General features: G+C 42.4%; 4 protein-coding genes and 2 long non-coding RNA genes across 11 annotated transcripts; 2 read left to right on the top strand and 4 right to left on the bottom strand.

The window, feature by feature from the left end:
• Nucleotides 1-4,467: 4,467 nt before the first annotated feature.
• Nucleotides 4,468-6,491, bottom strand: LOC118394712 (C-C chemokine receptor type 3-like). Its single transcript, XM_035788188.2, has 2 exons — nucleotides 6,356-6,491; nucleotides 4,468-6,092 (listed from the first exon to the last, which is right to left on the bottom strand). The coding sequence occupies exon 2, from the start codon at nucleotides 6,072-6,074 to the stop codon at nucleotides 4,986-4,988; it is 1,089 nt and encodes a 362-aa protein (XP_035644081.1). The 5' UTR covers nucleotides 6,075-6,092; nucleotides 6,356-6,491; the 3' UTR covers nucleotides 4,468-4,985.
• Nucleotides 6,492-50,896: 44,405 nt separating this feature from the next.
• LOC118394711 (uncharacterized) lies at nucleotides 50,897-58,265 on the bottom strand. Of its 4 annotated transcripts, none has more exons than XR_004827802.2 (7): nucleotides 57,675-57,794; nucleotides 55,451-55,504; nucleotides 55,116-55,228; nucleotides 54,935-54,993; nucleotides 53,862-54,331; nucleotides 52,270-53,610; nucleotides 50,897-52,164 (listed from the first exon to the last, which is right to left on the bottom strand). It is a non-coding gene; the product is annotated as an uncharacterized LOC118394711 (long non-coding RNA). The 4 variants fall into 4 exon arrangements; XR_004827800.2 differs by having other exon boundaries at nucleotides 52,270-53,990; nucleotides 54,112-54,331; XR_004827799.2 differs by having other exon boundaries at nucleotides 52,270-54,331.
• Nucleotides 57,267-81,410, top strand: LOC118394710 (zinc finger CCHC domain-containing protein 2-like). 2 transcript variants are annotated; one of them, XM_035788187.2, is made up of 13 exons: nucleotides 57,267-58,355; nucleotides 59,781-59,886; nucleotides 60,442-60,509; nucleotides 64,526-64,597; nucleotides 72,108-72,208; nucleotides 75,097-75,182; nucleotides 75,860-75,943; nucleotides 76,266-76,320; nucleotides 76,410-76,533; nucleotides 76,736-76,886; nucleotides 76,987-77,109; nucleotides 77,334-78,683; nucleotides 79,067-81,410. In XM_035788187.2, exons 1-13 carry the CDS (start codon nucleotides 57,567-57,569, stop codon nucleotides 79,123-79,125), a joined length of 3,168 nt encoding a protein of 1,055 aa, XP_035644080.1. In that variant the 5' UTR covers nucleotides 57,267-57,566; the 3' UTR covers nucleotides 79,126-81,410. The 2 variants fall into 2 exon arrangements, with proteins under 2 accessions (XP_035644080.1, XP_035644079.1); XM_035788186.2 differs by having other exon boundaries at nucleotides 57,270-58,355; nucleotides 60,439-60,509.
• A 4,084-nt stretch (nucleotides 81,411-85,494) lies between these two features.
• Nucleotides 85,495-94,693, bottom strand: LOC118394709 (exocyst complex component 3-like). Its single transcript, XM_035788185.2, has 13 exons — nucleotides 94,502-94,693; nucleotides 93,738-93,902; nucleotides 93,423-93,642; nucleotides 91,212-91,893; nucleotides 89,826-89,943; nucleotides 89,515-89,640; nucleotides 89,203-89,303; nucleotides 88,740-88,850; nucleotides 88,508-88,649; nucleotides 88,261-88,383; nucleotides 87,951-88,112; nucleotides 87,620-87,741; nucleotides 85,495-86,212 (listed from the first exon to the last, which is right to left on the bottom strand). The coding sequence occupies exons 2-13, from the start codon at nucleotides 93,879-93,881 to the stop codon at nucleotides 86,008-86,010; spliced, it is 2,256 nt and encodes a 751-aa protein (XP_035644078.1). The 5' UTR covers nucleotides 93,882-93,902; nucleotides 94,502-94,693; the 3' UTR covers nucleotides 85,495-86,007.
• A 408-nt stretch (nucleotides 94,694-95,101) lies between these two features.
• Nucleotides 95,102-139,771, bottom strand: LOC118394706 (uncharacterized). 2 transcript variants are annotated; one of them, XM_035788183.2, is made up of 9 exons: nucleotides 139,517-139,771; nucleotides 139,084-139,148; nucleotides 138,073-138,254; nucleotides 102,581-102,714; nucleotides 100,939-101,028; nucleotides 99,328-99,463; nucleotides 98,879-99,012; nucleotides 98,289-98,491; nucleotides 95,102-97,730 (listed from the first exon to the last, which is right to left on the bottom strand). In XM_035788183.2, the coding sequence occupies exons 2-9, from the start codon at nucleotides 139,146-139,148 to the stop codon at nucleotides 96,779-96,781; spliced, it is 1,896 nt and encodes a 631-aa protein (XP_035644076.1). In that variant the 5' UTR covers nucleotides 139,517-139,771; the 3' UTR covers nucleotides 95,102-96,778. The 2 variants fall into 2 exon arrangements, with proteins under 2 accessions (XP_035644076.1, XP_035644077.1); XM_035788184.2 differs by having other exon boundaries at nucleotides 95,102-97,727; nucleotides 139,517-139,770.
• Nucleotides 139,772-139,789: 18 nt separating this feature from the next.
• On the top strand, nucleotides 139,790-141,854 carry LOC118394708 (uncharacterized). Its single transcript, XR_004827797.2, has 3 exons — nucleotides 139,790-140,143; nucleotides 141,492-141,541; nucleotides 141,667-141,854. It is a non-coding gene; the product is annotated as an uncharacterized LOC118394708 (long non-coding RNA).
• The last annotated feature ends 1,930 nt before the right edge of the window (nucleotides 141,855-143,784 follow it).

The raw sequence follows: 143,784 nt of genomic DNA, 5'->3' as shown, positions 1-143,784 counted from the left end.
GGAGTTTTTTGAGCGAGAATAAAGACGACTTTCGAGTAGTAAGACATGTATAAAAGCAACAGATACCATTAATAAGAAGGGGCTAGTAGCATCTTATATGGTGAGCTACCGAGTGGCTAGGACAGGCAAGCCCCATACTATTGTGGAGGACTTTAATTATTCCTGCTGCTGGCAATATGGCTGGGACAATGCTGCGGGGAAAGGCCAAAAAACTATACAGACAATGCCTTCATCAAAATACACTGTTTCACGACGCATCAGTGACATCGCAGGAGATGTTTTGAAACAATTACGGCTTCACATACAAGCCAGTGAATTATATGCATTACAGCTGGATGAGTCAACAGACGTGGTGGGCCTGGCATGGCTCCTGGTATATGTCCGTTACGTTTATGGGGGGTCAATTAAGGAAGACATCCTCTTCTGGAAACCAGGACAACATGAAATTATATTTTTTAAGTACTGTACAGCTTTGTGACATCAAATGGACTTTAGTGGTCAAGATGTGTTGGTATCTGTATTGATGGCGCAAAAGCTATGACAGGGAGACATAGTGGAGTGGTAACGCGCGTGCAAGCAGGTGCTCCCGACGTTACTTGGGTACACAGCAACATCCACCGAGAGGCTCTTGCTGCCAAGGGAATGCCTGACAGCTTGAAAGATGTTTTGGACACTGCAGTGAAAATGGTTAACTTTGTTAAAGCAAGGACCTTGAACTCTCTTGTATTTTCTGCATTATGCGAGCAGCGACCATGTAACGCTTTTAGAACATAGAGAAGTGCGCTAGTTATCAAGGGGCAAAGTATTGACACATTTTTTAAAATTGAGAGATGAGCTTAAAGTTTCTTTACTGACCATTATTTTCACTTGTCTGACTGTTTGCACGATGACAAGTTTCTCACACGACTGGCCTATCTGAGTGATGTTTTTTCTCACCTGAATGATCGGAATCTAGGATTACAGGGACTCTCCGCAACTATATTCAATGTGCGGGACAAAATTGAGGCTATGATTAAGTAGTTGGAGCTCTTTTCTGTCTGCATTAACAAGGACAACACATGGGTCTTTCCATCATTGTATGATGTTTTGTGTGCAAATGAACTCAGGCTTACGGACAATGTCAAATGTGATATGGCGAAACACCTGAGTGAGCTGGGGGTGCAATTACACAGGTACTTTCCCGAAACGGATGACACAAACAAATGGATTCGTTATCCCTTTCATGCTCTGCTTCCAGTCCACTTACTGATATCTGAACAAGAGAGCCTCATTCAAATTGCAACAATTGGTTCTGTTAAAATGTAATTTAATTAGAAGCCACTACCAGATTTCTGGATAGGGCTGCGCTCAGAGTTTCTTAACTTGTCCTTATCGCGCTGACACTGATGCCCTTTGCAACCACGTACCTATGTGAGAGTGGATTCTCGGCCCTCACTAGCATGAAAACTAAATACAGAAAATTATTTAAGACTGAGACTCTCTCAAATACAACCCATTATGTGGGTTATGTGTATCCTTTCAAGCACACCCTTCTCTTTAACCTGTGGTGAGTTATTCACAATTTCTGTGCTAGAGTATGCAGCTGGAGGTTGAATGTTTGAATGGGTACGGAACTATAAAAAGTTTGGGAACCACTGCACTATGTGATGAATAGTTCCAGCATCTGCCTATTATGTGTTGCATCACCTTCCCCGAGACAAAGTAATTGCTTCTAAACGTAACAGACTATTTACTAAAGTCTGTTTTAATGCATTATTTCTGTCTTGTACTGTTATCCCTAACATTGTCTTCCTCTATGGTAACTAGGATTGGCTACCTGACTCCTATCAAGGCATATAATTTACTTCTTTGTCGAAAAAAGGACTTACTTTGTACTTTTGAAAATGGTACTTTGCATCTTACTTGTGGTGTGACTCGTACATTCACACAAAAACAAAGGAAGTCCTTCTTGTAAAGCTTGTATGTGGTTTTCTCACCTCTGTAAATTGAAACACTTATTGTAAGTCAGCATAACCATCTGGTAAACAACTGATGTACAATTCCACTGAAGAATGATGTGTGTAAGATTTTTCGGGCTGGCTTCTCGGACACATATTATGCTGAGGAGAACTTCCAATGAGCATGCTTTTTATTCCAGGGCTAGGCGTAATCCCTTACCAGGGAACCAGGTCATACCAAGGATCATTTAGCTATTTGATTTGGAATTTTAAGACCCCTTGAAGTATAAAAAATACATACAGTATATACAGTACCAGTCAAAAGTTTGGACACACTTACATATTCAAGAGATTTCCTTTAAATTGTACTATTTTCTTCACTGTAGAATAATATTCAAGATGTCAATGCTTTGAAATAAAACATATAGAATCATGTAGAAACCAAAAAAGTGTGAAACAAACCAAAATATATTTTAGATTCTTTAAAGTAGCCACCCTTGATGACAGCTTTGCACACTCTTGGCATTATCTCAGCCATCTTCATGAGGTAGTCACCTGGAATGCATTTTAATTAACAGGTGTTAATTTGTAGAATTTCTTTCCTTCTTAATGCATTTGATCCAAACAGTTGTGTTGTGACAAGATATGGGTGGTATACAGAATATAGGCCTATTTGGTAAAATACCAAGTCCATATTATGGCAAGAACAGCTCAAATAAGCAAAGAGAAACAACTGTCCATCATTACTTTAAGACATGAAAGTCAGTCAATCTGGAAAAGTTCAGCTCTCATGAGGAATGTCACAGGAAAAGAAGACCCAGAGTTACTTCTGCTGGAGAGGATAAGTTCATTAGAGTTAACTACACTTCAGAATGCGGCCCAAATAAATGCTTCACAGAGTTCAAGTAACCGAGACATCTCAATATCAACTGTTCTGAGGAAACTGCGTGAATCAGGCCTTCATGGTCGAATTGCTGCAAAGAAACCACTACTAAAGGACACCAATAAGAAGAAGAAGAGACTTGCTTGGGCCAAGAAACATGAGCAATGGACATTTAGACTGGTGGAAGTCTGTCCTTAGGTCTGATGAGTCCAAATTTGAGATTTTTGTTTCCAACTGCCGTGTCTTTGTGAGACGCAGAGTAGGTGAATGGATGATCTCTGCATTTGTGGTTCCCACTGTGAAGCATGGAGGAGGAGGTGTGATGGTGTGGGGGTGCTTTGCTGGTGACAGTGTGATTTTATTTAGAATTCAAGACACACTTAACTAGCATTGCTACCATAGCATTCTGCAGTGATACGCCATCCCATCCGGTTTGCGCTTAGTGGGACTATCATTTGTTTTTCAACAGGACAATGACACAACACACCTCCAGGCTATGTACGGGCTATTTGACCAATAATGAGAGTTTTGGAGGGCTGCATCAGATGACCTGTTCTCCACAATCTCCGGACCTCAACCCAAATAAGATAGTTTGGGATGAGTCGGACCACAGAGTGAAGGAAAAGCAGCCAACAAGTGTCCAGCATATGTGGGAACTCCTTCAAGACTGTTGGAAAAGCATTCCAGGTTGAGAGAATGCCAAGAGTGTGCAAAGCTGTCATCAAGACAAAGGGTGGCTACATTGAAGAATTTCAAATATAAAATGTTTTTGATTTGTTTAGTTATTTTTTTGGTCACTACATGATTCCAAATGTGTTATTTCATAGTTTTGATGTCTTCACTATTATTCTACAATGTAGAAATGTGTAAAAATAAAGAAAAATCCTTGAATGAGTAGGTGTGTCCAAACTTTTGACTGGTACTGTAATATTTGCTGGAAACTTTTATTTAGCCTTACTGCTATTTGCCCGAGTGGCGCAGTGGTCTAAGGCACTGCATCTCAGTGCTTGGGGCGTCACTACAGACACCCTGGTTCAATCCAGGCTGTATCACAACCGGACGTGATTGGGATTCCCAAAGGGCGGCTCACAATTGGCCCAGCATCATCCAGGTTTGGCCGGTATAGGCCGTCATTGTAATAAGAATTTGTTCATAACTGACTTGCTTATTTAAATAAAATTAAAAATTAAAAAAATATACAAATGCATTTACTAACAGATTCACTACATGGAACAGCCCCACCCCCCCCCGAAAAATGGTCTGTCCTATATCTGAGAGACATCGGCTGTACAGATCAGCTGTACAGACTTCAGACAAGTCCTAAGACGCTTGTGGAGAACACCATCGTAATCTCTTACCAGGCAACCAGCTGAAAATGTTAAGCAAAGTGAGATTTGAAAAAAAGGTTGACTAACAGGATGTTCTCCAAGGTGTTTCTGTTAAGGGAAGTGTGAGAAGGGGAGTTCTGAGTAATGTCAAGAACAGCCTGCTCTGAAAATAGCTAGAGAGGAGAAATAGTTTTTCTTTCACGATAGTTATGCCAACTAGAAAATGGTAGAGGCCTAGATAGTATGATGGAGCATAGAATATGCATCTCTCAAAACAGGTAGACCTAAATTCAGTTAGTCAACATTCAGAACCACATGCTATGAGTAAATACATTATTTCACAACTCTTTATTAATGTATTTTATCAACAATTTAATGCAAAGATTCAAAATGCGTAATAGTAGAGAGAGTTGTTCAAAAAGGGGACTTTTTTATTCTTATTTATCGATTGTGTTGCTTTGATGTGATCCAATAAAAATTATTGTTTAAAAAAACAAGGAAAGAAACAGCTCAAGCTCCTGAAGCAAATAAAATGTACACCTTGTAAAAACAATTATAATATAAGCCATTTAGCAGACGCTTTTATCCAAAGCGAGTCCTGCGTGCAGACATTGATTCAAATATTTCAAACATCATTTGTATCTTTTGGTAATTTACAGTTTAGCAAAAAATGTTGAGTAAATAAAGTCTGAAGCAAAATGACACAGAATAGAAATGACATGTTCAAATTGTATTGCTATGATTGAGAAATTCTTTGAGATAGTAAACATAAAACCCTCAAAAGTATATACCTTATTCACAATTTACATCAGTAATGGTTTAAAGACCAGTTCCTCTCTAGTATACATACATGGTATGTGGGCTTTTCTGAGAAGTTGTTCTACTTTGGCTACTATGGCTAGTGTGGTTATGACTCTTCAGACATGGGATATGCTTTGCAAGTAGTTTCCTAAAGTGGCTTTGAAACTTTTTCCCAACAAACGTGTAGAAAACAGGGCTTACACAACAGTAGAGGTATGCTATATTCCTAGTCACATACAGAGCATAGTCAAGCACATCAGAGCAGTCCTCAGAACTATGACTGTTGGAGATCTGGAGGGCTCTCAGCAGTATCACAATATTGTATGGGGTCCAGCACACGAAAAATGCAAATACAATCACAAAAATCAGCTTGACTGCCCTACACTTCTCTCTCATCCGGGTTGACATGATTCGGACTGTGATTCTAACATAGCAGTACATGACCATGGCCAAAGGAAGTAGAAAGAAGATAACAAACTGCTGATAGTAACCCACCAGCTTCCATTTGTTCATGATCTCCTTGGAGAAGCCTGTCTCCTCACAAAAGTGTCCGGATTGAGAATCCTTCCAGACGTTGTACAGAACTAACTCCTTGACGCTGGCCAGAAGGCTGATACACCACACAACTGCCGAGGAGACGCAGGCGTAGATCTTCCTCCTCCGTTTGGCAGCGTTAATGGCATGGACCACAGCCAGGTATCGGTCAAAGGTCATGAGAGTGAGGAAGAGGATGGAGCTGTAGAATCCGATGAAGTACACGCTGCCCACCAGCTTGCACATGTACGGGCCAAAGATCCACTCAGAGGAGTGGTAAGTGGCCCAGAAGGGCAAACTGGACGCAAACAGCAGGTCAGAGATGACCAGGTTAAGGAGGAAGATGTTGGTGACGGAAGTGAGCTTCTCGTATTTGTAGATAATGCATAGAACCAGCCCATTCCCAACCACACTCAGCAGGAAATTGATGGTGTAGAATGTTGGGATGAACTTGGCTCCAAATCTGTTTACCTCAGTTTTACCACACAGTTTCACAATATCATCCATGACATAGCTGGGGTCTACAGAGTCGTTATAATCTGTATAATTGTCCTCATTCAAAAAAGCCAAGAAGTCTTCATACTCCCCCATGGTTGTCAGTCTCTTAACCTGTTAAGAGGGTGTAAATATAGTGTTTTCATTTGATTTTATGGTCTGCTATTACCTCCTATATATTTACAAATTGCAAGTTAAAATGTTAAGTATATGCAGTATATATGTAGTAAATGCCTAGGGATTATGCTTTAATTTCTTTAATTGCTTAAAATGATTTTAAGTAAATACTAGAAAGTACTCATTGTTACTACATAACTTATTGGTAAACAAGCTGCAAGTGGACTGGAAAATGAAGTGATACTTTATTAACAACTTACCAATGTGACCTTTCTGGGTGCTGATGTGATTGTCAGAAAGAAAGTAGTTTTTCTGTTCGTGTGTCAGCGCTAGTAGGTTGAATCTTTGTGTGTGAGAGTTGTTGCTACTGCTGAGATATGTGATATGTGATTAACTCCTCCCTAATAGCCTCCCTTACAAGGGGCTGTCTTAAAACTGTTCAATATAGGAAGTTCTGGAACCTTATTCATCATTATAACCATAAAGGGTTGTAACATGGGATTCAATTTATAACAGAAGGTTTATTTAAAAAATACTTTACAGTCAACAGTGCTCTTTCTCTGACAAGAAAATACATGGAGAAATGTATACAATTGTTTTGAAATGCAGAAAACAAAAAGAGAAAGACAATTGTATGAACTCGTCCAAAATATATAAAAAGTATACAACAAACTGTATCCAAATAGCTCATCTGATAGAACGTTTTTCAAAATAAGATGGATGAAAGTTAACCAGGTCACACTATTTATGGGTACAACAGACAGAGGATGCATACTGAGAGAAAACATGTTCATTTCCTTCCAGCATGAAAACGGCTGTCTAGCAATGATCAACAATCAAAGTGACTATGCATGGATAATAAACAGAATAGCAGCAGTGTAAAAAGGGGGGTGGGGGGAGAATGCAAATAGTCTGGGTGGCCATTTTAATTAACTGTTCGGGAGTCTTATGGCTTGGGAGTAGAAGCTGTTAAGAAGCCTTTTGGACCTAGACTTGGCGCTCCTGTACCGCTTGCCGTGCGGTAGCAGAGAGCACAGTCTATGACTAGTGTGGATGGAGTCTTTGGCAATTTTTAGGGCCTTCCTCTGACACTCCCTGGTTTAGAGGTCCTGGATGGCAGGAAGCTTGGCCCCAGTGATGTACTGGGCCATACACACTCTGTAGCAGTTGCCATACCAGGCGGTGATGCAACAAGTCAGGATGCTCTCGATGGTGCAGCTGTAGAACTTTTTGAGGATCTGAGGACCCATGCCAAATCTTTTCAGTCTCCTGGGGGGGAATAGGCATTCCCTCTTCACGACTGTCTTGGTGTGTTTGGACTAGGAATGAAACGGTTACTGGTTTTAAACCATGGTAAAATTTCCGACGGTTAGTATTACCGTTTCATTAAAACCGTATTGGATTACCACGGTTTGAAAAACTCACAGAAAATACTGTCCAGCATCAACCAAAGTATGCAACAGTCTGACGCAGGTGCAGAATGCAATGTGGGTTGTTTTGTTTTGTGTGAAAACCTGGAAGAAAGGCAGTGACTACTTGCAAGGTAAGTTAACTTTTAGCTCAACGCATGATGTGGGGACTTTGGAATGGAGAAAAATGTCATGGTTTGTCTGTCTAACTTGCTATTTAAAAATATATATTATTATTATTATTTTTTCACCTTTATTTAACCAGGTAGACAAGTTGAGAACAAGTTCTCATTTACAACTGCGACCTGGCCAAGATAAAGCAAAGCAGTTTGACACATAACAACAGAGTTACACATGGAGTAAAACAAATATACAGTCAATAATACAGTAGAAAAATAAGCATATATACAATGTGAGCAAATTAGGTGAGATAAGGGAGGTAAAGGCAATAAATAGGCCATGGTGGCTAAGTAAATACAATATAGCAATTAAAACACTGGAATGGTAGATTTGACAGTAGATGATTGTGCAAAGTAGAAATACTGGGGTGCAAAGGAGCTAAATAAATAAATACAGTAGGGGAAGAGGTAGTTGTTTGGGCTATTTATTGATGGGCTATGTACAGTTGCAGTGATCTGTGAGCTGCTCTGACAGCAAATAGCTTGTCATTAATGTAAACTGAAGCTTTCGGTGTTACCTACTCTTGTAAAATCACTACACGTTCTGCTGCTGTATGCGCCATGTGTCTGCAGACTCTATTCTCCCATTGCACACGATAACACGTTATGTAGTTTAGTCACCCAACCAACATATTTTGTTAATTTTTGATGTTTCTAGAGACAATATCTCTCTCTTCATCACTCAATACCTAGGTTTACCTCCACTGTATTCACATCCTACCATACCTTTGTCTGTACATTATACCTTGATGCTATTTTATCGCCCCCAGAAACCTCCTTTTACTCTCTGTTCCAGATGTTCTAGACGACCAATTCTTATTGCTTTTAGCCGTACCCTTATTCTTCTCCTCCTATGTTCCTCTGGCGATGTAGAGGTGAATCCAGGCCCTGCAGTGCCTAGCTCCACTCCTATTCCCCAGGCACTCTCTTTTGATGACTTCTGTAACCGTAATAGCCTTGGTTTCATGCATGTTAACATTAGAAGGCTCCTCCCTAAGTTTGTTCTATTCACTGCTTTAGCACACTCTGCCAACCCGGATGTTTTAGCTGTGTCTGAATCCTGGCTTAGGAAGACCACCAAAAATTCTGAAATTTTAATTCCAAATTACAACATTTTCAGACAAGATAGAACTGCCAAAGGGGGCGGTGTTGCAATCTACTGCAAAGATAGCCTGCAGAGTTCTGTCCTACTATCCAGGTCTGTACCCAAACAATTTGAACTTCTACTTTTAAAAATCCACCTCTCTAAAAACAAGTCTCTCACCGTTGCCGCCTGCTATAGACCACCCTCTGCCCCCAGCTGTGCTCTGGACACCATATGTGAACTGATTGCCCCCCATCTATCTTCAGAGCTTGTGCCGGAGGCCTTTCTAATCGACCTGGCCGGGGTATCCTGGAAGGATATTGATCTCATCCCGTCAGTAGAGGATGCCTGGATATTTTTTAAAAATGCCTTCCTAACCATCTTAAATAAACATGCCCCATTCAAGAAATGTAGAACCAGGAACAGATATAGCCCTTGGTTCTCCCCAGACCTGACTGCCCTTAACCAACACAAAAACATCCTATGGCGTTCTGCATTAGCATCGAACAGCCCCCGTGATATGCAGCTGTTCAGGGAAGCTAGAAACCGTTATACACAGGCAGTTAGAAAAGCCAAGGCTAGCTTTTTCAAGCAGAAATTTGCTTCCTGCAACACTAACTCAAAAAAAGTTCTGGGACACTGTAAAGTCCATGGAGAATAAGAACACCTCCTCCCAGCTGCCCACTGCACTGAAGATAGGGAACACTGTCACCACTGATAAATCCACCATAATTGAGAATTTCAATAAGCATTTTTCTACGGCTGGCCATGCTTTCCACCTGGCTACTCCTACCCCGGTCAACAGCACTGCACCCCCAACAGCAACTCGCCCAAGCCTTCCCCATTTATCCTTCTCCCAAATCCATTCAGCTGATGTTCTGAAAGAGCTGAAAAATCTGGACCCCTACAAATCAGCCGGGCTAGACAATCTGGACCCTTTCTTTCTAAAATTATCTGCCGAAATTGTTGCCACCCCTATTACTAGCCTGTTCAACCTCTCTTTCGTGTCGTCTAAGATTCCCAAAGATTGGAAAGCAGCTGCGGTCATCCCCCTCTTCAAAGGGGGGGGACACTCTTGACCCAAACTGCTACAGACCTATATCTATCCTACCATGCCTTTCTAAGGTCTTCGAAAGCCAAGTCAACAAACTGATTACCGACCATTTCGAATCTCACCATACCTTCTCTGCTATGCAATCTGGTTTCAGAGCTTGTCATGGGTGCACCTCAGCCACGCTCAAGGTCCTAAACGATATCTTAACCGCCATCGATAAGAAACATTACTGTGCAGCCGTATTCATTGATCTGGCCAAGGCTTTCGACTCTGTTAACCACCGCATCCTCATCGGCAGACTCGACAGCCTTGGTTTCTCAAATGATTGCCATTGCCTGGTTCACCAACTACTTCTCTGATAGAGTTCAGTGTGTCAAATCGGAGGGTTTGCTGTCCGGACCTCTGGCAATCTCTATGGGGGTGCCACAGGGTTCAATTCTTGGACCGACTCTCTTCTCTGTATACATCAATGAGGTCACTCTTGCTGCTGGTGAGTCCCTGATCCACCTCTACGCAGACGACACCATTCTGTATACTTCCGGCCCTTCTTTGGACACTGTGTTAACAACCCTCCAGGCAAGCTTCAATGCCATACAACTCTCCTTCCGTGGCCTCCAATTGCTCTTAAATACAAGTAAAACTAAATGCATGCTCTTCAACCGATCGCTACCTGCACCTACCCGCCTGTCCAACATCACTACTCTGGACGGCTCTGACTTAGAATACGTGGACAACTACAAATACTTAGGTGTCTGGTTAAAACAGACGATACTGTGTGTGAGAGAGTGAGTAACGACGTGCACTTAGAGTCGAGAAGCAAGTTCAGGGAGTAAGTGTTAATAAAATAAAACAGAACATAAACAAGAACCTCGAACAATACACACACATGAAACAGAAACAATGATGACTGGAGAAGGAACCAAAGGGAGTGACATATATATAGTGAAGGTAATCAACGAAGTGATGGAGTCCAGGTGAGTCTGACGACGTGCAGGTGCGCATAACGATGGTGACAGGTGTGCGCCATAACGAGCAGCCTGTAGACCTAGAGGTCAGCGAGGGAGCACAAGTGACAGAGTGAGTGAATAATAATAATGTAACACATAATAATAATACATTTGCTATTCCCTTGTTTACATAGTGGGCCCCGTCCTCATCTACATCTGACACAGACACTCGAGCAAGCATTTAAAAGGCAGGCAGTTTATGCAACTATACCAAAACATGCTCAAGACCTCACTGCAGCCCTTTCATATTACATTGCAAAGGACATGATGCCATTTCAAATTGTTGAGAGGCCTGGCTTTCTGAGGATACTGAAGGTTCCCGTGCCTCACTACAAAGTGTCATCACAAACATTATTTTCCAAGACTGAAATCCCAAACCTGTACAACCAGGTTAAAGCTGATGTTCGAAAATGTTTGGCTCAAGCAACATGGTTTCTTGCAACTACTGATCTCTAGACCAGTAAAAGCAGGGGTGGTCAACCCTACATTAGCCTTACTATCGATTACCTCACCCCAGACTCACCTCAAACAACAACATTGACGAATACGCTGATTCGGTGAGCGAGTTCATTAGAAAGTGCATTGACGATGTCGTACCCATAGCAAGGATTAAAACATTCCCAAACCAGAAACAGTGGATTGATGGCAGCATTCACGTGAAACTGAAAGCGCGAACCACTGTTTTTAACCGGGGCAAGGTGACCGGAAACATGACCGAATACAAAGTGTAGCTAATCCCTCAAGTAGAGTAGCAATTCAACGGCTCAGACACAAGAGGTACAGTGGGGCAAAAAAGTATTTAGTCAGCCACCAATTGTGCAAATTCTCCCACTTAAAAAGATGAGAGGCCTGTAATTGTCATCATAGGTACACTTCAACTATGACAGACAAAATGAGAAAAAAAATCCAGAAAATCACATTGTAGGATTTTTTAAAAATGTATTTGCAAATTATGGTGGAAAATAAGTATTTTGTCACCTACAAACAAGCAAGATTTCTGGCTCTCACAGACCTGTAACTTCTTCTTTAAGAGGCTCCTCTGTCCTCCACTCGTTACCTGTATTAATGGCACCTGTTTGAACTTGTTATCAGTATAAAAGACACCTGTCCACAACCTCAAACAGTCACACTCCAAACTCAACTATGGCCAAGACCAAAGAGCTGTCAAAGGACACCAGAAACAAAATTGTAGACCTGCACCAGGCTGGGAAGACTGAATCTACAATAGGTAAGCAGCTTGGTTTGAAGAAATCAACTGTGGGAGCAATTATTAGGAAATGGAAGACATACAAGACCACTGATAATCTCCCTCGATCTGGGGCTCCACGCAAGATCTCACCCCGTGGGGTCAAAATGATCACAAGAACGGTGACCAAAAATCCCAGAACCACACGGGGGGACCTAGTGAATGACCTGCAGAGAGCTGGGACCAAAGTAACAAAGCCTACCATCAGTAACACACTACGTCGCCAGGGACTCAAATCCTGCAGTGCCAGACATGTCCCCCTGCTTAAGCCAGTACATGTCCAGGCCCGTCTGAAGTTTGCTAGAGAGCATTTGGATGATCCAGAAGAAGATTGGGAGAATGTCATATGGTCAGATGAAACCAAAATATAACTTTTTGGTTAAAACTCAACTTGTCCTGTTTGGAGGACAAAGAATGCTGAGTTGCCTCGGAAGAACACCATACCTGCTGTGAAGCATGGGGGTGGAAACATCATGCTTTGGGGCTGTTTTTCTGCAAAGGGACCAGGACGACTGATCCGTGTAAAGGAAATAATGAATGGGGCCATGTATCGTGAGATTTTGAGTGAAAACCTCCTTCCATCAGCAAGGGCATTGGAGATGAAACGTGGCTGGGTCTTTCAGCATGACAATGATCCCAAACACACCGCCCGGGCAACGAAGGAGTGGCTTCGTCAGAAGCATTTCAAGGTCCCGGAGTGGCCTAGCCAGTCTCCAGATCTCAACCCCATAGAACATCTTTGGAGGGAGTTGAAAGTCCGTGTTGCCCAGCAACAGCCCCAAAACATCACTGCTCTACAGGAGATCTGCTTGGAGGAATGGGCCAAAATACCAGCAACAGCATGTGAAAACCTTGTGAAGACTTACAGAAAACGTTTGACCCCTGTCATTGCCAACAAAGGGTACATAACAAAGTATTGAGATACACTTTTGTTATTGACCAAATACTTATTTTCCACCATCATTTGCAAATAAATTCATAAAAAATCCTACAATGTGATTTTCTGGATTATTTTTCTCATTTTGTCTGTCATAGTTGAAGTGTACCTATGATGAAAATTACAGGCCTCTCTCGTCTTTTTAAGTGGGAGACCTTGCACAATTGGTGGCTGACTAAATACTTTTTTGCCTCACTGTATATATATAAACACCCAGAACATTTATGGGGGATTGGAAATTATGCAGATTACATTGATGGAATCTACATTTTATATGCACTATTAACGCTGATCTACCCTCAATTTTTTAAAAGACTAATACAAATTAAATAAATAAACAAAACAAAAAAAGATATAGCAGTTGACATGTGTCATAATGTAACTTTGTGATTTTGCCAAGAATATCTGTCATCATGATCAGCACTATTAGAATAATATTTTTAATATTTCAATGATGGCAATCTCATCTTGAAGTATGAGGTGAACATAGAGCAGCGAAATAATTCCGTTTTAGTTGTCAGACAAAGAATTTTGTGCCATTTATAGAAAAAGGACAATAAGGATAGGATTATTTGTGGCCGACAAAACAAACCATCGCTTTATAGGACCAATCAGAACGGTTAGAATGTGTTTCCCTTCTAGAAATTGTCAGGAAGGTACTCAGATCTAGACTCACTGCGAAGAAGAAACTAATGTTCGTAGGCGTGTTGTAGCGTTTGGCTGGAGCACAGAGTTTGGATTGCCAGGCAACACCATACAAGCTGTATTGTTGCTATTTTGTCATATACATTGTTCCAATGAATAGTAGGTCTATGCATTTGTTTAGTTCAGGGCCAGATTCAGATTTTCTTCACTATTGTCAGCATGTTATTACGTATCTCCAAGAGTTGTGGTCTAAATAGAAATTTGTACTGAGTCCTACCCAGACACAGAGATTAGGCAACAATGTGTGCTGCAGAGGATGTGTTTTTTTTTCTCCAAAATGCAGAAATGAAAGCTGCACTAGTGCTCCAGATGTTACCAGGGGGTAGTTCAGTGAATATGCTGTTATGATGTGTAGGCCAACAGGATGCTGCTGTATGCTGTCTGAGATCTTCAATTACGAACATCCTTACTATTTCGAAATGCCCTGGATACGTGCACTTGGTGAAAAAATAAAAACAATCAATGATTGCCTAATGCCCTCATTCCTAGCAAGCATTCTGGAGTCTATTATTTGAAACAGTCTAAATCTTCAATAATACATACAACAGATAATGGTCATACATTAAAACAAATAGCAGGGAACATACTCAGAAGTACATTAGCACAAAGCTTCATCAAGTGGTCATCAGTTGGTGGCTTCCCTTGAAAGACAATATATTCACATCCGATAATGAGCTGGTAATGACTATTGACATTTTGGGGCAAATCGCTTCTACTCGTGGTCCACGTACAGGTTTCCCTGGGTATCCAGGCTCTCCTGGTTGCCCTGGTAACCCATCTTGTCCAGGAGAGGCACAAGAACCAGCAGCGACCAAGACCCATTTGAGACCAAGCTTTAATTTCCCGACTGATGTCTTGAGATGTTGCTTCAATATATCCACATCATTTTCCTCCCTCATGATGCCATCTATTTTGTGAAGTGCACCAATCCCATCTGCAGCAAAGCACCCCCACAACATGATACTGACACCCCCATGCTTCATGGTGTTCTTCGGCTTGCAAGACACCCCCTTTTCCCTCCAAAAATAACGATGGTTATTATGACCAAACAGTTCTATTTTTGTTTCATTAGATCAGAGGACATTTCTCCAAAAAAGTACGATCTTTGTCCCCATGTGCAGTTTCAAACCGTAGTCTGGCTTTTTAATGACTGTTTTGGAGCAGTGGCTTCTTCTTGCTGAGCGGCCTTTCAGGTTATGTCGATTTAGGACTCGTTTTACTGTGGATGTAGATACTTTTGTACCTGTTTCCTCCAGCATCTTCACAAGGTTCTTTGCTGTTGCTCTGGGATTGATTTGCACTTATCGCACCAAAGTACTTTAATCTCTAGAAGACAGAACACGTCTTCTTCCTGAGTGGTATGACGGCTGCGTGTTCCCATGGTGTTTATACTTGCGTACTATTGTTTGTACAGATGAACGTGGTACCATCAGGCGTTTCGAAATCGCTCCCAAGGATGAACCAGACTTGTGGAGGTCTACAATTGTTTCTGAGGTCTTGGCTGATTCCTTTTGATTTCCCTATGATGTCAAGCAAAGAGGCACTGAGTTTGAAGGTAGGACTTGAAATACATCCACAGGTACACCTCCAATTGATGCAAATTATGTCAATTAGCCTATCAGAAGCTTCTAAAGTCATGCATCATTTTCGGGAATTGTCCAAGATGTTTAAAGGCACAGTTAACTTAGAGTATGTAAACTTCTGACCCACTGGAATTGTGATATAGTGAATTATAAGTGGAATAATCTGTCTGTAAACAATTGTTGGAAAAATGACTTGTTTCCTGCACAAAGTAGATGTCCTAACCGACTTGCCCAAACTATAGTTTGTTAACAAGACATTTGTGGAGTCGTTGAAAAACAGAGACTTGCATAGATGTCTTCCATAATAGCTACTCTTAGTCCTGAACTGCCAAGGAGTCAGAGGCCACACTTAGTCTACATAGAACTCCACTGAGACATCCTTCCCTATCCTACTCTCACTTCCTGTTTATCCAGATCAAGTGATCTCTTATGCTTGGTTAATACTAATTCCTCATTGTTTAACTATGTCAATATTACCCTCTGGCATTCTCGGTGTTCATGGTGTATCAGGAATAAGGTCCCACAACCAGACAGCAAAGGATCGACCAGTGACCCATAAAGCCCCACCCTCTTCCAGATAGCACATCATTAGCAAGAGCCAGACACACTTTCACTTCTATGAACAAAAACAGTGATGGAATGACAGGTAAGGTAATCTTCATTTGAGAGATGGCTCTGCCCAGGCTTTGCCTACTCTAAACAATGACTTAGGTAAGATTAGTAAATTATCCTTATGTCTGACATCATCATGTAGGAGCTCCCCTTTCATTTTCCACATGTCCAATTCTCCCTTGGGCGTCCATTCATGTCAATCTTGTACCAATTCTCTGTCAAGTGTCTTATCTACTTTAAGAAGTATCTGTGCTACCTATATATTTTCTTAAATATATATATTTACCGATTTAAACAGTAACCCTTTTCTCTCCTATCTCTCAAATACCACTAAGCTTCTCACTGTTTTGACATTATCAAAAATCATTGATTTAAAAAATAAATATGTCTATGAGTGGCAATCTCTAAAGTCCTTACATTTCCTTTATCAATCTATCTTAATCCTAACAATAATCATAAATCATCACAGATGTCCTATATTCCTGTTAAATGTAATACTATTTAAAAAAACCTCCTAATAGTCAAACAAAGCCAAAACAAACGCTAACCATATCAAAATCCTTCCTACACTAACAAGCTCTTTCCTTCAGGGATCTTCAGTATTCCTTCTGACAATAACATGAATTTAATATATGTTGCATAGTGTGGAATACCTTATCTACATTCATTTATCACCCCTAAGAACTGAAACTTATTTTTCTATGTAATTCCCTGCCCCATTGGCTTGATATATCTCCTATCCAAACCTCAATGAATCTTATCTCCCCCTATTTATTCTCAATGATAAATTGGATTTTTTTTCTGTTGTAATACCAAATCAATAATAGCCCATTCAAAAACTTCACAGCTAATGCTGTAAAACAGAATCCTGAAACACTTTCTCATCAGTGGTTCAAACAATAATTCTAACCCCAAACTAAAACTCCATTATAATTAATTTACCTTAAAACTAGTAACCCAAATGACCACAAATTCATTATACAAATGGCTCTCCCCTGAGGCTGATCAGACCCGAAAAGATAGTCAAGATAAGGTCAATAGGTCATACCACCCTTTTATAGTCATGTTCCATACTACATTAGACATATTAAAGAACCCTTTATCCTTAAAATAAAAAAAATCACTTGTGTAATTAAAACTCATAAAATAAAAACTCATAAAGTTCCATATGTGAGTGTGCCTCTTTAAAATACTTTTGCACTAAAACAAATAGTCATAACAAATGTTTTATGTGTATATATTTGCAAACCTTAATGAATAAACAAAACTTCCAGGTCTTTTTCAATTTGGTCCTTTATGGCCTCAATCTCACCCACTCTCCCCAAGATTATAATCCCAGGAAACATCTAAAAATGAGACACCTAAACATATATTTTCCCAGAAGAACACAAAACGCCAAACTAGCATTCACTAGGCTACTTCGATTCAGAAACTCAAAAGTGAACTATAAACTAAACCTAATGATAATTCCCCTTTACCTCAAATCATTAATCATAAATTTTAAACAACGTCAATGTATATGTTTACTTAAATGAACACGCTACCCTTAGATACAATTAACCTGATAACATTATTATCCAATGTATTACTTTTTCCCTCTGCCGCAAATGTCGTACATTTCTCAGTGTAAGAAATCCGTAATTTAATCCCAGATATTTAATACAAATGTAAACGTATTTTCCCATGGATCCTTCAACTCACATATTTTAGATAACTTCCATCCGTCCCGGTATAAAGAATCCTACTTAAACACACCAGAACAAATGCTTAATTAAGTTAAATCAACTCCTAGAATAAACAATCATCAGTAACCAAATAAACAAACCACTTTTATCAGCAAAAAACTAACTATACAAAAACTCACTACTATAATGCTTCAGATGACAAAATTACTCAGAGACTCATGTTTACATCTCAATAAAACAAAACAACTTGCCCCTGTTACAGATGTCTACGTATCAGGGGAAAAGCTCAAATAACTAAATTCAACCTAGCGAATCTGTTGCTAGTTTTTTAGCATATTTCCTGACTACCCTGACGACTTACAACTACTTTTAGAAATGTATTTGGAAATTTTCGTCAACTTCTGAAAAGTGACTCAAAACAATAATGCACGCATTTTCCTTCTAAATGACACAAACAATTTTCTCCGATACCCCCAGTCACGACATCATATCCGTGGCGACAAAAGTGCCTTGCGAGTGATGTCATCAACAAGCGCTCAACCTAGAGCCGAGCCGCAACGACTTTCAATGAATTGAAAATAATTGTTGGCTGTCTGCAGCAACAGTAGTTTGATAAACCAAACCTAATTTATCACATCTGTTGAATCCTGAATTAGAATTTACAACATCAATCAACATCTCTCATCTCCCAATTCGCTAAATTTATAAGAACATTTCGATGGGCACAAATCTATCGTAATTGTCTCTTCGTTATTATTGTAGCGACCCGCACAGACAGCTGTGTGTTATGTGTTAGGCTAGGAGGTGGTTGTGTTGTACTGACCAGTACCCGGTGTTCGCGGGGTCCGACCTGTCAATCAACCTGCTATCTGCCAATCACGGGAATGCCTGGAATGTTCTGATGCCGGGCATCCTGGTGGTTGGCGGAGTGGCGTGGAGGGGGGTTGGGCAGGGGGGTGGAGCATTGGAAGTTAAGACCAGGTTCAGCCTTTGTTCTCTCTCTCTTACGTCTGGGTTTCACAAGAGAAGGTCACGATTGGCTTGTGGGTTATCTGTCATCTATTTGGCGTGTGCTACGGCCCAAACAGTAGCCTGTGTAAAGTTGGTGTAATAAACCGTCAATTCGTAAACTCAAGCCTCTGTCTGGACAATTGTTCATTTATGATCTAGTCAGGTCATTACATTGGTGTCAGAAGTAAAAACGTTGATACAAGTTAGCCAGCTAGCTAGCTGACTTATGTGGCTAGCTACCGTAGGTGAGAACGGGGATTGAAAATGCTTCGAGGGAATCCGAAAGTGAAGGTGGAGGTAGGGGACGATTATGGCCAAGGAGGTGCGTGTGAATGGACGTCGGGGGCTCTGTCTGAGGAGATCGCCAGGGCGTCGGAGCACAGAGGCCGCTTGAGGGAGGACGTTAGAGCGATGGCACCCATGAAAGGGAAGGGAATAATGACTCTGACAGTAGGGGGCAGGACTGTGCGTCATCCTGTGTGGGTGGCGGCTGTGCAGGACCCTTGTATCCTGGGGTTGGACTTTCTTAGGAGCACAGGCTGCCAGTTAGACCTAAATAGGGGCACACTGAGCTTCCAGGGAGGGACGGAAGTCACCATGGCCCCCCCTAATGTCACATTCATTCAACCCAACAAACCCTTTACTCCAACAGTTAAAGCAGCAGAGACTCATGGCTGCGCCCTCCCCCACAGCTGTGTGTGACTTTTCCCCAGTCCCCCTGTCACCTACGGCGGTGTGTTACATTCCCCCAGCTACCTCCATGACACAGCCCTCTGTGAGCCCGGGCCGCACCCCCCAGCCCAGCTACCCCAGATGGGAGAGGAGAGGACACTGTCTGCAGTGAGGGAGATATGGGGAGGAACTGTGTTGGTCTTGACCCTGAGCAGCAGGAACGGTTGTGGCAGTTGCTGTTTGAATTCAGAGACAGCTTTGCGTTGAGTGAGGAAGAGGTGGGTCAGACTCATCTGGTGCAGCATGAGATCGACACAGGTGATGCTCGACCCATCAAGATGCGTCCCCGCCGTATCCCGCTGGCACGCCAGGAGGCGGCAGACAAGGCTGTGTTGGAGATGCAGCGGGCAGACTTCATTGAGCCCTCAGACAGCCCCTGGGCGGCGCCAGTCATCATGGTTCCGAAGAAGGGGGGCAAGCTGAGGTTCTGTGCGGACTACAGGCGGCTGAATGAGGTAACCAGGAAGGACTCATACCCCATACCACGTATCGATGAGTCGCTGGACCTGGTTAGGGGGTCCTCCTGGTTCTCCTCACTAGACCTCCGCAGTGGCTACTGGCAGGTGCCCCTCTCCCCAGAGGCCAGAGCCAAAACTGCGTTCTCCACTAACAGAGGACACTAGCAGTTCAAGGTCCTGTGCTTTGGCCTGTGCAACGCTCCAGCTACTTTTGAGCGTTTGATGGACAGGGTGCTGGATGGCATCCCCCGACAGCAGTGTCTGGTATACCTCGATGACATCCTGGCCCATGGCAGCTCCTTCCAGTCAGCCCTGGGGGCGCTACGGCGTGTGCTGGAGAGGGTGGCTGCCGCAGGTCTGAAGCTCCACCCCGAGAAGTGCCACTTCATGAGGAGAGAGGTGTCCTTCTTGGGCCACCGAGTGGGGAAGGAGGGGATCAGCACCATGGAGGACAAGGTAGGGGCTGTCAGAGACTGGCCCACCCCCACCGACCAGCGTCAGCTGAAGAGCTTCCTGGGCCTGGCCTCGTACTACAGGAGGTTTGTACGGGGCTTCTCAAGCGTTGCTGCTCCACTGAACCGCCTGCTGCCGAAGGACAAGGCTTTCACTTGGACAGTGGAGTGTGAGGAGGCGTTCAACACCCTCAAACGTGCACTGATCGAGGCCCCGTGCTCGCCCCTGACCTCACCTTGCCCTTTATCCTGGACACAGACGCGAGCAATGTGGGCATGGGTGGGGTGCTGGCCCAGGTGGGGCCAGAGGGGAGAGAGTGGTGGCGTACTTCAGCAAAACATTTGACAAACATGAGCGCCGCTACTGTGTCACCCGGCGGGAGCTCTTGGCTGTTGTGGCTTCCGTCAAACACTTCAAGTACTACCTGGGTGGTCTGCCCTTTACTGTAAGGACTGACCACTCTGCTCTCCAGTGGCTCATGTCTTTCAGAGAGCCAGAGGGGCAGGTGGCACGCTGGTTGGAGGAGCTTCAGCCGTATGACTTCACGGTGGTGCACAGGGCAGGGGCACGCCACTCCAACGCTGACGCCATGTCCCGTCGGCCCTGTACTGCAGACGGCTGCCGCCACTGTGAACGGAGAGAGGGACGGGAGAGAGAGCTGCGGGCAGAGGAGGGTGTCTGTGCCACAGTGTGTCGGGCGAGCGGGCCTGTCTGCTGTGAGCTGCAGACTGTCGACGTGGCTGAATGGCGGCAGCAGCAGGGACGGGACACAGACCTACAGCCAGTGCTACAGTGGGTAGAGGCGCAGGTGAGGCCACCATGGGAAGAGGTGACAGCGCTCTCACTCGCGACCAAAGGGTTGTGGTCGAAGTTTGAGAGACTGCCGCTGGCTGATGGTGTGCTACAGCGGGCATGGAAGGAGTCAGCTACGGGAGAGGAGAGGTGGCAGGTGGTGGTCCCAAAAGCATTGCGGCAGGCTGTGCTCCAGAGTACTCATGCGGGGGTGGGGACTGGACACTTTGGGGTCACAAAAACACTGCGCCGTCTCCGTCAGGGCTTCTACTGGGGGCAGCACAAGAGGGATGTGGAGGACTTTTGTCGCCGCTGTGACAACTGCACAGCGAGAAAGGGCCCCCCAGGCCGCTCTCATGCTCAGCTCCAACAGTTCCCAGTGGGGGCTCCCATGGAGAGGGTGGGAGTGGATGTAGTTGGGCCGTTCCCCACCACAGACAGTGGAAACCGCTGGGTGCTCACGGCTATGGACTATTTCACAAAATGGCCCGAGGCCTATGCTCTGCCTGACCAGGAGGCAGAGACCATCGTCGACGCCCTGACAGCGGGGATGTTCAGCAGGTTTGGAGCTGCAGAGTCCATCCACAGCGACCAAGGCAGAAACTTTGAGTCCCGTGTGTTCGCCACCATGTGTGAGAGGCTGGGTATGCACAAGACCCGCACTACTCCTCTCCATCCTCAAAGTGATGGCCTTGTGGAGTGCTTCAACAAAACGCTTGGACAGCAGCTGGCCATCGTCTCTTCCAAATACCAGCGTGACTGGGACAAGCACCTGCCTATGGTCCTCATGGCATGCCGCTCCGCTGTCCAAGACTCCACTTCCTGCACGCCTGCCCTCCTCATGCTGGGGAGAGAGATCCGCACCCCTGCGGAGATGGCGTTTGGTCGGCCCCTGGATAGCCCTCATGTTCCTCCGGGGCCGGAGTATGCCCGGAGACTCCAGGACCGCCTGGAGACAGCACACACCTTCGCCAGAGAGCAGCTGGTGAATGCAGGTATGAGGCAGAAAAGGAACTATGACGTGCACACCCAGAGGGGCACTCTGCGACCATCACGGCCACGCAGGCAAAGGAGACCTCCGGGTCGCTTCAGAGACTTTGTTTGTTCCCTCGGGGACGAGGGACTTTGTGGTGGGGGGGCTGTGTAGCGACCCGCACAGACAGCTTCTGTGTGTTATGTGTTAGGCTAGGAGGTGGTTGTGTTGTACTGACCAGTACCCGGTGTTCGCGGGGTCCGACCTGTCAATCAACCTGCTATCTGCCAATCACGGGAATGCCTGGAATGTTCTGATGCCGGGCATCCTGGTGGTTGGCGGAGTGGCGTGGAGGGGGGTTGGGCAGGGGGGGTGGAGCATTGGAAGTTAAGACCAGGTTCAGCCTTTGTTCTCTCTCTCTTACGTCTGGGTTTCACAAGAGAAGGTCACGATTGGCTTGTGGGTTATCTGTCATCTATTTGGCGTGTGCTACGGCCCAAACAGTAGCCTGTGTAAAGTTGGTGTAATAAACCGTCAATTCGTAAACTCAAGCCTCTGTCTGGACAATTGTTCATTTATGATCTAGTCAGGTCATTACATTATTTAGAATTAATTTGATTTAAGTAACTGTCTCGTCTTTGATTTAGCATTTTAATTACAACTCTATTCCCAATACATTATTCAAACAGATCATTTAGTGACTAGACATCGTCTTGCATCAAAATTCGCTTCGTTATTATTTTAAGTTGAATAAATTAGTATATTAATTTGAACTGAACAATCTATTTAAACCATTCTGTTTATATCTTATACCAATACTAGTGACTATAACTTTATCTGCAAAACATACAATTAGTTTAATTACAATCAAAAACTCTGATTTTAGTTTACACCTTTGGCTGGGAACCGAACCCTGTACTGCAGTTTGTAAGACTGCTATGCTCACCACTATACCACCAACGCTATGGAACTGACTGAGATTCTCCGCAAATTGTCCCATTTTACAGTTGTCTGTATTTGTAGCTCCGGCATCGAGACAACAGAAAATAGCCCTAATTTAAAAGCCCCAAATTTTCCCTCAGTGACGATTCTCATTAATCTCGCTCTCCTCTATCAGAAATTAGGAATAGTTACTATCGTGACTCTTGATAAATTACTTAGGAATGCACTCACTGTCTTATCTAAAAAACCCAGAGCTCAGTTCCGTAGGTTCAAAAATAGGCTAACGACCTTATGTGTATACACAGTCCACAACCCATTAGTTTCTTCCTAGTTGGAATGGTGTTCATTAACTTGAATTACTCCTTGTCCGTGTCACACAATCCCATCGTATGAACTCATATTGTTAACCAGATATAATAAAACAGAGTATATGTTTACTTAGTTGCAGTTCCATTTAAAATGATTTGTTCAGTCATTTAATCATAGTTTTACCAACACAAGGTAACCCTTGAATCCCCGTTTCTCCCTCTGCTCCCTAGAGAAACAACAGGAAACACTTTAACAATTACAGTACTGTATACTGTATAACAATAATAAATGTACATGCAAGTTGATTCTGCCTTCTCTGTGACATTAAAATGAAGCCACACTAACTTATTTCCTTTCCATGTCCTGCAATTTGTATTTAATTCTCAGGGGACTTCTATCAGTTAGTACTGAATGTCACAAGGTCAAAAGCACAGGAATCATATGCCTACAGCCAGCAGTATAATGATATGTGTTGTGAGTTTATGATGCTGAGAAATCCAAAGTCAACGTTTTCTGCCTGAGGTGAATCCTGTATGGAAAATACCCACTTACAGCCCCCAGTACTAGAACATTGCATAGCATCTTTCACCTATCCGAAACAAGTGAAAAATACCTACTTTCAGTCCAGGTGTCCCAGGACATTCATCTGATCCACACGCCCCTTGGGCCCCCCATGTTAACACAGTCATTACTCCCAGAACACACACCAACTACATGACGAAATGCACATATATACTGAATAACGCAAGAATTTCACTGAGATCATATAAGGAACCCAGTCAATTGAAATAAAGGCATTAGGACCTAATCTATGATTTTTTATTATTACCTTTATTTAACCAGGCAAGTCAGTTAAGAACACATTCTTATTTTCAATGACGGCCTGGGAACAGTGGGTTCCCAGGCCTGTTCAGGGGCAGAAGGACAGATTTGTACCTTGTCAGCTCGGGGGTTTGAACTCACAACCTTCCGGTTACTAGTCCAATGCTCTAACCACTAGGCTACGCTGCCACTGGAAATACAGATCTGTTGGTCACAGAAAAAAAGTCAGCTTGACACATCTCCTTTGCATAGCGTTGATCTGGCTATTGATTGTGGCCTGGTAATATTATCCCATTCCTATTCAATGGCTGTGCGAAGTTCCTGGAACACGCTGTCGTACAAGTCGATCCAGAGCATCCCAAACTTGCTCAATAGGTGACATGTCTGGTGAGTATGCAGGCTATGGAAGAACTGGGGCATTTTCAGCTTCCAGGAATTGTGTACAGATCCTTGCGACATGAGGCAGTGCATTTGTCACGCCCGAATCTGTTTCACCTGTCCTTGTGCTTGTCTCCACCCCCCTCCAGGTGTCGCCCGTCTCCACCCCCCTCCAGGTGTCGCCCATCTTCCCCATTTTCCCCTGTCTGTCTGTGCAAGTTAGTTTTGTTCGTTCATACCTACCAGCGGCTTCCCTTGCTCCTGTCTTTCCTATAGTCCCTGTTTTCTAGTTTCCCGTTTTTGACATTCCTGCCCTGACCCTGCCTGCCATCCCGTACCTTTGCCTCTACTCTGGATTACCGACCTCTGGCTGACCTGACCCTGAGCCTGCTGTTCTGGTGCCTTACACCCTCTCTGGAATATTGATCCCTACCTGCCTTGACCTGTCGTTTGCCTGCCCCTGTTTAAAGATGAAACTTTAGTTTCTTCAACACTGTCTGCACCTGAGTCATATCTTAAAAGTGATAGCATTAGCCTATCATGTTGAAACATGAGGTCATGGCGCCAGATGAATAGCATAAAAATGGGCCTCAGAATCCCATCATGGTATCTCTGTACATTCAAATTGCCATCAATAAAATGCATTTGTGTTCATTTACATTTACATTTAAGTCATTTAGCAGACGCTCTTATCCAGAGCGACTTACAAATTGGTGCATACACCTTATGACAACCAGTGGAACAGCCACTTGCATCTAAATCTTGTTGGGGGGAGAAGGATTACCTACCCTTACTTACCCTATCCTAGGTATTCCTTGAAGAGGTGGGGTTTCAGGTGTCTCCGGAAGGTGGTGATTGACTCCGCTGTCCTGGCGTCGTGAGGGAGTTTGTTCCACCATTGGGGGCCAGAGCAGCGAACAGTTTTGACTGGGCTGAGCGGGAACTGTACTTCCTCAGTGGTAGGGAGGCGAGCAGGCCAGAGGTGGATGAACGCAGTGCCCTTGTTTGGGTGTAGGGCCTGATCAGAGCCTGGAGGTACTGAGGTGCCGTTCCCCTCACAGCTCCGTGGCGAGCACCATGGTCTTGTAGCGGATGCGAGCTTCAACTGGAAGCCAGTGGAGAGAGCGGAGGAGCGGGGTGACGTGAGAGAACTTGGGAAGGTTGAACACCAGACGGGCTGCGGCGTTCTGGATGAGTTGTAGGGGTTTAATGGCACAGGCAGGGAGCCCAGCCAACAGCGAGTTGCAGTAATCAAGACGGGAGATGACAAGTGCCTGGATTAGGACCTGCGCCGCTTCCTGTGTGAGGCAGGGTCGTACTCTGCGGATGTTGTAGAGCATGAACCTACAGGAACGGGACACCGCCTTGATGTTAGTTGAGAACGTCAGGGTGTTGTCCAGGATCACGCCAAGGTTCTTAGCGCTCTGGGAGGAGGACACAATGGAGTTGTCAACCGTGATGGCGAGATCATGGAACGGGCAGTCCTTCCCCGGGAGGAAGAGGAGCTCCGTCTTGCTGAGGTTCAGCTTGAGGTGGTGATCCGTCATCCACACTGATATGTCTGCCAGGCATGCAGAGATGCGATTCGCCACCTGGTCATCAGAAGGGGAAAGGAGAAGATTAATTGTGTGTCGTCTGCATAGCAATGATAGGAGAGACCATGTGAGGTTATGACAGAGCCAAGTGACTTGGTGTATAGCGAGAATAAGAGAGGGCCTAGAACAGAGCCCTGGGGGACACCAGTGGTGAGAGCGCGTGGTGAGGAGACAGATTCTCGCCACGCCACCTGGTAGGAGCGACCTGTCAGGTAGGACGCAATCCAAGCGTGGGCCGCGCCGGAGATGTTCGTTGTCCGTAGCTTATGCCTGCCCATACCAAAACCCCACCGCCAGCATGGGGCACTCTGTTCACAACGTTGAAATCAGCAAACCTCTCGCCCACACAACACTATACATGTGGTCTGAGATTATGAGGCTGGTTGGACGTAAATGCAAAATTCTCTAAAATAACATTGGAGGCGGTTTATGGTAGAGAAATGTACATTCAATTCTCTGGCAATAGCTCTGGTGGAAATTATTGCAGTCAGCATGCCGATTGCACGCTGTGGCATTGTGTTGTGTGACAAAACTGCACATTTAAGAGTGGCCTTTTATTGTCCCCAGCACAAGGTGCACCTATGTAACGACCATGCTGTTTAATCAGCTTCTTGATATGCCACACCTGTCAGGTGGATGGATTATCTTGTCAAAGAAGAAATGTTCACGAACAGGGAAGTAAACACATTTGTGCCCCAAATTTGAGAGAAATAAACTTTTTGTGTGTATGTAATATTTCTGGGATCTTTTACAGTGCATTCAGAAAGTATTCAGATCCCCCTCCCTTTTTCCACATTTTCCTACGTTACAGCCTTATTCTAAAATTAATTAAATATTTTTTTCTCATCAATCTACACAGAATACCCCATAATGAAAAAGCGAAAACAGGTTTTGAACAATTTTTGCAAATGTATTACAAATAAAAAACTGAAATACCTTATTTACATAAGTATTCAGACCTTTTGCTATGAGACTCAAAATTTCGCTCAGGTTAATACTGTTTCCATTGATCATCCTTGAGATGTTTCTACAACTTGATTCGAATCCCGCTGTGGTAAATTATATTGGTTAGACATGATTTGGAAAGGTTCACACCTGTCTATATAAGGTCCCACAGTTGACAGTGCGTGTCAGAGCAAAAACCAAGCCATGAGGTCAAAATAATTGTCCGAGAGCTCAGAGACAGGATTGTGTTGAGGCACAGATATGGGGAAGGGTACCAAAACATTTCTGAAGCATTGAAGGTCCCCAAGAACACAGTGGCTTCCATAATTCTTAAATGGAAGAAGTTTGCAACCATCAAGACTCTTCCTAGAGCTGGCCGCCAAGTCAAACTGAGCAATCGGGCGAGAAGGGCCTTGGTCAGGAAGGTGAACAAGAATCCGATGGTCACTCTGACAGAGCTCCATAGTTCCTCTGTGGAGATGTGAGAACCTTCCAGAAGGACAACCATCTCTGCAGCACTCCACCAATCAGGCCTTTATGGTAGAGTGGCCAGACGGAAGCCACTCCTCAGTTAAAGGCGCATGACAGCCAACTTGGAATTTGCTAAAAGGCACCTAAAGGACTCTGACCATGAGAAACAAGATTATCTGGCCTGAATGCCAAGCGTCTGGAGGAAACCTGGCACCATCCCTGAGGTGACGCATGGTGGTGGCAGCATCATGCTGCGGAGATGTTTTTCAGCAGCAGGGACTGGGAGACTAATAAGGATCGAGGCTAAGGTGAACGGAGCAAAGTACAGAGATATCCTTTATGAAAACCTGCTCCAGAGCACTCAGGACCTCAGACTGGGGTCAAAGTTCACCTTTGAATAGGACAACGACCCTAAGCACACAGCCAAGGCAATGCAGGAGTGGCTTAGGGACAAGCCTCTGAATGTCCTTGAGTGGCCCAGCCAGAGACATGAAAATGTGCTGCGACACCCCATCCAACCTGATAGAGCTTGAGAGGATCTGCAGAGAAGAATGGGAGAAACTCTCCAAATAAAGGTGTGCCAAGCTTGTAGAGTCATACCAAGAAGACTCAACAAAGTACCGAGTAAAGGGTCTGAATACTTATGTAAATGTGATATTTCAGTTTTTTTTTGTTTAATACAATTGCAAAAATTTCGAAAAATATGTTTTTCTTTGTCATTATGGGGTATTGTGTGTAGATTGATGAGTGGAAAAACTATTTGAATCAATTTTTGAACAAGGCTGTAACATAACAAAATGTGGAAAAAGTCAAGGTGTCTGAATACTTTCCGAATGCACTATTTCAGCTCATGAAACATGGGACCAACACTTTACATGTAGTGTTTATATTTTTGTTCAGTGTACATACCATAATGCATACTTAGATGCCCACACACAGTACATGCAGCTCAGACACACACACTTACTAAGGGTAGGGGAATTATAGTAGGGGCAAGAGCTCACTGGTTACCTTTGAACCTTCATGTCCATAAGTTCCAGGTGGACCCATCGGACCATGACCCTGAATGATGATTAAACATTTACACAACGGCATAATCATCTGGCATGGTAAAATTAACCTTGTGAAAATAATGTGATTTTCATCATGTGAAATTCTGAGGACGACACTTTATTATAGATCAAAAAGCTGAGGCAAAAGGCTTATTTTAGCACACAAAATGTTATAGGGACCAAGACAAATTGAAAGATAAACAGAAAACACTGGGAATAAAATGGTGAGAATGTGAGAATAATTTGAAATCACATGACAATACAGTTGCAGCTATTTCCTCATTGGTATGTCAGTTCTTCTAAAGTGGTTATGTATAGTGGGCGTAAGCCTCATTGCGTAAGTCAGATATAGCATTATGGAACAGCACATAAACAATTTTATTTTAATGAGACTGAACATGAAACGGGTGAGAGAAGAAAATATAGCATTGTACATGGTTCTCAAAACACTTTAAGGTTTTAAGTTACTCTTTCACAGAATGGATCTCAGCAGGCAAGGCAAGGTCATGATGACACAGAAGATGAGCCAACCAAGTCATTGATGGCGACTACTTTGCCTACTACTTGATTATTGTCTAAAATTATAAATTGCAAGTTTTATCAATGTATTATTTATTACCTGAGGTCCAGCAGGCCCCATCTGCCCAAAGAGGCCTCGGATTCCCCATTAAGGTGATGAAAAAACAGAGACATCCCACTCACGACACATGTGAAAAAACAAAGGCAAATATCTACTGTATATCAATAAACGTGTCATTTCTACAGCGCTATTTAAGCACAGCTGAGAGGTTCCTACTGCTCTTGAAATATCCGGGAAACTGGAAAGAAATGACCAGTATCGTGATGTTGTACACATGAAATAAGATTAAGCACAGCTGAGAGGTTCCTACTGCTCTTGAAATATCCGGGAAACTGGAAAGAAATGACCAGTATCGTGATGTTGTACACATGAAATAAGATTAAGCACAGCTGAGAGGTTCCTACTGCTCTTGAAATATCCGGGAAACTGGAAAGAAACGACCAGTATCATGATGTTGTACACATGAAATAAGAGGCCCACTTTTTATTTACCTCTAAAAATAATCGAACATGTTTTATTGTTGAAGCCAAAAGCACAGATAGAGAATCTGGCCACACATTTTAATTCATGGGCAATAAAGATAAAAATCCTAGGTGTTATTTTAGATTCTGAACACAATTTCGAATCCCACATTAGGAATGTGACCTAAATAGCTTTTTACCACCTGAGGAACATTGCCATGGTGCGGCCGTTTCTCTCTCAGGCTGATACAGAGTGACTCATCCATGCTTTTATTGCAAGCAGGCTTGACTACTGTAATGCTCTCCTGTCTGGTCTACCCAAGAAAGCCTTTGGTCAACTGCAAAACATACAGAATGCTGCAGCACGGGTACTGACCAAGACCAGATGGAGAGCACACATTACACCGGTTTTAAAGGTCTCTGCACTGGTGAGTTTTATAATTACTTTTAAGCTTCATCTATTGTTTTTTAAATCAATCCATGATTGTGCAGCCCAATACACGTCAGACATGCTATTAAGTTATGTACCCAGTAGGTCCCTCAGGTCCTCTGGCACTGGCATTTTAACTATCCCAAAGCCTAGGACCAAGAGGCATGGAGAGGCAGCCTTTAGTTACTATGCCCCCAGCCTCTGGAATAACCTGCCAGAGAACCCGAGGGGGACAAAACAGTGGACAGATATTATTAACTTTGCTTTTCCTTAGGGTGCTTTTTCTTAATTAATTTTTTGTTATTCTTTTGTTTTTTATCCTCTTATGTTTGTTGTATAGTAAATATTTTCCCTGGGATGCACGTTGTGTTGCATTCCATGTCTGAAATGTGATGTATAAATAAATCTTGATTTGATTTTTCCGGCCGGCGGTGAGCACAATATTCACCTAGTTTACAGCCTGTCAGAGCTTTCACCCATTGGCTAAACTACGTAGTGGTACTTAGGGAACCATAAACTGTTAGTTCCAATCCTCATGACACATTGTAAGCTTTTAAGTCACAGCTGTAGGATGGCCTGGCTGACAGGCTCATTAGGACTGGTTGATATCCATTGATGTTCTTTTTGGCCTTTCTGTGACATCGGGTGCTGTAGGTGTCCTGGAGGGCAGGCAGTGAGCCTCCGGTAATGCGTTGGGGAGAGTGCACCACCCTCTGGAGAGCCCTGTGGTTGTGGACGGTGCAGTTGCTGTACCAGGTGGTGATACATCCTGACAGGATGTTCTCAATTGTGCATCTTTAAAAGTTTGTGAGGATCTTTCTTCAGCCTCCTGAGGTTGAAGAGGCGCTGCTAGTGTTAGTGTTTGTATTTGAGAATGGCTGAGGGCATGTGAGGGCACGGTCTACATTACCTATATGTTGAGCCACAGGGTTATAAGTTGTGCCAGATCCAGACCACAGATTCATCGCAATGTTTTTTTTGGTCAAATTTTATGGTATAATTTTTAGCAAACTCCTCTTACTATTTTTGGCGAACACATATTAGTTGCTGTATCCATTCTCCAACAGTCCTGCTTCATTCAAATATGTTCAATGTGTTGTCTTTGACGAGCTCCCAAAAACTAAGGCCTGCATTTGTATATACAGAGACCAGATAGACAAATAAATCAGTTTATATTTCAATCTGCCTCCCCCTGGTGGCATTTTAGTGGTCCCTTTAAAAAGGTTGAAAAGAGGAAAGAACCTCCTGAGGTTTACCTCGACCATCTAACTGTTAGAACTGGAGTAGCTGCCAACATAAAGTCTATTTTATTAGCCTCTAGGTACTTTTGCACTAATCATTAATTTGATCTCATATACACCTTGTTTACTTGATGGAGAGAGACAAGAATGAATCACCCTCATCTCATTTCAGTGATGCACCCAGTACTTCCAACGACTATGAAGAGGAGACTGATGGATTACTACAACATGCTGGTTTTCTATGGTTTGGAGGAAATTAATTAAGGTTGTTAGGGATCACTGCTAATGCTTCTTTAGTATAAATACGGTAGTTAGTGGATGTAGGTTGCGTATGGATTATAGACAGATGCTATGAGGTCTCTTCAGCACTTGGTAAAAACATGTTTTATTTATAGGTTTATTAACCTGAAGAAAATTCTACACAGATAGGGGTGGTTATTGGTGGTCCCTCAGCCAGCTGGTCAAATTCTGGCCTGGGCCCACACTACCACACTAAAACGGGCATGTGGTTGTTTGTGGGGGAAGGGTGGGATGGATGTGTGTGTGTGTGTGTGTGTGTGTGTGTGTGTGTGTGTGTGTGTGTGTGTGTGTGTGTGTGTGTGTGTGTGTGTGTGTGTGTGTGTGTGTGTGTGTGTGTGTGTGTGTGTGTGTGTGTGTGTGTGTGTGTGTGTGTGTGTGTGTGTGTGTGTCCCACATCCATTGCTATGGGGTAATGATGTTAGGAACAATATACAGTGCATTCAGAGAGTATTCAGACCCCTTGACTTTTTCCACATTTTGTTACTTTACAGCCTTCTAAATGGATTAAATAGTTGTTTCCCCTGATCAATCTACATACAAAAACCCATAATGACAAGGCAAAAATGTTTTTTTTTTTTTTAAATGTTGGCAAATATATATAAAAAAAGAAAATAATAATATCACATTACTCAGTACTTTGTTGAAGCACCCTTGGCAGCAATTACAGCCTCGAGTCTTCTTGGGTATGATGCTACAAGCTTGGCACACCTATATTCAGGGAGTTTTTCCCATTCTTCTCTGCAGATGCTCTCAAGCTCTGTCAGGTTGAATGGGGAGCGTCACTGCACAGCTATTTTCAGGTCTCTCCAGAGATGTTCAAAGCACCCCCACAACATGATGCTGTCACCCCCGTGCTTCACGGTTGGGATGGTGTTCTTCGGCTTGCAAGCCTCCCCCTTTTTCCTCCAAACATAACAATGGTCATTATTGCTAAACAGTTCTATTTTTGTTTCATCAGACATCAGAGGGCATTTCTCCAAAAAGTACCATCTTTGTTGCAAACCGTAGTCTGGCTTTTTTATAGCGGTTTTGGAGCATTGGCTTCTTCCTTGCCGAGCAGCCTTTCAGGTTATGTCAATATAGGACTCATTTTACTGTGGATATAGATACTTTTATAGCTATTTCCTCCAGCATCTTCACAAGGTCCTTTGCTGTTGTTCTGGGATTGATTTGCACTTATCGCACCAAAGTACGTTCATCTCTAGGAGACAGAACGCGTCTCCCTCCTGAGTGGTATGATGGCTGCATGGTCCCATGATGTTTATACTTGTGTACTATTGTTTGTACCGATGGATGTGGTACCTCCAGGCATTTGGAAATCGCTTCCAAGGATGAACCAGACTTCTGGAGGTCTACAAAATACATTCTGAGGTCTTGGCTGATTTCTTTTGATTTTCCCATCATGTCAAGCAAGCAAAGAGACACTGAGTTTGAAGGTAGGCCTTGAAATACATCCACAGGTACACCTCCAATTGACTCAAATTATGTCAATTAGCCCAACAGAAACTTCTAAAGCCATGACATAATTTTCTGGAATTTTCAAAGCTGTTTAAAGGCAAAGTCATCTTAATGTATGTAAACTTCTGACCCATTGGAATTGTGATACAGTGAATTATAAGTGAAGTAATCTGTCTGTAAACAATTGTTGGAAAAATTACTTGTGTCATGCACAAAGTAAATGTCCTAACCGACTTGCCAAAACGATAGTTGTGGAGTGGTTGAAAAACTAGTTTTAATGACTCTAACCTAAAGTGTATGTAAACTTCCAACTTCAACTGTATATAAATGCCTGGATAACTTTCAAATGGAAGAAGCTCTTATAAAATGGGTTAAAGTTATGTACAGTAACCCTATGTGTAAAATAGTAAATAATGGCTACTTCTCAGAAAGTTTTAAACTGTCAAAAGGAATAAAACAAGGTTTCGGCATATCCATTGATTTATTGCCATCGAAATGTTAGCTGTTAAAAGCAGATCCAACAATAATATTAAGTGGATAGAAATCCAGGGCTTAAAAACAAAGGTGCCATTGTACGCTAATGTTCATGTTTTCTTTTAAATCCACAATTTGGATTAGAAAAAATAGATACGATTTTGCTACCGTGGAAAGGAAAATACCGGTCTATTTGTGGAAAAATCACCCTGATTAACTCTTTAGTCATATCCCAGTTGACCTATTTGCTTATGGCCTTGCCTACAGCTAGCAACCTGTTTTTTAAATTATACGAGCAAAACATTTTAATTTTAATTTGGAACGGCAAGGCAGACACAATTGAACAGGGCTATTTATCTAATGAATATGAATTCGGAGGGCAGAATCTATTAAATATTAAAGCATTAGATCTCTCACTAAAGGCTTCAGTCGTACAAAAGTTATAATTAAATCCAAACTGGTTCTCTAGTAGATTAGTAACAATGTCACACTCCATGTTCAAGAATGACCTTTTTCCGTTTATTCAAATTCCAACCTCACACTTTTGGTTATTTGAAAATGATCTAAAATCTCTAAAATATCACTATTTTTAAAACAAGCTATAGAAAGTTGGTTTCAATTTCAGCTTAATCCACCGGAGAAGAGAGAACAAATAATACAATAAATATTATGGTTATACTCAAATATACTAACTGATTTAAAAAAAGTATAATCTTTGTAAATTATATCAAAAATAGGACTGGTGGAGGTGTCACAAATGCAGCTGACAAAAATATGTGAATTGTTGAATTTCTGCACACAAAAAACAGAAGAGGCAAGTGGAAAGGGGGAAAAGTAAGGAACTTTTCTGTCGGCCCTGCATTAAAGCCAACACCTCATTTGGCCGCATTTCGTTCCAGTACTCTGCTGCCTGTGACTGGAACGAATTGCAAAAATCGCTGAAGTTGGAGACTTTTATCTCCCTCACCAACTTCAAACATCATCTATCCGAGCAGCTAACCGATCGCTGCAGCTGTACATAGTCTATAGGTAAATAGCCCACCCATTTTCACCTACCTCATTCCCATACTGTTTTTATACTGTTTTTTAAATTTTATTTACTTTTCTGCTCTTTTGCACACCAATATCTCTACCTGTACATGACCATCTGATCATTTATCACTCCAGTGTTAATCTGCAAAATTGTATTATTCGCCTACCTCCTCATGCCTTTTGCACACATTGTATATAGACTGCCCATTTTTTCTAGTGTGTTATTGACTTGTTAATTGTTTACTCCATGTGTAACTCTGTGTTGTCTGTTCACACTGCTATGCTTTATATTGGCCAGGTCGCAGTTGCAAATGAGAACTTGTTCTCAACTAGCCTACCTGGTTAAATAAAGGTGAAATAAATAAATAAATAAATTAAAAATACCAAAATTGGTTAAAGAAAATTGTGATGAATACAAAAAGTTCAATTTGTTTATCGATTCCATGGCACAATGGTTTATGATGTGATATGCAAAACTACGCCAGATTGAAAACGTATTATCCTTCTGTGGCTCAGTTGGTAGAGCATGGCGCTTGTAACGCCAGGGTAGTGGGTTCGATTCCCGGGACCACCCATACGTAGAATGTATGCACACATGACTGTAAGTCGCTTTGGATAAAAGCGTCAGCTAAATGACATATATTATTATATTATTATTATTATTATTATTATTATATTATACAAAATTCTTGCAACCAATTTAATGTTATATATTATGGGGGATACAACCATCCCAGCTCTGCAGATTCTTCTGCGAAGAGACAGAATCGGTAGATTATTTGTTTTGGTTCTGTTCATATGTAGCTTGTTTTTGGATGCAGGTCCAGGAATGGGTGAAGAATTGCAACATTTACCTGGAGCTAACTCTGCAAATAGCACTGCTGGGTGATTTGAAAAGTCATAGTCAATTGATCAATAATATAATACTACTTTTAGCAAAACATTTTATCTTTAATTTACAATCTGTAGAAACTAAGAGAATAGAACGGTGCAGAACTTTTGTGAAACATCACAGCACAGTTTAAAAATATATGGCAAATAGAAGAAAAAATGGGTGGTGTTAAGAGATCTAAAAAAATGTTTAACCTTAACTAGGCAAGTCAGTTGAGAACAAATTCTTACTTACAATGATGTTCCTACCCCGGCTAAACCCTAACCCGACGACGCTGGGCCAATTGTGCGCTTCCCTATGGGACTCCTAATCACGGCCGGTTGTGATACAGCCTGGAATTGAACCAGGGTCTGTAGTGACGCCTCTAGCACTGAGATGCAGTGCCTGACAGGCTGACTACACCACTCGCGTCGCGTGCGCAAGCATTGCAAAATCAATTTTGAAATCTATATTATTCAATTATTGCACCAACACTGCTGGCGCCGCCAAGGAGCATCTGCGTTGCCAAGGGCTAACACAGAAGTCAGTTCTATTTCTGACGCAGATTGCACTGCAAGTCCTGCCTCTCCCATCTCCTCACTGGTTTATAGAAGCAGGTACCCATGTGCCATCTCCTCATTGGTTATACCCACGTGGGTAACTGAAAGACGAATGAGGTTGGTGGCAGTAATGCACCTAAGTAATGCACCTCAGTACCTCCAGGCTCTGATCAGGCCCTACACCCAAACAAGGGCACTGCATTCATCCACCTCTGGCCTGCTCGCCTCCCTACCACTGAGGAAGTACAGTTCCCGCTCAGCCCTGTCAAAACTGTTCGCTGCTCTGGCCCCCCAATGGTGGAACAAACTCCCTCACGACGCCAGGACAGCGGAGTCAATCACCACCTTCCGGAGACACCTGAAACCCCACCTCTTTAAGGAATACTTAGGATAGGATAAGTAATCCTTCTCACCCCCCTTAAAGATTTAGATGCACTATTGTAAAGTGGCTGTTCCACTGGATGTCATAAGGTGAATGCACCAATTTGTAAGTCGCTCTGGATAAGAGCGTCTGCTAAATGACTTAAATGTAAATGTAAGTTGTGAAAGTTGCCAATCGCAAAATAAAGTCAAGAGAAGAAAAAGCCTAGAAGAAGGAGAGATGACTATAAACGATTCAGTTGACCATTTTATGTGTGGATTAATTGTCAGAGTAGAGGACCTTGTGCATTTTAGATAAAATAACAACTCAATGTTTATATCCCAGGACAAATTAGCTAGCAACAGCAAGCTAGCTAAATAGGACAAATTAGCTAGCAAGTGCAAGCTAGCCAGCTAAATTGCCATGAAGGTTTAATGCTTTCAACCTGTACCCAATTAATGTAATTGTTTCAGAGTTTGTTTTGATATTTTAACCTCCATGTCGTGATCGTATTTGGTGTGGGGGACAAAATACATTTATGCACGATGGCACACGCGCAGCCAGTTTGGGTTCCGTGTTAGACCACTGCGCCACTCGGGAGCCCCGAGTGATACCAAAAACAATAAGATAACGAATGTAAAATATACTGTGTCCATAAAATGTATATTGGTTCAGAACTTTTGTGAAACAGCACAGTTAAAAACATATGGCAAATAGAAATCTGACTGGATGGTCTTCAGAGATAGACGGGAGGGGTTTAGGGTAGCTGAAGGATAGTATTAAAAACAAACAAAAGATAACTATTGTAAAATACTACATACATTTTCAGACACAATGTATGCATAAGCTGGAAGTAGAAGCTTAAGTGTTGTTGTAACGAAGACACAGGGGAGTTCAGAGTGAATACAAAAACAGGAGTAGCGTCTGAACATAAAAAAAGAAACAATACTGCCTGATGGATAATACAGTGGAGTGCTAGATAAAGGGGAAGTAATCAGGGTAGTGATGAAGTCCAGGTGTGCCTAATCCGGTGCAGGTGTGCGTAATAATGGGTTGACAGGACTGGTGGTTGGTAGACCAGTGGCTTCAAGCACTGGAGTGGGGGAGTGGGAGGAGATGTGACAGTTGTTGTCCATTAGTTTAAATAATGGACAACATTATTTAATCTAAAAATATATATTTTAAAAAGATATACATAACCAGTTATAAGTTTGGACACACCTACTCATTCAAGGGGTTTTCTTTATTTTTACTATTTTCTACATTGTAGAATAATGTGAAGACATCAAAACTATGAAATAACACACATGGAATCATGTAGTAACCAAAAAAAAGTGTTAAACAAATAAAAAAATACACTGCTCAAAAAAATAAAGGGAACACTTAAACAACACAATGTAACTCCAAGTCAATCACACTTCTGTGAAATCAAACTGTCCATCTAGGAAGCAACACTGATTGACAATAAATTTCACATGCTGTTGTGCAAATGGAATAGACAACAGGTGGAAATTATAGGCAATTAGCAAGACACCCCCAATTAAGGAGTGGTTCTGCAGGTGTTAACCACAGACCACTTCTCAGTTCCTATGCTTCTTGGCTGTTTTGGTCACTTTTGAATGCTGGCGGTGCTTTCACTCTAGTGGTAGCATGAGACGGAGTCTACAACCCACACAAGTGGCTCAGGTAGTGCAGCTCATCCAGGATGGCACATCAATGCGAGCTGTGGCAAGAAGTTTTGCTGTGTCTGTCAGCATAGTGTCCAGAGCATGGAGGCGCTACCAGGAGACAGGCCAGTACATCAGGAGACGTGGAGGAGGCCGTAGGAGGGCAACAACCCAGCAGCAGGACCGCCACCTCCACCTTTGTGCAAGGAGGAGCAGGAGGAGCGCTGCCAGAGCCCTGCAAAAGGATCTCCAGCAGGCCACAAATGTGCATGTGTCTGCTCAAACGGTCAGAGGAAGACTCCATGAGGGTGGTATGAGGGCCCGACGTCCACAGGTGGGGGTTGTGCTTACAGCCCAACACCGTGCAGGACTTTTGGCATTTGCCAGAGAACACCAAAAATGGCAAATTCGCCACTGGCGCCCTGTGCTCTTCACAGATGAAAGCAGGTTCACACTGAGCATGTGACAGTCAACGTTCTCGTGGAGAATGTTCTGCTGCCTGCAACATCCTCCAGCATGACTGGTTTGGCAGTGGGTCAGTCATGGTGTGGGGTGGCATTTCTTTGGGGGGCCGCACAGCCCTCCATGTGCTCACCAGAGGTAGCCTACCTCCTCAGACCCCTTGTGAGACCATATGCTGGTGCGGTTGGCCCTGGGTTCCTCCTAATGCAAGACAATGCTAGACCTCATGTGGCTGGAGTGTGTCAGCAGTTCCTGCAAGAGGAAGGCATTGATGCTATGGACTGGCCCGCCCGTTCCCCAGACCTGAATCCAATTGAGCACATCTGGGACATCATGTCTCGCTCCATCCACCAACGCCACGTTGCACCACAGACTGTCGAGGAGCATGCCCAGGCATTGTAGGGAGGTCATACAGGCACGTGGAGGCCACACACACTACTGAGCCTCATTTAGACTTGTTTTAAGGACATTACATCAAAGTTGGATCAGCCTGTGGTGTGGTTTTCCACTTTAATTTTAAGTGTCACTCCAAATCCAGACCTCCATGGGTTGATAAATTTGATTTCCATTGATCATTTTTGTGTGATTTTGTTGTCAGCACATTAAACTATGTAAAGAAAAAAGTATTTAATAAGAATATTTCATTCATTCAGATCTAGGATGTGTTATTTTAGGGAAACACCTGATCTTAGTTCACCTTGCAATGTGTCATTGGCCTGCAGTTCCACTATCTCACTCTCTATTCCAGCACGGTCAGGACAGAGGGCTGTGATGACTGGGGTAAGAGATGACACGAAAGGGGTTCTCAATGAAGTGGAAAAACTCCTTGTACTCCATGATATCTTGACTCCGACTTCAACTCTTCCAACACACGCACAAATACAGCATAGCTAAAATATTGCAGTATGTCTGGGTTGGATGTGGTGACTGCTTGAGTTTGAGAAATGAACTAACTATCTGTTAGGTATAAACAGTGTTGTGACCACACGCAGCATTTTGCCCGGAGTTTTAGCCTTCTCTTGGAGCTGGAGCTTCACCGTGTTCAGGTGATGTCAGTTCAAAAAGCTAGCTTTAATATCCACTGTGGATCGCCCAGCTCTGGCTCCTCTTTCCTCTCGCTTGCAACCAATTCACAGATTTGAGGGAGGAGAGAGAAATATTTCCAAAACTCTGTCACGAGACAGCCATCTCACTTCATTGTGAAATATCAAGTCGCCATATTTTGCCTGGTAATCCTCCAGCAACTCCCGGGATTGCCGGTGATTCTGTGCCCTCGCAATAATAATGTTCACCATGTGCACGACTTGCTGCATCACATTATGTAAGTCACAGTCTTTGAGTTTGGCCATGAGAGCTTCCTGATGAATGATACAATGAAACATAACAAATTTGGGAACGTCCTTTCTCATTCTCATCAGGTCTATGAATCCCTTCTCCTTCCCTCGCATGTTTGGGGCGCCGTCAGTGCACACAGATGCCAGATTTGACCAGTCAATATTATTATCAGCAAAAAAGTGTTTTGTCCCAGGGTCCTAAGCTTAGTGATGAGCTTTGAGGGCACTATGGTGTTAAACGCTGAGCTGTAGTCAAGGAATAGCATTCTCACATAGGTGTTTCTTTTGTCCAGGTGGCAAAGGTCAGTGTGGAGTGATTTAAGTCCCCAGCTACTAGGAGCGCCACCTCTGGGTTAGTGTTTTCTTGTTTGCTTATGGCGGAATACAGCTCATTCAATGCTATCTTAGTGCCATCCTCTGATTGTAGTGGTATGTAAAAAGCTACAATGAATAAAGATGAAAAACTCTCTCGGTAGGTAATGTGGTCTGCAGCTTATCATGAGAAACTCTACTCTATATCGCGCACCAGCTGTTGTTTACAAAATACATAGACCGCCGCCCCTTGTCTTACCAGACACTGCTGTTCTGTCCTGCCGGTACATCGTATAACCAGCCAGCTGTATGTTGATATTATCGTTGTTTAGTATAAGATTTTACAGTTTTGAATGTCCTGTTGGCAGTTTAATCTTCCCAATAACTTGTCCATTTTATTGTCCAAAGACTGCATGTTTGCTAGCAGAATTGAGGGGAGTGGGGGTTTATTCGGTCGCCTCCGACTCCTCAGAAGGCAGACTGCCCTCTGCCCTCTCTTTCTCCACATCCTCTTCACGCTGATCACTGGGGTCGGGGCCTGTTCCCGAGGGAGCCGTATATCCTCCGTCTTGGGCTCGTGAGAGTCGCGAAAGAAGAAAAAGGATTCTGCTAGTCCGTGGTGAGTAATCACAGTCCTGATGTCTAGAAGTTATTTTCAGGCATAAGAGACGGTAGCGGCAACATTATGTACAAAAATAGCAAAAACACAAGTTACAAACAACACAGACAAACAAACAAAAAAACACAATTGGCTGGGGTCACGTAAAACGTCTGCCTTCTGCTCCGGCGCCATCTTATGCACACTTTCGTCAAGCGCAATACTAAAACACGGCGCCACGGATATATCAGTAATCAGTTTCTTACCGATGTCCTCGCCGATGTCTTCTATGTGTCTTGTTATAGTCGAGTCTGAGAGTTGCAATCCCTTCATTTGCTTTGAAATAGCTTCCTTGTTTGTGAAATCAGCATACAATATTTTGGCCAAAAAACATTATTTGACCATCTCCGGGTCTGTAAAGGCTTTCTTGTTTCTGGTGAGTATCCAAATAATCTCATATGATGCCTCTGTTGTTTTCTCTGAAACAGTGCTAGATCTGTCCATCATTTGTTGTTGTCCTTTGAGTTGAGCTATTTTGTTTTGCGGATGCTTTGTGTCGGATATGTTTTGTCAAAGTGGGTATGGTGTGACTGGAAATTTGCTTGTTTAAAACAATTGACTGCCTTCTGGCAAATAATACAAAGTGAGCTAGTCCCATCATGCAGTACAAAAAAATACTTGTCTGTCCATTTCTTTTGGAACTTTCTGTGTTCTTCTTGAAATGACCATATATTTTTCTTAACCACCGGAGGAACATTAGCTATGTTAGCTAGCTGCATTTCCCTGCAATCTTCCTGATTTTCCTGGTTCTCTGGTGGTTGTTCGTTCATAGCTGTCATGTTGTTCTCCAGCTCTACCTCCTCATTTACATTGTCAATAGATTTACATTTATTTTATACAATAAATCGATCCTTGTCAACCAGACTGCAAAATTAGCTAGTAGCAAACTGAAATCTGTCGGTCGCTGTAGTTGAGCAGTTGTGTTCTATTTCGGCCTTTCTGTTCAACAGCTGCGCTATACTGCCATCTATCTGCCATCCAGAGAATAATAGATATATTCAATGAAGTGATTCAGGCCTGCATTAAACACATTGAATTGAAAATGTATCATTGTTAGGGTATTATGAATGGAAAATAGGAAAATCATGGACTGTCGTTTCTCTTTGCTTATTTGAGCTGTTCTTTTTTTTTTTTTGCATTTTCCAATTAAGAACATTCAAAACAAAAGTGAAAAGATATTAGACAACGATAGGACAAAGTGACAGTAACAGACGAACGTAACAAAAATAAATTATAATTATAGTTATATAAACAAACATACAATAATAAAAAATATTTCAAAAAAAATATATATTAAAAAAAATAACGAGACAGTGGATCACCTGCCGTAGGCTACATAATATACATTACGTGTGAAACATTATGTGAGGATTATATATAGATTCAATCAATGAGATGTGGGGGGAGATTCTCCATATAGTCAATAAAAGGTTGCCAAATTCTGTAAAATGTCTTTAACTTATTCCTCAAGCAGTAAGTGATTTTCTCCAAAGGGATACAACTATTAACTTCCGAAAGCCACATTGCAACTGGCAGGGAGGAATCCAAGGGGAGGAATTCCATTTCAAGGCAATACATTTCTTGGCAATCGCTAGCAATATTTCTGTTAGCTTTATAGTATGGCTTTGCCTAAGATTGGTGTTAGTAAATTTACCCAGTAGACAGACCTCCGGGTCTAAAGGGAATGCAACTCCGTGAATTGAGGATATGGTATCGCATACCCCCTGCCAGAAACCGTGTAGTTTTGAACACTGCCAAGTGGAATGGAGGAATGTTCCTTCATCTGAGCCACATCTAAAACATAGGGAGGAGATATCTGGGTTGAACCTGTGCAGTCTAGATGGGGTGATATAGAGCTGATGGAGGAAATTAAACTGGATCAGTCTGTATCTGGAGTTCAATGTGGATGTAACCCCATCCCTGCATAGGTCACTCCATAGATCCTCATCAAGATCAATACCCAGATCTCTCTCCCATCTAAGTCGGGGTTTATCTAGCCCAGGCAGTGTTAGTCCGGACATAAGAGCATTGTAAACACGGGAAATGGTCTTGAATAGTGGTTGGTCTGCGTTGAGTTGTTCAATAGGTGACATCTTAGGTAGGTTCCATTGTCCCTTGAGAGTCACCCTAATAAAGTTTCGTAGTTGTAGGTAGCTAAAGAAGTCCCTGTTAGGCAAGTGGTATTTCTGTTTCAGCTGATCAAAAGACATAAGAACTCCCTCCTTGTAACAATGTTCCAGAAGAGTGATCCCCTTATCAGACCATGGTCTAAAGTTACTATTCTGGAAAAACATAGGGATCAATCTATTGTTCCATAAAGGGGTTTTAGGGGAAAGGAATCCCCCTCGTCCCGAACAGCTCATGCAGTTTGCACCATGCCAGGACAGAATGTATGATTAAAGGGTTGTCTGTGATGGTTTTTATATATTTTCTGTCCCATTTGTAAAACAAATCTGTCCCAGTGTCATCATTTACCTCAAGCTTTTCAATGTTCAACCATGAGGGAGAGGGACCATTGTCAAACCTCTGAGCCAGAAACCTAGACTGTGGAGCCCAGTAGTACATTCTAAAATTGGGGAGGTTTAAGCCCCCTTGACTGTAATCAAGGGTCAGTTTATCCAGGCCAACCCTAGGGGTTTTGCCGTGCCAGATAAACCGTCTGGTCAGCTTGTCGAGAGAGGAAGAAAATGCTGCGGGAACAGGGATAGGGAGAGATTGAAACAGATATAGAAACCTAGGCAGGACATTCATTTTAATTACATTGATTCTACCCAGTAGAGTGAGAGGTAAGTCCATCCATTTACAAAGGTCAACCTCCACCTTTTGCAACAAACTGGCCAGATTGAGTTTATAGAGGTTGTTCAGATTACCATCCACCATTATGCCCAAATATGTGAAGCCCATAGGCGACCATCTAAAAGGAAACTTGTGCTTGATGGTATGATGGTCAAAGACAGACAACGGTAAGATTTCGCTTTTATCAAGATTGACCTTATATCCAGAGAAAGAACTATAACACTGTAGTAGGATCTGCAAGTGAGAGAGGGAGTGTTCTGGGTTTGTTAGGAATAAGATAAGGTCGTCCGCAAAGAGTGATAATTTATGGGTATGGGGGCCCACCTCAAAGCCATGTATGTCAGGGCACGTTCTAATAGCCTCAGCCAACGGTTCGATGGCGAGGGCAAAGAGGTGGGGGCTAATTGGGCAACCTTGTCTGGAATGACATGGTGAGCTTGCCGGCTTTGATAAGAAGTGAGGGTTTATCAGAATACCTATCAAGAACTGTATCTAAGCAAAAATTAAAATCTCCTCCAACCAGTAGCCATCCTGGTGGTGCTTGAGCAACCTGAAGGAAGAAATTCTGAATAAACATATGGTCATCGAAGTTAGGAGCATAAATATTCAATAGGGTCCAAGACTCTGAAAACATATGCCCCTGCACCAAAACAAACCTGCCAGAGGGATCAGAGATGGTGTTGTTGACGCAGAAGGGGATGTGTCTACTTATCAAAATTGCAGTTCCTCTTGCTTTGGAGTTAAAAGAGGATGCAAAAACTTGTCCTACCCATTCCCTCTTCAATTTCTTGTGTTCACTGGCTGTAAGATGTGTTTCTTGTAAAAACACAATGTCAGCCTTTAATTTCTTAAGGTATGTATAGACTCTTTTCCTTTTAATCGGGCTGTTAAGACCTTTTACGTTGAATGTGACATATTTTAGTGGATTAAGCATAGGCTGGGTTTCAAATATGTAACTGAATAGAAATCTATCATATGCAGATAATTAGGAAATGTTTCAACTTTGGTTTGAGCACAAAAGTGACATGTGTGTCTCTTTAGGGAGGAAACAATAAACATAGAAAAAAGGAAGAAAAAAAATAATAAAAATCCCACCCACCCCGATTGTCAGACTAGAACAACAGTCCCAACAATCAAACATGAATACACTTGTAGAGATATGTTGCTGCTCACTTTCCATCTTGCTCTTACTAGCTAAACCTTGGCTTAACTAAAACCTGCGAGCTCTCTAAATTGAAAACAAACGTTGTGAATAGATATTCATGGCTGAATATTTACTGCCCACGGTAAGGGCTGCTTGAGTCTCTTTACGAAAGATTAACAGAAATGAGGGGGAAAGCAGTGGGCCTAAACCCACTTATTGCTTCGCCCAGTAGATATGGACTAAACCAAAATATACTCTCCTGTAAATGTAATAGAACTCACCCCGGGAAGATACGGTTAGTTGAAAATGTACAAATCAATTAAAGTGACCGGGAGATACCAGCAGTTCAATCCGGATAAGAGAAAACAAACAAACTGTATTTTATCCCCCAGAGAGACCGTCCTGGCTCAGACTCAGACGTTGCTCAGTTCTTTGAGAAAAGTGTGCACTTCTCCCGGTGTGTTGAAGAGATGGCTTCGGCCTTTGTACTGAACTTTCATCCGCGCAGGGTGGATGAGGTAGCCGGTGATGTTCTTCTCCTTCAGTGCTTTGGCGGCAGGTCTGAACTGCTTGCGGCGTCTGGCGAGGTCCGCGCTCATTTCCGGGAAAAGGCTGACCCTCTTCCCATCGATGGCGATGTCCCCTTTGGCTCTTGCGAGTTGCAGTATCTTCTCTCTGTCTTGGAAACGGAGAAACCTGATCAGGACGGATCGTGGGGGCTCATCTGGCCGGGGTTTCGGCGCTGATGTTCTGTGGGCACGTTCGATTTCCAGCGGCTTGGTGAAGTTGGTTATGCCTAGGACCTCCGGGATCCATTGAGTGAAGAAACGGACCGGGTCATGGCCCTCGCTGTCCTCTTTCAACCCCACCACACGGATATTACTACGTCTACTCTGGTTCTCCATCTGATCTACTTTGTTTTTGAGGTAGGCATTGTCCTTTTGCAGTTGTGTCAAGGCCTGGTCATGTCTAGCGATGGTATCTTCAACTGTGCTAATGCGCAGCTCTGCCTCAGTCATTCTCAAAAGGAGATCATTCATGGAGGATTTCAGGTCGTCAATGGAAGAATGGAGTTCAGCCGATTTCTTATCGATTTTCAGAGAAAGACCTCTGTTACCATCCTGAATTTCCCGGAGGAGAGTAGCCAGCATGTCGGCAGGCTCGCAAGAGGCTGCTGAGAGCAACAGTCTGGAACTGTCGTCTGAGTTATGAGGGCTAATGCTAATCTTGCTAGCTGTAGCGTTATCGTTATCTTGGGAATCAACAACGTTTTGGTCGTCCTTCTTGCATCTCGGTCGGAGGTCCATGGCTCTTTGGGAAGGTAAGTACTTGACAATTTATCAGCCGATGTTAGAATATTGTTTCAGCGTTGTTATTTTGGTAAAAATAGAATAACTTTGAAGAGCTCGGTTTGTCAACGTCTGCTCAGCTCCGCGGCATCACGTGTCTCGGCATTTGAGCTGTTCTTGCCATAATATGGACTTGGTCTTTTACCAAATAGGGCTATCTTCTGTATAACAACCCCACCTTGTCACAACACAACTGATTTGCTCAAACACATTCAGAAGGAAAGAAATTCTACAAATGAACTTGCGTCCCACTTGGCCAAAAGCCAGGGAAAATGCAGCGCGGCAAATTCAAATAAAATGATCTAAAAATCAAACTTTCATTAAATCACACATGTATGATACTAAATTAAAGCTACACTCGTTGTGAATCCAGCCAACATGTCAGATTTTAATAAGGCTTTTCGGAGAAAGCATAAGAAGCTATTATCTGATGATAGCACAACAGTAAACAAAGAGAGTAGCATATTTCAACCCTGCAGGTGCTACACAAAATGCAGAAATAAAATATAAAACATGCCTTACCTTTGAAGAGCTTCTTTTGTTGGAACTCCAATATGTCCCATAAACATCACAATTGGTCATTTTGTTCGATTATTCCTTTTTGACACCAGGCCATCCTCCAAAAGTCTTTGTCTCACTGTGCGTGCAGATGCACTCACACCTGCCTGCTGCCATTCCTGAGCAAGGTCTGTACTGGTAGTGCCCCGATCCCGCAGCTGAATCAACTTTAGGAGACAGTCCTGGCGCTTGCTGGACTTTCTTGGGCGCCCTGAAGCCTTCTTCACAACAATTTATCCGCTCTCCTTGAAGTTCTTGATGATCTGATAAAATGTTGATTTAGGTGCAATCTTACTGGCAGCAATATCCTTGACTGTGAAGCCATTTTTGTGCAAAGCAATGATGACGGCATGTGTTTCCTTGCAGGTAACCATGGTTGACAGAGGAAGAAGAATTATTCCAAGCACCACCCTCCTTTTGAAGCTTCCAGTCCGTTATTCAAACTCAATCAGCATGAAAGAGTGATCTCCAGCCTTGTCCTCATCAACACTCACACCTGTGTTAACGAGAGAATCACTGACATGATGTTAGATGTCCTTTTGTGGCAAGGCTGAAATGCAGTGGAATTGTTATTTTTGAGATTCAGTTCGTTTGCATGGCAAATTGGGACTTTGCAATTAATTTCAATTCATCTGATCACTCTTCATAATATTCTGGAGTATATGCAAATTGCCATCATACAAACTGAGGCATTAGACTTTGTGAAAATTAATATTTGTGTCATTCTCAAAACTTTTGGCCACGACTGTACACAGAGCTCACAAGGGAGAAGGCAGTCAGGTTTTCACCAATAAAGAAGATAAACCCGGGAACTTTGTGTTTATAGGTCTTGAGTCTTGACACATGGATGACTGCTTTTGAAATGCTTTGTCTTCCTGAATATCTAGCAGACACATGTGTGAAACAGAGCCTATCATTAGAAACATAAGGTCTGTATGATCTTGTAAAAATACATGGTAAAACTGTAATGGCTGTTGTTGGGTTCGACAATTTGAACATTGAGATATCAAATAAATGATAAAGAAAGAAGCATAGAATTAAATGAGAAAGTTAAGGGTTCCCTGTAGAAGGACAGATATCTGTGGAATGAGTTGGAATGTGTTGGGGGACGGAAGCAGAGCCCCGTGTTTATATAGGGAAGACAGATGGATATCTGTGGATCAGGAGGTGAGTGGTGAGGTCAGTTCCCCTTAAGGGAGTAATCAGGGTTAGTATCTGGTTACCTTCTTTCTCTTGGGCATAAACTAAGGATTGGAGAGAGGGAGTGTCTTAAGTAGGATGTATATAACCAATGGAGAGACATGTTTTGCTGTCTGATTACAGCTGTACAGAACCTTTGGGAAGAATTCAACTTGGTTAAAGCTTCTCTAGTGTCCGTGGGTTATTTACTCTGAAAAATAACAACCTAACACTGTAAATATTGAGGATGTGTTGATTAAGACTTTAAAATGTCTAACCACCAAAGTGTTTGATGTATACCTACAGATTATGTATCTTAATTTGACCCAGTTTCTCACAGCAGGAAAATAATCCTGCAGCAACAGGTAATGTGAATGTATAACATATATTACATGTATAATTTTTGTAGGGGTTGATAATTTTTTTCGTTAAGGCAAATCAAGTTTTACATTTCCAAGTGGAAATGACAAACTATACTGCAAGCTTGCATTTCCTGCTGTGCGGAAAAATTCTTGCAACAACATGATCAAATTAAGATACATCCTCTGTGCAGTCACATCCACAATTTATTGACTGCTCTTCAGCTTTATCCATGTTACCTACAATTACTCCACTCAGTGTACTGCATCCCTGCAATTATCAGATCAAAAGTTATGCATTCAACCTTTCTCCTACAACTGCATGTGATAAAATGTTATAAATAATTATGTAGATTTAAACTGCAACCTATGCATGAGACCAGCAGACTGGAGCTGCTAGATTGAAAGCATTATGTTGTTCTCTAAAAAAAAAAAAAATGTACATCAATGAATTTGAGTCAAATGATGGATGGTCAGGATCACCTGCATAGTGACTTTCACTGCACTTATAGCGTACACTTAAAATAATTGTTGTCACTCCACCAAGGGAAGTATTGCCTGTGTAGAGGAGATTTGCAAAGTTAAATCAATAGTGGCATCCCTGGTGTTTTAAAATTTCAGTAAAACATTTTGAGGTTTCACATGTACGTTTCATGGTTACAATTCGCTACTGTCACATCCCTCACAAATTATTCCCTTTATCCAATGATCAAATGAGAGCAAACATCTTACTGGGTTAAGACCTTTATCAAAGCTCCTTTACGGGCATGTGTGCATAGTTTAATAAGCCGGTACATGGTAGGGTGTCACTAATTTTCAGCAATCCCAACAGTACAGGAGATGGTCTGCGGGGGTAAACAGATGCTGGGGCAGATGGAGAGCTCTGAAAATAGACTGGAGGAGCAGAAGCCACGCTCCATTCAGCAGCGTTCGCACTTCCTTATGACACACCAAACTCACGTCAGGCAGGGAACCAGGTTACTCATGCTGTTCTAACTACTGGAACCTGAAAGGAACCTTTGTGTCCCTGGGGGACTACAGTACAATACACTCAAACACTACATTAGTAAAAAACAAACACTGAATTAAACTGGATACCGGACAACGTTATCATTCTTGTCTACACAAATAAATAACAGTATGGGGATTGTCAAGCCCTGACCATAGAGAGCCCTCTGGGTTCTCTATATGGTGTTGTAGGTCAGGGCGTGATTATGCGGGTGTTGTAGTTTTCCTATTTATATGTTTGTTTTGTTGTATGGTTCCCAATTAGATGCAGCTGATTGTCATTGTGTCTAATTGGGGACCATACTTAAGTTCTCCATTGTTCCCACCTGGGTTGTGGGATATTGTTTGTGTTTGTTGCCTGTTTATTGTTTTGTTGAGTAGTTTCACTTAAAATAAAGATGTGGAACCCTAATCACGCACCTGTGCAGGCTTCACACACCAGGCCTGCAGTGCGCCTCCCCAGTCCGGTACGTCCTGTGCCAGATTCCCGCACTCGCCCTGAAGTGCGTGTCACCATTCCGGTGCTACCTGTGCCGGCTCCACGCACCAGGCCTCCAGTGCGCCTCCTCAGTCCCCCTCCTAGGCCGGAGTCTTCCCCTGCGCAGGTGCCCAGTCCAGGCACGGTGTCCAGTCCCGCTCCATGGCCGGAGCTCTCCTCGGCGCCGGTGCCCAGTCCGGGCGTGGCGTCCAACCCAGCTCCAAGGCCGGAGCCTTCCGCTGTGACTGGTGCCCAGTCCAGGCTCGGCGTCCAACGCAGCTCCATGGCCGGATACGTGGGTGGGGGGGGTTCGACCCGCATCGGAGCTGCCACCGACATTAGTCACCCCCCCCCCGGAGTCTGCACCTTTGGGGGGGGTACTGTCACACCCTGACCATAGAGAGCCCTCAGTTCTCTATGGTGTTTAGGTCAGAGCGTGACTAGGGCGGTGTTCTAGTCCTTTATTTTCTGTGGCTGGTTTGTATGGTTCCCAATTAGAGGCAGCTGGTAATCGTTGCCTCTAATTGGGGATCATATTTGGAAGCCCCTTCTCCCACCTGCTTTGTAGGATATTGTTTTGAGTGAGTGCATGTAGCACTACGGTACTTCACGGTCGTTGTTTGTTTCTTGGTTTGTTTAAGTTTCACTAAAATAAAGATGTGGAACTCCAATCACGCTGCACCTTGGTCCGTCTCTCCTCACGACCATGATAGGGATGAGGTAGTTGGATGGGCTATGTACAGTGATCTGTGAGCAGCTCTGACAGCTGGAGCTTAAAGTTAGTAAGGGAGATATGGGCCTCCAGCTTCAGTGATTTTTGCAATTTATTCCAGTCATTGGCAGCAGAGAACTGGAAGGAAAGGCAGCCAAAGGAGGAATTGGCTTTGAGGGTGACCAGTGAGATATACCTGCTGGAGCGCCTTGCCGAAGTCAAAGATCGGCAGGATAGTCAGTTTTACGAGGGTATATTTGGCAGCATGAGTGAAGGATGCTTTGTTGCGAATTAGGAAACCGATTCTAGATTTCATTTTGGATTGGAGATGCTTAATGTGAGTCTGGAAGGAGAGTTTACAGTCTAACCAGACAACTAGGTATTTGTAGTTGTCCACATATTCTAAGTCAGAACTGTCCAGAGTAGTGATGCTGGGCGGGCGGGCTGGTGCGGGCAGATATCGGTTGAAGAGCATGCAATTAGTTTGACTTGCATTTAAGAACAGTTGGAGGCCATGGAAGTAGAGTTAAAACGCATTAAGACAGTGAGTTGTGGAAATTCAGTACTTAGAGAGACTCGGTAATTTCTTCAAACAATAATACTTATTTAATATCGATTCATTATTGCAATAATTCATCTGTCAGCCCAACAGTCTTGTTCTGACTGTTAGGCTGAGAGTCTGAATCATACAGACAATACACAGTTTATATAGCCAATACCCAGAATGCTTGGTTCCACCCTTCCCATATTGACTGGGGGCACCATAAGCCACTTTGGGCTCATCCTGTCTTTATCTGCCCCTGGCATTACCTTAACCCCCGACCCTGGCCTAATTTCCCAGACCAGGATGTCTAAGAACCATTGAGGCCTTTGTTCTACTCCTCTCTATCCCAGTTACAACCACCCCACATCCTGTCACTGGAATGCCAGCTGTAGATGTTATCACCAGGAAGCTAGCGTGGACACCCTAAAACTCAGCATTAGCAGGACAGAAATATCTCATTGTTTAAGTAAATAATTGTTACATATCCAACAAATAAGGTGAATACATCATTTTTCTGTCACAAGTGGCAAAGAGAATAATCAAACAAATGCTGAAATGGTTGTTAAAACATCTAATGGTGACATGTATTCACTCATTTTGGTCCCATTCCTCCCTGGTTCTCCACGTTAACCTGGCTTCCCTTTCACAATCAAAATTAGCAACAATTGATTTCATTATCAAAAACACTATACTGTAGTGTCACGTTTCAAGTTTTAATGTCACAGGCACAAGTGCAGTGAAATGTATATCTTCCAAACTCTAAACCCAGTAATCAATATCAATGTAGCACTAAAAGTAAAATAAGGTAGAACAAAAACAAACTAAATTAAAATAAGAAGAACACGAGAAGTAAGCTATATGCAGAGTCAGTTCCAATATCATATTTACATATTTACTGGAGTGATAGAGGTAGATATGTAAGGTCAATTGGCATCAGGATATATGATAGAGTAGCAGCAGCGTATATGATGATTGTATTTGAGTGTGTATAAATGTGTCTACATATGTGCGTGTAAGCAAATAAAGTGAGTGTGTCTACCTGTGAGTGTGTCAGTGTGCTTGAGTGTGTAGCATCCTGTAAGTGTGCATAGAGACAGTGCAAAAATAACTATTTAGTTGTCTTATGGCTTGGGGATCGAAGCTGTTCAAGAGCCTGTTGGTGTCAGACTTGATGCAGCGGTACCACTTGCCGTGCGGAAGCAGAGAGTACAGTCTATGGCTTGGGTAGCTGGAGTCTCTAAAGATTTTCGCAGGCCTTCCTTTCACACCGCCTGATACAGAGATCCTGGAGGGCTGGAAGCTTGGCCCTACAGTATAATAGTATATGATTATCTTGGTATAAATTGAATATGGAAAAGATAGTTTTGAAATCAGATATATTGTATAATGAAAGAGAGATTGCCAGTACTCACAGGCTTACCGTCAGTACCAGGTGACCCCTCCCATTCTCACCTTGGAAGCTCTACAGCGGTCAAACAGACATGCTATGAAGTAGTTGTACCCATCTCATAAAAGAGTTTGCATTTTGTAGAGCCATTTAAAAAAAACATCTCAATAAATGATCCATCAATTTCCTCAATCAATACATCCACCAATCAATTAATCCTTCATGCAATCGACCAGCATCGTCCGAGTTACAGGAAGGTTTGGCCAGCTGGGATGTCCTTGTCTCATTGCGCACTAGCGACTCCTGTGGTGGGCCGGGCGCTGGGCACACTGACACGGTCACCAGGTGTACGATGTTTCCTCCGACACATTGGTGCGGCTGGCTTCCGGATTAAGTGGGCATTGTGTCAAGAAGCAGTGCGGCTTGGTTGGGTTGTGTTTCAGAGGACATATGGCTCTCGACCTTCACCTCTCCCGAGTCCATATGGGAGTTGCAGCAATGAGACATGAAATTGGGGAGAAAAAGGGGTAAAAAATTACATTGGTGTGCTTGCTGAAGGCAAAGCACAACTTTAGATTTTTTACATAGTCAAATAATTGTTTTATTTATTCGGCTCACTCTTGCGCTTAAACGCTTTAAGATATGACCACGAAACACACTTTCAGATGTGCATACGTCCCCAACTTAGATTGCCTGAGAAAACATTTTTGATAATATTTTTACTTTTTGAACTACGACAATATTTAAAATGAAATCCAATCCATTTCAATGGAAATAAACCAAATCAACTTTCACATGTTCAGGCTATCCTAACTTCAAATTCTCTAAAAAAATGTATTCAACTAGAATTATATAAACGTGCATAAAATAACCCCCCAACGGTAATTATTGAGCCGTTCAAGCTAGAGACACCAAACCATCTTTCACATGTTCAGGCTATCCTAACATAAAATTATAACTATAACTATATAAATATGCATATATTTGCATAAAATAACTCGCCAACAGTAACTTTTGAACTGTTAGACACACAAAAACAACTTTCAAATGTTCATGCTATCCTATCTTATCCCATCCAAATAAATAAAACAAACAACCAACCAATCTCTTCATCTACCTACTTTTTCAACTATAACCAGTCACTACCATTTCTACTGCAGTCATTACAACTACTATAACTTACCTCATAACCATAAATACATTAAAACAAGCTAGCAAGCACACCACATTTTCTTCAGGAAATGTACTTTTCTAGTCTAACATGGTATTACTTAATCACAATAGGCCCAGGAAGACCAGGAGGCCCAGGTTTCCCCTGGGGGCAGTTACAGCTCTCCACTGCTGCAGGTTGTCTGTCCAGGAGACACTGGGGGCAGAAAACAGTTTAACATAACAGGGACAACGCAACAAGTGTACCAATGTACTGTAAAAACTGAGCAACACATAGACAACCAACATGCATACTCCCCCTGTCATCCTCCTGTATAGAAATAAACAGAGTGAGATAATGATATGAAGATGATAATTGTATCTTTGGCTCCCTGCATTAAACCTCAACCTTCAGTGACATATGGAAGTAAACGATGAGTATCGTAGTTACAGTATCATTGCACTCACCACAGAGTATATATCACACGCCGTCTCTTCCTCAAGTTGCTCGGGATCGCAGTAAAGCCTCAGTTTTTGTATCTCGCCCCCTCCAATTTCACCAGAAGTTGTCGAAGGGTGTCCTGTTGACACCTACCCCTAAAAAAAGTTTTAAGCTATCCATTTAATATGCTTTAAAGCCCAGTACTAGGATTAATGTGTGTCCAGGAAACCAGTCCTAAGGTTTTTGGGGTCATTATTTCAGTGTGTTTCTACAGACCTTAATGCCTCGATCATTGAATATGACACACTGTTCTTTCTTGATGACACTGCTGGTTGTGATGGTGAAGGTGGCAGACTTGTCCAGCCCATTGAGTGTCACAACGAACTGTTTCAGCCTGTCCTGAGAGAGCACTCTGATCAGGTCCAACTTCTCACGGTCGGGGGGGCTCTTGGCCACAAACACATAGGAGGGAGGCATACCCTCAGGGAAGATGGCCCTTGAGGAACAATAAAATGGGTTACCGGGTGCTGTCTGTGAGGTATAATCGAGGACTGAGCAGGTAGGTAGCCTCTGACATCAGAGAGCCCTGGACTTTCTTTGCTTTCATGTCTATCTGCATTCTAAAGAGCAGCTCAAGTGATATTAGCTAGAAATTGCATGCAATTGTTAATACTGATCCTAATAATATTAATGTCTTCACTGTTGAGTGAGCAACCGTAGTGCAAAGTCCTCCTTGAATTAAATGAAGATAGGGGATACATTTTTATACACAGAAAGCACACACCCTGTGAATGGGGCAGCGGGTAGTCTAACAGTTAAGAGCATTGAGCCAACTCAGTGAAAAATCTGCCAATGTGCCCTTGAGTAAGGCACTTAACCCTAATTGGTACTGTAAGAGCGTCTGCTAAAAGACGTAAATGTAAAGGCAAACTATATATTTTAGTAAAGATGTAATAAGCCAATTACTTTCAAAGTTATATGTGATAAATCACATTTGTAACAAAAACTACACTTTGAAGAAGTGAACATGATTGTACATGTTTTACAGGAAAATCAGGAAAAAAATTGTTCAGACAGTTATGAATTATCCTTCTCTTACCTCCACTCTTCACTCCCCGCCTGCCAATATGCCATTCATCAGTGTAAATGCAAACAGTCCTGCAGTAACACAAAGCATATACTGTATATAAATCTACTCCAATAGGCTACTGCTGTACAAGATGACAGGCTGTAATGTAGCTAGCAGACATGAATAGATGTTTCTAGAAGCCTTTTTATACCACAAAGCTGTGATGTAGACCTGAGACTTCTCAGTGAGGGTCTAGTGGGTTTGGAAGTGGATTAGAGGGGAGGGGTTACACCCAGGCTCTGAAGCCTGCCTGCTTGCAGCCACCTGTGAGAGATAGTCAAATGTCAAACTTTCAACAAAAATACAAACAAACATAGCTATACTCATTTATTTGGTTTCATTTTGTGGAACAGATGGTCCAATACCCTTCCACTTTATGCCATTGCTGCTGAATCTGAAGCTCCCTCTTTATTGCAGTTAGTAGATCATATATAAATGAAAATGATCATTCATACAACATTGAAACGATACCCATTGATTAGCTACCTTCTCCTTCCCTCACCACCTGCTGCTGGCGTACTCAGCAGGGCCATCTTCGAGCTGTATGGGCCAGAATGGTTCAGTTGGTAAAGCATGGAGCTTACAATGCCAAGGGTTGATAGTTTGATTCCTTCTGGGGCCAGCCATACATAAACATTATGCACGCACGACTGTAAACTGCTTTGGATAAAAAAGCATCTGCTAAATGGCATAATAGTCCAAATGTGTCCACTTTGAGGTGGCAAAGGTTTGATGTTATTAAATTGTTCACCACAAGCCCCTGATCAAATTGGTATTGTCACACCCTGACCTGAGAGAGCCTTTTATGTCTCTATTTTGGTTTGGTCAGGGTGTGATTTGGGTGGGCATTCTATGTTTTCTTTTCTAGGTTTTTGTGCTTCTATGTTTTGGCCGGGTATGGTTCTCAATCAGGGACAGCTGTCTATAGTTTCTCTGATTGGGAATCATACTTAGGCAGCCTTCTTTCCCTGATGTTTTGTGGGTAGTTGACTATGTTAAGCTTCACGGTCGTTTCTTTGTTTTGTTGGCGACATTTACCTAAATAAACAGACCACACCACACTTTGGTCTACTTCTTACGACGCCCGTGACAGTTATATGATGTCTCCAAAAAAGTAGTGTTCTATGTTTTTCACACCTTTACATCTTATTATATGGGAGTCTATACAAAAGCGTATGCAGGCTGATAAAATAATGTTGAAACAAGTTGGAATGTTCACATGCTCATGGAAAATTACTATCAAACAACAATGCTGCATTCTATTGGGTGGACCCATTTAATTTGTACATTTTTGCTATCAGATCTAATGATTTACCTAGACTGACTCATCAATGAAACAATGTCACAAATAGCATTGATTCCTGCATCTTCAGGTGGTTTGTTAGAATATTATGTTAAAATGCTGTGTATATGACAGTATTCAAGACATATGTTATATTTAGAATCATATTGCATAATGTTTTAATCAATAGACATCAATGAATGCTTCTAAAATATTTTCTAATTAAAAATATTTGAAACGGCTCCTTAATTGTTCTGCCCACAATGATTAATTTAATCACATTGGAAACGTCTATCGTGGGTTAGTTATAAAAAATATTTGACTATATATTGTGCAATATAGAGCTAGCCAGCTTGTAGTCCTAAAAAACGTAAATTATTTACCTCTGGTTCGTTCAGAAATTCCTATCGGCAAAATGAATGGGGAAAGAATAGGGGTTTGGAATACACTCTGAAATAAAGTCTGAGATTAACACAGGTTGAGATTTTATAGGATTTGTTGATAAAACAATCAGCCAGTTAACCTGAGTATTATAAATTATGAAGCCTTTATGTATTTTTTCATAAATACTTAAAAATGCAGTGACGATCGGGGCGGCAGGTAGACTAGCGGTGAGAGCGTTGGAGGAGTAACCGAAAGGTTGTTAGAACTAATCCCGAGTTGACATGCTAATAATCTGTCATTCTGCCCCTGAACAATACAGTTAACTCACTGTTACTAGGTCGTCATTGTAAATAAGAATTTGTTATTCACTGACTTGCCTAGTTAAATAAAAGGTAAAAACATGTTTTTAATTTATTTATCTCAGAACAGAAGCTGGATCCCTTCCAGCCATGACCGAGTTGGTACCTACAAAAAGACGCCATTACTCTCTTTATTGTGTAAATATGTTTCAGTGAATTGCACTTCACAGTTTCATGCAATTATACATCGAATATAGAATTAAATCGAATATTATAGAATAACAATCCATTGTGACAGCACTGACACATTTAGTTGTTTTTACATTAATGAGAGAAAGTGACTTCGGTGACCTCTGGTAAATACACCCTTGTCACGACCCGGTATAAGGGATGAAGTTAGGACCCAGCAGTTTGATGAAAGATGGGAGGAGTCAACTATGGGATTTCCGAGTGGTACAGTCAGTGTATGAAATGAGTTACTGAGCCAGCTATACATAATCTCACTATTGAAATTCCTTCTAATATCACATAAATACTATTCGGCGGCAGTGTACAGATGCGAACGGAGCGAGTATGTAGCTTCTCCGATACATTTGAATTAATTGATCATTGCTAACAAGTCCTGTCAGAGTTGATCATGCTGAAAATTAAACTGCCCATGCGAACGGCGGAGGAAGAATACCATACCGTCGAAGAGCAGGAAAATACCGATTACAACAGTCTTACTATTGATTCGATTCCGTACCGTGGTGTGAGCCACCGGTTCAAGGATTCAACGAGGGAATCGTGTCGCCTGTCGCAAATTGACAAGGAGACGGTGTTTGAGTGGTTCGGCTTGCACCTCAACCCAGCAAAGCGGATAGAGTTTATGTACGGAATACTTCATATGTGTCAACCACTTGAACTTCGCTTTTTCGGATCCTGCCTTGAGGACCTTGCACGGAAAGATTTCCACGTCTTCCGAGACTTTGAGATAAGGGCGAACAGTCAAACTGACTTGGGCCTCCTTATGGACGTTGCTGACCCTGTCGTTCGTTCCAAACTACTTGTCTGCCTGTCACTTTTGAGATCTGAAAACAGAGAATGCGCGGGCACACTTTATCGTGCTTTGAACCATATGGATCTAGCGCTGTTCTTGAATACTTATCATGGCGTTCCAGTATCTCCACGTGGGAGCGCTCAGAATGTACCTGATCAACATTCCCCTCGCGATGGTGGAATGAGGTCCGGGAGATTGGAGCATCCCAGTGGGCCTCCACTGGAGGCAGAGTTGGGTTCCCTGGAGCACTTGGCGCTGCTTTTCACCATGGCCTCGCTGCACCCGGCGTTCTCTTTTCACCAGAGGGATACTGCCAGGCACCAGTTGGACAATGTGGAACGGGCCATAGAGGAGAGAAGGTATTGCCACAACCGCCCGAGCGTCCAGGTAAGCATCACATTGACAGCTTAAGTGCGTCTCAAGAGTGAATCTAAAGGGGCCTCCTCACCTTACCTCCTCTCCTTAGCTCAACTCATTACCTCACTTCTTATTGTCACTGACCTGATTGAACTGAGCAGGTGAAAGGCTCCCATCACATTTATTATCCTGTGCGGTTAGATCAGTGCAGGTGTGGAAACGAGAAGAAAGCCAGCAAAGGCTTTGCTACTGTTGACTATTGAAATGCACCCACCCCCTTGGGGGGCCCTGTTGACAAGTCCACAGGGGGCGTTCCCCAGTAAGACTTTTACCTGACTTTTACTTTGACAATAATTCATTAGGTAGGTACTACTTAAACAAGAATAACCTGTTTTTCTAAAATGTTACTGGCCACCTAGATCATAGGAATGAACAGATTACTTTTTTAATACAAAATCTATATGGAATCAGATTTGAGTTCAGATGACCTAATGTAGCACTTTATTTCTAGTAAAGTGGGACCAAATAATTGCTGTAGGGATAGACCGTAATAATCGTAGCATGCACTGATGTGAATAGACTTGTGGAGCCTAAAAAGAGAGGAAAGTGGTTCAACCCTTTCATACCAAGTATTGCTTAAAGCAGTTTAATTTCCAAGAACAGTCTTGAGTGCATGGCCATATGACTACAAGCCGAGTTCATTGTGCTGTCAACAAAATGACAGACGCCATAAGAATGAAGATCACTTTTTCAATCAGGAGAATAGAGAGCGAGAGAGAGACAGCTTATCTGGTTTCAGCAGACATGCTGGCCACGGCTACTGTGTCTTCTGTCATCTTCTCCACAGTAGCTAGCTATTATGAATGGGAACACCCAGCATTCTTGTGAATGGTTGCATTGTGATCTTACTTTGCATTGTGTTGGAGAAACCTTTTTCTCTCCCCCTCTTTCTCTCTCCCCCTCTTTCTCTCTCTTTCACTTTCTCTCTCTTTCACTTTCTCTCTCTTTCACTTTCTCTCTCCCTCTCTTTCTTTCTTTCTCTCTCTCTCGCTCGCTCCCCCTCTTTCTCTCTGGCATCCAATGAAAAAGCCAGGAGTTTGAATGAGACAAACACCCTCTCATCTGTCTGACTGCTCTCTTATAGGGGCACTCTGTCATGCCCTCTTGACTGGCTCTCGGCATAATTATGTCTCGTTAAGACAGTTACCCTACACTTTCCTGCGGATAGGTGATATTTCTAATCAAAACGGAGCTGACTTAGGAATATAAATTAAACTGAAAAAGGAGAAAAAAATGTAGTTTTCAAAGCATGTGGAGAGGAGGAAATTAGTATTGGTTCCAGTTAAGTGTTGTAAGGGGGAATTTGTTTAGTGTGACTATTATTGGGGGAGAACGCACTTCTTTTTTTTTTCTTTTTTTACAAAAGCACCAATCACTTCACTTTCTTGGTTGCAGCATACCCTGCGAAAGGAGGACCTCAGCCTCAGGAGCACTGACATGGGTCAGTCGGCCTGCTGTATTCCCAATCAGCTCCCGAACAGGACCTTATCTCAGAGAGAAGGTAGTCTCAATCCTGTTTGTGATTGCATCCTCTGAGGTCTCTCATTCACATGTTGAGAGGAGTGTTCAAGCAAGATGTATTGTAGCCTAGTACGTTTGAGGTAAAAACAAGAGACCCAAACAAATGGTAAAATATGGCTCAATAGACAGGATATATTCCAATTATCTGTAGTTTTAAACTGATACTGTGAGATTCTTGCATTGATGCCCATGTTCTACTTGCACAGAGGCAGATGAATATCATTTTTATTTCTCTTCGTGTACTATGAAGGAGGTTTGCGGTAGTTTCCCAAGCCAATGCTAACTAGTGTTAGCGCAATGACTGGAAGTCTACAGGTACAGTAGCAATGCTTGTGAAACTACCGCTAACTTCCTTCAGTATGCATGCAGATACATATAAATGGTGTCCCATGAGTTCTTCTGACTCTGGGTAAGGAGAGCAATGCCATTCCTTTAACAGTGTTCAATGTATTCTGTGGTAATCAAAATTACATTTGGGTGAACAGCAATTCATTTCTCAAAAGAATAACCCTGGACTTCTTTCTTCCTGTAGCAGTTCACATTGACAAGATTGAGCTAAAGAAGATCTTTTGGAACCAAGGAAACAGGGAATACAGTATTGAGGTATGTTCATGTTTGGACTCTAATTTTTCATGATTTTTGAAGCATACCCCTGTAGTGTGTAGGTATACTTATTTTTATTAGGCCTATATATCGTTGACCACCAGATTGGTTTGCCCTTCCTCACATTCAAATTATGTCACCCCCCCAAAAAAAATGTTTATCCTGAGCTTCAGATTGTCCATGCAATATTTTGTATTTTTTTCTGTAAATCGTGCAATGTTTTCTTACAACATCTAGACAGGCAGGGATCTAAGACTTTGCCTGGCCCTGACTCAACAGTCCGTCCTATATGGCCAGGCATCAGCCAGGCATTGTGACAAACAGCACTGTGCTGAGGAGTCTGTGAGGAGGAGAGCAAGACGGAGAGAGCCAGGTTAAATAGGACAGCAGGAAGGATTGCTCCCTGCTATTCACATGCTGCCCTCCTTTGCAAGAGAACACAATCTGGTGGAAATATGTCCTTGATCGTTCGCGACCCCATAACATCTGCCGTGACTGTTTTTACAAGCTTGCGGCGGCATCATATCAGCCTGTTAAAAAAACGGAAAGTCTTCCATTTAGACTAGAGGGTTGAAAGACTTGAGGGAAGCTCCAAGATTTCATAACACTGAGATCATGAGATGATGTCCTCACCACAACGTTGCTGATGCTTTTGCTCAGATAGCTGGAGTAGTAATATAATAGACGTATTTCTGACTAATGCTGTCCTTATCTGTGATCTACTGAAATTGACCAAAACCATGAAGGCTACTTAGCTAAGTACCTAGAACATACTGCCAACACATGCTAACGATAATGAGTGTTGTGTTGGTCACTTAACAGTTAAAATCGGATCAAGGTTATATGGATAACAAGATGAGCTTCATTGAGGAGACTTCTAACCTTACCTGTTTCTGCATAGTCTGCTCTACAGAGACGGTGGTACTGACAGTGTGTGACTGCGTGGAGGTGTGTGTGACACTCGTGAATGGAAGGAATGGCCGTCCTGGCCTTGACCCAATTCCCATCCTTATCATCTGTGTGGCTGGGCAGAATGAAGTCTTCGGTTAGCCTAACAGGTTATACCTAGGCAGAGGCTCAGTGTTGCCTCTGGATTTTTTAAAGGGGATTTCCCTTCACCTTGTGAAACCAACCTCGTATTAAGTACAATGAAACTTGAGTGCAGCGGTCAGTTTGCTTGACCAAGCTAGAATTCCCTTGGTCTAAGGGAGATATCTCAGTGAGAGGATTGTGTTTGGTCCAACAGGTTTCTGAAACCTGCTCTCCAGGCTTTTTTGGTGCTGGAGAAGGGTTTATCTGTTATTGAACCCTGCTGTCTTATAGCCTACTTGAAAATGATGCACCAATGTAGCCTAAGTTAAGAGGCGCTGTACAGACTGTGTAAGGAATCAACTGGCAGTGGAAACCCTCTTGGCTGAAATGTGGAGGTGGACAGTGATAAAATGTTTCTGCTAGCCAGGGCTAGAAACTGACGCGCGCACACACACACACACATTTTGTTCTTCTTTCCTCGTGGCGACCTAAAGTTAATTTCCATTAAAAATCCTATTTTCCCTAACCTTAACCCGTAACCCTACACCTAACCACTAACCCCTTACCCTAGTTCTAACCTTAATTGTAACCCTAAACCTAACCCCTAAGCTTAAAATAGCGTTTGTCCATACGGGGATGTGGAAAATGTTCCCATGAGGGAGAATTTATTGTATTACTATCCTTGTGGGGACTTAAGGATTTTAGGTCCCCACTAGGATAGAAGAACCAACACACACACACACACACACAAGAAAGAGAAAGTGGCTTGCTGGGCTGTGCCATCTGTTCCGCTGGGCATGGTATATGAAAGAGGGTGTTAGTGAGTTAAATAGGGGAGAACATCCATCATCTTCAGCACAGGAGGAATTTCACTCTGTCTACTCTAGGCTATACACAACACAACTAAGAGTAGCCTGTAATACTGGGTTAGGCCTGTGCTGAGTTCGGTGTAAAACAATGCTTTGAGAAGTAGGACTAGCATATTACTTGCTGAATTGTTTCACATTCATTCCGCGTTATTCACTTTTCCACTAAGGCGATGGGAATTACATCCTTGGCTCCTTTATCTGTTCTAAACTAAATAACAAAAATGTTGTAAACTAAATAACCAACATTTTTGTTATCTTGTCACCCTGATCAGAGAGGACTTGGGGTTTAAAACACTCATTAATCATTGGTTTTCAATGCTCACTGTTTTCCTTTTGTCTCTCCTTTTGTGAAGGGCAGACATACTAGACAAACCACTACTTCCTGTGTCCAGCTTGAACTGGGCCTACAAATCAGACATTATTATTCAGATGTTTATAAGGAGCCTAGCCTGGCTGCTAAAGCCAAAACGACTCTCCCTATCAGTCCCTTCAGTGTCTGAGGAATATACACTAGTCAACGTTGGAAGCAGCTCAAGTGTTGAAAGAAACAGTTTGGGTGTTAAATTGAATTTATTTGGGTATAAACATATTAGCGAAATGTACATTGTATTCAAAGAGCAACATGTTTTTTTATATCCCACTTCAAGCTGATGAGTACCTTATCATTCACCTTTGTCAGGGATCAAAGTGAAGATCTGTTTCCCAAATGGTACCCTGTGTTGTACACTACTTTTAACCAGAGCTGGGGCCCTGGTCAAAAGTAGTCCACTAGAAAGGGAATATAGGGAGCCATTTGGGACTCATTGGCGGTCAGTAGGGGACCACCGACTACCAGACTCCACAGGTTAACTCTGTGATGGACAGAGTAGAGTAGACTGCCAGGCTGTGAAAGCTTGTTGTGTTCAGATCCCTCCGCAGAGCAGATTATTGGTCCCAGTGATGATGGAATGTCACATTCAAAAAATGTACTATTTACAGAGTAGAATATTTTCATATAGCCTTCCACACACGGTATAAGCATCAGAAAAAGAAAAAAACAAGAAAAAGTATGTGCTTGTCTGTGATTGAGCGCTATAGCCTAAAAGTCTCTCAGTCAACTATTGTTTCTGAAATGTTAGGCTACATATACATACAACTACAACTAACCCAAACAATGAACAAATAAAATAATAAATAATTGTGGCTAGTAGCCTAACTGAATCAAATCAGAGCCCAGTAAAATCCTTCCTATTCTCTTGGCCTCCAAAGCATGAGAGAACATCAGTTCACTCTAACCCTCATGAGTGATGTGAGCGGCTGAGACTAAAACCTACTACTCAATCTGTCACCATTCATTATTTAGTCTTCTTTGAGAGGCAACAGAAAGCACCTCTTGGTATGTTTTCTAAAGATTCAGATGATTTGTGAATATTTATGGCCAGTGGGGTAATGTTTTGAAAGAACAGTATGACAACACTCCAGTATGGCACCACTCCTTTCAGAGCAGGTCTAGATAAGTATTGATGCTGTTGATACAAGATGGTTGAAATGTTTAACATTTTTTTTCTTAGTACACTAACTCAATCTTAGTGTAAATGATCAAAGGCCCTCTATTGGTATGCAAACTTGTCAAGAGTAGTTCAGGGTGAGTTTTTGTTCTTCTTCCCAATGGAAAAACATCCTTTCAAGGCAATGACTATCAGGGTACGTAAGGGAGCTTGTTATGTTTTTCTGCTCAAAACATGTACAGAGAAATTCCAACCTAGTTCTTTCTAAGATCCTTATTTACTTCCATAACTGAGGTATGCAATGACCCGCTACAAAATCAAATACCTCAAACATTCTGAGCAGGAGTTTAGAGTGGAGCTGACGTCACCTTGTCTGTGTGTGTTTAATTAAAAGTGACTTATGAGGACACATCGGACGATCGAAATACTAAACTACATCACCAAATGGAATGTGGAGTCGTCCAGATCCCAGAATGTAGTAAAGTGGTTGACTGCCAAGTATCAAATAATACCATACTTTGTTTCATCTGCATATTTCAGGGGAATGACATGCTGTCTAAGCAATGTATATGATGTGTGTTTGGTAAAGCATACTGATGAATGATGCTGTCTTCCTCCCCTCTTCCAGGTCCAGTGGTCTGACTCAACGTGGAGCACAGTGACCAAGACTCACCATGAGTTGTACGACTTCCTGTCCAAGGTATGAGAGAAAAGCATATCCCCATCAATAGATTATAGGCCTAGAAGATACTGGATTTAATGTCTGGTGAAATAAAGTCACACTATCTGCCGTCTGTGTAAGAGGTCTGATGATATGTGGATGTTGTCTCACGGATAAATAGATGAGCGGTCTGCACACTTCGCACACAGTATATTGTTGCTCCACAGACCAGGAGGTATTTTGGATTCCTGTATAGATCTTGTCGTATGCCATCAGATCATATTCATTTTTAGTGCTATTAGGGCTTTGATTTTTGGGGGATTAACTTCTGTTTAATTAGTTCGCTCCACAGCCATCTACAGTGTTTACTTTCCAAATGTATGCATGTGCTTTCTAGTCACTCAATGCTCTATGTGCATGCTAATACTAATATTGTAACATACAGTACCAGTCAAAAGTTTGGACACACCGACTAATTCCAGGGTTTTTCTTTATTTTTACTATTTTCTTCATTGTAGAATGAATCAACACAATGAAATAACACATATGGAATCATGTAGTAACCAAAAAAGTAAATGTATGTTTTATATTTGAGATTCTTCAAAGTAGCCACCCTTTTTTTTTCTTTTCAAACATCAACTGTTCAGAAGAGACTGCGTGAATCAGGCCTTCATGGCCGAATTGCTTCAAAGAAACCACTACTAAAGGACGCCAATAAGAAGGAGACTTGCTTAGGCCAAGAAACACAAGCAATGGACATTAGACTGGTGGAAATATGTCCTTCGGTCTGATGAGTCCAAATTTGTCATTTTCGGTTTCAACTGCTGTATCTTTGTGTAGGTGAACGGATGATCTCCGCATGTGTGGTTCCCACTGTGAATTAGGGAGGTGTGGGGGTGCTTTTCTGGTGACACTTGTCAGAGATTTATTTAGAATTCAAGGCGCACTTAACCAGCATGGCTACCACAGCATTTTGCAGCAATATGCCATCTGGGTTGCGCATAGTGGGACTATCATTTGTTTTTTTTAATGACAATAACTTCTACCAGCATGTTAAATGTGCAACCAGAGGGGGAAAAAAAACTCTAGACCACCTTTACTTCACACACAGAGATGTGAACAAAGCTCTCCATCGCCCTCCATTTGGCAAATCTGACCATAATTCTATCCTTCTGATTCCTGCTTACAAGCAAAAACTAAAGCAGGAAGAACCAAAGTGGTCAGATGAAGCAGATGCTAAACTACAGGACTGTTTTGCTTAGCACAGACTGGAATATGTTCTGGGATTCTTCCGATGGCATTGAGTACACCACATCAGTTACTGGCTTCATCAATAAGTGCATCGATGACATCATCCACAGAGTGACTGTACGTACATACCCCAACCAGAAGCCATCGATTACAGGCAACATCCTCACTGAGCTAATTGGTAGAGCTGCTGCTTTAAGGAGCGGGACTCTAGCCCAGAAGTTTATAAGAAATCCTGCTATGCCCTCCAACAAACAGGCAATACGTCAATACAGGACTAAGATCAAATCATACGACTCCGACGCTCGTCGGATGTGGCAGGGCTTGCAAACTATTAGATACAGCCGCGAGCTGCCCAGTGACACGAGCCTACCAGACGAGCTAATTAACTTCTATGCTCACTTTGAAGCAAGTAACACTGAAACATGCATGAGAGAATAAAGTAGCCATGAAGTGCTTTGAAAGGCTGGTCATGGCTCACAACCACCATCGATAAGAGGCATTACTGTGCAGCTGTATTCATCGACCTGGCCAAGGCTTTCGACTCTGTCAATCACCACATTCTTATTGGCAGACTCAACAGCCTTGGTTTCTCAAATGATTGCCTCGCCTGGTTCACCAACTACTTCTCTGATAGAGCTCAGCGTGTCAAATCGGAGGGCCTGTTGTCCGGGAACTCTGGCAGTCTCTATGGGGGTGCCACAGGGTTAAATTCTCGGGCCGACTCTCTTCTCTGTATACATCAATGATGTCGTTCTTGCTGCTGGTGATTCTCTAATCCACCTCTACGCTGACGACACCATTCTGTATACTTCTTGCCCTTCTTTGGAAACTGTGTTAACTAACCTCTAGACGAGCGTCAATGCCATACAACTCTCCTTCCGTGGCCTCCAACTGCTCTTAAACGCAAATAAAACAATGCATGCTATTCAACCGATCATTGCCCGCACCTGCCCGCCCATCCAGCATCACTACTCTGGACGGCTCTGACTTAGAATATGTGGATAACTACAAATACCTAGGTGTCTGGCTAGACCGTAAACTCTCCTTCCAGACTCACATTAAGCATCTCCAATCAAAAATGTAATCTAGACTCGGCTTCCTATTTCGCAATAACGCTTCCTTCACTCATGCTGCCAAACATACCCTCGTAAAACTGACCATCCTAACGATCCTTGACTTCGGCGATGTCATCTATAAAATAGCCTCCCAACACTCTACTCAGCAAACTGGATGTAGTCTATCACAGTGCCATCCATTTTGTCACCAAAACCCCATATACTACCCACCACTGCGACCTGTACGCTCTCGTTGGCTGGCCCTCGCTTCATACTCGTCGCCAAACCCACTGGCTACAGGTTATCTTCAAGTCTCTGCTAGGTAAAGCCCCGCCCTATCTCAGCTCGCTGGTCACAGCAGCACCCACTCGTAGCACACGCTCCAGCAGGTATATCTCACTGGTCACCCTCAAAGCCAATTCCTCCTTTGGTCGCCTTTCCTTCCAGTTCTCTGCTGCCACTGACTGGAACGAACTGCAAAAATCACTGAAGCTGGAGATTCCCATCTCCCTCACTAGCTTTAAGAACCAGCTGTCAGAGCAGCTCACAGATCACTGCACCTGTTCATAGCCCATCTGTATACAGCCCATCTATCTACCTCATTCCCATACTGTATTTATTTCCCATTCCCATGTGTAACTCTGTGTTGTTGTATGTGTCGAACTGCTATGCTTTATCTTAGCCAGGTCGCAGTTGCAAATGAGAACTTGTTCTCAATTAGCTTACCTGGTTAAATAAAGGTGAAATCAAATAGAAAAACACCATTATTCCAGAAAACCTAGACCCAGTCCAATCTCTATTGCACTCCACCCTGCCCTTTCACACCTGGACTAAAGGAACACCTACAGTATGTGAGAATGCTATTCCTTGACTACAGCTCAGCGTTCAACACTATAGTGCCTTCAAAGCTCATCACTAATCTAAGGACCCTGGGACTGAACGCCTCCCTCTGCAACTGGATCCTGGACTTCCTGACGGCCGCACACAGGTGGTAAGGGTAGGTAACAACACATCCACCACACCGATCCTCAACACGGGGGCCCCTCAGGTGTGTGTGCTCAGTCCCCTCCTGTTCACTCATGACTGCATGGCCAGGCACCACTCCAACACTATCATTAAGTTTTCCGATGACACAACAGTGGTAGGCCTGATCAATGACGAGACAGCCTATAGGGTTGTGGTGCCAGGACAACAACCTCTCCCTCAATGTGATCAAGACAAAGGAGATGATTGTGGAGTATAGGAACAGGAGGACCAAGCATGCCCCCATTCTCATCGACGGGGCTGTAGTGGAGCAGGTTGAGAGCGTCAAGTTCCTTGGTGTCCACATCACCAACAAACTAATATGGTCCAAGCACACCAAGCCAGTCTTGAAGAGGGCACAACAAAAGCTATTCCCCCTCAGGAGACTGAAAATATTTGGCATGGGTCCTCTGATCCTCAAAAGGTTCTACAGCTGCGCACCATATGAGCATCCTGACTGGTTGCATCACTGCCTGGTATGGCAACTGCTCGGCCTCCAACCGCATGGCACTACAGAGGGTACTGCGTACGGCCCCGTACATCACTGGGGCCAAGCTTCCTGCCATCCAGGACCTCTATACCAGGTGGTATCAGAGGAAGGCCCTAAAAATGGTCAAATACTCCATCTACCCTAGTCATAGACTGTTCTCTCTGTTATGGCACAGCAAGCATACTATACTATTTGCACCCCCCCTCTTTCACACTGCTGCCACTGTTTATTATCTATGCATGGTCCTTCTGTGGCTCAGTTGGTAGAGCATGGCGCTTGTAACGCCAGGGTAGTGGGTTCGATTCCCGGGACCACCCATACGTAGAATGTATGCACACATGACTGTAAGTCGCTTTGGATAAAAGCGTCAGCTAAATGGCATTTATTATTATTATTATTATTATAGTCACTTTAACTCTACCTAAACTTAGCAAGAAAAGAAACGTCCTTTAACTGTCAACTGTGTTTATTTTCAGCAAACTTAACATGTGTAAATATTTGTATGAACATAACAAGATTCAACAACTGAGACGTAAACTGAACAAGTTCCACAGACATGTGACTAACATAAATTTAATAATGTGTCCCTGAACAAGGGGGGTCAAAATCAAAGGTAACAGACAGTATCTGGTGTGGCCACCAGCTGCATTAAGTACTGCGGTGCATCTCCTCCTCATGGACTGCACCAGATTTGCCAGTTCTTGCTGTGAGATGTTACCCCACTTTTCCACCAAGGCACCTGCAGCTTCCCAGACATTTCTGGGGCGACTGGCCCTAGCCCTCGCCCTCACCCTCCGATCCAACAGGTCCCAGACGTGCTCAATTGGATTGAGATCCGGGCTCTTTGCTGGCCATGGCAGAACACTGACATTCCCGTCTTGCAGGAAATCACGCACAGAACGAGCAGTATGGCTGGTGGCATTGTTATGCTGGAGGGTCATGTCAGGATGAGCCTGCAGGAAGGGTACCGTATGAGGGAGGAGGATGTCTTCCCTGTAATGCACAGCGTTGAGATTGCCTGCAATGACAACAAGCTCAGTCCGATGATGCTGTGACACAGCGCCCCAGACCATGACGGACCCTCCACCTCCAAATCGATCCCATTCCAGAGTACAGGCCTCGGTGTAATGCAGATTCCTTCGACAATTAATGCGAATCCGATCATCACCCCTGGTGAGACAAAACCGCGACTCGTCAGTGAAGAGCACTTTTTGCAAGTCCTGTCTGGTCTAGTGACTGGGTTTGTAACCATAGGTGACGTTGTTGCCGGTGATGTCTGGTGAGGACCTACCTTACAACAGACCTACAAGCCCCCAGTCAAGCCTCTCTCTGCCTATTGAGGACAGTCTGAGCACTGATGGAGGGATTCTGAGTTCCTGGTTTAGGCAGTGTACATTTTCGGATTGCCTTCTTGTGCAGGTGTTGCTACCGTGGTCTGCCTCTGCGGGACTCAGATGTCCGTCCTGTATCCTGTCTTAGGCGTCTCACATTGACTTTTCCCTGGCCACATCTGCAGTCCTCATGCCTCCTTACCCATGCCTAACATGCTGACAGACCAGACACGTCGCGTGTGCTCTATTGTTATTTTACTGCTGCTCTCTAAAATTATTTGTTTCTGAACTCCTTTATCTTATTATTTATAGCTATTCTCCTTGGGTGATGCAATTTTTGTTGGTTAAAAGGTAGATGCCAATTGTATAAGTTCAAAGATGGAAAAGCCTGCAAGGAGGAGAGATGACTAGAAACGATTCAGTTGTAATGTGTGTTATATTCAGCATTTTAGGTAAAATAACAACTCAATGTTTATATCCCAGACAAATTGATTTGAACTGCAAAAGCTAAATAGGACAAATTAACTCAAGCTAACTAGACTGTTTAATGTTTTTTGACCTGTCCCCAAATTAATGTCATTGGTTCAGAGTTTGTTTTGATATTTTAACCTGGGTGTTGTGATCGCGTATGGTGTAGGGGGACAAAATACATTTATGCACGATGTTTGGGTTCTGTGTTCACGCAGATGAGCAGGGACCCTGGGCATCTTTCTTTTTGTGTTTTTCAGAGTCAGTAGAAGAGATGGTTTGAGATGAGTTGGATCGCAGAGTGAAGGACAAGCAGCCAACAAGTGTTCAGCATATGTGGGAACTCCTTTAAACGGTTGGAAAAGTATTCCAGCTTGACTACTTCATGAAGCTGGTTGAGAGAATGCCCAGAGTGCAAAGCTGTCATCAAAGCAAAGGGTGGCTACTTTGAAGAATCTCAAATATAACATATATATTGATTAACATGTTTTTGGTTACTACATTATTCCATGTGTGTTATTTCATATTTTTAATGTCTTCACTATTATTCTACAATGTAGACAATTGTAAAAATAAAGAAAAACCCTGGAATGAGTAGGTGTGTCCAAACTTTTGACTGGTACTGTATATTCAAATGTATTTCTACATCTTGCTATTTTGTTATACCACTAAATGTTATATATAAACTTTATGAATATACTGTATGTACATTGCCTTCGGACAGTATTCAGACCCTTTGACTTTTTCAACATTTTGTTACGTTACATCCTTATTCAAAAATGTATTACATTTTTAAAATCCTCAGCAATCTACACAGAATACTTCTTGATGACAAAGCGAAAACAGGTTGTTAGACATTTTTTGCAAATGTATTAAAACATTTAAAAAATCCATAGCTTATTTGTCTAAATATTTAGACCCTTTGCTATGAGACTCGAAGTTGAGCTCCGGTGCATCCTGTTTCCATTGATCATTGTGATTGGAGACCACCTATGCTACATTCAATTGATTGGACATGATTCGGAAAGGCACACACCTGTCTATGTAAGGTCCCACTGTTGACCGTGTATGTCAGAGCAAAAATATCAATAAATGAGGTCCAAGGAATTGTGAGTAGAGCTCCGAGACAGGATTGTGTCAAGGCACAAATCTGAGGACGGGTACCATAACATTTCTGCAGTATTGAAGGTCCCGAAGAACACAGTGGCCTCCATCATTCTTAAATGGAGGTTTGGAACCACCTCCTAGAGCTGGCCGCCCGGCCAAACTGAGCAATTCGTTGAGAAGGGCTTTGGTCAGGGAGGTGACCAAGAATCCAGAAGGACAACCATCTCTGCAGTACTCCACCAATCAGGCCTTTATGGTGGAGTGGCCAAAACGAAGCCACTCTTCAGTAAAAGGCACATGACAACACGCTTTGAGTTTGCTAAAAGCCATCTAAAGACTTTCAGACCATGAAAAACAAGATTGTCTGGTCTGATGAAACCAAGATTGAACTCTTTGGCCTGAATGCCAAGCTTCACATCTGGAGGAAACCTGTCACCATCCCTACGGTGAAGCATGGTGGTGGCAGTATCATGCTGTGGGGATGTTTTTCAGCGGCAGGGACTAGTCAGGATCGAGGGAAAGATGAACAGAGCAAAGTACAGAGATCCTTGATCTCTGACTGGGGTGCTTCAACAAAGTACAGAGTAAAGGGTCTGAATACTTATGTAAATTTGATATTTCCTTTGTGTTTTATTTTTATACATTTGGTAATGTTTTTTTCTTTGTCATTGTGGGATATTTTGTGTTGATTGATTAGGGGGGAAAAACAAATCCATTTTAGAATTAGGCTGAAACGTAACAATGTGGAAAAAGTCAAGGGGTCTGAATACTTTGACGGCACTGTATGTCTATGATAACCCCTCATATGATTCCCTGCATTTCAGCTTCCATGTGAGAGGTCTGCTGAGCCCTTTGAGAAGGGACTAGTGAGGTTACTGGCCCAGAGAGACCAGTATGAACCCAGGGACCTGGAGAGGATGCTACAGTGAGTCTCCCTCTTTTACTCTGTTTGTTGCAGCACGCAGAATGATGCGACATCTCAAGGGTTTTCAAATAAATTGTTTTCTTGAAGTTCACACTTTTTTGTTGTTTTACACTCCAGCTGTTCTTTTTTCCCCTCGATATTCAGGGTAGCCTAGTGGTTAGAGTGTTGGACTAGTAACCGGAAGGTTGCAAGTTCAAACCCTCGAGCTGACCAGGTACAAATCTGTCGTTCTGCCCCTGAACAGGCAGTTAACCCACTGTTCCTAGGCCGTCATTGAAAATAAGAATTTGTTCTTAACTGACTTGCCTAGTTAAATAAAGGTAAAATAAAAAATCTATTTATCTTCTATGACTTGCTTCTGTGGCATAAAATAACATTGCTGTATGAGATGGCTAAAACTGTCTACTAGTCCAAACCTCTACTTTTCATATTGTGGAGATTAGAGTAGACTACCCTCTAGTTACTGTCACCAACACTGCCATAAGCTCCAGTGTTGTCAGTTATGGTTATGGTGAATAACCTCCAGGCTTTACATGTGTCAGAACCCAGGCTTTGATATCTAGGTCAACTGTGATGTCATTACCATTACTAGCCATTCCTTAAGGCAGTGTTTCCCAACTCCAATTTCCCAGTACTCCCAACAGAACAAATGTTTGTTGTAGCCCGGGACAAACAGCTCATTCAACTCAATTAGGGCTTAATGATTAGTTGACAAGTTGAATCAGGTGTGCTTGCCCAGGGCTACACTAAAAATGCGTACTGTTGGGGGTCTTGAGGACTGGAGTTGGGAAACACTGTCTGAAGGCATTGACACACTCGAGAGTACTTAACACCTCTGAACAGAGTTCCAGACATAATTTGTAGAAACAGGCAAAAATGTTGTCAGTCAGATGGTCAGTCCCTAAAACCATGAATGGCAGACCGTAACTTGGTGAGATGTGGTTTCTCCATTGCAGATATGGATGGGATCACTTTTTCCCCTTCTCTTTTTCACTACCATCCAAGGTCACACCAGCACTTTGATCTCTTACACAGTGCACCTACTGTATCTTGCTATTAGATATTCTAGTATAGAACAGGAGATAGAGGACACCTACTGTATCTTGCTATTAGATATAGAGGTCGACCGATTAATCGGAATGGCCGATTAATTAGGGCCGATTTCAAGTTTTCATAACAATCGGTAATCGGCATGTTTGGACACTGATCATGGCCGATTACATTGCACTCCACGAGGAGACTGAGTGGTATGCTGACTACCTGTTATGCGAGTGTAGCAAGGAGCCAAGGTAAGGTGCTAGCTAGCATTACACGTATCTTATAAAAAACAATCAATCTTAACATAATCACTAGTTAACTACACATGGGTGATTATATTACTAGTTTATCTAGCTTGTCCTGCGTTGCATAGAATCGATGCGGTGCCTGTTCATTTATCATTGAATCATAGCCTACTTCGCCAAACGGGTGCATTCGCGAAAAAAGCACTGTCGTTGCACCATTGTATACCCTACCATAAACACCAATGCCTTTCTTAAAATCAATACACAAGTATATATTTTTAAACCTGCATATATAGTTCATAAAGCCTTCATATTGCTAGTTCATATTGAATAACATGAATTTCTAAATGTATTTTGTGACGCTCGAGCACGTGACGTGTCCGGTCTGGTCAGCATGTTAGATAAAATACGGAATGGTTCCGTATTTCACTGAAAGAATAAACGTTTTATTTTCTATATGATAGTTTCCGGATTTGACCATATTAATGACCCACGGCTCGTATTTCTGTGTGTTATTATAATTAAGTCTATGATTTCATATTTGATAGAGCAGTCTGACTGAGTGGTGGTAGGCAGCAGCAGGCTCGTAAGCATTCATTCAAACAGCACTTTCCTGCATTTGCCAGCAGCTCTTCGCAATGCTTCAAGCATTGCGCTGTTTATGACTTCAAGCCTATCAACTCCCGAGATTAGGCTGGTGTAACCGATGTGAAATGGCTAGCCCTTGCTCTGCATGGGTAACGCTGCTTTTGTGGAGAGATGGGTAACGATGCTTCGAGGGTGGCTGTTGTCGATGTGTTCCTGGTTCGAGCCCAGGTAGGGGCAAGGAGAGGGACGGAAGCTATACTGTTACACTGGCAATACTAAAGTGCCTATAAGAACATCCAATAGTCAAAGGTATATGAAATAGTCCTATAATTCCTATAATAACCTCAACCTAAAACTTCTTACCTGGGAATATTGAAGACGTGTTAAAAGGAACCACCAGCTTTCCAATGTTCTCATGTTCTGAGCAAGGATCTTAAACATTAGCTTTTTTACATGGCACATAATTGCACTTTTAATTTCTTCTCCAACACTTTGTTTTTGCATTATTTAAACCAAATTGAACATGTTTGATTATTTATTTGAGGCTAAATTGATTTGATTGATGTATTATATTAAGTTAAAATACAAGTGTTCATTTAGTATTGTTGTAATTGTCATTATTACAAATAAATAAATAAAAACAATTGGCCGATTTAATTGGTATCGGCTTTTTTTGGGACCTCCACTAATCGGTATCGGCTTTTTTTGGGACCTCCACTAATCGGTAACGGCTTTTTTTGGGACCTCCACTAATCGGTATCGGCTTTTTTTGGGACCTCCACTAATCGGTAACGGCTTTTTTTGGGACCTCCACTAATCGGTATCGGCTTTTTTTGGGACCTCCACTAATCGGTATCAGTGTTGAAAAATCCTAATCGGTGGAACTCTAATGAGATATTCTAGTATAGAACAGGAGATGGAGGACATATTAAATGATCATTTCCAAGTCACTTTCTCTCTCTCCCTCTGTGTAATGTTTTATCTTTAACTCCCTTTCTTCTCTCTCCACTGTGACAGGGACATGCTTCTGTCAGCCCCAGCAGCCTTCAGGCAGAGAGGAGAGGTCTGCAGGTTCCTTGTCCCCTGCCTCAGCCTCCAGGGAGGTGAGATATCACCCACTCCGCTGACGTGTACAGGAATGCATGTCTACACAAACCATCCACCTGATTGGTTAGGGATACATTGGAACACTGACCACAATTATCCCTCTATCTTCTAGAATGATTTTGTATGTGAATTGATGTGGTCGGTCCATGTGACTAATCGTACCAATAAACAACTTCTCAGTCAACTTAACTCCACTTTTTAAAAAACATTTTAATGGCCTTTTGAAAATAACGTCCTGAGCCCAGTTTCAATAGTGCTCCCAGAGGACTGGTAAATCCTCCAGAAATAACACGCATACTGCTTGGTGGCCAGCTTAGAGAAATAAACCCAGCTTCACAGTGAACAGCTCTCAGCATAGCAGCGGGACCAGGTGGCTGTTTCACCACATTAAACCCAGAGCCATTATCAATTGACTAATTATTATTTGGGAAAGTTTCCTCAAACCTCTGGCCATTCAAGGGAGTCCATTTCTCATTGCTTTCACACAGCTGCATCAAATTGACCACAGAAATTCATAAACCAGGAATGTATTTTTGATGTCTAGGCTGCGAATGTAAAGCGTTTAATATTAACACACTTCCACTGCCTCAAGACCTGCAAAGCTGTAATGTTAGGTAGGCTGGAAGGATCTTGCTGGTCATTCCCTAATATCTCTCTGGTCTTTCCTACCCAGATAATACAGTAACTCTGGGAAAGACCTGCAAGGCAGCCGAGCACTTTAAAGAAGACTGCACAGAGCCAACCAGTCAGGACGAAGGTGTGTGTGTGTGTGTGTGTGTGTGTGTGTGTGTGTGTGTGTGTGTGTGTGTGTGTGTGTGTGTGTGTGTGTGTGTGTGTGTGTGTGTGTGTGTGTGTGCTGTGTGTTTCTATTATCGCTGTCTCATATAAACTATTTACTCTGCCTGTCTGTCGTTCTTTGTGGGGTTGATCTGACAGTGTGTGGAAATGGCTATTTCATACAGACAGGTATTTGTTGCCTGTCACCCTATGTGATATAAGTCCAGTTGAATTCAATTGATCGATAGTTGATGTTCACTCGTACTTCTCTCTCGATCATTATTCTGCTCTCCCTCACCCAGACTTAGAGTCTCACCACCTTGGGCATCAGACGGAGTGCAGCAGCTTAGGCCAGAGGTAAGAGCTCTCTCTATCTGTTCAGTCCAAGACCTGTGACCTTGTGGCTGATGGGTTGTACTAAGAGGATCCTTTCCTTCTCTTTACAGCATACTGATGACAAAGAGCAGCCGGAGTGAGAGCCAGAGGCCTGCTGTCCACTTAGAGCACAACGGAGTGGTGAAGGGGAGGAGAAAAGCAGACGTTATGTCCTGTTGGCCAGACCCACATCAGGTCAGTCACACATCTCTCCCTGACCTGGCCACTAGAGAAACTGGTAGAAACAGCAGGACTGTCAATATGCTGCTGTGTAACGCTGACTGGCATCTGTTCTAACACTAAAAGCATATATATTGTATTTTTTACCTTTTTGGTTTGATTACATCATGATAATTGACATCTGTTTAGCGTGTTAAATGCTCTGCTCTCTCTTCAGAAGGTAGATGAGAAATGGGCTTTCACTCCAGAACTAAAGAGTAGAAGAAGACCTGATGAAGTTAGGAAAAGTGAGGGGGCCAAAGCCTACATCCCCAATGGCATCATCAGACCACCTGCAACAAACGTGACTAGACAGGGTGTCAGTGAGAGTAAGTAACCATGTCTGACAATACCCCCCCTGGTTAACATTTTAACAACATGCATGTTTGTGATTGGTGGTTTTCTAAGTGCATTCCTCCACCCCTGTAGAACCCATCCAGGACAAGTATGGAGACACGTGGTCTGAGGGCTCCAGTACCCCCTCCAGCCCCCAGGATGAGGCCCGTGAGAGTCTGGAGAGTGAGGACCTTGAAGACATGGAGGAAGAGAGAGGTGAGTGGCCCCTCTAACCCCTGTGGGGAATGAATGGGGCAGATTTTCCGGGGCCAGATTAATCCTGGACTAAAGAGCACTTTCAGTGGAGTCTCCATTTAGTCCGGGACAAAGCTTTATCTGGGTCTGGAAACCGGCCCATGATGTCTCAGTCTTTAGCCCTAATGTGAAATAGTGCTGTTGAACCTCAAGATGTCTTTAATGATCGCTTCTCTCTCTCCCAGACACTACTGAGAGTTACTCTTCTGTCCAGCAGAAGAGGGCGAGTGGTCACAGCAGGGGGAAAGTTGTGGCTACTGTACACCCTATGGTCCCTGTACCCCACAAGGAAGAGCCATCCTACACTGACAGTCCCCGACGTGTACATCCTCTACCACTGACGCTTCAGAATGGGCCCACCATGCCAGACGTTATGGTCTTTGTCACTTCACAGCCGGGGGACGGTTCACCAGCAGAGGGGGCACTGACTGGGACCACCCCCATGGTTCCTCAGGAGTCCATCCCAAGCCAAGCTTCCCTGGGAGACCCTGAGAGACAGAGGCATGTGTCTGTGTCTGCACCCCTGAACTCACAGCCAGGCACCCCAGGCTCCAGCAGTCACCCCAAACTCCAGTGTTATAAAAACCCCACTAGCCCAGACAGTAGAAGCACTAACCCCCAGCACCAGCCCCCCATGGGTGCAATCAGTGTCATCCCCCTGACCTCCCACATGTCCCCCCTGCAGCAAACATACATCACCACTGACTTAGCCTCCACTGCCAACCTACCCCTAGCAACCTCTCTCCCTGACCCTAACACCAGGCCTCAAGCCCTGGCTGTACCCACCAGCCTACCCACCCCTAACTACGTGACACCCTCCTCCGGGGCAACTGTGACCCCAGTTGCCATCAGTCAGGTTCAGTCCACTCTGCTCCCAGCCGTCCCCACTCACACCCCCGGCCCCGTGTCCAGCCAAGCCCTAACCCTCACCCACAGCACGGCCCAGCGAGACGGCACCTCTTCTTGCAGCAGCTCGGGGGAGGCAGCAGGGCAGGCCCAGCAAAAGCTGCAACCCCAGCAGCAGACCCAACCTCCACAGCAACAGCAGATGAGCTGCAGCACCTGCGGTTGCCGTGGCAGCTGTGGTAGTAGCCACTCCCCCAACCCCAACTTCTACTTCCCTCCCCAGCTTGGGCGCCAGGTCTTCAGCGCCGCTCACCTCCCTCTCTTCCACCTCCCATCCATGTGCAGCACTGGATATCCCAGCCGCCGCAGTCAGGTCCAACACCAGAGCAACGGCACCACACAGCTACCCTTCTATCCCCCTCCTCACACAGCCACGCCAACACAATACGTCAGTGGACCCCTGCTCCATACCTCCCACTCAGACCACATGCTGGCCACCCAGGCTGGATACACCCTGCAGCAGATGGCAGCTGCTTCCTTCAACCGTTTCTACACACCTGTGTTCTCCTCTGTGGGACTGGGCACGGGCATGAAGAAGAGTAGTGCCAACGTCTCCTGCTATAACTGTGGGCTCAGCGGGCACTATGCCCAGGACTGCAAGCAGCCCTCAATGGACGCCGGGCAGCAAGGTAATACTGGCCAGGCTAGTGGCAGAGAGAGGAGGTGAAGTCTCTCATATTGATAGAGCAGAGAAAATAAGGATTCCTCTTTTGTTTCAGCAAAATCAAATGTTATATAGGAAGGCAGAGCTTTCTTTTGTAACTTTTTTTGTCCCCACCATGTTTTGCACTGTTCACCATTTTTATGTCTGACGCTCTCTGTAGCAAGTCCTGGATTGTCTGAACGCGCTAAAGAGCTCCATTAAACACCCAACCAAGTATTAAATCATCTTTTGATAGGACACTGAATCTGGAAGGCTAGCATAAAGACTACGCACATCACGTTTCTTTAGGTTACTTGTTGGCTAGTTTGGCACGCGACACTGACGCACTCCTGTGTGTGTGTGTTTCAGGTGGCTTTCGGCTGAAGTATGCAGCCCCCCACTCCTCTGAAGCAGACAAAACTGACTGACATGACAGAGAGAGGACCAAGACAATGCTTTGTTTATCTCACTACAGTAAAGATTCCAGAAATCCAAAGGGTTGAGTTTTTCACTCATTTGTAATACCTTCCAAATGTCCTTTAGGGGTTTGAGAATCCGCGCAAATATCCTAACTAGTTTCTCAGCAAATTATAGAATCCAGAATTTTCAGAGGGTGGTATTTTGCACACAAGACTCTAACTTTTAAAGAAAGAAAACCACATATTTAAATGGTGTGGTGGTAAACTTGCATTCAATAAGGATTGATAGATTTGGAGAGAAAGATTGTTCTATTCTGATTTTAATGTGGGTCTTTTTGGAACATTTAAATTCTTCCAGAATCTGCCTTTGGTTCAAGTCGTTATATGTTGGGCTAAGTAGCCTATATCAACTAAAGCATGTCATCACTTCAAGTCTCTGTTCTCCCTGTCAGTTCTTTTATATGCTAGCACTTGTAATGAGAGGGAAGGTAGTGAGTAGTACAGTGCCTTAGTGCCTCACAGAGAAAAGATGGAGAGAGTTGTATTGTCGCATAGATGTTCAAAAGGAAAATACAGTTAAACAGCAGCTAGAAGCCAGCAGCCTACCAGTTCATTGCATTTTTTTGTATCCATTTGAAATAACAAAATGTGTGAATTATAAAAAATGGGGGGGTGAATATTCAAAAACTTCACATTATCTTTTATTTTTTGGATTGTCATAAAGTGGAGGAAAGATGTATGGTTTATGAGATAAAATATTTATGTAATTTGTTTTTTTGACAGAATATTCTGAATGTACCATAAATACCCTGTATTTTAATTTTTTTTTACAAGCTAACGGTATTCCATTTAAGGAAAAACTTTGTGCGAAAAAGGAACGTTTCATTGTCATTTGTTGCCACTTGATTTAATGTGAAGCATGTATTAAGTTAATCATGTCTGTCATTCATGATGTTAAAGGGATACTTCGGGATTTTTAGGCAATCTACTTCCCCAGAGTCAGATTAATTTGTGGATACCATTTTTATGTCTCTGCGTACAGTTTGAAGGAAGCTGCTTACTAACGCTAGTGCAATTGCTAACTAGCGTTAGAGCAATGACTTGAAGTCTACGGTATCTGCTAGCATGCTCGACTTCCAGTCATTGCGCTAATACTAGTTAGCATTGGTTCATGAAACCACCTCTTAACATAACAATGGTATCCAGGAGTTCATCTGACTGGGGAAGTAGATAAAGAGCCTCATTGCCAAAATCCTGAAGTAACGTTATAACCCTTTAATGCTGCTGTTTTGTTTGTAACTGTCTCTTGGGGGCAAAATCGCACTAATCCTTGCAGGTCTGTGTGGGTGTGTGTGTATATCTATGTTTGGTTCTTTGTGGGTCATGTCCCAAATGCTCTCAGGCAATGAGAGGACTCTTGTGGTTAATGTATCCCCTAAAGCCTCTCCTCTAGTAGGTGATTTACTGAGACCCAAATCAACCCCCCATCCCTACCCCCGAGGCACTTGGGTCGATCCAAAGTCAACCCCTCAGCACTTCAGTAGATCTGAAAGAATTGGATAGATGTAATCAATGGTAAAATCTTCACTTGAGCTTGCCTTCTGATAAGATTGCTGGAATTCTTGCCATATTGCTCTCATCTATATAATCCTTTCTGATCTGCACAAGTGCAAAGGTTAGGGGCTAGTGGTCGATCTTTGGATTGGGCGACAGAATCACTGTCCCTTATCCTACCGCCATGCATGTACTGTACCTGTTGAAGATGTTGAACGTTTGGCTCCTGCCCGTTTGTGTAGGCTTGTGTCAAGCTCTTTGTTGCCAGAACTTTATGTGCCCTATTCCTCCTTTCTCATGCAGCAATGAGATTGTATTATGCATGTAGGTGTATATTTGTGCACATCTGTAAGAGGCTAACTACACACACTTACTGTACTCAGATGAGAACTTCTGTATTAGAAAAAAAGGTAAAACACTCACTGTTGTTTAAGACAATCGCCTGTTTGTGACATTGAAACCCACCTTTCTCCTTCACTGTCTGCTGTTGTGGTGGATTGTTTTGTGTTTTCCAGCATACCAACACACAGGCACGCAATGTGTAAGCTATCTGAAATTGACACCCAGGTAAAGTGGAACGTTTTAGAAATTGGAACGTATCTGTAAGCTTATTCAGAATCAGTTTTTTAAAGTTTTAAACGTTTTGTATTGGATTTAAGAGGCCTAGTTGTTGATTTTTATTTTGATTCGTATCTTTATTTTGATGTTTCAAATTAAAATTGAAAGAGAAAAAACATGAACTATCAAGCCTGTTTGATGTATTTGTTGGAACTTTTATGTTGTTAAAGATGCAGTGCTGTGGGTTGAGGTAGTGTTACCTCTGGTGCAATTAATCTCTTGATTAAATGTTAATGTAGCAACTGAAATATGTAATTATACAATAGTTCCTTCCTGTGCTAAATTAAGCAAACATACCTTTTTTTTCAGGGAAGTTTGTAGCAATCAATGAAAAAAAACAACCAACACAACTTTATATTTTAATATGGAGATCCCCATGCTATATCAGAATGCGAAATGCATTCTAAATGGTTTATTCTTCCATAAAAAAAATATACAATAGACATTGAATATCTAAGGTCTTCTCTGTTATTTCCGATGAACAATGTTTTCACCATTATTAAAGTTGGAATCCGTAGCAGGGAAACTGCCACGTCCGTTTGCGATATTACAACAACGACTTTAATTCAAACAACGAACACTGTTTTTTCCCCCTCTGACATCATTGCCTGCGTGATAGAACAGCATAGTATGTATTAGGAAAACCAATAACAAATGCACCTGGGGCGACGAGTGTCACTGTTTCACCTTTTTGCGGATCTCAGCATGAAATAACTATTTACTATTGTAAATTATTGTACTATTATTGTTTTTTTTACCGTTCAGGTTCAGATGAATTCCTAACTGTACATTCACCGGCCAGACGGTGGCAGTGTAGGTCAAGTGTTGTTCTCAATGTTGTACGTGAAAGAACCTGTAGTTGATGAGAAGACTTTCATACAGGAAGTGTTTGGGGTATTGAGTCCAGGTTGAAAATAATAGAATACTACAGTTCTCAGAGTTGTCTTAGAATACGTTTTTTTTAAATACATTTTTTTAAACAAATAGGTTGACGGTGTTTCAACACTGCATAGAATTACAGTATATAAAATAGTCGATGTCTAGAGGAAGACATCTGGTTTAATCTTGGACCACAATCCGGTAACACTTTACTTCACATCCAGCGTCAACACGTTATGACACATACATAACCATGTCATAACAGCTGACACAATTTGTCATAACACTCTCATGACCGATATTTACACCTGTTGTGACATATATTATTGTGTTTTATTTCTGGTTATGACACCATAGGTGTCAAAACTCACATTTATTCAAATGTGTTTTTGCCGGCCAAGAAGTTTCATTTTAATGTTTGTTAAATCCTATATTCTTCTAATTAATTCTTTAGTCATGTTTTTTTTTCATATTTTAAATAACTTGCAGAAAGTACGCTATGACACTCATGAAGCATTATGTGCTGTGCTACTTTATTTTCTACTTTACTTAGACTAAATGCTACCTGTGCTACTTTACTTGGACTAAGAAAATGCACTTTGACAATCATAATAATATAAACCAGATTAGCATTTCACGTGCATGCCCTTATGTCAGACATCAGTCAAAAAGAGGGTGTCTTGTCCTGCTCCTTAAATCTGCTCCTGCATTCATCCAAGTCATCATCAGCAGAGCACTGGGGTAGCTGAATGTCTGATGTAAATTTGGGTGCAATTACAATTATATTTTAATGAGTTATTTCAGAAAATGTTATATAACATAGCCAACTTGTCAAGAGTTTGTTTATGGTGTAATGGAATGTTTTGCCTTGTGTGGTAGGTTTTGACATTCTTATGTAGGTGTAATAACCAGCCATAATATAACTACTGTGGTAGATTTAGTGTATTTTGACATTCTTATGTAGGTGTCATAACCAGCCATAATATAACTACTGTGGTAGGTTTTGTGGATTTTGACATTCTTATGTAGGTGTCATAACAGCCATAAAATAGTGTAATATATGTTACGTCTAAATATACTTGTCCTGACAGTGTTATGACCATATTATGACAGGTTATGTCAGCTGTTATGTGTTCATAATGCTATGACGCTGGGTGTCAAGTAAATTGTTATCAACGATCTTATATATTCAGTATTCTGTGCAGGTTTATGAAGCATAGTAAAATGTGTACGCCAGAGACCTCTAAATGTAGTAGGCCTATTACCTCTTTCACTTCATTTGCAACAATAAGATATCAGAAAACGGAATCAACCTGCCACCCATTGAAAATGAACATACCAAATGCATTGAGCAAGCTTCCTCTGTGATTTGAGTTCATCTACACTGAATAAAAATATAAACTCAACGTTCTACATTTATTTTTTATTTTTACTGAGTACATTTTTTAAAAATTGTTGACGTTGTGTTCATATTTTTATTGAGGGTAGATTAACTCAAGTCACAGAGGAAGCATGCTATAGCTTAAAACAAAATCAGTCAATTGAAATGTGACCACTATTTGCCTCAAAGCTCGACACATCTCCTTCGCATAGAGTTGATCAGGCTGTTCGTTGTGGCCTATGGAATGTTGTCCCACTCTCCAATGGCTGTGCAAAGTTGCTAGATGTTGGCGGGAACTGGAACACGCTGTCGTAAACGTCGATCCAGAGCATCAGCTGAAACCAGGATTCATCTGTGAAGAGCACACTTCTCCAGCATGCCAGTGGCCGTTGAAAGTGAGCATTTGCCGACTGAAGTTGGTTACAACGCCAAACTGCAGTCCGATAAAGACCCTGGTGAGGACAACGAGCACACAGATGAGCTTCCCTGAGACGGTTTTTGACATTTGTGCAGGAATTCTTCGGTTGTGCAAACACACAGCTTCATCAGCTGTCCAGGTGGCTGGTCTCAGACAATCCCGCAGGTGAAGAAGCCGAATGTGGAGGTCCTGGGGTGGCATGGGTACACGTGGTCTGCGGTTGTGAGGCCGTTTCCACGTACTGCCAAATTCACTAAAAATAAATTGGAGGCAGTTTATGGTAGAGAAATTAACATTTAATCCTCTGGCAACAGCTCTGGTGGACATACCTGCAGTCAGCAAGCCAATTGCACACTCAAAACCTGAGACATCTGTGGCATTCTGTTGTGTGACAACACTGTACATTTGTGGCCACTGAAGCCAGTGAAATCATGTTGAACACAGACAGTATGTCACTGTTAGCACCAGGTTTTCTTGGAATACTCCAGTCAAAGCAAGTTTTTAGTAGCCAGCCATTAGAGCTGTGTGTAAGACCAGGAGGAGTGGAGGATCAGTTGTTGAGTGACTGATAATCCTGTGATGGAGCTGCCAGAAGTCTCATTTGAGTCCAGTGCCTAGGCCCCGCCCCATGGCGTGTGTGTGTGTAATCCAGGGTTTTGAGCTGCTGACGTGTGTGTGCCATGCAAGAGCACAGGCTTGCGTGCTCTAGTCCGCTACAATCCTGCATGGCCTTGTTTTCAGTCACAGCATGGCAAATGCAGCCCTCTCATTGGACCACACTGAAGCATATGGAAAACTTGGAAAGACATGTTTTGTACCCCCATCATACCTAATTTCATAGCTTTGATGAAAGTACACAAATTGCAATTAAATATCAATATCACAGGACTACCCTGTTTCAAAACGGACACAAATCACAGTTTGGAGTGGGTGTTTAAGGTCGCAGAGCCAATGGTAAAATGCCCCATAACAATTATGAATGGTCACGCAACGTCCTGGAATAGGGATTGCTTTCACCATGGGAATGCTGGCCCCACACCTCCCCTGCAACTGTCACTGTGCATCAGTGGTTCCCCCTCTGCCTCTCCTTCCACTAGGCTGTGCTACCCTACCCAGGGTGATAACTGTCCCCTCTGGCTGTTTGTACCTTCCTACCCCTTCCGCTGCTTGGCTAGTCACATAACAAATAGCGTGCAGCCAGATGAAACATTTAGAGGTATTACACAGAGCAGTAGGAGCATAGTACCCATTTCTTTAAGTCGAAAGGCAGCATGCTGCAGTGGAGTCACACAGACAGAGAGAGATAATGGAGAGCGATCTTGATGGTATTGTTGAGGAAGGATGTAGTAAGCAGACAGCTTCTGCAAATTATTGTCAACTTTCTCAGCAACCCTCAAATGAGCCAACCAATGAAATTATTCCATGTGAGTGTGGGTATACTCAGGGTACACTCAGTAGTTTGGCATGTTTCAGAGTGTCAACACCTCTCCCTGACAGCAGAGTAAATTAGAAAAACAGATGTACAGACTAACAGGGGAAAGGATTTCTTTAATAGATTTTCTGACAGACATTCAGCATCTCACACTGAAAAAGTTTTACTGAAACAATTTCAAACTGTTAATTGTATAAGGCAAGCATGGAGGGGTGGGTGTTGTGAGCAAGGTCTCATTTCAGTAACAAAACCACTTGGTAGTGTTCGACGGTTCATTCATCAAGTATCATACGCTTACAGATCCTCAAGGACTTACAGTCCAAGCCTTTCATCGGAGGTCTGTGGAATATGTTTCAAAAGTGCAAAAGAAAAGAAAAACCATGATTTTTTTAAGTGTGTTTTTTTTTGTGCCGGGGTCGTAATCACTAGGCACTAAAACAGGGAGGGACTATCCAAACGTGTCCAATAAGGCAGGGTTTCGCAGGATCGAGTTTGGTAAACCCTGCAATAATGAACGCTTGTTTTTTATTTTCCTTTAAATTGATTTGCTACCTTGTGCATTAATGAATACGACCCAGGTGTCTCCATCTCTCTCCAGAATCTAGTTATTTATTTCAGCAGTTTGTTGGCAGTGGCAGCCATAGAGGAGGACATGGAGGTCATGGTCACGGTGGGGATCGTGATGTCCTTGAAGATGGGCTGGGTGTTGCCGGCATAGGAAGGCTTGTTCTGGTTCAGCGTCTCAATGATCATCTGCTTCATTTCTCGGCTAGCGTCCCCTCTCACCGCTAGTAAGGCCACGATGTGCTCTTCCCTATGGGAACAGAGGACAGACACCTTTTTACTGAAGGACAATCAATTAAGCCTACAACGGTAAAATCAATGGACATCACATAACAATTTGAGTAGATAGCACATACACTATATATACACAAGTATGTGGACACCCCTTCAAATTAGTGGATTAGGCTATTTCAACCACACCTGTTGCTGACAGGTGTATAAAATAGAGCACACAGCCATGCAATCTCTATAGACAAACATTGGCAGTAGAATGGCCTTACTGAAAAGCTCAGTGACTTTCAACATGGAACATGGAATTTCTGCCCTGCTAGAGATGCCCTGGTCAACTGTAAGTGCTGTTATTGTGAGGTGCAAATGTGTAGGAGCAACAACGGCTTAGCCGTGAAGTGGTAAGCCACACAGAATGGGACCGCCAAGTGCTGTATGAGCATAAAAATCATCAGTCCTCGGTTGCAACACTCACTACAGAGTTCCAAACTGCCTCTGGAAGCAATGTCAGGACAAGAACTGTTCGTCGGGAGCTTCATGAAATAGGTTTCTATGGTTAAGCAGCCTCACACAAGCCTAAGATCACCATGCATGATGCCAAGCGTTAGCTGGAGTGGTGTAAAGCTCGCTGCCATTGGACTCTGGAGCCATGGAAACGCGTTCTCTGTGGAGTGTTGAATCATGCTTATCCATCTGGTACTCCGACGGACTAATCTGGGTTTGGCGGATGCCAGGAGAAAGCTACCTGCCCCAATGCATATTGTCAACTGTCAAGTTTGGTGGAGGAGAAATAATGGTCTAGGGCTATTTTTCATGGTTCGGCCCCTTAGTTCCAGTAAAAGGAAATCCTAAACGCTACAGCATACAATGATATTCTAGATGATTCTGTGCTTTCATCTGTGGCAACAGTTTGGGGAAGGCCCTTTCCTGTTTCAGCATGACAATGCCCCCATGCACAAAGCAAGGTCCACACAGAAATGGTTTGTTGAGATCGGTTTGGAAGAACTTGACTGTACTGCACAGACCCCTGACCTCCACCCCATTGAACACCTTTGGGATGAATTGGAACACCGACTGCGAGCCAAGCCTAATCACCCAACATCAGCGCCCGACCACACTAATGCTCTTGTGGCTGAATGGAAGCAAGTCCCTGCAAAAATGTTCCAACTTCAAGTGGAAAGCCTTCCCAGAAGAGTGGAGAGGCTGTTATAACAGCAAAGGGGGGGAACAACCTCATATTAATGCCCATGATTTTGGAATGAAATGTTTGACGAGCAGGTGTCCACATATACTTTTGGTTATGTAGTGTCTTATACACTACATCTGAAGTAACTTCTCCTACAGCCAAGGTTATTCTATTGAAAACCATGATACCCCACTAACATTCATTCTCTGTGTAGCCTATGTGTTAAGTGGCGTATGATCTAACCTGATGTCAGGGTATTTGGACACCAGTGTGGAGACCTCCAGGTACAGCAGGGTGGGGTCTGTGAGTTTAAACACCTCAGCTATAGCAGCGATGGCATCGCACAGCCGATCAGTCTCCTCACCCTGGAGAACAGAGACAGAACAAACAAACTGTAAGAATCAGCAACAGTATCAGCGTATGGACTCAGAGAAAAGCAGTCTTCCTTACATCAAAAATGAATAATGAATCGTGACTAACTATTTGCTGAAAGACTAGATCAAGATGCATGTAGTTTCTACTGAGCATCTCCTTGGAAAAGAGAACACTCCTGTAACAGGAAATAAACACTCACAGCAGTGAGTTTCCTGAAGAGGAACTTGAACTGCTCAGCCTCTTTAATCATCCTGTCCGCTCCCTCCCTCCTCTCATCTGCGTTCTTGAAGGTGATCCGTTTCTGCATCACTGCCTTGATGTACTCCACCACCACCCTGCGATGGGCCTCGCTGGTCATCTCCTAAACACATCACATACAACATACCCAGTCACACACACAGGATGACCACTATCAATTTGTACAAAATGTGTGGAGTTCTCCAGATCAATCAATTGTCCAAGCCTTTCATTTGATATGATTATATCAATTGATTGATTTCTCCATGTACCGTATTGAAAGGCTTCTTGATCTTGGCGAAGTCATTGAAGTAATCCTCGACGGTCACACAGATGGTGTCCACTGCATGGGTCCCCGTCAACCACTTCCGGGTCAGCAACTCACTGAGATGATGCTGTGGAGAGAAAAATCACCGATCAAATACAACAGAACCGTGTTCACGGCAACATTCTGTCAAATATTACACTAGAACAGTAACGAATGAGCTTAAAATATGTCCACAAACACTTTGTTCTAACCTCCAAATCCAGGAAAACTTCATCCAGTAGAAACTGGCATCCATCTTTGGCCACGTCGTTCAGGGTCCTCTCTATGGCAGCATCATTCTGGGTGGGCTCCGTAGATTTTAAGTATTTCTTCTTTAGACTGTTAATAGACTCCCTAGGAGCAGAGGTACGGTTAGATATACATTAGCAGCATTAGGTTAGAGAAGACATTCATATTTACAGGGAATTGTCAAATGGGAATCACTTGAATGTATGACAGTTGTTTATAATGGCGATCATGTATTGGACGTAGCACTGAGGAAGCTGCCGGTCTCTCAAGTGGTCCTCCTTGTAGGCGATCGCCTCTTCCCTGTATCTGAACAGCAATAGAAGACAATTGTAGAGATGTCATATATATAGCAATCCATCCCTGATAAAAAAAAATGTTTTATTACCTTTATGTAACTAGGCAAGTCAGTTAAGAATACATTCTTATTTTCAATGACGGCCTAGGAACAGTGGGTTAACTGCCTGTTCAGGGGCAGAACGATAGATTTGTACCTTGTCAGCTCGGGGATTTGAACTTGCAAACTTTCGGTGACGAGTCGAACGCTCTAACCACTAGGCTACCCTGCCGCCCCATATTCTGTAACACACCTTTACTGCCATCAATGTAAATGACTAATCACTACACAATTATTAACACAACATTATGAAATCCATGTTACCTGATGAGGAATGAATTCATCTGTTTTAAACAGAGCTTCAGGACCTCCTCTTTGAAGGTCTCGTCGATCTGGGCTGCCACTTGGAGATTCTGCTCAAACATCTGATTAGGAGAGAAAAACAACCATGTCAGATGATTGTCCCCCATCCAATAGACTTACAGTACACACTAGTGACTCACTGTTATTCTCAGATCCTAATTTTATCACATACACATTGTCTAGTATAGTAACGCTACTGTAGTAGCAACTAGTACACTTAGTCCAGTGGGTTAAAGAGATTCTGGCTGATGCCAGGCTGGTGACTGGTTATACTTGGAAGACGATGGCGGGGAGGGTGGTCTGGTAGTATCCATCTTGATCAGCCTCTGGTTCTGTGTCTTTAAACCAGTCCTTCTTGTCTGTCTCCAGAGCCTTGCGAAGCCAGCCAGTGATGTTAGACTGTGGAAGGGTGCGAGAGAGAGTCAGCCAGAGCAATGTTACCTGTCTTTAATAATTCATGAAACATTTCATTAGTGGCAGCTTCATCTTTGTTTACTGACGCAGAGAGAGAGATTTGTATATCTGACAAGAGCCACCATAGAGAATGTCGCTGCTATCACAGAGTGTGTGTTGGCTGGACTCACAGTGAAGGTCTGGACGTATTTGCTGAGAAGCTCATCCACCACCTTCTGAGGCAGCAGAGGACCCATCAGGTGGATGTCATACTCTGTCACCAGATCTGGGTGACCCATCATCTCCACACTGGAACACATAAACACAGTAGGGTGCTAGAACATGGCAACACAGCCCAACCTGTACTATATTGTCTGTGGGAATTAATATATTTCATGTATTTGAATGTAACAGACAGCTACAGAGACACACCATGGCATGCTTGCGCACCTGCACACACGACAATGCTTGAATCCATATTATACACACAGATACCAATGAACATAGGCTTCTCACAAGCAGTCGCACGTAAACACACACACACTCAGAAAATCATTGTGAATATAAGTGATCTATAATTCTACAGCCTCATCCAATCAGTGGTTGTGGTTTCCATGGTAGCTGTTGGCTGATGTTTGTGTCAGAATTGGATATAAGGCTAGTTCCTTATGTTTTGAATTCATCTTTCTCCGTTCAATCCTGTCGGTGCACGCAATGTGCAGTAGTATGTGCATTCATTGGATTATCCACAGCAATTTTGCTTAGATCGCATGCTATGCCCACCCTCTCGTGCCAAGGGACTGTTTAGCTTTAAATATTGAGTTAATTGCTCTTTGCAGAGCTTACAAGTCCTTCCCATATATGGAGAGTACAAAAGTATTTCCGTGCCAATGTTCTTCCTACATCAATTTAATGATTTTGAGAAACACTCCACACACAAATGGGGAGAGGTTAAAGGGGTGGTTCACCCAAATTACATTGGTCTCCAAACCTTGTAAGCAGTCTATGGACAAGGCATGACAGCAATCCATGCTTTGGTTTTATTTCCCAGGAAATGTTTCCAAATGCTAATATTTTAGCATTTGAGGCACAAATCACATTTAAGTCATGGCACCGATATTAGCATTATTCATCTGAAAATATCTAATATTAAATGCAAAGCTCAGCAAAGTCACTAAAATATTAATATTTGGTATCATGACTTTAATGGGATTTGTGCCACAAATACTAAAACGTTAGTATTTGGAAATAGTGTCAGGGAAACTACACACCAAAGCAAGGATTTCTGTCATACCTTGTCAATAACTGCTTGCAGGGTAATTCAAATCCTGCATTTTCCACTGAGCTATGATTGGACTGCTGCCCAGTTATCACTGATGCTACATGAGCCACAGAGAGAGCAGATCAGAGCCTGACCTATATTCAAAAAGTGTCTCAAAGTAGGAGAGACGATCTAGGCTCAGGTCCTCCATATCCATAGCCTAATCGTATTCAATATTATCTAAAAGAAAAAACTGTTCCTATATCAGCCCTCCTACTTTTAGCCTCTTTTGTGAATACGGGATGAGAAAGGATACCTTTTGTATGTGTTGAGGACCCAGGTGAGGAGGGACACGATCTCGTTGGCCTCCAGGTCTTCTGCAGCCAGCTCTTGCACCCGCATGGACACGGCGTTGTGGTACAGCTTTAAAAACCTGTCAAAGGTGTTGTAGTGTGGCGGGAAGCACTGCACCATCAGGTTCTTCACCACAATCAGGTCGTCCAGCACGTATTTCCTGGTGATCTCCAAGAGCCTCACCATCCACATCTTGTCTGCCTCTCGCGTCACCGACTGGCTGCCCTCGATGCGTGTGGTGACCGTGCCCTCCAGCACCTCAAACATCTTCTCTTTCCAGCTCTTGGGCCGACTTGGGGGGATAAAGCCCGTCTGCTTCTTGCGGTCCAGCATGCGCCGGTCAATCTTCTCCTCACGCTCAATGATGCGCACCACAGAAACCAGCATGGTGGGGTCGCGGCGCACCGTGCCCATGGCGCGCTGCAGCACCATCCACAGCTGCTTGGCCAGGTCGTCAGACAGGCCCTGCACCGCGCCAAAGTAGTTGCGGATCAGGTTCATGTCGTGAGTGTTTTTGCTGTCCATTCGGTACTGCTCATACATGAGGTCATCCCGCGAGCATTCCAGATCCATGAGTTTACGGTGGGCCTCCAGCAGCTCAGCCTGCTCAATCAGCACCTGGGTGTCTGCCACTATCTCAGGCACTGCACAGAAGGGGAATGGTATACAGCAAGGTAGATAATTATTGGCACCCTTGATAAAGATGAGCCAAAAAGACTGTATAAAATAAATAATACAAGTACTGAGCTATATTGCATGCTCTAAAGAATGTGCTAATGATATTATACTAATAAAATTGCTCAGAGAAGGAGATTAAGTTGAACAAATAATTAAAAACATCTAAAAAGATAGGGGTCAAAATGATTGCCTTCCGTTTTCAGTACTCCAGCACCCTCCCTCCGTGAAGATGACAACACAGCCTTTTTCTAAAATATTTTATGAGATTGGAGTGGTGCAAGCCAGGAGACAGATTTTGTGGCAAATTAACCATTTCTTTGTGGATTTTGATGCGTGCCTGGGGTTGTCTTGCTGAAAGATCCACTTGCGGCCAAGTGTCAGCCTTCTGGCAGAGGCAACCAGGTTTTGGGCTAAAATTTCATGGTACATTTTATAGTTAATGATGCACCACCAAATGTTAACTGTAGGTATGAGGTACTTTTCTACACCAAACCCACCAATTGTGTGTAGGGCAAAATAGCTCTATTTTCATGTCATCTGACCATAGCACTGCCTAGAGTTTGTAAAACAGCATTGGCACTTGGATTGAATCCGGTGCTATGGTCAGATGGAAAGGGTTTGGCCTTGAAAAACAGAAGCATATGCAGTAACGTACCTCATACCTACGGTAAATTATTGTGGTGCATCTTCTTTACATTTACATTACATTTAAGTCATTTAGCAGACGCTCTTATCAAGAGCGACTTACAAATTGGTGCATTCACCTTATGACATCCAGTGGAACAGCCACTTTACAATAGTGCATCTAAATATTTTAGGGGGGTGCCCTTGTTATGGGGATATTTTGTTAATATTTTGCTTCCACTGGTCCTGGGGTCAACGCCATCATGAACTTTACCAAGTACCAAACCTGGTTGCCTCTGCTAGGAGGCTGACACTTGGCCGCAACTGGATCTTCCAGCAAGACAATAACCCCGAGCACTAATCAAAATCCACAAAGAAATGGCCATCTCAGTCTCAGAACTTGAAACCCATTGAAAATCTGTGGTTTGAATTGAATTGAAGAGGGCAGTCCATAAGAGCAGACAAAGGATATCAAGGATCTGGAAAGACTCTCTATGGAAGAATGGTCCTCCCAATGTGTTCAATGGGAGGATGCTAGAGTATTGAAAACAGGGGTTCCAATAAATTTGGCCTCCATCTTTGAGATAGTTTTTATTACTTGTTAAACAAATGTTCTTTCTATAAGCAATTATATTAGTATACAATAATATAATTTTCCTTTTGTTTTTAGCCTACAATATAGCTCAGAATGTATATTCTTAATTTTTTACAGTATTTTTTGCTCATCTTTATCACGGTGCCAATAATTATGTACCTGACAGTATATTAATGCATTAATACTTTGTAACAGTACATTCTATGTACACAAATGCAAAGATGGACAACAATAACAGTTTTTCTTTGAGGCACATGTAGTAGTTGTGCAGCGTACCTGAGAAAATATTCTTTAAATTCTCGACAGCTGAGGCAAGCTGACTGTGCTGGACAACAGCATCTTTCACATCTTTGAGGTTCTCAATCGTGTTAATACTCTGCCTCCAGTCCTTACTGACGTCTGCCAGGGAGTTCTGTATGTCCTTGACATCCCGCAGGGCATTATGGAGCTGACTGAGCCCTGTGCGGACCCCGTCCAACTGGGACTGGATGGCAGCCTGGGGAGAGGGAAAGAGACCAGGTAAGGCGTTTCAGGCCTGAGCCATGAAGTACAGAATGTATCTCATGTCTTCTTAGCGTCGTCATTTTCTACCTTCAGCCGGGCTTCTACTGAAGCTTTCTTGCGAGCTTCTCGCCGGCGGTACTGCTCTACTTTGTCCAACTGGTCCGAGCGCTGCAGCATCCCTGCCACCCTCTGCACCGCGGTAGCGACAGCCTCCCTGTTCGTCTCCTCCATGACAACAACGCCAAGCTGGGTCTGTCAAAGATCAAGATGCTCACGAAACTGAACGATACACGTTGTGATTACGACGAAAATGTTGCAAGGCACTATATCAGGTCGATTGTGTTATTAAACCATTCATACTGACAGTGCCTGTGTGAGGTGAGTGCCCATTGCATTGGGTAACGTTAACGTTTAGCTGCCTTGGCTAATGCTACTTGCTGGCATAACGTTAGCTAACTTACTACTACTACTACTACTACTACTACTACTACTACTACTACTACTACTACTACTATCTGGCAAGCAAACTCAAATGTCTCTCAAATGCATTTTACTGGAGTACAGTAGCTAGCTATATTGACTGGAAAAGACTAACCTTATAAGGACAAGCCTGACGCCCAAACCGATCTTTAATTTATTTCATAAGCTATAAACATTTGGTTAGTCAATTTTAGGTTTTTGCTAGGTGATATTGACTTACTAGAAAGCAGCCCATGTTAATGGTAAGCTAGACAGCTAGCAGCCTAGTTTGGCGAGAGTAAGGACGCACACACAGCCCAATCAGTAAACACAACGCTAGCCCGTGTACAACACTCACTTGAAATGTAAAATGAACAAATCCAATATCTTACCAACTCTAATAATACGTTTGAATAGGTAAACTCTCGTTCAAATTATCTCATTTCAATTCCAACACTGCTTCTCCTGGTTCAGTTCCTGGTTGACCTTTCTCGTGCGCCGCCCCAGTAGCAGCTGACACAGCGCGCTTGAGAGCATCATGTTTCCGCGACTTTTGAAAGAGTATGCAATTTCTCACAAATTTATTTTATTTTACCGTTGATTTCTATAAACAGGAGTCATTAGCTGCAACACAGTTTCTAAACCCAGAGGCATAACATCGCTTACGGGAACGCTGGGAAACAGACCTGGTCGGGGTTTGGGGTATAAGAAGTCAATGAGATAAGTGAGCAATTTATCCTTAGTTGTTAATTTTTTATAAATATTAATGCCCAATATAGATTCGAGACAAAGTCTTAGGTAGTTGAACTTGTTATAACTACAAGCTCGTCAGAGTGAGAAACGGATACATTTTCATTTTCGTCCAAAACAACTTTATATCGAAGGAGTGGCTTTGATTTTACGGTCTGCATATGCGCAGTTTGGGCGAGACGAGCGTTATGACGTAATCCGCATAGCCATGACATCGCGTGATCAGGGATTTCTATTGGAGAAGCAGTTTTAGCCAATCTTCATACTGTAACGTCTTTGGCTAAAATGTGTAGGAACGTAACAATTTGGTTTTAATTCCCCAACTGTCCTGAGCGCTAAATGTAGTGTTTATTTGAAAAATAAATCTTCATAAATATCATAGCTTTCTTTTTGTATGGAGATCTGTATCCAGCATTTTATTAATATTTTCAGTGTTCAAATAAATAAGATAATAATCTGCACTTGTTTTATGATTTTATTGTGCTAAATAACAAAACATGTTAGATGCCTATTGAATTCAATTGATATCTGAAACTTGTATGCCTGTAATCCTTTCTGTAAAATGTGCCTACAGTGCAACACGCAGGTTGTTCTATTTATTTATTGGTTCAATATATTACGATAAACCTTTTGTTTCTCTCCTGTTCAGTGTAAAGTACTTACAATAAATACACAATAAAAAGCATTACCAACAGTTGTTAAAAAAAAGTCTGGAATTACATGATTTACATTTGCATAATAGTTTTAAATAAAGACAAATGCAAGCGAAAGAGCTCGGAAAGCTTTCTTTTAAAAAACTAACGGCATAAAAGAATGCCGTAGAGACTGCTGCATGCAGCTATGGAATACATAATGGGACATGTCATAGTTTCAAATATTTTTTGATTTTCAAAGTATAATAACACATTGAATTCATAAAACAGAGTTATACAGTTTCTAACATTTCTTTTGAATGTACTACAATTTTACAAACATTGACAGATAATGTTACATTGGACCAGAAACTTAAATTAACAGTATTTCTGTGTAATACATTTTTACATTATTATGCTCAGAGACCATCTTAGACACTAATGTTTGTAAATGGCTGTTAGGTGAAGCTTTGTTTAATTTACATTTGTAACAATGTTTTATGAGACAAAAATGACAAACTCACTGTTAAAATAATACATTAATTCAACCTGTCATGAATAAAAACAATGAAGATACAGTACCTCATTCATAAAGGTTCATGACTCAATGGACATTGAAGCATCAATCACATTATAAATCAATGCAAAGAAATTAGTAAGATTTTTATGTTCATCTGAATAATCAATCAAAAATAAACTACATTACATTTTTTATTTATAATCCTTTGTTTAACTAGGCAAGTCAGTTAAGAACTAATTCTTATTTACAATGACAGCCTATCCCGGCCAAACCCTCCCCTAACCCGGATTACGCTGTGACAATTGTGCGCCACCCTATGGGACTCTCAATCACAGCCGGTTGTGATACAGCCCGGGATCGAACCAGGGTCTGTAGTGATGCCTCTAGAACTGCGATGCAGTGCCATAGACAGCTGCGCAACTCAGGAGCCCCCAATTTAATTAATCAATGCATGTATTTTCTGTTCCATTTGCTGTAAAATGCATTGAATAGAAATACAGTTAATTTGACATGATGGGTGACATGGCTTGGCTTAAAAACGAGAAGTTATGAAATGTGTTAAAAAACAAATGTAAATGTGAATTGCAGTAGGTTCTGCATATCATATTCGTGTCATATAAAACATCTCTCCATTGCTTCCATATCTTTCTGCTTTGTAACACTGTTGATTACCTGAGTTGAGTATAAATCCACCCTGCTATTTTAAGAATCAATACAATAAAGAAGCAAGGTGGAGTCCAGATGGTTTTTAAGATTGTCCCTTGAGCTCATTGCATGTAGATATATGGGTTTGGTTTGTATACAATAGCATTCATTGACGAGTTGGGAATCATATTTCTCTGCATGGGTATTTGGCTAATGTCATGGCCACTGTCAGACCATGGAGGTGAGTCCATGGGTTCCCTCTTTATAGCGTGGACCAGGTGATTCCTGAACTCGTAGTTCAGTTTGTTGTCTTGCTCCATGTAGCCATATACACTGATGTCCATACAGTTTTCTCCCTGACTGCTACACAGAGAGTCTGAATGTGGTATCCTGTGATCCTTCTGAGCCCTGTTCCCCACTGTATATAAGTATTTATGGTGTCCATTGAGCATTGGGCTCATGTTGGTCTTGTTCTTTTGGCAGGTGGTGTATTGTTCATAGTAGTCAGCCTCTGACTTCACCTGTGGTTCTTCTGAGTAGCCCATGTAGCGCTTTTCGTTCCCCACCCAGGCTCTATTTTGGGGCAAGCCGTAGATATTGCAAACGTTTTCTGAGTCAGAGTCCTGCTCTGTTTTTATGGCCGTCTCAGGCAACACCATGCCATTGTAACAGTCAAGATGGCCGCCCATGTACCTGTTGTCTGTCTTCATGCCATCTTCGCAGTAGCTCTCCACCTCAGGGCTGTGGAGGCCTCCGTACAGCTTGTTCTGAGATGCGTCCTGTCTGTTAGCGTGATATCCTGGAGACATCCTGTAGGATCTAGTCTTCCCCAGGTGATTGTACTTGCTTTGTCTGCCTGGTGTGTAGGTGCCGCTGGGGCCCTTTCGCATGGCGGACCCTGTGCGGATGTCCCATGGATGATCCATGCTCTGAGGTTTGGGCCCACCACTCATGGAGGATAGGCAGAAGTTCAGGGGCTCCTCCTGGGTGTAGTAGCTGTCGTTCTTGTACCTGGTGCCGTCTTTGGAGAAGGGTGTCCATGGGGTGTAGTGGCAGGGTTCTCTGGTAGTGCTGCTGGACCAATTCAGAAACAGTAAGTCACTGCTGTCATATGAGCCTCTGGAGGAACAATGCCTCTTGTCACTGGGAACCGTGACAAAATGTATAAATGGTCATATATGCATTATATAATCTGCTAGTTGTGTACAGTATGACGTACTAATTTGACCAAATTCAGCATACCCAGTGATTTGATTCTGAAATTGATGGTGTAATAAACATGTCTTGAATTGTAAATTGCTAGTAAACAAAATTGTGTCCATGCCTCGCTCCTTTATCAAGTTTATTTAAAACATTATATAGACCAGCGTTTCCCAAACTTAGTCCTTGGTACACCAAGGGGTGCACATTTTGGGTTTCGCCCTAACACTACACAGCTGATTCAAATGATCAATGCTTGATGATTAGTTGATTAATTTAATTGGCTGTGTAGTGCTAGGGCAAAAACCAAAAGGTGCACCCGTTGGGGTCCCGAGGACCGAGTTTGGAAAACCCTGATATAGACACACATTATTTGAGGAAGAGTTCTCACTGCTCAGCTCTCCCCATGCACACCACTCCCACAGTGCTTACCTGTGCTTATCCAGTGTGGTGATGACGGGGCCCTTGTTCTTGCTCCTGGCCGTCATGTTCTTCATCTTCAGCTCTGTGATGGAGGGTATCATGAGGGGAACGGCCACACAGAACAGGGCCAGCTGGGGGGGCAGCAGTGCCCCGGACTCTGTCTTCTTCTTCTGGCCCTGCAGGAACTTCAGGCTGCCCTGGAACTGCATGCTCTGCCAAAACATCCATCAATCAATCAAAGTTATCTATAAAACACTTTTTACATGAACAGATATCTTGAATGTGTCGGTGCTTTACAGTAACAGTAGCCTTGCCTCGACACCCAAAGAGCAGGTGCACATACATAACTGAATATAACTCCCACAAAACAGAACCGACTTCATACTGTGTTGAGCACAATGGTAAATGACAATATATTCAGTTATGTAGTGCACCTGCTCTTTGGGTGCCGAGGCAAGGTTAGTGTTACTGTAAAGCACCGACACATTCAAGATATCTCCCACAAAACAGAACTGACTTTATACTGTATTGAGCACAGTGGTAAATGATGATTGTAAGAGTTGATATTGTCAGATACTTGTGTGAGCCGCGATACTCACCAGAAAGCCTGAGGTGCTGTCCAATAAGCAGCGGACCCGGGCGATGAAACAGCGAGTCAGGAAAGAGGTGAGCTCTAGAGGAACACCGTCAGGCTCCAGGGCGTTAAAGAGACTGCTCATCACAAAGTCATCATCTACAGGACAGCCACAGCATTTCTGTTAGTACAACCTATGTAACAAATACAATACATTATATTTGTTTTGGTCTTCTAACCACCAATATTACTGTGAGAGGTTTTAGGATAGTATTACAAAGTACAAATTAAATACAGTATCCTTTCTTTCTGTCTGTGTCTTGTATACAATAACTAATGTACTAACCCTTGTGTCCCTCTTCAAAATGGTAATACATGGAAACTAATCTAAATGACAAGTTGCATGTGAAGATGAGGGGCTTTCCTGCAGTGTTTATCTGCTCCACAGAGTGACAGAGGTTATTATCTACACACCAGTTACTGTGGCCGAGTGCTGGTCCAGGGAGGCCCCCTGGGGCCCGGGGTTCATGGCCCAGTGGAGCTGTCTTCTGAACTCCTGCCGCTCCTCCACATGTATATAATCAAATACATTCTGATGCATCACATCCGTCTATGTGAGGGGATGAGAAGGGGGAACAAGTCACCAAACAACCAATTAACCCCCACATTAGGACTGTCGATTGTGTTTGGCCAACACAGTGACCTCCCCACTTAACCTGTGTCACGGTCGAGTGAAGCGAGTCTATGGTTACACGCCATGGTGGTATCTGGACAGACACCGTAAGTGTCAGCCTGCCGTGAACCCACTGAGAACTTAACGCTTCTGTTTTTCTGTTTCCCCCCACTGACCAGGAGGGAGCCTCCGGAGGGCCTTCTGTGACTGACGGAATTCACTCGGCATTCCTCTCCACCAGTTAGATCTACACGGGAGATCTGGGTTCTGTACACTTTTTCCATCTTTTTTTAAATCTTTTTTTTTGTAACAGAAAAGCTTAGAACTGGAGAAGAAGAAAAAGTCTGAATGTATGAAGAGTTTAACTGTTGGATCATTACTGAGTGCATCCAGGAATATCAAACTGCTTTGTTTGACTGTTTGCCAGTCAAAGATCTATAAATAGTAACTTAAATCAGTAAAACTGAGAAGTAGATAGTAAAAATGTTGAGTAATTACTAATGACTTCTCTACAATTTGTAACACGGATGGGTAATTGGTGACAACAGTTGTATCAGTGAGTCATGAGTTATGACTCCCTACAGTTTGCATTTATAACATGCAGTCTCGTCGGTCGGTGGGATAGTGGGAAGCCCTCCTCGCTGCCTTGTTTGTGCTTTGCGTGACACCAGAGCTGCTTACATGAGGACAGATGCAACGCTACCCTGATGAAATCCCAACCCACACTCGTAACTCCTCTTGTTTTTTTTCATCTCCAGCTGTACCCACTGTTCATAAAACGACAGGCTCCCAACTACAGTATTCAACCGTCCCAAATATATCTGCTTCTGTTGCACGCAATGCTTGCCTTCTGAAACGCCAATATTGTTGAACACACCATCTCAATTCCCATCAGAGAAGCGATCAACAGTCTCTTTTGTCTCCTTCCCATGTTAAAACCCAATGTTTAATGTGGCCCAATAGAAAGCTATTCACTCAAAAAGGACAGTTACAAATGTGTGAAGTAAACAAAGTAAGCTCTGTTTCCTTACAACTCATATTATCATTAAAATCCTGTGAATTACACAACTGGCTATTTTCAACTATTGACATGGTTGGTCATCTGTTTTATACAACCATATTTAGATTTCTGTTTTGTTTAGTTTATGACTAAAAGGGCATGGTTTTGCATTAAAAAACAATGTATACATTTTGTTGCATTTTTTTATTGTTGGTGGTTTTACTTTAAACCCGTTTTAAAATGCTGTACAATTTTTCCTCAGAATGTAATTTTTTATTAAAGGCTTGTACAATGGTACTGTATTTCAACTAATTTACGTTCATTATTTATCTTTTCCCCTCAATAATTAGGACCATTTTGATGAGTAATAATACACAATTTGAGAATACAAAGTGTTGTGATTATAACATACCTGATGAAAGCCCAGGTAGTCAACAATGGAGGTGGAGACGTAGAATATCAACCCATCTGTGCCCACCACCAAGGCAAAACCAGTCAAGGACTAGGAGACAAGAGACATGGATACATCTTTATACACAGAAACAGCATAGGGTCGTTCCATTTGATTTGAATAACTTTTTGACCGCGCCCCTTTTGATTTGAACGAAAATGTCTACACATATTTGCTCATGGTAGAAGTGATCAGAAAGTAACTTCTTTGACCTGAATTCCAAAACATTTAGGAGATAGACGTAATCAAAGTTGGTCCATTTTGCATACCCCACCCTACTATGAGACATCCCCGTCTTAATCACTTGAAAAAATAAATGGTTAAGTTTGATATCATTTAAAAGCTTACAAACAGGGTTGCCAAACCATTTTATAATTTCTTACAAAAAAAATAAAAAATGATGCCATTATCTAAAAACATGTTTTAAAAAAAAGAGGGTAGTCGATAAGCACAGATGAAGGATATCAAGGACCTGGAAAGATTATGTATGGAGGAATGGTCTAAGATCCCTCCCTCCCAGTGTGTTCTCCAATCTCATAAAACATTTTAGAAAAAGGCTCAGGGCCATTATCCTCACAAGGTGAGGTATTGAAAGGTTTTGAAAAAAAGGGGTGCCAATAATATTTTACACCTATTGTTGAAGAATGTATTTTATTACTAGATTGTATTTTATTACTTGTTAAATAAAACTTTCTCTTAGCAATTGTATTGTAATTTTCAAATACTTTTTCCATTTATACAGTCTTTTTTGCATTTCTTTATCAAGGGTTACAATCATTTTGGACCTGAATGTGCTAAGAGCACAGGGGACCAACTTCAATTGCACTTGATTGATGAGTAATTCATAGGTAAATGCTTTTCATACAACATCTCTTTTTCTGATAATGAATGGACATTAGAACAAAACATGACAAAAAAATGTGTTTTGGTACCTCCTGATATGAAGAGTAAAACAGGGAGAAAAGTGGAGGACACGCCATGCAGGGTTCCTCATTAACTTCTCTGTGTTGGCTGGAGCTGTTGTGTTTGACATTTGCGTGACTCTGGCATGCTCCTTGCTAGGCCTTGTCACCTCTGGTCTAATTCGAGTCAGCCCAGGTCAGCTGGGCCCCCTTTTCCCACTCTCTGGTGTAATACTGACTTAACAGTGTCACGATCTTCATTGAGCAGCATCATGGTCGGTTGTTTGGTGTCACGCTACTGAGGGAGGGAGATTTTCTAGCCGTTTGTGGCGAGGTGAGGGCGTGGTTCTGGGATGGAGAAGGTGGGGTTTAGGGGACGCAATGTCCTGTTCCTACACCCATCCTCCCAGCAGCTCCGCTGTGCCATGATATCATCAATACATATTCTATACCTCAAATAATAAATGCGGCTAAATTCAACTTTGTGGATTTTTTTCATTCAAGCTTTTATTTGCCATTTTTGCACTCCTTAATTTTAAAGAAATAACACAATCATGGCATGGTAGACTGCTTTCGCCAAGACTGATGACCCAGTCATTGCCGTTTCCCTGCCCCATCAGTGCTCTTTCATCTCATCGCTTATCAGTGCTCTCTTGGGAGGACAAACCACAGCCTGACCCTTCTGCTCCACTCTGTCTCACCTCCAGTAAGAGGTCACTCTCTACCACGCTGATGCTGGTCCCCGGGGTTCCAATGGGCAGGCTCTCTTTCCTGGTATCCTGGTGGTTCAAAGGCGGCTTCCTGATGTGCTTTCTGCATGGCTTCTCCTGGATGGCTGGATAAGAGGAAAAAGGACAAAACCTTCTCAGTGAGGGGACTAACAGGTTTTTTAGATGTATGATGAGTAATCAGTCGATTAGGGTCCACAATAATAATACAAATTCTCACAGTTTGTCTCATACTATGCACACTAACATGAACTCATTAGTCATTACATGCCACAACATGTCCGAGAGCGCTCTCTCTTTCTCCTACACACAGAGAGCGAGAGGGATAGAGAGAGAGACAAACAGTGTTGTACACCAACCTGGACTCACAGGTAGACGTTACATAGTAAATCTGGGACACTCAAATTAGTATATGTTACATATGGTATGTATTAATTTGTACTTGTCATCTATTTCGTATGGTATGTTACGAACTGCAATTCATACAATATGACACAAATTAACAATAGGTATGATATGTTAAGAATTCCTTTTTTTTATGGCTAATGTCAGCTAGGTAGCTAGGTGGCTAATGTTAGCTAGACTAGGGGTTATGGTTAGAGTTAAGGTTAGGGTTATGAGTTAGGTTAAAAGGTTAATTAATGTTAGGGTTAGGGGAAGGGTTATCTAAAATGGAAAGTAGTTGCAAAGTATCTAAAAAGTAGTAAGTAGTTGCAAAGTTGCTGATGAACTGAAATGCTACATTTTCCATGATGAGATTTGAACATGACACCTTTGGGTTGTTAGACGTTCGCGTTATACGCCCACCCTCCTTTTGCTTTTGCCTTAAATAACCTTCTGTCTAATGTAACTATACCAAACGTAACATATCATACTCATTGGAGTTTCCTGTATTTTTTATTTATTATGTTACGTCTAGTCTATGAGACCAGCATGTGTACACACACATGCTGTGGTGATATGTTCCTAAAGGGCTCATATTTTCAGTTTATGAAGCATATCCCTTTTTTTATAGTATTTCCAATCTACCTTTTTCTTCAAGCTATTATTAAATGGTATAGACCCTACATTCTGTGTCTGGAGAGAGGCAGTGTTTACACTCATCTCCCTGGGAACCACAGACGAAAGAGAGACAGTACAGTACTAGGCTGCCCCTAATCCACTGCTTCCCTGTGCTGTGGTATCACCTGGTTGGCCAGGGAGGGAGAGCACAGAGCAGAAGGGACTGTGCCCGGTCCCTGATGTCTGGCAGCCTTTGCGTGTTCACAGCACAAATTATATTCACCAGTCGCTTCCTGGACACCCCCTACATGACTAAACAAGGAAATCCATGTCAGGATCACCAGAGGGAAGCAGGAATGGAGAAAGAGAGAGAGGGAGTAGGAGTTGGCTGGCTGAGGCGACACTGTCACGCAACTAAACCATCTGTCAATCTCCTCCATATCCCTAACAGTGGGCTGGCGTCTGTTCAATCCATTGCGTGCAGGATGGCAAGCTACATAAGCCTGTAAAGAATTTCATAATAACAGCTGTTACATATTGATGACTGCTGGCCAACACAGAATTCTCTCCCTGAACATTAGGCCCACAATGCAATTGAAACAATATACATAGTAGATGACATAAATAATGCATACAGTACATCTGCATAGTATTACATACAAACATAGATTGTCAAGGTAATAACTATGACTGTGTGATATCCATGGCACTATTCCCAATAGAATTGTACAAAAATGATGTCCTTATGTTGATATACCTTATTGCATCAACCTTCTTTACTGAATGCCATGACAACTGCATTGGTAACAGCATGGATAACATGGAAATGCACTTTTAGGAGTGAGTTCATGAAGAGACCCACAAACACACACGCAAGCACACACAGACATGAGCACACACACACGCACGGTGGCAGGCACACACAATGAATGCATAGCTGTAGTAAAAGACCTCCAGGGGTGGTATGAAAAAAAAACTGAAACAGTAGTAAAAGCTATCAAGCTTTTGAAAATCGTGACAACAACTCCTCTTGTGGTCACGCACTTCCAGCCATTCCCTACGGGTCAGAAACAGCCAGCAAATCATTTTCTGGGGATTACTATTGACAACTTGATATTTTTAATAGAAAGCACATCCACTATCACTCCCAATGTACTATATGTTGAGGCTCACACATACAACAAAGATGTCACAACTGCTGTAAGGGCTATTATGAAGGGAACGTACATGTTTGCCCTACCTAAGATAATTATAACAGTACAAAGCATCTGAGCCTCAACTGGGAGAACCAGTGAATGAATGTAAGAGTATGTCCAGTTCGATTATAAGTGGTTGGACATTTCCAAATTTAGACAAACTGGTTGACAGTTTGACCATAAGAACACAATAGGGAGAAGTGCCTTTGTTACAGTCAATGATACTGGTATGCTTCAGTCACAGTGGATCCAGTGAAATGTAAAAAAGCTTCCTTTAATTGACTTGCCCGAAAATAAACTAAATGAGTCCTGCTTGATCATCCTTGAGATGTTTCTACAACTTGATTGGAGTCCACCTGGGGTAAATTCAATTGATTGGACATGATTTGTCACATTGATTGGTCATTTCCGGTGACAACTTGCAGACAGGCAGGGCTACCGACGTTAAGGCTAATCTGAAGATGATGCTGGCTAAAGCTAAAAATGGCGAGTGTAGAGAGTATAGAGATATTGTTATCCACGTCGGCACCAACGATGTTAGGATGAAACAGTCAGAGGTCACCAAGTGCAACATAGCTTCAGCGTGTAAATCAGCTAGAAAGATGTGTCAGCATCGAGTAATTGTCTCTGGCCCCCTCCCAGTTAGGGGGAGTGATGAGCTCTACAGCAGAGTCTCACAACTCAATCGCTGGTTGAAAACTGTTTTCTGCCCCTCCCAAAAGATAATTGGCCCTCTTTCTGGGACTCACCCAAAAACAGGACCAAGCCCGGCCTGCTGAGGAGTGACGGACTCCATCCTAGCTAGAGGGGTGCTCTCATCTTATCTACCAACCTAGACAGGGCTCTAACTCCTCTAGCTCCACAATGAAATAGGGTGCAGGCCAGGCAGCAAGCCTGCCAGTTTAGTGTAGTCTGCCACTAGCACAGTCAGTGTACTCAGCTCAGCTATCCCCATTGAGACCGTGTCTGTGCCTCGACCTAGGTTGGGCAAAACTAAACAAGGCGGTGTTCGCCTTAGCAATCTCATTAGAATAAAGACCTCCTCCATTCCTGCAAGAGATCGTGATACCTCACTTTAAATCTATTCATTTTTTTTTACCTTTATTTAACTAGGTTAAGAACAAATTCTTATTTTCAATGACAGCCTAGGAACAGTGGGTTAACTGCCTATTCAGGGGCAGAACAACAGATTTGTACCTTGTCAGCTCTGGGATTTGAACTTGCAACATTTCGGTTACCAGTCCAATGCTCTAACCATCAGGCTACCCTGCTGCCCCAAAATAGGGCTACTTAATGTTAGATCCCTCACTTCAAAGGCAGTTATAGTCAATTAACTAAAAACTGATCATGATCTTGATGTGATTGACCAGACTGAAACATGGCTTAAGCCTGATGAATTTACTGTGTTAAATGAGGCCTCACCTCCTGGTTATACTAGTGACCATATCCCCCGTGCATCCCGCAAAGGCAGAGGTGTTGCTAACATTTACAATAACAAAATTCAATTTACAACAAAAAAAATGACTTTTTCGTCTTTTGAGCTTCTAGTCATGAAATCTATGCAGCCTACTCAAGCACTTTTAATAGCTACTGTTTACAGGCCACCTGGGCCATATACAGCGTTCCTCACTGAGTTCCCTGAATTCCTATTGGACCTTGTAGTCATAGCAGATAATATTTTAAAAAATTGTGATTTTAATATTCACTTGGAAAAGTCCACAGATCCACTCCAAAAGGCTTTCGGAGCCATCATCGACTCAGTGGGTTTTGTCCAACATGTCTCTGGACCTACTCACTGTCACAGTCATACTCCGGACCTAGTTTTGTCACATGGAATAAATGTTGCGGATCTTAATGTTTTTCCTCATAATCCTGGACTATCGGACCACCATTTTATTACGTTTGCAATCACAACAAATCATCTGCTCAGACCCCAACCAAGGAGCATCAAAAGTCGTGCTATAAATTCTCAGACAACCCAAAGATTCCTTGATGCCCTTCCAGACTCCCTCTGCCTACCCAAGGACGTCAGAGGACAAAAATCAGTTAACCACCTAACTGAGGAACTCAATTCAACCTTGCGCAATACCCTAGATGCAGTTACACCCCTAAAAACTAAAAACATTTGTCATAAGAAACTAGCTCCCTGGTATACAGAAAATACCCGAGCTCTGAAGCAAGCTTCCAGAAAATTGGAACGGAAATGGCGCCACACCAAACTGGAAGTCTTCCGACTAGCTTGGAAAGACAGTATCGTGCAGTATCGAAGAACCCTCACTGCTGCTCGATCATCCTATTTTTCCAACTTAATTGAGGAAAATAAGAACAATCCTAAATTTATTTTTGATACTGTCGCAAAGCTAACTGAAAAGCAGCATTCCCCAAGAGAGGATGGCTTTCACTTCAGCAGTGATAAATTAAGGAACTTCTTTGAGGAAAAGATCATGATCATTAGAAAGCAAATTACGGACTCCTCTTTAAATCTGCGTATTCCTCCAAAACTCAGTTGTCCTGAGTCTGCACAACTCTGCCAGGACCTAGGATCAAGAGAGACACAAGTGTTTTAGTACTATATCTCTTGACACAATGATGAAAATAATCATGGCCTCTATAAACCTTCAAGCTGCATACTGGACCCTATTCCAACTAAACTACTGAAAGAGCTGCTTCCTGTGCTTGACCCTCATATGTTGAACATTATAAACGTCTCTCTATCCAACGGATGTGTACCCAACTCACTAAAAGTGGCAGTAATAAAGCCTCTCTTGAAAAAGCCAAACCTTGACCAAGAAAATATAAAAAACTATCGGCCTATATCGAATCTTCCATTCTTCTCAAAATTTTTAGAAAAAGCTGTTGCGCAGCAACTCACTGCCTTCCTGAAGACAAACAATGTATACAAAATGCTTCAGTCTGGTTTTAGACCCCATAATAGCACTGAGACTGCACTTGTGAAGGTGGTAAATTACCTTTTAATGGCGCCAGACCGAGGCTCTGCATCTGTCCTCGTGCACCTAGACCTTAGTGCTGCTTTTGATACCATCGATCACCACATTCTTTTGGAGAGATTGGAAACCCAAATTGGTCTACACGGACAAGTTCTGGCCTGGTTTAGATCTTATCTGTCGGAAAGATATCAGTTTGTCTCTGTGAATGGTTTGTCCTCTGACAAATCAACTGTACATTTTGGTGTTCCTCAAGGTTCCATTTTAGGACCACTATTGTTTTCACTATATATATTACGTCTTGAGGATGTCATTTGAAAACATAATGTTAACATTCACTGCTTTGCGGATGACACACAGCTGTACATTTCAATGAAACATGATGAAGCCCCAAAATTGCCCTCGCTAGAAGCCTGTGTTTCAGACATAAGGAAGTGGAAGGCTGCAAACGTTATACTTTTAAACTCAGACAAAACAGAGATGCTTGTTCTAGGTCCCAAGAAACAAAGAGATATTCTGTTGAATCTGACAATAAATCTTGATGGTTGTACAGTCATCTCAAATAAAACTGTGAAGGACCTCAGCGTTACTCTGGACCCTGATCTCTCTTTTGACGAACATACGGGCGGCAGCGTAGCTTAGTGGTTAGAGCGTTGGACTAGTAACCGGAAGGTTGCGAGTTCAAACCCCCGAGCTGACAAGGTACAAATCTGTCGTTCTGCCCCTGAACAGGCAGTTAACCCACTGTTCCCAGGCCGTCATTGAAAATAAGAATATGTTCTTAACTGACTTGCCTGGTTAAATAAAGGTACAATTTAAAAAAAAAAATATCAAGACTGTTTCAAGGACAGCTTTTTTCCATCTACATTGTAAAAATCAGAAACTTTTTGTCCAAAAATGATGCAGAAAAATTCATCCATGCTTTTGTTACTTCAAGGTTAGACTACTGTAATGTTCTACTTTCCGGCTACCCAGATAAAGCACTAAATAAACTTCAGTTAGTGCTAAATATGGCTGCTAGAATCCTGACTAGAACCAAAAAATGTGATCATATTATTCCAGTGCTAGCCTCCCTACACTGGCTTCCTGTTAAGGCAAGGGATGATTTCAAGGTTTTAATGCTAACCTACATAGGTTTGCTCCTACCTATCTTTACGATTTGTCCTGCTGTACATACCTACAGGTACGCTACAGTCACAAGACACAGGCCTCCTAATTGTCCCTAGAATTTCTAAGCAAACAGCTGGAGGCAGGGCTTTCTCCTATAGAGCTCCATTCTTCTGTAGCTCAGTTGGTAGAGCATGGCGCTTGTAACGCCAGGGTAGTGGGTTCGATCCCCGGGACCACCCATACGTAGAATGTATGCACACATGACTGTAAGTCGCTTTGGATAAAAGCGTCTGCTAAATGGCATATATTATTATTATTATTATTATGGAATGGTCTGCCTACCCATGTGAGAGACGCAGACTCGGTCTCAACCTTTAAGTCTTTACTGAAGACTCATCTCTTCAGTAGGTCATATGATTGAGTGTAGTCTGGCCCAGGAGTGTGAAGGTGAACGGAAAGGCTCTGGAGCAACAAACTGCCCTTGCTGTCTCTGCCTGGCCAGTTCCCCTCTCTCCACTGGGATTCTCTGCCTCAAACCCTATTACAGGGGCTGAGTCACTGGCTTACTGGTGCTCTTCCATGCCGTCCCTAGGAGGGGTGCGTCACTTGAGTGGGTTGAGTCACTGACGTTATATTCCTGTCTGGATTGGCGCCCCCCCTTGGGTTGTGCTTTGTGGGCTATACTTGGCCTTGTCTCAGGATGGTAAGTTGGTGGTTGAAGATATCCCTCTAGTGGTGTGGGCGCTGTGCTTTGGCAAAGTGGTGGGGTTATATCCTGCCTGTTCGGCCCTGTCCGGGGGTATCATCGGATGGGGCCACAGTGTCTCCTGACCCCTCCTGTCTCAGCCTCCAGTATTTATGCTGCAGTAGTTTGTGTCGGGGGGCTAGGGTCAGTCTGTTATATCTGGAGTACTTCTCCTGTCTTATCCGGTGTCCTGTGTGAATTTAAGTATGCTCTCTCTAATTCTCTCTTTCTTTCTCTCTTTCTTTCTCTCTCTCGGAGGACCTGAGCCCTAGGACCATGCCTCAGGACTAGCTGGCATGATGACTCCTTGCTGTCCCTAGTCCACCTGGCCGTGCTGCTGCTCTAGTGTTAACTGTTCTGCCTGCGGCTATGGAACACTGACCTGTTCACCGGACGTGCTACCTGTCCCAGACTTGCTGTTTTCAACTCTCTAGAGACAGCAGGAGAGGTAGAGATACTCTTAATGATCGGCTATGAAAAGCCAACTGACATTTACTCCTGAGGTGCTGACTTGTTGCACCCTCGACAACTACTGTGATTATTATGATTTGACCATGCTGGTCATTTATGAACTTTTGAACATCTTGGCCATGTTCTGATATAATCTCCACCCGGCACAGCCAGAAGAGGACTGGCCACCCCTCATAGCCTGGTTCCTCTCTAGGTTTCTTCCTAGGTTTTGGCCATTCTAGGGAGTTTTTCCTAGCCACCGTGCTTCTACACCTGCATTGCTTGCTGTTTGGGGTTTTAGGCTGGGTTTCTGTACAGCACTTTGAGATATTAGCTGATGTAAGAAGGGCTTTATAAATAAATTTGATTTGATTTGACTGTTGCCACCCCTCTTACTGCACCGAACAAAAATATAAACGCAATATGCAAAAACAATGAAGATTTTACTGAGTTACAGTTTATATATGGCAATCAGTCAATTGAAATAAATTATGCCATAGTCTATGGATTTCACATGAATGGGAATACATATATGCACATGTTGGTCACAGATACCTTTAAAAAAAGTTACGGGTGGGGATCAGAAAACCAGTCAGTATCTGGTGTGACCACCATCTGCCTCATAGAGTTGATCAGGCTGCTGATTGTGGCCTGTAGAATGTTGTCCGACTCAATGGCTGTGCGAAGTTGCTGAATATTGGTAGAACTGGATCACGCTGTCGTACATGTCGATCCAGAGCATTCCTAACATGCTCAATGGGTGACATGTCTGGTGAGTATGCAGGCCATGGAAGAACTGGGACAATTTCAGCTTTCAGGAATTGTGTGCAGATCGGTTGGACGTACTTCCAAATTCTCTTAAACGATGTTGGAGGTGGCTCATTGTAGAGAAATGAACACAATTCTCTGGCCACAGCTCTGGTGGACATTCCTGCAATCAGCATGCCAATTGCACGCTCCCTCAAAACTTCAGATTTCTGTGAAATTGTGTTGTGTGATAAAACTTCACATTTGACAGTGGCCTTTTATTGTCCCCAGCACAAGTTGCACCTTCGTAATGGTCAGCTTCAGCTTCACGTGTCATGTGGATGGATTATCTTGGCATATGAGAAATGCTCACTAACAGGGATATAAACAAATTTGGAAACAACATTTTAGAGCACATGGAACATTTCTGGGATCTTTTATTTCAGCTCATGAAACATTGAATCAACACTTTACATGTTGCGTTTATATTTTTGTTCAGTATAATTAACTAGGTATGCCTATTATCATCAACTGAATAGTACATGGGGTGTTCACTCGATGTTCAAGATAAGCCATGTCACCTGTGACAATACACAGACTCAATTTAACACACACCAATGTGTTTTACAATGGAATCCACTAAAGGGGCTCTGGTTTATAACCACATCATAGCATCAATTACTCTCACAAGACTGAAGCCTTTACAGTACATTCATTGAATCTCCTGGATGCTATTTTCTCTACTCCACATAGTCTATTCTCTCTATTTGACATGATTGAAGTAGATAGAGTTGACTCCATCAGTCTGCCTGTGACATGGTATTTCTAATGAATGCTCCCTCCAGAGTCCATGGTTATCCGACTCATCGCAGTGATTCCTCATGAGGGCGAATCAGCACGCTAATCCATACCATGATGTCACAATCACATGCTCCAGTTGAAGGTTTGGCCCTCCATCCTCAACACAAACAGCAGCTTTCATCACGCAAGCCTGAAGAGGGGGGTGTTGCTGCTGGATGGATCCACCACCACCACTATACATCACCTCTGATGTCACAAAACAGAGACGATCTCATCCAGACAGCAATCACGCAGAGGCATACACCTTCTAGTGGGGGAGGGGGAGAGAGAGGGAAGCAGGGAAGCAGGGATGCGGCACTGTGGAGGGAAAGGAATGACCGACTTGAGATGGAACCATCAGCCGTCTACCACCAGTCACATCACCAGTCCTTCCTTCTGTTCTGTCATTCACTCCCAGGCTGTGGGGAGTACGCACTGACAAACAACTACTACTTAGGACTTTAGAATAGCGTGGCATTTAAGTTAAACCACTGTAGCTGGCAGTAGCATCCATGTTAATGTAGCCAATGGCATCTAGTGACTGGTACGAGACGAGGTGAGGTGATCAATTTAAATAAATACCTGAAACTGAACTTTCAGATAGCAGCATTGCTTCCGCCCTGGAGAACAGGGAACAGTACATATTTCCTCTTCACGCCGTTGGCTGTGTTTGTGAAAGTCTGTCAACCTTTTATGATGTGTTCAACTCTGTTTTGGGAGAGGCGGTTTTGACACCGTATTTTGGTTGTGTGGACTTAGGAAGGGTATAAAGGTATACGCTTTTAACATTGTAATGTGAATCGAATCTATTTGAAAATGTTGAGTATTTAATCAAGTATACAAGTTTTGATATTGATATTTTGTAAATGAGCCGGGGTTATAATTGTTTAAATGTGATCCGGAGAAGCCTTTGGCTGCCCTTACTGTGTCATTTGTTTGTGTCCCTTACATTAAGTAGGTAGGATTTGGTATGTTGGCTATTCTGCCCAAGCAAATTATCTGGTATTTCAGGCAAAAGATTTTGGGTTGCCTTATCGGTCAGATTAGTAAAAAAATAAATGTTTGTTTGTCCACATGTTTATTTTGTTACCACTTCCCTATAGACCTCCACGGCTGGCTGTTCTTAGGAGGGAACTGTTTAGTGAGACAGCAGAGGCGCCGGAGGGGGAGTGTTGCCGTTTAACAGGCTCCTAACCAACTGTGCTATTTTGTTTGTTTTTTCACATTTTTTGTAACTCATTTTGTAGATAATGTTGCTGCAACCGTTGCTGCTACCGTCTCTTATGACCGAAAAGAGCTTCTGGACATCAGAATAGCGACCTTGAACTGGACTAAGATTTTTTATTAAATGAGTCCGATACGAAGGATATACTGCTTTGTCAAGACAAGGCCCAAATCCCGTCATTCGCGTGAAGAAAAGATGGAAATACAGGGGGCAGAGGTCTGGGTGCCTTGTGAGAATTCGTTGGCAAGTGAGAAAAGCACCACTACCCTCCGTATTATTGGCCAACGTGCAATCATTGGGAAAAAATTTGACAATCTATGATTAAGACTATCCTACCTATGGGACATTAAAAACTGTATATTGTGTTTCACCGAGACTTGGCTGAACGACGACACGGATAATATAGAGCTGGCTGATTTCTGTTTTTCGGCAGGACAGAGCAGCTACGTCTGGTAAGATGAGGGGTGGGGGTGTGTGTCTATTTGTCAATAACTTGTGGTGCACAATGTCTAATATTAAAGAAGTCTCGAGGTATTGATTGACTGAGGTAGAATACCTCATGATAAGCTGTAGACCACACTATCTACCAATAGAGTTCACATCTATATCAGTCATAGCTGTCTATTTACCACCACAAACCGATGCTGGCACTAAAACCGCACTCAACGAGCTATATAAGGTCATAAGCAAACAAGAAAATGCTCATCCAGAAGCGGCGCTCCTAGTGGCCGGGGACTATAATGCAGGCAAACTTAAATCTGTTTTACCTCATTTCTACCAGTATGTCACACGTTGAAAAAAAAAACTCTAAACCACCTTTACTCCACACACAGAAACGCATACAAAGCTTGCCCTCCATTTGGCAAATCTGACCATAATTCTATCCTCCTGATTCCTGCTTACAAGCAAAAACTACAGCAGGAAGTACAAATGACTTGCTCAATACAGAAGTAGTCAGATGACGCGGATGCTATGCTACAGGACTGTTTTGCTAGCACAGACTAATATGTTCCGGGATTCATCCAATGGCATTAAGAAGTATATCACCTCAGTCACCGGCTTCATCCATAAGTACATTGACGACGTCGTCCCCACAGTGACCGTACATTTCCCAAACAGAATCCATGGCAACATCAGGCAACATCCGCACCGAGCTAAAGGCTAGAGCTTGTGCTTTCAAGGAGCAGGCCACTAATCTGGACGCTTATAGGAAATTCCACTATGTCCTCAGACAAACCATCAAACAGGCAAATCGTAAATACAGAACTAAGATTGAATTCTACTACCCCCGGCTCTGACACGCGTTGGATTACGGACTACAAATGGAAACCCAGCAGCGATCTGCCCAGTGACACGAGCCTACCAGACGAGCTAAATGCCTTTTATGCTTTGAGGCTAGCAACACTGAAGCATCCATGAGAGCACCAGCTGTTCTGGATGACTGTGTGATCAGGCTCTCCATAGCCGTTGTGAGCAAGACCTTTAATAAACAGGTCAACATTCACAAAGCCGTGGGCCAGACGGATTACCAGGACGTGCACTCAAAGCATGCATGGACCAACTGGAAAATATCTTAACTGACATTTTCAACCTCTCCCTAGCCGAGTCTGTAATACCTACATGTTTCAAACACCACCATAGTCCCTGTGCCCAAGATAGCGAAGGTAACCTGCCTAAATAATTACCACCCCTTAGCACTCACGTCGGTAGCCATGAAGTACTTTGAAAGGCTGGTCATGGCTCACATCAACACCATCATGCCAGAAACCCTAGACCCACTCCAATCTCTATTGCATTCCACCCTGCCCTTTCACACCTGGACTAAAGGAACACCTATGTGAGAATGCTATTCCTTGACTACAGCTCTGCGTTCAACACTATAGTGCCCTCAAAGCTCACACTAAGCTAAGGACCCTGGGACTAAACACCTCCCTCTGCAACTGAATCCTGGACTTCCTGACGGCCGCACACAGGTGGTAAGGGTAGGTAACAACACATCCACCACACTAATCCTCAACACTGGGACCCATCAGGGGTGCGTGCTTAGTCCCCTCCTGTACTCGCTGTTCACCCACGACTGTGTGGCCAAGCACGACTCCAACACAATCATTACGTTTGCTGACGACACAACAGTGGTAGGCCTGATCACCATCAACGATGAGACAGCCTATGGGGAGGAGGTCAGAGACCTGGCAGTGTGGTGCCAGGACAACAACCTCTCAATGTGAGCAAGATAAAGGAGCTGGTCATGCACTATAAGAAAAGTAGGGCTGTACAGCCCCCATTAATATTGACGGAACGAAGAGGAGCGAGAGTTTCAAGTTCCTTGGTGTCCACATCAGCAACAAACTATCATGATCCAAAAAAAACAAGACAGTTGTAGAGGACACGAAAACACCATTTCCTGCTCAGGAGACTGAAAAGATTTTGCATGGGTCCCCAGATCCTCAAAAAGTTCTACAGCTGCACCATCGAGGGGATCCTGACCGGTTGCATTACCACCTCGTATGGCAACTACTCGGCATCTGATCAAAAGGCGCTACAGAGGGTAGTGCGTACGGCCCAGTACATCACTGGTCCAAGCTTCCTGCCATCCAGGACCTATATACTAGGCGGTGTCAGAGGAAGCCCCAAAAAAATTGGCAATGACACCAGTCCCCCAAGTCAAAGACTGTTCTCTCTGCTACCGAACGGCAAGCGGTACTGGAGCGCCAAGTCTAGGACCAAAAGGCTGAACAACTAAACTAATCAAATGGCCACCTGGACTATTTACATTGAACTCCGTTCCCCATTTGTTTTTGCACTGCTGCTACTCGCTGTTTATTATCTATGCATAGTCACTTTACAAATTACCTCAATTAACCCGTACCCCCACACATTGGCTCGGTACCGGTACCCCTGTATATAGCCTCGTTATTGTTATGTTATTGTTATTTCTTGTGTTACCTATTGATTGATTCGATTTTTTAAAACTTGAGTTTATTTAGCATATATTTTATTAACTCTATTTCTTGACCTGCATTGTTGGTTAAGGGCTTGCAAGTAAGCATTTCACAGTATTCAGCACATGTGACAAATACAATTTGACTTGATTTGTTCAACTGTATGAATTATATTTATTGCCTCTTATCTTTAATAAACCTTGGTTTATATAGTTAAGTCTGTCATTTATTTGACAGACCTGTGTTTAAACTTCCCTTGTGTATAAACAAGATGGCGTAGTACAGTTTACATTAATGTTGATGTGATGCTGCCTAGGAGGACATAGGAGGAAAACTGTGTTAGGAATCGCCAGTCTGAACACAGTCTTAAGAGGTACAGTATCTATGACCGGATGTTCTGCTCTTAGTTGCCAAAATGATGCCCCTATGGTGACTATTGACTTGTGGCGGTCACTGCTACACTGTCAGACTCTCAGCAAAAAAACAAAAAAGGACAAAGGCAATTGTACACAGACCATAAAAATTGAGGAATTGTTATTAGTGAACCAGACTTAATTCAATTGAACGTTAACATGGTGAGACGGTTGAGGTCAAACTAAAAACGTGAGAATACAAACAACCCATTTAAAAGATGTTCAAACCCAGTTTGGATCCCACAGTTTCTGTGCCAGGCCTTGGTGACATTTTGACTACAGTATGTCTGAAAAACAATACCGTTCTTTATATCTTAACACTGAAGCTGATGTAAGATTCTCTGTTCTGTGTGGTTTGCTGTAACAGAGGCAGCCTAGATGAGACCCACTAGCTTTGACTGAGTCATTGCTGACCAGAGTGAACACCCCAGGATACTTCAAAGCTACCTAGTGATATAAGAGTAAATCCTTCTCCGTTGCGTGCGGGATGTGCAGGCGGCTCTGGCTCCCACTCACCTCCCGCCTGGCTCTGAGCGTGCTCGCTCTCATTAGCATCCCAACACTACTCTGTGGTGTGCAGCACCACTCCACATCAGGCCCTGACAGGGTCAATGAGGCCTGAACACTTCAGGTTAAAAGCCTACTGTGCGACAGACCCAATAGTGTTCAGACATTTTAATCTGTCACCCTCAAACACTTCCATACTTAATGCATGTGCTGTGTTTCAAGCCCAAATGGACAGAATGTCACATCTGACAATGGCTCATATACACACACAAATACACTGTACATAACATAATTTACAAACAAAATCCACCAAATGGATCCAGTGCAGCCTTCAGCGCTTGACTAGAAAAACATGGAGGGGAGAATCCTTAAAGCTGTGGTCTATAATGAAAGCAGATGTCTGCTTCTTCATGTGTTGGCATGGAACAAATGAAAACATATAAAACCCCATAAACTAAGCTTCATTCCTATAGGGGAATGCTGCATATCCAACTACCTCATCTCTTTAGATAAAGAGTCAAAGACAACATGTTTACAGTTATACAGCCATTGTTATAAAATTGTTGTAAAAGTGAGTTCAGTTTAGGGACTGTCAAATGAAATTCCTACAGGTTATTGTAAAAATACATAGAGGGCCACTTCAAGTAATATTCCTGAACTGAAAAGCCACATTTGCATAGTTAATTGTTTATTTCAACAACATATGTGGTTTTAGGGAGTTTTTTTTCCCACAGAATAAGGTTTGTCCAAATACACATTCCTGTCTGGGCTGATGCAATACGTAACAGTCTGACATGATAGATAGACCTGCAGTATGAAATCTACACTAACTCTATCATTTGGTAGCCTAGGGGTGGCAGGTAGCCTAGTGGTTAGAGCGTTGGGCCAGTAATCAAAAAGGTTGCTGGTTTGAATCCCTGAGCCGACGAGGTGAGAAATATGCCTAGGTGCTCTTGAGCAAGGCATGTAACCCGAATTGCTCCTGTAAATCACTCTGGATAAGAGCATCTGCTAAATAATGCAGTTTTGCTGTTGTTGATGGGTGAATGGATGCTAATCAAACCCAGACAGACTCCATTACATTTACAACCAGATGTGTACTTATGCCGTGAAAATAGTGTCTTAGGGAATGGAATGACAACACTGCCAAATATTCTGGTTCATGTTCTTTCTTCATAATATCAAAAACATGAGAATTACAAACCCAATCTCAGATGTACACTGTCTGTATCTGCCTGTCTACAATGATGATTATCATTGGCAATTTGAAAATGTTTATAAGAAGGTCACTGACTGGCTCTAGAGGACCATCTCTCAGCCTGGTCTATTGAAAAGGTTCAGCAGGTCATTCCTCAGTACTGTATGCAGAGACCCAAGGACAGGGAGGGTCAAGGCCAGAGTCCTGCAGGATATCTCTCCTTGTAACACCGTCCTCCTGGGCATGAGGGATGGGACCTCTCTGACATGGAGAATATCTCTCGCCATCGCAGGGATCTGCTGGCCATGATGGAATGCCCTCTTCTCTCCATGACAACTGTCAATCACTCCCGTCAGTATCTATGGTGATTGGACTGACACGGACAATCATAATGGCTCATTACCTCTAAATATTGCAGAAAGCCTGTGGCCTACATGATGAGATTATTATGGACAAAAGAGCGAGATTTGACGATCATGTCACCAGAATAGAACACTCAATATTTATTGGAAAAGAGCATCAAACTCATCACCTTGCACTTTCACCACACTGTGAAGTTCATCATCATTTATTTAATCTGTAGCCTAATAAACTGTAGGCTATGATTTCCCAAGTCATAGAGGGAGTACAACAAAACACATCATCGCGTGACTCCAAGTGTTCTTCAATATGATTGTTTTCTATCAATATTTGCGCATAAAAGCATTTCCACTGACATTGATTGCATAATAAATATTACTGACACAAAAAGACACATGTTTTATTTCACCTTTACCAGGTAGGATAGTTGAGAACAAGTTCTCATTTGCAACTGCGACCTGGCCAAGATAAAGCAAAGCAGTATGACACATACAACAACACAGAGTTACACATGGAATAAACAAACATACAATCAATAATACAACAGAAAAATCTATATACAGCATGTGCAAATGAGGTAGGATAAGGGAGGTAAGGTAATAAATAGGCCAAGGTGGCAAAGTAATTACAATATAGCAATTAAACACTGGAATGGTAGGATGTGCAGAAGATGAATGTGCAAGTTGAGATACTGGGGTGCAAAGGAGCAAGATAAATAAATAAATACAGTATGGGGATGAGGTAGATTGGATGGGCTATTTACAGATGAGCTATGTACAGGTGCAGTGATCTGTGAGCTGCTCTGGCAGCTGGTGCTTAAAGCTAGTGAGGGAGGTAAGAGTCTCCAGCTTCAGAGATTTTTGCAGGTCGTTCCAGTCATTGGCAGCAGAGAACGGCCAAAGGAAGAATTGGCTTTGGGGGTGACCAGTTAGATATACCTGTTGGAGCGCGTGCTACGGGTGGGTGCTGCTATCGTGACCAGTGAGCTGAGATAAGGCGGGGCTTTACCTAGCAGAAACTTGTAGATGACCTTGTTTAGTGTATTTTGTTTTGTCTACATTTGGAAAGATTACAGACAAATGTTATGTTTCCGTCAGTCCTGTCATTATCCGACATGTACTTTAATTCCATAAAAAGGTTTGATGCAAACTTGGTTAATGTGGTTCCAAGGAAATCATTTTATTCCATTGACATTGAATCAAGGAGAGCAACTGAAACCTGTCCCAAAATACTGCTACTAACAAAAATATTCCTTTGTGGGTTTTGGAAGGATTAGTGATCTAATTTGCTTATGTAATCAGATTTTGAGCAATAGCCAAAATATCAACTATCCAAATGCAGAATTACCCAAATGATCTACCCTTAATTCCATTCCACTTTCTGAATCAGTCCTTTAGAATTCCGGATCAGCTGCACTTTCATTTCCCTCTGTGTTGTTCCATTAAATCCATTAATTAAGGTCACTCTTGGTTGTCTAGAGCTTAATTGAAAGGAAAAACAAAAACACTACAGACACTAGGCCCTCTATGGAATGGGTTTGACACCTCTGCATTACAGTGACGCTCAAGGCCACCCGAAGGGCGCAGCCGTCTAATGCATTGTATCGCCGTGCTAGAGGCGTTACTACAGACCCGGGTCATTCCCGGCTGTGCCACTACCGGCCGTTGGCGGGAGTCCCATAGGACTGCTCACAATTGGCCTAGCCTCGTCCGGGTTAGGGGAGGGTTTGGCCGGGCGGGCTTTACTTGGCTCATCACGCCCTAGCGACTCCTTGTGGCGGGCAAGGTGCCTGAAGGCTAACCCCGGTCACCAGTTGAACGGTGTTTCCTTCCTCCGATTGATGCAGCTGGCTTCCGGTTTAAGCTCCCGAGCCCGTTGGGGAGTTGCAGCAATTAGACACGATCGTAAAATACAAAAAAATGATACAAAAACAAATAAAAGTGACGCTCCAGAACTTTTGTATCATTTTTGCCAGTCATTTTGTAAGTGATGCTCTCAAGCCAAAATGGGTCCTCTTTTTTGTGTGCTACGTCATCCAATTGTGCACTACCTCCTCCATTTCGTATGACATGTTATGTCCTTTTTTTGGCCAATTTGTATGTTATGTTAGAAATCCAATTTGAACAATATGTTACGAATTTGTTGTATTTAAGATCCCAAACAGCATCTTTAACTATTTATAAAGGCATTGTTATAGGTTTCATGTTTGAGAGACACCAATTGCATAAAAGCTAAGTGATATCATGGCAGTCCTAAAGAAGAGCTGAAAATAATCTTATGACCAATCTCGGATTATGTAATCTTCAAACATATGGCTACCTAGTCTAGCTAAGACCTATCTCCTGAAGTCCTTCTGACTTCAGAGTCTGGAATGGCTCTTCGATGTTGTCAGAACAATGCATCGATAATGAAGGGGGCTGTGCTTATACTGGTTGGCTATTTCTGTGTCTCACTCAAATCAAATCAAATTGGATTTGTCACATACACTTGTTTAGCCGATGTTATTGGGGGTGTAGCGAAATGCTTGTGTGTAAGGGGTGCCTCACTGGTGGCAGAGAAGTCAGACGCAGGAGAGTAGAACCGGGTAATAACCGGAGCAGTTTAATATACAAAACCACCGGCATCCAGAATAACAACGTGGGTACAAAACCTGTCGGGCACCAGACAACAATGTGCACAAGCACTTACAACAAACAATTCCGCACAAAGACATGGGGGGAACAGAGGGTTAAATACACAACACTTAATGAGGGAATGAAAACCAGGTGTGTGGGAAAACAAGACAAAACAAATGTAAAATTAAAAATGGATCGGCGATGGCTAGAAGACCGGTGACGTCGACCGCCGAACACCGCCCGAACAAGGAGAGGAACCGACTTCGGCAGAAGTCATGACATTGTGTTTCTAGCTCTAAGAGTGCAGTAATATCTAACAGTAATACCTAACAATTTCACAGCAATACACACAAATCTCAAGTAAAGGAATGGAATTAAGAATATATAAATATTGGGTGAGCAATGACAGAGTGGCATAGACTTAGATACAGTAGAATAGGATAGAATACAGTATATTCATATGAGATGAGCAATGCAAAATATGTAAACTTTCTTAAAGTGACCAGTGTTCCATTATTAAAGTGGCCAATGATTCCAAGTCTATGTACAGTGGGGAGAACAGGTATTTGATACACTGCCGATTTTGCAGGTTTTCCTACTTACAAAGCTGTCATTATCATAGGTACACTTCAACTGTGAGAGACGGAATCTAAAACAAAAATCCAGAAAATCACATTGTATGATTTTTAAGTAATTCATTTGCATTTTATTGCATGACAGAAGTATTTGATACATCAGAAAAGCAGAACTTAATATTTGGCACAGAAACCTTTGTTTGCAATTACAGAGATCATATGTTTCCTGTAGTTCTTGACCAGGTTTGCACATACTGCAGCAGGGATTTTGGCCCACTCCTCCATACAGACCTTCTCCAGATCCTTCATGTTTCGGAGCTGTCGCTGGGCAATATGGACTTTCAGCTCCCTCCAAAGATGTTCTATTGGGTTCAGGTCTGGAGACTGGCTAGGCCACTCCTGGACCTTGAGATGCTTCTTACGGAGCCACTCCTTAGTTGCCCTGGCTGTGTGTTCTCGGGTGGTTGTCATGCTGGAAGACCCAGCCACAACCCATCTTCAATGCTCTTACTGAGGGAAGGAGGTTGTAGGCCAAGATCTCGCGATACCTGGCCACATCCAACCTCCCCTCAATACAGTGCAGTTGTCCTGTCCCCTTTGCAGAAAAGCATCCCCAAAGAATGATGTTTCCACCTCCATGCTTCACGGTTGGGATGGTGTTCTTGGGGTTGTACTCATCCTTCTTCTTCCTCCAAACACGGTGAGTGGAGTTTAGACCAAAAAGCTCTATTTTTGTCTCATCAGACCACATGACCTTCTCCCATTCCTCCTCTGGAACATCCAGATGGTCATTGGCAAACTTGAGACGGACCTGGACATGCGCTGGCTTGAGCAGGGGGACCTTGCGTGCGCTGCAGGATTTCAATCCATGACGGCGTAGTGTGTTACTAATGGTTTTCTTTGAGACTGTGGTCCCAGCTCTCTTCAGGTCATTGACCAGGTCCTACAGTGTAGTTCTGGGCTGATCCCTCACCTTCCTCATGATCATTGATGCCCCACGAGGTGAGATCTTGCATGGAGCCCCAGACCAAGGGTGATTGACCGTCATCTTGAACTTCTTCCATTTTCTAATAATTACGGCAACAGTTGTTGCCTTCTCACCAAGCTGCTTGCCTATTGTCCTGTAGCCCATCCCAGCCTTGTGCAGGTCTACAATTTTATCCCCGATGTCCTTACACAGCTCTCTGGTCTTGGCCATTGTGGCGAGGTTGGAGTCTGTTTGATTGAGTGTGTGGACAGGTGTCTTTTATACAGGTAAAGAGTTCAAACAGGTGCAGTTAATACAGGTAATGAGTGGAGAACAGGAGGGCTTCTTAAAGAAAAACTAACAGGTCTGTGAGAGCCATAATTCTTACTGGTTGGTTGGTGATGAAATACTTATGTCATGCAATAAAATGCAAATTAATTACTTAAAAATCATACAATGTGATTTTCTGGATTTTTGATTTTTGTGAAGTGATGATATGATACAGATTACAGACCTCTACATGCTTTGTAAGTAGGAAAACCTGCAAAATCGGCAGTGTGTCAAATACTTGTTCTCCTCACTGTATATGCAGCCTCTAATGTGCGAGTGGTGGCTATTTAACAGAATTGAACAGTTTGATGACCTTGAGAAGCTGTTTTTCAGCCTCTCAGTCCCAGCATTGATGTACCTGTACTGACCTCGCCTTCTGGATGATAGCGAGGTGAACAGGCAGTGGCTTGGGTTGTTGTTGTCCTTGAGGATCTTTTTGGCCTTCCTGTGACATTGTGTACTGTAAGGGGTGCTCCCTCTGCTGTTTCCTGAAGTCCACGATCAACTCCTTTGTTCTGTTAACGTTGAGTGAGAGGTTATTTTCCTGGCACCACACTTCCAGGGCCCTTATATCCTCCCTGTAGGCTGTCTCGTCATTGTTGATAATCAGGCTTACTACTGTTGTGTCGTCTTCAAACTTGATGATTGAGTTGGAGGCATGCGAGGCCATGCAGTCATGGGTGAACAAGGAGTACAGGAGGGGGCTCTGCACACATCCTTGTGCGGCCTCAGTGTTGAGTATCAGCGAAGTGGGGGTGTTTTTTACTACTTTCACCACCTGGGGGGCATCCCGTCAAGAAGTCCAGGAACCAGTTGCACGTGGCGGATTTAGACCCAGGGCCTCAAGTTTAATGATGAGCTTGGAGGGTACTGAGCACAGCCACACAGCTACACCCACAAGCACAGCCACACAACACTTGAGTGCCACCCCCTTCCATCATGGTTGGATTTTCAAATATGAACAACAAGAGGTCTCAATCTCAGAGGGAAAAAAAACATTTGAGAGAACCAATCAAATATTGCATTAAACAAACTGCCTCCTTTCCAGACCAGTATGGTCACAGCTCTGCCTGCGCTGAGTCACATGGGTCGCTTCAGTCAGACTAATGGCTGACTTCATGCAAAATAAAACTGAGCATGCAAACCGGGGTCAAGGAGAATATGTTGGCTTTTCAATAAGTATTTGTCTCTCCATGCATTTATCAAATCCAACCTAAACCCATTGACCTTTACAATCTCTGGTTGTAGAAATCAACTGATCGCATGATTTACTCATGCATACTTCCCCATTAGCTATTGTCAAATCCAATTTTAAGTATAAAACCAGGTTAAAACTGAAAACAGCAACGCAGCCAGGATCTGAAAATAGAACTCTCTCTTAAACACTTCTGCAAGTAGAGTAACAGGGTAGCTAAAGAAGTGAATGAGACAAGAGGAATACGAGCCCAGCTGCCAAGGAAGGATAAGCAGTGTCATGTCTAATGTAATCAGCCCGGAGCTTTTAATGCATGGGGCTAATTGGCTTGGAGCATGTATACAGTAGTACTACACAAAGTGGCTGTGACAAGGCCTGGGTGGCTATGGAGGGGGAATATGTAAATAACGTCATCAAGGACAAGGCAACAGAGATGGCCCTCAAGCAATGAATGCCAAATAAATCTATCAACCTTCTAAACTATGCTATAAATGACACAGAAATCCTATTTAAGCTCTAAGGGAAGGAACAACATAATAACTCTCAGGGAAGCCAATGGAGCTTCCTGCTCCATACCACCTCTAGAATGGGTATATGTAAACAACATAATAAACAACATAATAACTCTCAGGGAAGCCACTGGAGCTTCCTGCTCCATACCACCTCTAGAATGGGTATATGTGCATTCGGAAAGTATTCAGACCCCTGACCTTTTCCACAAAAAAAAGCTCCACGGACAATTCCTCGCTCTGACATCTGTGGGACCTTACATAGATAAGTGTGTGCCTTTCCAAATCATGTCAAATAAATTGAATTTACCACAGGTGGACTCCAATCAAGTTGTAGAAACATCTCAAGGATGATCAATGGAAACAGGATGCACCTGAGCTCAATTTCTATTCTCATAGCAAAAGGTCTGAATACTTATGTAAATAAGGTATTTCTGTTTTCACTTTGTCATTTTGGGGTATTGTGTGTTGATTGATGAGGAAAAAGTTTTATTTAATCAATTTTAGAATAAGGCTATAATGTAACAACATTTGGAAAAAGTCAAGGGGTCTGAATACTTTCCGAATAGACTGTATGTCTTGGTGCGTGTCTAGTGCTGTAAAGGCAATAAGGTCCAACTCTGAAGTGCAAGAGGTGGCTCCCCACTCATTTCTGCAGGGCTGGTCTCCTACACGCTGCACTGATCAACAGATCGTTTTCATAACCATTTCTGAGGTCAGAACCCAGTCTGCTGCAGTCACGCAACTGCTCGCCTCATGAGCTTTACTACATGCCTACAACACGAAGAGCCTCTTAAAGAGACATTGTGCTGATTTCCTAAGAGGCTAAAACTCATTACTCAATCACAAGTAGTTAGTGTACAGTACCTACAGAAAGTCTACCTTCCCCCCCTTGGATTTCTTCACATTTCATTATGTTACAAAGTGGGATTCAAATGGATTTAATTGTAATTTTTGTCAACAACCTACACAAAATACTCTAATTTCAAAGATGAAGATTTCTGTCAAAATACAATAGATTTTTTTATTAAAGGAAAATAAAACACTAATATACCTTGATTAGAGAAGTATTCAATACATGTTAGAAACACCTTTGGAAGCCATTACAGCTGTGTGTCTTCTTGGGTAAGTCTCATAAGAGCTTTAAACACCTGTATTGTCCATTATTCTTTTCAAAATGATTATAGCTCTGTTTAGGTGTGTTGGGGTTCATGGCTAGACAGCAATTTTCAAGTATTGCCATAGGGTTTCAAGCAGATTGAAGTCAAAACTGTAACTTGGCCACTCAGGAACATCTTCTTGGTAAGCAACTCCAGTGTAGATTTGTATATACTCCATTAGGGAGTATTTTGTGTAGATCAATGACAAAATTACAATTAAATCTATTACAATCCCAATTTGTAATGCAACAAAATGTGAAAAAAGTTCAAGAGCGGTGTAGACTTTCTATAGTCACTGTACCTATATCAGGAGTAGGACATCATACTGTTACTGTGACTATAATTTTCCTGTTTTCACTTCTCATCCTTCTATTTTGTTTGTGATACTTCGGTATCAATCAATCAATCAATCAATCACTGGTGAAGGGTGGGGCGGCGGGGGTCAGGGGCCAACTGAATGAGAAACAGGGATGAGGTTTACATTTTTGTGACTGATTTCAACCTTGCTGAATAAAATGACTGTGAGTAGCTACTTCAGGCATGTGAGTGTTCAGCACATAGTGACAAATGAAGGGGGGGTCAGTGAGTGTAAGGTTGCCTTACAACCTGGAATTAAAACTTTTGGGGGGGGTGTATACTTTAATTTACACAACAGGCCTACCATATTGAAGATGCAAAATATTTTTTATTGTGAAACAAACAAGAGATAAGACAAAAAAGAAAGAAAACTTGAGCATATATAACTATTCACCCCCCCCCCCCCAAAAAAAAAAAGTAAATACTTTGTAGAGACACTTTTTTTGCAGAAATTACAGCTGCAAGTCTCTTGGGGTATGTATCTATAAGCTTGGCACATCTAGCCACTGGGAATTTTTCCCATTCTTCAAGGCAAAACTGCTCCAGCTCCTTCAAGTTGGATGGGTTCCGCTGGTGTACAGCAACCGTTAAGTCATACCACAGATTCTCAATTGGATTGACATCTGGGATTTGACTAGGCCATTCCATGACATTTAAATGTTTCCTCTTAAACCACTTGAGTGTTGCTTTAGCAGTGTGCTTAGGGTCATTGTCCTGCTGGAAGGTGAACCTCCACCCCAGTCTCAAATCTCTGGAAGACTGAAACAGGTTTCCCTCAAGAAATTCATATTCACTTTTGAACATTTATCTTTGGGCTTGATAAATCGAACACCATTAATCCATCAATAAATCAGTATATTTCCATTAACATACATTTCTTGTTTTGTGACTGTCTTCGTTATCGTGCCAAAATGGATAATAACATGTGTTGTGAAAATGCTTGTTAAGTAGATGTTTTTTATGATCTGATAACAAATTAAAAATCACAGTTTAAACAAAAAGGGCTTGTGCCAAATCAGTTAGCACTGCAGTCATCATGCAATACGACCAAGATTAGTACCCCTACTTTATGACATATTAAGGTCACTTCCTCACGCTATTGCGAGCAGACAAATAGTTTTCCATGATCTCTACTGTAAATACGAATTTGTTCTTAACTGACTTGCCTAGTTAAATAAAGGTCAAATAAAAAATCAAATATTTTCCATTGATGTTGCCTTTGGCTGATTGAACACAACCAATATCGGATAACTGAATATCACTGAAAAGTAGAAAACATAAGCAAAATACATGTTGGATAACAGCATGCATACGTATAATATCAGAATAATATCTGCTAAGATTTTAATAGTTGCTGTTAATAACAACTATTTGGTAGAAACAGAACAAGCCAAAAATGTTTACTATTTCTAAAAACACTCTTCATGATCAATCAAGGCATTGTTTCTGGAAATAACAATGAAGTGAAAAATAGATTTTTGGATGAAGTGTAACAACGACCGACAGATCAGGATGAAAGAAGAACAAAGAGAATTTTTATGAGAAAAAATTATATAATCAAAACCTAAATTATCCTGGGCCATATTAAAATGTCTTATCCTTATTGAAAAACAGTCTATTCAAACATGATGACAAAAGAAAATGGAAAATGGAATTTCCCCGTCCTGCACGCAAGTTGAAGGAAATCTGCCAGAGAAGGTTGTGCAGCTGCCAAACACTCTGCCCTCCGATAGCCAATTTCTACATGATACTCAGAGCACCTAGTTAAACATGGAGGAGAAGGGAGAACCCAAGACCTCGTCTGTGTACTGATTCCATTCTAGCCCCTTGATCCCCCTGGTCAACATGATAAGCACTACAACTGGAATTGGAAATATGGAACTGTGACCAGACTGCAGAGTGTGCAACATCACAATTCAACGCAGTACCTACAAAGGTTTTACATTAAAGTGATGCTTTCTTAGTGGTACTTCATAATTTGGTGGGGCCTTTGGCTCCCATTGTACCAATTCTATAACATTTCAGAACCCTTTTCATTATACTTTTCAATATCATTATACTAAACCTATAACCTCTTCTGCATTTCCGTTTGAAGACTATCACGCTACTGTACTGATACAGTGAGTTTCAGAAGAGCATTATAAGGTTATGGATGATAATCCTGTCTACATCGCTTGCTTTAACATGGTACAATTCACTCAACTGGCAGCGCCTCAAACACATTAGCTCAGATTAGCTTCATTTGAATTACTTAATTTGGCTACATCTGGGATATATTTCCCTAAAATTCAGATCTAAAATGACATGACCTATACAGTAGTTCTAAGGAAAATGTATGTTCTGATTCAACATTTTAGGCACAGTATATAATGACTGTTTCATTTGATTATAACAAATTCAATTTGGGTTTACAATAGGTGATAGATTACAAACTCACTTTAGAAATTAATTGTTAACATTCACACACAGCATCCTCGTTGTGTCATGCGAGGTCATTAGATCCCCACCAATAAGTACTGATGTATAAAACCCAATGTTGTGGCACTTGATACATACTTTCCTTTCTTGTGCATTACACTGAGCCCTGAGGGCGGTCCGGGCCTTGCCAGGGAGCAGTCACGCAATGTACTCAGGGAATAAGTGGAGCATTCATTACCTCTCTGATCTGACTATTCCTTCACTGCCACTTTCACTTGTGCACAATTACTCCCTCATGTGCTGGGGCACATTACAGCTTCATAATATCTACCATTTTCCTTTCCCCATTACTCTGTATTCCACAGATATACACTGTCATGTAGGCTCATACAAGTCAAACTGGCGAGTTAGTCAACACTGACAAGACGCTCATACATTCATCTCCAGGTAACACGCTGGGATACACGCCTCATGACACCTTACTGGAGATGTATCCTGTATGAAAAATGACATTTCTATGGACTTTTATGGTTCGTATGAATGTACTGCGGAGAAATCACCACATCTTCAAGACTGTTACACTTTTATTGTTTTTTCCTTGTCTGATCATTTCAAAGAGCAGCTTTTCATGTTGAATGTACAACAGGCAATATCAGAACTCTGCTTAGAATCAAACAGTATTCAGGACCATGAAATTAAAGACCATAAACACTGATCCTCCCCGTAAGGGCACTCACCTGAAACTAGAGGTCGACCGATTATGAGTTTTCAACGCCGATACCGATACCGATTATTGGAGGACCCAAAAAAAGCCGATGCCGATTGATCGGACAATTTTTTAATATTTATTTGCAATAATGACAATTACAACAATACTAAATGAACAATTATCTTAACTTACTTAAATACATCAATAAAATCAATTTAGCCTCAAATAAATAATGAAACATGTTCAATTTGGTTTAAACAATGCAAAAACAAGGTGTTGGAGAAGAAAGTAAAAGTGCAATATGTGCCATGTAAGAAAGTTAACGTTTAAGTTCCTTGCTCAGAACATGAGAACATATGAAAGTTGGTGGTTCCTTTTAGCATGAGTCTTCAATATTCCCAGGTAAGAAGTTTTAGGTTGTAGTTTTTATAGGAATTATAGGACTATTTCTCTCTATAGAATTTGTATTTCAGATACCTTTGACTATTGGATGTTCTTATAGGTGTAACAGTATAACTTTAGACCGTCCCCTCGCCCATACCCGGGCGCGAACCAGGGGCCCTCTGCACACATCAACAACAGCCACCCACGAAGCATCGTTACCCATCGCTCCACAAAAGCCGGGGACCTTGAAGAGTAAGGGGAACAACTACTTCAAGGTCTCAGAGCAAGTGACGTCACCGATTGAAACGCCACTAGCGCGCAGCGCTAACTAGCTAGCCATTTCACATCCGTTACACTCACCCCCCTTTTGACCTCCTCCTTTTCCACAGCAACCAGTGATCCGGGTCAACAGCATCAATGTAACAGTATAACTTTAGACCGTCTTCTCGTCCATACCTGGGCGCGAACCAGGGACCCTCTGCACACATCAACAACAGTCACCCACGAAGCATCGTTACCCATCGCTCCACAAAAGCCGCTGCCCTTGCAGAGCAAGGGGAACAACTACTTCAAGGTCTCAGAGCAAGTGACGTCACCGATTGAAACGCCACTAGCGCGCACCGCTAACTAGTTCGCCATTTCACATCCGTTACATAGGCACTTTAGTATTGCCAGTGTAACAGTATAGCTTCCGTCCCTCTCCGCGCTCCTACCTGGGCTCGAACCAGGAACACATCGACAATAGCCACCCTCGTAGTAGCGTTACCCATGCAGAGCAAGGGGAACAACTACAGTGCCATGCGAAAGTATTCGGCCCCCTTGAACTTTGCGACCTTTTGCCACATTTCAGGCTTCAAACATAATGATATAAAACTGTATTTTTTTGTGAAGAATCAACAACAAGTGGGACACAATCATGAAGTGGAACGACATTTTTTGGATATTTCAAACTTTTTTAACTAATAAAAAGCTGAAAAATTGGGCGTGCAAAATTATTCAGCCCCTTTACGTTCAGTGCAGCAAACTCTATCCAGAAGTTCAGTGAGGATCTCTGAATGATCCAATAATGTTGACCTAAATGACTAATGATGATAAATACAATCCACCTGTGTGTAATCAACTCTCCGTATAAATGCACAGGCACTGTGATAGTCTCAGAGGTCCGTTAAAAGCGCAGAGAGCATCATGAAGAACAAGGAACACACCAGGCAGGTCCGAGATACTGTTGTGAAGAAGTTTAAAGCCGGATTTGGATACAAAAAGATTTCCCAAGCTTTAAACATCCCAAGGAGCACTGTGCAAGCGATAATATTGAAATGGAAGGAGTATCAGACCACTGCAAATCTACCAAGACCTGGCCGTCCCTCTAAACTTTCAGCTCATACAAGGAGAAGACTGATCAGAGATGCAGCCAAGAGGCCCATGATCACTCTGGATAAACTGCAGAGATCGACAGCTGAGGTGGGACACTCTGTCCATAGGACAACAATCAGTTGTATTTTGCACAAATCTGGCCTTTATGGAAGAGTGGCAAGAAGAAAGCCATTTCTTAAAGATATCCATAAAAAGTGTTGTTTAAAGTTTGCCACAAGCCACCTGGGAGACACACCAAACATGTGGAAGAAGGTGCTCTGGTCAGATGAAACCAAAATTGAACTTTTTGGCAACAATGCAAAACGTTATGTTTGGCGTAAAAGCAACACAGCTCATCACCCTGAACACACCATCCCCACTATCAAACATGGTGGTGCATCATGGTTTGGGCCTGCTTTTCTTCAGCAGGGACAGGGTAGATGGTTAAAATTGATGGGAAGATGGATGGAGCCAAATACAGGACCATTCTGGAAGAAAACCTGATGGAGTCTGCAAAAGACCTGAGACTGGGACAGAGATTTGTCTTCCAAAAAGACAATGATCCAAAACATAAAGCAAAATCTACAATGGAATGGTTCAAAAATAAACATATCCAGGTGTTAGAATGGCCAAGTCAAAGTCCAGACCTGAATCCAATCGAGAATCTGTGGAAAGAACTGAAAACTGCTGTTCACAAATGCTCTCCATCCAACCTCACTGAGCTCTAGGAGGAATGGGAAAAAATGTCAGTCTCTCGATGTGCAAAACTGATAGAGACATACCGCAAGCGACTTACAGCTGTAATCGCAGCAAAAGGTGGCGTTACAAAGTATTAACTTAAGGGGGCTGAATAATTTTGCACGCCCAATTTTTCAGTTTTTGATTTGTTAAAAAAGTTTGAAATATCCAAAAAATGTCGTTCCACTTCATGATTGTGTCCCACTTGTTGTTGATTTTTCACAAAAGAATACAGTTTTATATATTTATGTTTGAAGCCTGAAATGTGGCAAAAGGTCGCAAAGTTCAAGGGGGCCGAATACTTTCGCAAGGCACTGTACTCCAAGTCTCAAAGCGAGTGACATTTGAAACGCTATTTGCTCGCACCCCGCTAACTAGCTAGCCATTTCACATCGGTTACACCAGCCTAATCTCGGGAGTTGATAGGCTTGAAGTCATAAACAGTGCAATGCTTGAACCACAGCGAAGAGCAGCTGGCAAAACGCACGAAAGTGCTGTTTGAATGAATGCTTACGAGCCTGCTGGTGCCTACCATCGCTCAGTCAGACTGCTCTATCAAATCATAGACTTAATTATTTCATAATAACACACAGAAATACGAGCCTTAGGTCATTAATATGGTCAAATCCAGAAACTATCATCTCAAAAACAAAACGTTTATTCTTTCAGTGAAATACGGAACCGTTCTGTATTTTATCTAGCGGGTGGCATCCCTAAGTCTAAATATTCCTGTTACATTGCACAACCTTCAATGTTATGTCATAATTACGTAAAATTCTGGCAAATTAGTTCGCAACGAGCCAGGCGGCCCAAACTGTTGCATATACCCTGACTCTGCATGCAATGAACGCAGGAGAAGTGACCCAATTTCACCTGGTTAATATTGCCTGCTAACCTGGATTTCTTTTAGCTAAATATGCAAGTTTAAAAATATATACTTCTGTGTATTGATTTTAAGAAAGGCAATGATGTTTATGGTTAGGTAAACGTTGGAGCAACAACAGTCCTTTTTCGCGAATGCGCACCACATCGATTATATGCAACGTAGGACACGCTAGATAAACTAGTAATATCATCAACCATGTGTAGTTAACTAGTGATTATGAAGATTGATTGTTTTTTATAAGATAAGTTTAATGCTAGCTAGCAACTTACCTTGGCTTCTCAATGCATTCACATAACAGACAGGCTCCTCGTGAGGCAGGTGGTTAGAGCATTGGACGAGTAAACTGTAAGGTTGCAAGATTGAATCCACGAGCTGACAAGGTAAAAATCTGTCGTTCTGCCCCTGAACAAGGCAGTTAACCCACTGTACATACTGTACGTCTTTGAAAATAAGAATGTGTTCTTAACTGACTTGCCTAGTTAAATAAAGGTGTAAAAAAAAAAAAAAATGGGCTAAATCGTCGTCCTAAAAATACAGATTCCGATTGTTATGAAAACTTGAAATTGTCCCTAATTAATCGGCCATTCCAATTAATCGGTCGATCTCTACCTGACACCACAGTGAGCTGTGCAGTGTGTACTAGGTCTCTTAAGCTCTATTACTTCACCTGCCTTTTTTAAATTCAGGTCAATGCAATTTTACATTTTTGTCATTTAGCAGATGCTCTTACCCAGAGCGACTTACAGTAGAGTATATACATTTTCATACTGGTCGCCCTTGGAAATCAAACACACAACCCTGGCGTTGTAAGCACCATGTTCTACCAACTGAGCCACGGAGAAGTGAAGTGTATGCTCCAATCCTATTAACCTCTCTGTGATCTCATTGTGAGCTGCTGGGAGGACCATACGAGCATGTGTGATATCTAAGTGAGTCTGATGACTAGAACCTGGCAAGGGGAACCACAACTTCCGGCAAAGAGGAAGAGCAGCACGTGGCACAACTTGTACTGCAAACCCATTCCTCAGGCTATAGGGTGTTACAACACTTGTATTATACAGTATCCTGGATGAGATACTATCTCATCAATATGGTTCACAAAAGTACTGTGCAGATAGCACAAAAAATAAGAGATGACAGAAAAACAAGTAATACCTGGCAGCACACCTCCGGTATAGGTGTGGTAAACTATGGGAGTACTCAGTCTGTTTCTGTAAATAACATCTGCTCTAAACTTGAAGGTTTGTAGGGTGCTGCTGAAAACCCATAAAAAATAAACCATCTGTTAAAACTGGAATGCATAGAGTTCCAGACAAGGGTCAACCAAGGGTCATAAATCCAAGGGTCATAAAATTAGACAGGGTGATCAAGGCAGGGAGTTGAGTTCTGGGTGATCACATTTGAGCGTAATTGTAAGCGACAACAGTCCAACAATAGTGTTGGGGAAACAAAGGATTTCTTTCCGCTGCATGCTGTGTTCTCAGCTTGCTCTTGTTGAACAAACATATTTGGCGTCTAGACCAGAAGTGGTTTGGGGTCAGTCACTTACGCCTTTTGTTGTGCAGGGCCAATCTATGCAATTATTGACGTGAGGCTATTCAAGCAAAGACACCCACCAGCTCCAGCATGGCGCTGCCACAGAAAGAGACGAGGTCATTACATCACTAATGAGGGAAAATGCTTTAATATTTTCTTCTGTTGTAACTGTAAATGGGAGGTTTCAATTGGACAATACATTTTCTTTAAGTTTGTAGATATTGATATTAGTCAATCAATCAATCAAATGTATGGATAAATCCCTTTTTACATCAGCCGATGTAACAAAGTGCTATACAGAAACCCAGCCTAAAACCCCAAACAGCAAGCAACGGAGATGTAGAAGCAGAGAACAGAGAACAGCTACAAATGTATTTGATTGAATAGCATATCTGTCCTTTTCACTATTCATCATCAGGTTGGGTACATCCAGTATGAACTTAGTATTTGATGTATTTCAAAGCTATGAAGATTTACAGTATATTGCAAAGATTGCATAAATAAGTGATGACTGACACCTTATTTCACATGTGGACAATTCAGTCAAAAGCTGATCTGAATCCAGAATCAGATAATCAAATGATGTTAACACATGCAGCAACACTACCTTGACCTAACATGTTTCATTACAGACTTTGAAGGGATTGGAAATTACACAGAAAAAAAACAAGGCCATAGCTAGACACATTTGACCAATGTATAAAACAGTATATTTCAAAAGTTCATATAGGCTACCAAGCATGTATATCCATCACATATTGGCTGAATGAGCAAGGCTACCACAGCGACATCACGCAGGCGTAGGGTCATGCATGAATGGGTAAACTATCAAGGCTGTTTGGTAATGTTTTCCATTTTCATTTTCTCAAAGTGATAAACCTTGTCAAATACATAGAAAAGTAGGAGTGTGCATGGTTAGAATATCAATAGGTAGTCTACACTCTTACGAAAAAAAGGTACTATCTAGAACCTAAATAGGTTCTTTGGCTGTCCCCAGAGGAAAGCTCTTTGAAGAAGCCTTTTTGGTCCCAGGCGGAGGGTTCTACGTGGAACCCAAAAAAGTTCTACCTGGAACCAAAAAGGGTTCTACTATGGGGACAGCTGAAGAACCCTTCTAGAGACCTTTTTCTGAGTGTTAATGATGTCTTATATGTGCCATTCCATCCCAGGAAGTCCTGAAAATATTTTTTGATATCTTGGATTGTTCTGGCAATTCTCACATAGAAACTTAATTGGGAGGAAGGATGTTTGAGAAAATCATGATGAAATTTTAGGCCCTTTTTAGACCTATATATGCCTCCTGTAAGACCTTATGATCCGTTAACCTTACATGATACAGACAATGTGTTGGTGTCATTATACTCCTTACAGTGTGCTCTAAAATATGGAGTATGTCTAGTTTCTGAAATATTTCTTTTTCCACAAGAATTTATTCAACATTACAAATATTCATATTAATATCTCAAAAGTACCCTTTTAAATTTAGTTAATTTTTAGACACATTGTTTTAAACAATATACTCTACAAGTACATCACATTTCCAGAGTGGGCTCTCTGCTACTTTTAAAGTTATGATACATTTTATGAGCACCACCAACACAGTGAATGGGAAAATGGATTCAAAGGGAACTCCCTCTGCTGGTGATTTCCTGAATGTACAATCCTAACGCAGAGCTGTGATTGGTTAATGGTCTGTAAAGTCAATTTCTATGTATACAATGTGTCATATCTTCAAAAGTACCAGAGAGCCCACTCTGGAAATGTGATGTGCTTAAAGAGTAAAAATAAGTCAAATCAAAAAGGGCACTTCTGAGATATAAATATAAATAAATACATATTTTAAATGTTTAATAAATGAATGTGACATTTTATTTCAGAATCTAAACATACTCCATATTTTAGAGCACACTATAAGGAGTATAAGACCAATATGTTGTCTGTATCATGTACAGTTCACAGATCATAGGGTCTTACAGGAGGCATGTATAGGTCTAAAAGAGGTCTAATAATGTCTGTGATACAAATGTGAAAGCATGTCAAATATCCTTCCAATGAAGTTGGCTCTGTCATAACCTCACATGGTCTCTCCTATCATTGCTATGCAGACGACACACAATTAATCTTCCCCTTTCCTCCTTCTGATGACCAGGTGGCGAATCGCATCTCTGCATGTCTGGCAGACATATCAGTGTGGATGACGGATCACCACCTCAAGCTGAACCTCGGCAAGACGGAGCTGCTCTTCCTCCCGGGGAAGGACTGCCCGTTCCATGATCTCGCCATCACGGTTGACAACTCCATTGTGTCCTCCTCCCAGAGCGCTAAGAACCTTGGCGTGATCCTGGACAACACCCTGTCGTTCTCAACTAACATCAAGGCGGTGGCCCGTTCCTGTAGGTTCATGCTCTACAACATCCGCAGAGTACGACCCTGCCTCACACAGGAAGCGGTGCAGGTCCTAATCCAGGCACTTGTCATCTCCCGTCTGGATTACTGCAACTCGCTGTTGGCTGGGCTCCCTGCCTGTGCCATTAAACCCCTACAACTCATCCAGAACGCCGCAGCCCGTCTGGTGTTCAACCTTCCCAAGTTCTCTCACGTCACCCCGCTCCTCCGCTCCTCCACTGGCTTCCAGTTGAAGCTCGCATCCGCTACAAGACTATGGTGCTTGCCTACGGAGCTGTGAGGGGAACGGCACCTCAGTACCTCCAGGCTCTGATCAGGCCCTACACCCAAACAAGGGCACTGCGTTCATCCACCACTGGCCTGCTCGCCTCCCTACCACTGAGGAAGTACAGTTCCCGCTCAGCCCAGTCAAAACTGTTCGCTGCTCTGGCCCCCAATGGTGGAACAAACTCCCTCACGACGCCAGGACAGCGGAGTCAATCACCACCTTCCGGAGACACCTGAAACCCCACCTCTTTAAGGAATACCTAGGATAGGATAAGTAATCCTTCTCACCCCCCCTTTAAGATTTAGATGCACTATTGTAAAGTGACTGTTCTACTGGATGTCATAAGGTGAATGCACCAATTTGTAAGTCGCTCTGGATAAGAGCGTCTGCTAAATGACTTAAATGTAAATGTAAAGTGTATATGTGAGAATTACCAGAACAATCTGAAACACCCTAAATATATTTGGGCCTTCCTGGTGTGGAATCCCCCACATGCCTGCAGCAGAAGGCCACAAGATAAACATTTGAACACATGTTGAATCTACTCTGGTACTACTTCAGAAACTTGTGACCATAGTAGTCTGAATGTGTTGTACCCAGCCTGACGGTGCATATCACACTTCTGCTTTGGTCCATGTATGATAAATCACTTTCTTTCAGCTGAGGTGTTTTCCTTTTTATTTGTCTAAACACTCTCATTGGTAATGTAAACAGAATTATAGCTTCATAACATGGAAGTGGCACTAGGGTTAAAGAAATTTGAGTATGTGTGGCAGCACAGTGCAAGTGGTGCAATCAAGTGTACAAACCAATCCTTGCATTACACAAATAAATAACTTAGTTATAGGAATAGTTTTCATACTGCAATAGGGTGTAATCTTGGCTTCCAGACATGTCACCGGGGGTCTTTTCACAGTCCCCAAATCCAGAACAAATTCAAGAAAGTGTACAGTATTATATAGAGCCGTTATTGCATGGAACTCCGTTCCATCTCATATTGCTCAAATGAACATCAAACCTTGCTTCAAAAAACAGATTCAGCAACACCGCACGGCACAACGCCTCTCCCCTATTTGACCTAGATAGTTTGTGTGTATGTATTGATATGTAGGCTACGTGTGCCTTTTTAAAAAAGTATGTAGTTCTGTCCTTGAGCTGTTCTTGTCTATTAATGTTCTGTATTATGTCATGTTTCATGTTTTGTGTGGACCCCAGGAAGAGTAGCTGCTGCTTTTGCAATAGCTAATTGTGATCCTAATAAAATACCAAAATCCATGGCCAAATCTCGCATGTGCGCCGTCACGATAGGTTGTAACTGCTGTCACGAGAGACTATATAGCGTGTAACTGCACCACACGGGGACGCTGTGCTGTCTGTACCTTGGAAGAAGCTCTTGACCCGGAGGTAGCTGACACCGAGGCGCAGCACGGAGAGCTTGTCCAGTTTGGAGATGATATCCAGGGTGAAGGGTAGGAGACTGGCCAGCCTGTCCAGCTCTGTATTCAAACGGTCACGGTGCCTCTTAGACGGATTGGTCTTCTGGGTGGCCGCTGTCTGTTTTCTGTCAGATATAGAGAGTTAAGTAATTGATTGATGTTAATTGATGTTATGATAAAAGTTACAATCTTGGCTTCAACATCAATCTACTGATACCAAAATACAGTACTATTTATTATCCCAATGATGACTGGTTTATTAAATAAGCAAGCATGCGTTACTGAAATGTAAATCCTATTTTGTCTCATTAGTCATTGGAATCTTTACTTGTCTAAGCAGGTATTTTTAGAAAGTCAGGTGTTGTCTGTGGGGTCAGAAAACAATGACAGTAAATAGTCCATTAATGACTAAGTAATGAAGAGGGAAAGCCTCTGTCGTAGATTAGATTAAATTTGGTTGTGCAACTGAATGCACAACTACATAATACTAAAACTATGTATTTACAGTACATCATACTACTACTTACATAGGCAGGCACAATGTAATTAGTGTGGGTACAGATTGTTACAAAGAACTTATAACTTTAATACATGTTTGTGGTTTGTGTAATTGCACATCTATAACGACATTCCATTTGCAAATAAACTGAAAATAATTATTTTAAGTTTCTGCACTAGAATTAGATGGTGATGGATATTTTTTAGCAAATTGTTTGCAAAGTGTAACCAAATACCCTTAGAAATATAGACAATGTAACAATGAATGCCAACATAGTACGGTATGCTGTTTTTAATTGTAGCGTCCTTTAAAACATCACAATGCTTTTGTTTGTCCATTAATTTACAAGTGTTGAATATCCATGAAAGCCAGACTGGAAACAATTATATTATATTTGCACATGCAACAAACAGGCATTTCATGTGAGACTAACTCATTAATATCCGGTACTCAACTGTTTTTGGATGGGCTTCCTTCTCTTCCTTCCCGCATATAAACAGTCCCCAGGTGGAATCATCATCTGTGAGTCAATTATCATTAATTGCATGTCTCAAGAAGACAAAACTTAGAAAGGGCATATCATGAATAAAGAAGTCTATATGAAAATAGAATTATACAAGCAACAATATTAACTTGATTTCACATTTATTTATCACAATAAACGTGACCATTTGCTAACTAATTTATTTATTCACTATATCCGCTTCACATTCGTGCCTTTGTTTACGTTCAGGGACCAATGGCATATAGCTTGAAAAAGTGGCATGCGTAGTAAGTGCTCAGGTATTGTAAACCATCGATTTAAGGGAAATTAGTATGACTGATCAAAAAATAAATATTAACACATCTACTAACTTGCACACTGTATTTAAATGTAATACAACTCACCTAAAGACTGTTCCAATTAATATGCAAGTCTAAATGAAATCGGTAGTAGTTCTCAACAGTCTAGAGAATTTCAATTATACTATTCTGTAAATAAAGTTGCATAAAAACCTAAACTATAGCATACGGTCCAACACAGCTCTCTAGAAATATGGTCTATCAGTCCGCGGTCCTCTTGGCAGGGATGTGGTTGATGTTATATAGACCCGATTGGGTGGCGTTATCTTCTTCGTATTTCAGGTGGCGAATTTATCCCAATGACCTGACATGCCCTTCGCACGCAACTCTCTGAGATGCGATCTGGGACGAGACACAAACAGTTGTGCGCTGGTGGTCGTACGGCACACTAATCTGGGGCGAAGGCAAAGAGCGAGGGTCTATTTAATATTATGGATATTATTTAATATTTACATATAATGGAATTGGTCACCTACAAATTGAATAGTATGAATGCAGGTTATAGTTATATGCACTATTCCCATTCATTGACGTTTGGAAAGGAAGCGGAATAGAATGCCCTTTTTCTGAAGGACATTCGACTACATTTTTATTAATGTTCTCACATATTTTTCTAAATCTTTACTTGCCTGCAGAGAAATGAACAAGACACTGAATTCAAATTAAAACAGGGTGAGTATCCATATTTGTTCTAAAATAAATGTTTCAGTATAAAACGTTTTCTTGGATGTGCTACTGTAGCTTAAATGAACTTTTCTGTAAAACATAGCCTATATTATTGTAATAAATTGAATCTTTGTGCACTTAGGCTATGCTATAAATCGACGATAGGCCATTTCATTGAATCGTCAAGATCAGATGAGGGATAGTGCATGATTTAACACATCACGAAGGGTCAATGGGTTTGAAATAAGACAAATCCATTCTAAAATAGTTCATATTTATTTATTATTTAACTAAGCAAGTCAGTTAAGAACAAATTCGTATTTTATAATGACGGCCTACCCTGGCCAAACCCCTCCCCTAACCCAAACCGAACAACTGTGCCCCGCACTATGGGACTTCGATCACGACTGGTTGTGATACAGCCTGGGATCGAACCATGGTCTGTAGTGACGCCTCTAGCACTGATATGTAGTGCCTTAGACCGCTGCGCCACTCGTGTGAGTCCAAAGACTAAATGTATCATATTCTGTTGATAAAAAATATATATACAGAATTTTGTAGTAATACCTCTTTAGAACCAATGTTCCATGAATATCAGAGATACACAAAAACATATATTCTTCCCCCCCAAAAAATAACATGTCCCCTCAATGTCCCCATAGTCCAACTGACATGCCCTGAACCATTGGCCTGAACTCTGAGGCACCAGTGCGATGATAGGTAAAAGTGCGCCACCTGGTGAGTGCAACTCATTGCAAAAAATACATTTATTGAAATCCATAGAGATGAGCAGCGTGACGAAAGTGTATTCATTTCATATTCTACATAACTTTTTTTTAAAGACAGTACATTGACAGTCAATAGCAACATGTCAGCACACCAAGTGAACAGTAGGCTATTGTAGCTCCGATCACAAATTCCTTTCAGAAAAGCCTGAATTAAATGACCCTTTCCACAATATCTACGGCCGAGGTGGACGTGGACCATACCTAGTCTTCCAGGATGTAATTGACATTGACCACTAAGAAGGGGTCCTCTTCCTCCACAGGTTCCTCTCCCTCAACACCAACTTTCTTCAGCCCAGTCTTCGTTAACTCTATGATGATGTGGTCCTAAAATGAACACATGCACAGAGCATGTCATTCACTCACAAATTATACAAATATCACTGCATTATGTAAAGGTCAATATCATAAATGCTTCAAACAGTCAAATATTTAAGATGGTCTTAGTGTGTCTTGTTTTCCAATGCTTTACTTACATAATGGAATCGTCTCTGAAGCACTTTCTCAATCAGATACTTCTTGGCAACCATCTCAGCTTCTGACTCGATCTCACTCTTCATCTCTTTCAGGTACAAGTTAAATCAGCTTTCACTTCTTCAGTGAAGACTCTTCATCAACTGTAAGAATGAAACATTTTGTTAAATGTTGACAAAACTAATATCCTTTTAATTAAACTAAATTGAAAATGAAGGATCCTTTCAGTTTGTTTGAACTCTGACTATCATCCATCTTGTGCATGTGCAGAATGATGAGGTTGGAGACCCTCCAATACTCAGCGAAGGTCATTTTGAGAGCAGGCTTGGCAGTGCTGGTCTTCTCAGGTCTGCCTGCCCCATGGTCTATGTCCATAGCCTCCTCTGCATGATGGCCATTAGTGCCGTTTCTCCCCTTCACAGCCTCATCTATCAAGTCATTCTGAAATGGAGAACACAGGATGACAATTTTTTAATGTATAAATGTATCTTTTTCAATAAATATATTGTTGCAAAAAGGTGAAAGTGACTGTTTCCGTCCATTCATTCCCCCATCGTTTCTTACCATTCATTTCCCCATTGTCATCTTGTTCCTGGTCGAAGTTGATGTCTGGGGAGTCAACACTGATGACAGACGTATTCAGCAGTCAGATGGCCTACTTTACGCGTTTGGGATGCACCTTTAAAAAGTACAAATTAAAGGGTGAAGATGTGTGTTGTACTGTCAATGCAACTCTTCAGATATCATGTAAGCTTGCTCATTATGTGAGCAAATTCACTGAACAACCTCTGTTACACCAACAACCATAATTATTATATTTTAACAAACAATGAAGACACATAAAAAGACAGGAGTTTACTCTACAATGTATAGGGGCCCATATACATATGGGGATGTATAATTCAGTAGTAGGTGTCTGACCAGCCACATCTGAGCAGTAGTGCCTGGCCATGCCTTCAGACAGTCGGAGCATGCTATCTAGCTGCCTGACAATGATACACCAGGCTGGCTTGGTGCTGTCCCTCTGACACAGATGCTTGTGCGTCAACTCCTTGGCCTCCGAGGTGATCAGGGGTCAACATGCACCACACCTATAACGGGACAGAAAGCATGTTATGGTAGGTAGATCTCACTGAACGCTGCATCTAAACAGCCCAACACAAAAGGAACACCAATACAACAAGGGCAATTATTACCTCTGGTTGAAACTGTAGAGTAAACAATATGTATCTTTGGACCTCATCAGTGGCGTAGACTCGCTCTACAGATTCCATGTTTCTACAGTGCAGGTCTACATTACGTCTGGCTATGACATTATTTGTCACCTATACCACAAGTCACACAAAGGTGAAAATGCATATGAAACACACATTTCCATTCAGTTTGGGCTTACTGCAGGCGCTGAAAAAGTTAGGGAAAACGGAAGGTTTTGCTTTTACCTCATTGCACTCATCAATCAAATTGACGAAGAGGTCAAATCTGAAAATGATGTGTTCTGACATGTTGACGTTCTGTTTCAGAGACTTAAAGTGGTTGTATCTCCCATCGATGGGGTTGGCAGCTGACATCCACAGCATGCAATGCTAGTCTCTCACTAGATACTACTCCAAACATGCAACATGCTACATTGCTATGAGGAATAATGAGACCTCCCGAGACCAGAAAGACAGCCTATGCAACAGTAGTAAACAACTCCAAATGCCTCTGTTGAAGCTTTGATCACAGGTTTGATCTTCAATTTCAAGTAACTTATATGTTGGTTACAAATAGGATAGTGCTTGGTGGATTACTTAAGAAACTGTCTCTCGGCGGTACTGGGGTCGCAAAAGATGCAAACATTGATGTCCCCCTGAGAGATGTGCCCTCCATGGTCGTCTTGCCAACACAGCCAGAGAGAATCAGTAGGATTCCACGCTTGATCTCGTCATTCCCTGCAACAAGGAATATTAAAAATGATTTTTTTTTTTCAGGTTAGGCAGTGCATTTTATAACCGTTTTAACTGTTCTTTTACTTTTAGATTTGTGTGTATTGTTGTGAATTGTTATACTACTGCACTGTTGGAGCTAGGAACACAAGCATTTCGCTGCAATAACATCTGCTAAATATGTGTATGTGACCAATACAAGCTGCCTCCACTATCGCAGCACTATTTCAACTTCAACCTCATCAAATCACCTATGACTGGACTAAACAATTTAGTCCAATCAATGTATGCTAAATATGATGTGGCTGTCCATGGTTCTGATTTCTGCACGTGAGTGCATTGTGCAAGTACAACAAATCATGTTGACTCCGTCATACAGCACATGCTTTTATTTTTTGTTGTCCTAGGCAACCTGGCTAAAATGCTTGCTCGCTAGCCTAACTTCCTTTCATGGTCAATGTTA

This window comes from Oncorhynchus keta, chromosome 15, assembly GCF_023373465.1.
Source record: "Oncorhynchus keta strain PuntledgeMale-10-30-2019 chromosome 15, Oket_V2, whole genome shotgun sequence".
NCBI classification, from domain to species: Eukaryota; Metazoa; Chordata; class Actinopteri; order Salmoniformes; family Salmonidae; genus Oncorhynchus; species Oncorhynchus keta.
The sequence above is the reverse complement of the archived record's forward strand: the minus strand, read 5'-3'. Positions and strand labels throughout refer to the sequence as shown.

Bases quoted from the DNA above. Each gene is read 5' to 3' on its own strand.
- LOC118394709 (XM_035788185.2), bottom strand. From the start codon at position 93,881: ATGGAGGAGACGAACAGGGAGGCTGTCGCTACCGCGGTGCAGAGGGTG. The intron at 88,384-88,507 runs GTTAGAACAAAG...TTCTCTCCACAG, and splicing joins AAGTTTTCCTGGATTTGGAG to CATCATCTCAGTGAGTTGCT. The intron at 87,742-87,950 runs GTGAGTGTTTAT...TCTGTTCTCCAG, and splicing joins TCTTCAGGAAACTCACTGCT to GGTGAGGAGACTGATCGGCT.
- LOC118394712 (XM_035788188.2), bottom strand. From the start codon at position 6,074: ATGGGGGAGTATGAAGACTTCTTGGCTTTTTTGAATGAGGACAATTAT.
- LOC118394706 (XM_035788183.2), bottom strand. From the start codon at position 139,148: ATGATGATTCCACCTGGGGACTGTTTATATGCGGGAAGGAAGAGAAGG. The intron at 98,492-98,878 runs GTGAGTATCGCG...ATGTTTTGGCAG, and splicing joins ACAGCACCTCAGGCTTTCTG to AGCATGCAGTTCCAGGGCAG. The intron at 97,731-98,288 runs GTAAGCACTGTG...GAATTGGTCCAG, and splicing joins ACCACACTGGATAAGCACAG to CAGCACTACCAGAGAACCCT.
- LOC118394710 (XM_035788186.2), top strand. From the start codon at position 57,567: ATGCTGAAAATTAAACTGCCCATGCGAACGGCGGAGGAAGAATACCAT. The intron at 58,356-59,780 runs GTAAGCATCACA...TCTTGGTTGCAG, and splicing joins ACAACCGCCCGAGCGTCCAG to CATACCCTGCGAAAGGAGGA. The intron at 59,887-60,438 runs GTAGTCTCAATC...TTCTTCCTGTAG, and splicing joins GACCTTATCTCAGAGAGAAG to CAGTTCACATTGACAAGATT.